This window comes from Orbicella franksi, chromosome 2 (genome assembly GCF_964199315.1).
Source record: "Orbicella franksi chromosome 2, jaOrbFran1.1, whole genome shotgun sequence".
NCBI classification, from domain to species: Eukaryota; Metazoa; Cnidaria; class Anthozoa; order Scleractinia; family Merulinidae; genus Orbicella; species Orbicella franksi.
This window is the reverse complement of record NC_138146.1, coordinates 29,631,672-29,770,123: the sequence shown is the minus strand read 5'-3', so window position 1 is coordinate 29,770,123 and position 138,452 is coordinate 29,631,672. Positions and strand designations below refer to the sequence as shown.

The window sequence follows — 138,452 nt, the reverse complement described above, 5'->3', positions numbered from 1 at the left end:
TTTAAATTTTTTCCTGGATATTCCGCGATGTTACAGCATGCAATCAGAAATTAGAAAGTACCAGACGTCGAGGAATTCAAGTATATCAAGGGAAAATCATGTCCTCTTGGACCCCTCAGTATTATATAACTAGCAAGGATTTCAAAGTTTGTAATCCTTTTATTAAGATTCACTTTCTATTCATCTTCATCCTTTTTAATCTATATAGTAGATACCGTATCTCTTTTTGTGATAACAAGTGTTTGGCCTGGGAAAGCACTTCTATAAAAACCTGGGAAACACTCAGCTCTTGCTGCGAGGATACCAGGATCTGTTACAGGGATGTTATATCTTTAGAGACATCAACAGCACTCAGAACTTGGGTCCAACAGTAGCGTTTAATTTGTAGAACGTAACCAGAATGTAACCATGCAGATATGGCCGGTGTCCCACCACCGGAGACGTAAACGAAGAACAATTTAAGCTGTTTTTCACTAGTGCAAGCACAAACGCAAGCATTAGGGATGACCCAAGTGAAAACGAAATGCGACGCAAACACAAGGACAAGCAAAATCATCCGAATTCCCGCCATTTTGAAAATCCGTTCATGCGCGAGGTAATCTGGATCCAGTGTTTTCATTGGCCAAACATAAGCTCTTGTGGTAAATATCCTTGTGCTTGTGTAATGCCTGAGCGGTATTTCGTTTTCACTTGTTGCAGCGCAAACGCAAGCATAAGTGCAAGCACAAGAAAAAGGAGAAACTTGGATCCTTGTGTTTTTGCTCTCGCTTGCGTTTGTGCTTGCGTTTTAACGGTGAAATAAGAATTATTGTGCTTATGCTTGTGCTTGCATCGCTAGTGAAAACCAGGCTTTACGAAACACCCGTATTTAAACCCCTATTGGCTGCCAATGAGCTCATTGTTGTTCTAGGCTATTCCATCATAGGCAAGTCAGTTATGTTCTCGTAAATATTAACAACTTACAGCTTCAGGTAATTCCCACTACAAGGCGTTTCACGATAATACAGATAGAGAGGTGGTTACCATGGTTACTAGACTTTCACTTAACTGCTAATTGTTGGCCTTCTTGCTACGAATATCGGCAAATTCTCCCCTCAATTTCTTTTAAATTTCATATTAAATCATCGTTCTTAGAAAGGTAAATAAAGCGCGCGTATATACCGTAAACTGCCGCTTGTATACGCTCTCGGCTTATACAACTTCGTAAGGAGTTTTGGATGGGTTCATAAACGGAAGGACTATAATCTGGGGGGGGGGGGGAGGAGGCTTATAAACGGATTGAAAAAAAAGTTTTGAAATGAGCTACAGCAGTGTTGACCGAAGTACGTCTTTCATATACTGGTTTTTAATTAATTAATTTTAATTATTTCAATTTAAACTAGTCCGGGCTTATATCCGGGAGGGAGCTTGTAATGGGAAGTAATATTTTGTTCATAGGTAGATGGACCTATAACTGGGAGGGCTTATAAGCCGCAACGGCAGGTTTTTCCGCACTATGAATGAACAGGAGCGAGCGAACTACGACAACACTGGAGGAGAAATTAGACGCAAACAGGGCGCTCAATAGTGCAGTCCCTGAACTCTCCATTTTCCGAATAATATAACGGGAGAGGAGAGAGTCCAGGGAGGGGCATTCTCGTCCCCAGAGGCCGCGCTCCTTTTGGTCATCACCAAGAATCGCGACCTCTGGGAAGGCCCAATTTTCTGAGCATGTTTTGTATTCTCAGTCAATCAGATTTGTCAGACTTGACTATGAGCATGCGTAGAGTGACGGGAAGGAGCGCGGCCTCTGGGCGTGGCGGCGAGGATGAGATAGCTTTCAAAACAAAACACAAACGCGTGCAACGCGATAAATGATCCCGGGGGGACTCCCATATAAAAAGGGCCGGGGTGCTCGTCGGAAATTTTGAAAAGAACCTCAAGAAGTACCAAGGTCCTGTTCTGTTGCCGTGGCTTGGAATTTTTGCACCCCTAAGATCAGAAATAAAACATTATCGCTTGTCATATCTTCTTGGCTAAATACCCTAAAAGGTACCGCAAAAGCTCTCGCTGTGGACCCCCCTAACAGGTACCAAAGCCGCTTCCTCCCCCCCCGGAAAATGATCCCCTATGGAGACGGCCTGAATGGTTAAGATAAACTTGGCATTGTATTAGAAACCAATAAACTGCAGGGGACCGCATACGAAAAACGCTGAGTATGGACGAAACAGCTGTTGCGATCCTTGTCATGTTGGTGCCTCGAAACGTCTTTCACGTAATAATTGCTGGTTTTAATGTGACGTCATCATTTTCCAAAATTAAAAATTACCAATTCTTCTGAAGTTTTAGTTTCATCAGATATAAGAGCCCCTAATAACTCGACGTTTTACAATGTTTGAGCTCGAAAGGGTTCTTCGTTTTGTAATAGAGGACGTTTAAATTTCCGAGTTTATGGGTTGCGTGACATTAAAAATGGCGGCTCGGAAGGGCACCAACATGGCGTCTCCATACAAAGCTTTATAAATTTGATTTTAAGGAAAACGACCAATTTTTTAGGTTTACAAGACATGTTTCGACAGAACTTCTGTCATTTTCAGTCGAATGATTACCAAGCAAGTTGAATAATAAGTAGACAAAAATGCTAATTAAGACAAATAGTAACAAAAGAACGTGAAAAGGTGTAAATTAAAAGGATAATTTTAGATTTATATGGTGTAATTGCTGATTGAGGCAAGGTAGTTCTTTTTGAATATGAATAGCCTCCTTTATCTTGAATTGAAAGCTGGTAGTAGCGTGATTTAAAATATGAAAGCAGTCTATTGAACACAATGAGCGACAACGTTCAGAATTCTGAAGATGTTTGAAAATGTGCGAGGCCTTAGGGACCGTTCATTTTTTATGAGGGAGGGGGGGCTGGTGGGATTTGGGAAGCACCATTTAAAAATCACATGACCCCCCCTCAGCTTACCAATTTTTTCACATGGCCCCCCCTTATAGCGGTAATTTTTTGGGATGACCCCCCCCCCAAAAAAAAATTGAACAAACAATATTTAGATTTCAACTTTTTTAATATTTCTCTATTATCCCCCTACTTCACGTTATTGTGCTCACTACGAAGACAATATTTCCAATCCCTATACTACAGAGAGCTGTTGTTTAAAAAACAAATCAAAGGAAAGAGAAGTCAATTTCGGATCTCCTAGTTATGGCTCGCCCTGAGCGTGTGGCATTTGGCCTCTCATTGGCATCTTCCTCATCTGAATTGATGAATGCAAGAATGACGTCACTTGAGTCATCTTCTCCCCCAGAGTCAATGGCATCACTGTCACACTCATCATTGTCACTTTCATCCGTTTCACTGTTGTCAGCACTTGCCCTGTTGTCATTTTGTGTCAATGTCCTGGCATTTCTCAGTGTTGGTTGGCCAGCTCTGAGAGGACTCTTCTGCTACAAGCACGAATGTCTTACAATTGCCTTTACTTTCTCACTCTTGCTGCTTTTCAAATGCTGCTTCAGCCCGAGGTGGTTCAAGTACTTGTTTAGTTCTGGAACACGTAGCGTTTTAAGCTTGGTTAGATCTTCGCACAACTCAGTCCAAGGATAATCCTCATATGATTTATCTTTTGCGTCCCTACTTAACTTTGCCTTTTCTTCTGCTCTCTTTTTCCTTTTCAAATTCCAGCACTTCAAGATGCTGAAGATAATCCACCACAAACTTTGATTTGACAATAAACTTATCTGCAAATAGAGCAACGCTCTCTGGGTGAGATAAAACCAGCCTGCCACTTCCATGCTCTTTCTTCGCTTGGACCCTTGGCTGCCAGTCATCTGGATCACGCCCTTCTTTTGGGGTCTTCTGGCAGGAGAGGTAGTGGTATTCCGGTAGGCAGGAATGGTCGGGAACTGGTTTAAGAAAAAGAAGCAATCTTTCTAAGTGCGGATGGCTGTTCAGAAAGGGCGAGTGAGTTTTCCATGCCAGGGTACCAGTTGAAGCCCAGTGATGGAAAACTTCTCCATCAAAGAGCACAGAGCAATGGTGGAAAAGTTGAATGTCATATTGAAGGATGTAAAGGAACACGATTCCACACTCTTTCAGTCCAATGGGCTTGTTTTAAAGCAGTGTTCCGTTAATATATGAACAATTAGCATTTGATTGACGTTTGATTTCCTAAATATCTTTTGATTGACATTTAGCCGCGTAACCGATACGGTCAATTGACCTTTGAGCTTGGATAGTTAGTTTATTGTCGCAGATATTTTCACTGTGAACGCCTTCGTTGCTGACCTGTTTCGCTGACCCGTTTTCTGCTGTTTTCAAATCTGTTTATCTGTTGCCTGACCTGGACAAACCGCAAAACAATCTGATTGGACATCGTCAAAGAAGTAAGTTTAGTACTGTAACTCAGGCTTAAAACAATGTAACTTAGGTTTGCGTTTATATTCCGATCGTCTGTTTGGTTTCTCAATGGAATTTTGTATTACCTCTTTAGATCGAATAATCTTGAATCCTGGAATAAATTATACGATTGGCGTAGCCCAATTAGATTGTCTGCTTGGTTTTTTACGGAACCATTTCATTCGATTTCTTGGCTGGATGAAGAAAACCCCTGCGCTGATCCACAGAAACGCACTCGGTCATGGATGAAGCGGCGGTAAAACAAGCCAAGACCGACCGACGTACTGCCAAATCGAACTTTACACGAGTTGGAAAAGCGTTGGTACATGCAGTTGAGTACAAAAGGCCTCCGAATGAGGTAAGACAAGCCATAATTAAGCTTCAGGGAGCGTATGAGAACTTAGTGGCTAAGCATGAGGATTATGCCAAGCACATCGAAGATGATGAAGCGTATAAAACTGAAGAAAAATGGCTCTCTGAATGCCAAGAAATTTTCATGAGGCTAGAAGTAGACGCGAAAATGTTCATTGAAAGTGTTGAGCAGTGTGGTTCGAAAGATTCAGCTGAGAATGGTGATTTAAGTAAAGGAAAGGAGAGCGCTTTAACCGATGAAGTACCGGGTAATGAAGGAATTCCAAATATGCAGCTTCCAACACCTAGCCACACCCCTGGAATGACAAATATTCAACCAATTAGCCAAACACCCCCAGAAATTAACGCCGGAAAAGCTGAAGGCACTTCAGATAGAGAAATTAACAGTGTTCAAAAGGCCGATGGCAAGCAAAATCCCGCAATAAACAAAGAAACCACTAGTGATAAAGGTCAAGCTGGCGCGTGCACGTTTAAGCTCGAAAAACCAAAACTACCTGTTTTCGCTGGGAATGTAAGAGATTATGCAATTTTCCGCTCTGACTTCAAACACGCAATAGAAGCAAAATACACAAAGAGAGATGCAATAACGCTCCTGCGTACATGCCTGAGAGATAAGCCGCTAGAACTGATCAAAGGTATCGGAAGTGATTATGACGCCGCCTGGGAATATCTGGACTCGATCTATGGCGACCCGAGATTTGTGTCAGACACTGTGACCCAGGATATTGTCCAATTTAAAGCCTTGCAGGAAGGGGAAGATGCGCGATTTTGCGACCTGGTACATCTAGTCAAGAGATGTTATAATACCCTGAAAGAAGTTGGTCTCCCTAGTGATATGGACAACAGCCATATGCTTTCCATTATCGAACAAAAGATGTGCTCTGACGACAGAAAGGTCTGGGCGAGAGATCTGGAGAGAGAAAAGAAGCCTGCTACCCTGGAAGCGTTGATGAACTGGATGAACGTGGAAATGAAGTCACGAATGCGTGCCACAGCTCCTATCAGAGTGGGCTCATCTGGAAGACGCCACGTGAATCACTACACATCTAATGACGGCAAACCTGTCTGGCACAAATGTTGGCTGTGCAAAACTTCATCCCACTGGCCCGATCAATGCCCGAAGTTTACAGCTCTCAGCATTGATGACCGTATCGCAACTGCAAAGGCAAATCACCTGTGCTTCAGCTGTTTGAAGAGGGCCGGAAGGGGACACACTGTAGATAACTGCAGGCGTAAACAACAGTGCGCAAAGCTGGAGAATGGAATGCGGTGTCCACAACATCACCATCAGCTGCTTCATAAGAGCAATACTGTCAAGATTAGCGTCGCTACATCAGTCAATACGAAAGAAGCTATTCTCCCTGTACTCTCCGCAAACATCGGCAGCGCTAACGGCCTATTTAAATGTGGAAATGTTCTTCTTGACTCTGGCGCTCAAGTAAGCCTTATTCGTCAGGATACCGCAGAAACTCTCGGCTTGAAGGGAAAGGATGTTTCCATAACAATTACTAAAGTTGGCGGGGAGGAAGAGTCAATGAAAACCAAAGAATATAAAATTCAGCTAACCTGCATAGACACCGGCAAGCGTTTTACCGTTAAAGCAATCGGCATTCAGAGCATCAGTGATGAAATCCCAACAGTGAAAACTTTGCACTTACCGGAGCTTCTTGGCCTGCCTAACACGAGATTTCGCCGCGGCAAGGGACATGTGGGCCTGCTAATCGGTATTGATCACGCACATATGCATGCTGGTGAAACGAGACAAGTGGACCATCTACTAGCTCGCAAGTCGCCACTTGGATGGGTAGTTTTTGGAGGAAAACCAGAGCAGATCTGTGACATAACCAGCATATTACACGTCAAGTACGCCTCACCAATAGACTTAACTGACTTCTGGACAACAGAGACTATGGGTGTGGCCGTGAAACCCTGTGTCTGCGATGCAGACAAACTGTCTGAAACAGAAAGAGAAGAAGCTAAGCTAATAGAGGAAACATGTATCAAAGTTGGAAGTCAATGGATGATTCCATACCCCTGGAGAAAGGACCCCACCCTGCTCCCAGACAACAAAGATTTGGCAATGAAACGCCTAGAGTCAACAGAACGACGCCTGAAAAGAAATCCTGAACAAGTCGAAGCCTACTGCAAACAGATGGAAGAAATGGAAAGCATGAAGTTTGCGCGAAAGCTGTCCAAGGAAGAACAAAACGCGTATCAAGGACCTGTTCACTACATTCCTCATCACGCCGTGCTGAGGCCAGACAAGAAGAGCACTCCAGTTCGAATTGTTTTCAATTCATCTTCTGTATTTCAAGGACATACTCTGAATGATTACTGGAAGAAAGGTCCCGATCTTTTAAACGGCATATTTGGAGTTGTCTTACGATTCAGAGAGAAGAAAGTCGCAGTTATGGGAGACATCTCCAAGATGTATCATAGGATCCTAATTCCCGAGAGGGATCAACATGTGCATCGCTTTCTATGGAGAAACATGGAAACGGACAGAGATCCTGACATCTACCTCAAAACTGTTCTCACATTTGGGGACAAGCCTGCACCCGCTATGGCGCAAATAGGCCTGAGGAAAACAGCTCAAGAGAACAAGGTAGACTACCCAGAAGTAGCTGAAGTCCTCACAAACAACGTGTACATGGATGACATCTGCGATTCTGTAGACACAGTACATGAAGCCCGAAAATTAACGACAGATATTGACAAGGTCTTGAAGACTGGAGGATTCAAAGTTAAAGGATGGATTTCCAACGAGATGCTTGAAGAGAAAGAAAACAGTGACACAGAGAAGGAGATGAATCTATTTCAAGGAAACGAGGAGAAAGTCCTGGGAACCCTGTGGAACTTTCGAACAGACGAGTTCTACTTCCGAGTGAGGACAGAGTTGCTAAAGCTAGACGACAGACCAAACCCTGTGCCTTTGAAGATGACGAAGAGAATGATCTTAAGCCAGGTGGCTCGAATTTACGATCCGATTGGATTCGCTGCAGCATTCATAATCAGGGCGAAGATAGGGCTGCAAAAACTGTGGCAGTTGGGATTAGACTGGGACGATGAGGTACCAGTCGCAGTTCAGGATCAGTGGATCTCTTTGTTCAAAGAAATGAAAGAGTTGGACAATGTGTCCTTCGAAAGATGTTTAACTGCAGACAAAGCCGTGGATCCGCCAATGCTGTGTGTTTTCGCTGACGCATCGCAAGACGCATTCGGAGCATGCGCCTACCTACGCCAAAGAAAGGATGACACTTACTCAGTCAAGTTCATCGCAGCGAAGTCCCGAGTAGCACCGCTGAAACAGCTCACGATCCCGCGCTTGGAGCTACAGGCAGCCGTTCTCGCAACCCGCCTAGCCAAAACCATTCAGGAGGAAACTAGGGTACAGTTTCAAGATGTTAAGTTCTTCACCGACAGCACTATCACCTTGGCCTGGATTCAAAGTCCGTCTCGCAGCTTCAAACCGTTCGTATCCTCCAGAGTGGGAGAAATTCAGAGTAACTCAGATCCAAGCCAGTGGAAGCACATCCCCAGTGAGGATAATGTAGCTGACGACCTGTCACGAGGGATCTCTGTTGATGAACTGCAGGGCAGATGGATGAATGGCCCGGAGTTCTTGTACTTACCAGAAGGTCGGTGGCCGATTAAGATCGCTTCGCCAGGCTCAGATGAAGACATGGAACGTCGACAAGCACGGATACTGACCGCAGCTGCAACGCAGAAAGCTAAAGATGCGATCGATCCGTCCAAGTTCTCCAGCTGGAGAAAACTAATCCGCGTGACGGCACGTATACGCAGACTAGCGGTGAAAATACGACTGAGAAAATACGATCAAGACGGAAAGGAAGGACCGCTGGCCCCTGAAGAGCTTCAGCAAGCAGAGATTTACTGGATAAAGCAAGCACAGTCAACCTTGCACAGCCGCCTAGAAAGAGGTGATTTCAAATCTCTCAGCCCGTTCAAAGATGAAAACGGAGTAATAAGAGTTGGAGGAAGAGTGGACGAAGCTATCGTGTCATATGAGACAAGACACCCCGCCCTTCTTCCAAGTGACCACTGGATCTCTTTGCTGGTAACAAGACACGCCCATCAGCACGGACACACCGGGGTGGCAGCTACGACAGGCAAGACCAGGAGAAAGTTTTGGATCTTGAAGGCGAACAAGTTAAGCAAATCTGTGAAATTCAAGTGTGCATTCTGCCGTGAATTGGCACACAAGGCTGAAACGCAACTTATGGCAGACCTCCCTGTTCTCCGCTTAGCACCAAACACGCCTCCATTCCACTATACCGCCTGCGATTACTTTGGTCCTTACAGCGTAAGAATCGGGAGAAACAAGACGGCTAAGCACTATGGCGTCATCTTTACCTGTTTAAACACAAGAGCTGTCCATCTGGAATTAGCAGTTGACCTAACTACAATGGAGTTTATGCACGTCCTAAGAAGATTCTTTTCAATCAGAGGCTACCCGGCAGTAATGCTAAGCGATAACGGTTCACAGATGGTTGGTGCTGCTAACGAACTGAGAGAGATGGTGGAAGGTCTAGATGCCAATCAATTACGTGAGTTCTGCGGGGAAAAGAAAATTCAGTGGATCTTCACTACACCAGCTGCGCCACACCAAAATGGATGTGCAGAAGCCCTTGTAAAGAGCTGTAAAAAATCACTTAAGATAGCAATTGGCGAGCAGCTTCTAACGCCTTTTGAGCTGTACACCTGTCTTTTAGAAGTTGCAAACTTAGTGAATCAACGCCCCATCGGTCGCATTCCCACTGATCCAGATGACGGAGCCTACCTGTGTCCGAACGACATGCTCCTTGGAAGAGCAACACCAGAAGTACCACAAGGTCCGTTCAAAGACACAAGAAACCCACGCAGACGAGTGGAGTTCGTGCAAAAAATTGTCGACTCGTTCTGGAAGCGTTGGACTAGGGACGTATTTCCTGTCCTAGTACCGAGAAAGAAGTGGCACGTGGAGAAGCGAAACGTACAAGTTAATGATATAGTAACAGTGGCTGAGCAAAATGCAGTAAGAGGCAAGTGGGCAGTGGGCCGAATAATCGAAGTTTATCCTGGACCAGATGGACGAGTTCGTAATGTTAAAGTCAGAACAGCCACAGGAGAGTACAGCCGTCCAGTTACAAAGATTGCAGTCATTCACCCTGTAGAAGGTGACGACTGAACGAACAGCTGATAAGATAAGGACTACGCCCTTATCGGGGCGGAGAATGTTCCGTTAATATATGAACAATTAGCATTTGATTGACGTTTGATTTCCTAAATATCTTTTGATTGACATTTAGCCGCGTAACCGATACGGTCAATTGACCTTTGAGCTTGGATAGTTAGTTTATTGTCGCAGATATTTTCACTGTGAACGCCTTCGTTGCTGACCTGTTTCGCTGACCCGTTTTCTGCTGTTTTCAAATCTGTTTATCTGTTGCCTGACCTGGACAAACCGCAAAACAATCTGATTGGACATCGTCAAAGAAGTAAGTTTAGTACTGTAACTCAGGCTTAAAACAATGTAACTTAGGTTTGTGTTTATATTCCGATCGTCTGTTTGGTTTCTCAATGGAATTTTGTATTACCTCTTTAGATCGAATAATCTTGAATCCTGGAATAAATTATACGATTGGCGTAGCCCAATTAGATTGTCTGCTTGGTTTTTTACGGAACCAAGCAGGGCGAAGAATTTTCCCACAGTTGTAATGTAAAACAGATCAAATGTATAGAAGCTAAGTTGACGAAGGTCACGCAGGACATGGAAGCACTAGAAAATAAGAAGAGCAATTATAACAGCATATTCAAGGGCATACTCAAACAGCACATCAACAAAAGGAGAAGGAAAAAAGAAAACCGCAGAAAGTCAAATGAAAGAAAGAGGAAGCGGACTGAAAACAACGTCCAACGAGTTTATGGAATCTGTGTTGGAAACCCGCTAGGAAATGATCTTCCACAATGTCTTGTGTACCCTCCTAGAGCGGCCGTCACGGAAGAGTGTATTAAAGTTGAGGATGTTGCCACGTCGTTATTTAGAAGAGATGGGCCATACGTCGCACAGCTCTTGGAAGGGAATTATTTCACCAATGCTGCAAGAAGAGAATCACCACCAACCTTGAGCAGGAAGTCAGAGATTATGTTTACACCTTCATGTACCCTGAAGAGAACACTCTGACGGAAAGCATTGCTGCTTCTTGCAGCATTGGTGAAAGAGACTCCTATAGCAGCACCAGCGGCGACGAAGAACTCGACGACAGCGAAGATGAAGATGAGTGCCAGTGAAAGTTGCATTCGAAAATAACAGTGTTAAATACTTTGTTTCAGTATCTACAAATGCTTTTTGCCGCCAAACGTTTTTTTAAAGCAGAAGGAAAGTTTGTAATAAATTTGTATCCTGCCTTCTATGTTTATTCTATAGCAATTTTTTTGATATTCAGACATTATGCCATTTTAAAGTTTTACTAAAATATTTCACGTGACCCCCCCTTTTTCCCATTTTTTTTTGGGATGGCCCCCCCTCGAAAGCCATTTTTTTTTCGCATGCCCCCCCCCAAATCCCACCAGCCCCCCCTACCTTATAAAAAATGAACGGTCCCTTATCAACGGCTGTGCTCACGTACGCGTGTGGAAAAATGTCGGGTGGTTTCGCCGACATAACAGGCATTACAGCCCGCACATTACATGTAAACTTATAAACCACATGTGAACGAAGCCCGCCGGGGATAGGGCAGTCTTTCACACCAAAAAGGTTACCTATCTTAAAGGAAGAAAAAACTAATTTGATGTCTAAATCATTACAATAGCGCTTGATTAAGTGTCGAATCTTCTTCTGAGTGATGACAGAAAAATGGCCTATGTACGGCAGCTTAAAGTAAAACGTGGGCGAGGTGGTAAGGGGGTAGCCACGGGAACAATGATTGCGAGGTGAAGCTAAAATAATTAGTTAATAACCCAGTAAAAGTTTTCTTACGGTAAACCCTAGTTAGGAAAGAATTAGTGTCACTATTATCAATAAGAACATCTAGAAAGGGTAATTTGCGATTAAGTTCTTTTTCCATAGTAAACCTTATGTTGGGGTGCCTCGAGTTAATGTAGTCAAAAATATAACAGCATCGTGCTCCGAGTGAAATAAACAAAAAGTGTCGTCAACATACCTACGTACTGATGTGAAGTTTATATGAAATAATTCATATATGAACTGCGGTTGTAGATGAAAGTGAAGAATGATCATCGCAGTTAATTTTCCAATTTAAGCAATTGGAAAGAAGAAGCCTGAAAAAATCAGGGCTTCTTCTTTCCAATTGCTTAAATTGGAAAATTAACTGCGATGATCATTCTTCACTTTCATCTACAACCGCAGTTCATATATGAATTATTTCATATAAACTTCACATCATTTCACTCCTCACGGGAAGATATGAACTCAACTAATTGACCTCGCTCCCAATGTGTGGCTTCATAGCTCAGTTGGTAGAACATCGCACCGGTATCGCGGAGGTCAGGGGTTCGAATCCCGTTGAAGCCCTGATTTTTTCAGGCTTCTTCTTTCCAATTGCTTAAATTGAAAAATTAACTGCGATGATCATTCTTCACTTTTATACCTACGTCCTCATACAAAGTAGGTCTCATTAGGACTCTTGTTGACAGGGCCTACAAGATCAACAACACTTGGTTGGGGTTACACGAGGACATAACCAAGCTTACTGAAATTCTCAAAAAGAACCTTTTTCCTGCCCATTTAATTGAAAAAGTGGTTAACCGTTACATCACTGGGACCCATAGTAATCATTGTTCCCGTGGCTATCCCCTTACCACCTCGCCCACGTTTTACTTTAAGCTGCCGTACATAGGCCATTTTTCTGTCATCACTCAGAAGAAGATTCGACACTTAATTAAGCGCTATTGTAATGATTTAGACATCAAATTAGTTTTTTCTTCCTTTAAGATAGGTAACCTTTTTGGTGTGAAAGACTGCCCTATCCCCGGCGGGCTTCGTTCACATGTGGTTTATAAGTTTACATGTAATGTGCGGGCTGTAATGCCTGTTATGTCGGCGAAACCACCCGACATTTTTCCACACGCGTACGTGAGCACTTAGCCGTTGATAAGGCCTGGCACATTTTCAAACATCTTCAGAATTCTGAACGTTGTCGCTCATTGAGTTCAATAGACTGCTTTCATATTTTAAATCACGCTACTACCAGCTTTCAACTCAAGATAAAGGAGGCTATTCATATTCAAAAAGAACTACCTCGCCTCAATCAGCAATTACACCATGTAAATCTAAAATTATCCTTTTAATTTACACCTTTTCACGTTCTTTTGTTACTATTTGTCTTAATTAGCATTTTTGTCTACTTATTATTCAACTTGCTTGGTAATCATTCAACTGAAGATGACAGAAGTTCTGTCGAAACATGTCTTGTAAACTTAAAAAATTGGTCGTTTTCCTTAAAATCTTTACGTGTCTGCTGTTATCTAGACCTTTTATAAATTTGGGTAAAACACTTTTCTGAATAACGCGCGAATGGAAAACCACATAGACCTAGATCTTTAGACTACGAGTAGTCCCTCTTTCACTTAATCCGTCGTGCGTGACGCGAAAGAAAACTGCCAGAAAAAAATGGCCGCGCGAAATCCTGGGGGCTTCCTCGTCCCTAGGATTTCGCGCGGCTATTTTTTCTCGCAGTTTTCTTTCGCGTCGCGCACGACAAACTAAGCGAAAGAGGGTCTACTCGTGGTCTATAGATCTTGGAAAGATTGTTTATATATCAATCATCTATGATATCCCAGATTCTTGACTTAATTTATTGAATGGTTACGATTTTTATTTTTGATTGCGTGACAGTGCATACTAGCCATAGCAACCTCTTTGAAATATTAGGGACCTTAAGATACGAGGACGAGAAGGCCAGGACGGGAACGGCAGTGGACGCGGGAAACTTTCGCGGGTCCCGTCGTGTCGCCAAAAACAAAATGCTTAAGATGTGTATTTTTGCAAAGGACGGCGACGTCAATAATTCAAACATCCTTTAGACTACAAAAAAGGTGGTAGAAATCTTATCCTATTAAGCTTAAACGATAGTGAACAGCGATGCTGAATTTATTTTTCTTTATAAGCGAAGCAAACATCTGTCAATATTTTAATAGAGAAACCTGAATTTCCGTATGAAAAAATTAAACGAACAATCTGATCGACCTGCTTCAGATGGCTTTTTACCACTGGAGCGTTTGAGAATTCTGTCGCCGAAGAATCCTGACTTTTGGTGAACACTTCAATTTCCATCAGTAATTGTAACAAGCATTATGAAAATAAAACAAACGTTGCATCAAGTTCCGGGTAGTATAAAAAAACAACTAAACATCAGTTTGAAAATGTGTATTCTATTTGCTCGATAGACGCTCCATGGCATTCATTCTTACAACATTTTATCGACTGTACTTATACTGATGTCTTCTCAATGCATACAGTTTGTATTGAGCTTGCACAGTCGTGACAGCGACTGAACAGTGACTGAAACACAAACGAACAGACGAGGAATATTTTTATTCACATTTTCGCATGTCAGCGTGGTATTCTACACTACAATCACCAAAAATGAGAACCTTATAAACATTCCTATCAATATAACTAAAAATAAAGTCGATAAGTGTAGTGTCGCTATATTGCGTTACAGTCATGCGCACTAGGAGTCGGTCAAGTGAGTAGTATCGAAGGTTACTGTAATTTACTGTAAGGGAATAAATAACAAGTATTCACAATCAAGGACTCCATAACTGGCGACGAGGATAACTCAAGCGAATTCCACTATAGCAACACTTCACTTAATCGTCACTTTGCATCGAATACACTGGATAAACAATGGCAAAACATGTTCAGTTTTCAACACCACGTGCGCTGGCCGCCATTTGAGTAAGGCGGGAAACCAAAGTTGAACACTCACATATTGTCGTCATAATATTACATCGAAAAATTACCTCAAAAGATTATACTGGACGATCATACAGTTGCCGAAGCGAAATGGCGAATGTCTTACCTCCATTTCCTTCATTTTCCGTCCACGAAGACAACGCTTCAGTCGGCCCACGCTGGAAAAAATGGCTGAAACGTTTCGAAATGTATCTCGCCGCTCATGATGTGAAAGATGCAACACGCAAGAGAGCGCTGCTACTATACTCCGCTGGTAAAGAGGTCAGCGACATTTTTGAAACACTTCCAGATCGAGGAGGAGAAAAGGACTATGCGAAAGCAGTGACTGCTTTGAATGCTTATTTTCAGCCAAAAGTAAACAAGACCTACGAAATTTACATGTTCAGAAATGCTTCTCAGAATTCCGCTGAATCGCTGAATTCTTACTGCACACGGCTGAGGCGTCTTGCTCAAACATGCGAGTTTACCAACGAAGATGAAGAAATCAAGTCACACATAGTCGTGTCCTGTTTATCTTCACGATTACGGCGAAGAGCTCTACGAGAAGACATGGATCTCAAAGCCTTACTCGACTATGGCCGTGGTCTAGAAATGTCTGACAAGCAAGGTAAAGGCATCGAGGAACAGGAAAAGCTAGCCAAAGTAGCAGAAGTCCAAGCGGTGAGAGAGGAAAAGCCAAAGTCGAAAAACAAGAAGTGTTACAGGTGTGGAGAAAATTACCCTCATAAAGGACGACCTTGTCCTGCACTGAATGAAACTTGTAAACATTGTCGCAAGAAAGGCCATTTCACCAAAGTATGCCGAAGCAGATTAAATTTCAAGAAAGTCAATACAATGGATGAGAAAGGTGGCGATGAATCCACCGACGAAGAGTACACTTACCGCATCACTCTCCACTCCATGCGTGACAAGATACAACCGTTTACTGCAGTAACCATTGGAGGCAAGAGAGTGAAATGTCTTATTGACTCAGGAGCGGGAGTGAATGTCATCGACACATTACACCTACCTCGAAGAGGATCTATGGCTACCGATCTTCTGAGCCCTTACCAGTCATTGGCAAGTTTGAAGCTGAAATCATGTCGGGAGTAACAAGCAAATCGACGGTCACGCAATTCTGCGTTGTTGATGGATGTGATGGAAATTTGATAGGTTATGAGACGGCAACTGATCTCGGGCTGCTACACATAATTAACAGTGTGTCGACACCCAAAGTCGATAACATCATCGAAGATTACAAAGATTGCTTTGAGGGGCTGGGAAAGATGAAAGGTAGAACTGCAAAATTACATGTTAATGACCGTGCAAAACCATTGGCCCAGAAGTACCGCAGACTACCATTTCACATCCGTGATCAAGTCGAGGCTGAGCTCAAGAATCTAGAGGACCTTGACATCATAGAAAGAGCTGAAGGTCCAACTCCCTGGGTCTCTCCGATAGTTGTGGCCCCAAAGAAGACAGGAATACGCATATGTGTCGATATGAGAGCGGCCAATCAGGCTATAGAACGTGAGCGACATCCAGTACCCACTGTAGAAGACCTGATCGTTGATCTGAACGGAGCCACTGTTTTCCGCAAGATAGACTTAAACCAAGGATACCACCAACTTGGGCTGGACGAAGACTCCCGGAGCATTACTACTTTTGCCACGCACATTGGCTTGTTTCGCTATAAGCGACTGAGTTTTGGAATTAACTCAGCAGCTGAAATCTTTCAGAAATCCATAGAAGAAGTGCTGCAAGGAATTGACGGTGTTAGAAACATTTCTGATGACATAATAGTGTTTGGCAAGAACCAATCCGATCATGATGATGCTTTACAAGCTGTTCTTCAGAGAATGAGAGAAAACAGTCTAACCGCAAACCCTGCCAAGTGTCTGTTCAACCAATCATCCATTGACTTCTTTGGTCATCACTTCTCTGCAGATGGCATCAGTGCAGATGATAAGAAGGTTGCATCCCTCATTAATGCCAGTCCCCCAAAGAATGCAACTGAGGCACGCAGCTTCTTCGGTTTGGCACAATACCTCGCACGTTTCATAAAGAACTTTGCATGCATCTCTGCTCCAATCCGTCAACTCACGCATCAAAATGCTAAGTGGGTGTCGGGACCAGAACAACAACAGGCATTCTACTGCCTCAAAGCCAGCATGGCGACTCCAGAAATCATCAAATACTTCAACCCCTCACTCAAAACGGAGCTGATTGTTGATGCCAGCCCAGTCGGCCTGGGAGGAATTCTCACGCAAGTAACAGCAGATGGAGGAACAAACATTGTAGCGTATGCCAGCCGCTCACTCACGGATTGGGAAAGCCGTTACAGCCAAACCGAAAGAGAGGCTCTTGCAGTGGTCTGGGGAATTGAGCACTTCCACCTATACCTCTATGGGTCATCCTTCCAAGTTATCACAGACCCCAAGCCGTTAGAAACAATCTTCAACAACCCCACTTGCAAAGCAACTGCGCGAGTTGAGAGGCTACAGCTATGCCTACAGCCGTACAAAACCAAAGTTGTTTACAAGCCAGGAGCAAACAATCCAGCTGATTACATGAGTCGCCGTCCGGATCCCACACAATCGCAGGCTTCCAACCATTTATCAAGAGTTGATGCCTATATTAACTTTCTCACCAATAATGCTGTGCCCCATGCCGTTACGCTTCAAGAAGTAAAAGATGCGACAGCAGCTGATGAAACATTGCAGAGTCTAGCAAGAGTGATAGCAACTCAAAAGTGGCACGAGGCTGGAAGAGATGTCAGTCAGTACCAGCAGATCAAGCAGGAGTTGTCAGTATCAAATGGCGTAATTCTGAGAGGGACCCGCATAATAGTTACCGAGAAGCTACGAGATCGAATGATTATGCTAGCTCACAGTGGACACCAAGGAATTGTCAAAACCAAGCGTCTTTTGCGAGATTCAGTCTGGTTTCCAGGGATAGACAGAATGGTCGAAGAAGTTGTCAAAGGGTGCCTACCGTGCCAAGCTGCGAACCATGATCCAAAGCCAGTATGCGAACCTCTGCAAATGTCCCCCCTACCACTAGGCCCATGGCAAGAGCTCTCCATAGATTTCTGTGGCCCCTTTCCAAGTGGAGATTAATTGCTCGTCGTGACTGACGACTTCAGTCGGTATCCAGAAGTTGAAATCTTGAGGTCAACATCAGCAAAGGCAGTGATTCCTCACCTTGACAGCATCTTTGCCAGGCAACGGATCCCCGAGATAGTAAGAACAGACAATGGTCCACCATTCAATAGGGAAAGTTTTCAGATGTTTGCCACTCAACTTGGTTTCACACATCGCAGAATAACTCCTGAATGGCCCAGAGCAAATGGAGAGGCGGAGAGGCTGATGAAGACACTGGAGAAAGCAATTAGGACAGCTGTCGTTCAAGGCAAGAACTGGAAACAAGAGTTGTTCACCTTCCTTCGACAGTACAGGGCCACCCCTCATAGCACCACAGGGAAGTCTCCTTCGGAGTTGCTGAGTGGACGAAAACTCAAGTCCACATTACCTCTGGTGCAGTTTGATCAGGCATCCCCAGAGATCAGACGAGCTGATGCTAAGAGAAAGGAGAAGATGAAAGAGTATGCAGACAAGTGCAACAATGCCAAAAACACAGACCTGAATGTTGGTGACAAAGTATTGATAAAGCAACCAAAACAGAACAAGATGTTTACACCATTCAAGCCTGAGCCATTTGAGATCACAGACAAGAAAGGAAGCATGATTACAGCCCAAAATGCAGAACACACCGTAACAAGAAATGCGTCATTCTTTAAAAAGCTGCCTTCTAACATACCTGTACATCCCGAGGAAGAACAGTCTACACCCTTCATTGATGCAGCAGAAGCAGTTGAACCAATTGAGACAGTTGAACCACCTACAGTTACACCAGTTGAATCACCTAGAAACGCACCAGTAGCACCACCTGGAAATGCATCAGTTGAACCGCCTACAGTTACACCAGTTGAATTACCCCCACTTCGCAGATCAGAAAGAGCAAGACGAGTACCTGATCATTTCAACGACTATGTTACTTAAACATTGCTCAAATCAATGGTTTAGTGAAAAAAGAACATTATTGCGTGAACATTATCTGAACTTTTCAGACTGCGTTACTTGGACATTGCTTAGGTTAATTGCTTAAAGGAAATAACTTGTATGAACATGAACAGGACTGACAGATTTAGGAAGCAACATGTTGAGTTTCGTTTTTAAGCTTTACCTAGCTCATTATTCAGAGGAAAGGAGAGATGTAGTGTCACTATATTGCGTTACAGTCATGCGCACTAGGAGTCGGTCAAGTGAGTAGTATCAAAGATTACTGTAATTTACTGTAAGGGAATAAATAACAAGTATTCACAATCAAGGACTCCATAATAAGAACATTTATCGGGGCAAAACAAGCGCAAAATACTCACGTTTTCGATGCGACGGCTAGTCGGGCGAAATGACGTCCTCGACGAAACGAGGACGGCAGAGAGATTAGTGGAGAGTTCTCGTGCGCATGCCCCGTGGAGTAAATTTACTTCCGGTAGCCGTCCTAGTTCTTCCCGTCCTGGTGCCTATTCTTGCTGCTGTGGGGTTCAAAATGGCCGCCACGAAACAAACAATGCGTTGGCTCTTAGTTTTACCTCTAATTTACCTCTAAGTGTTAAAGACACAAGTAAGCTTATTGGTAAGGTATATGTAAACGGTCCACAAAGTGTTGATTTCATGAAATAAGTTTTGAATTGTTATGATGCACCGTAGCTTGAAACGTGTGTCGCCCTAAGTTAAGCTTCAGTAAATATTGATCATCTTTATGGTAAACGCTGCTATGTCATACTCGTTGCCCGCGTTAGACCCTACTCATTGTACATACCATCTGTTGAGCATGTTTTTGACGTTTTAAAACTCTTCGCCATTTTGTTTGGGCAGATCGAGGAAACAAACAGGTGTGTTTGTTTACCTGCACGCGCGTGTCGGAGACACCATACTACCAGCTCTAAAGTCATTTACTTTGTTTATCACTGTCAAAACTAAAACTATCACAAAACTAAGTCTGGAACACAGCGATAAGTTTGAAATAGAAATTTAAAGAATTAGCCGTCGTAGTTATCGTTCTCCAGACTAGAGGACGGACGGCAAAGAAATGTACCAAGAATTATTATGAAAGTGAGGAATGATCATCGCAGTAAATTTTCCAATTTAAGTAATTGGAAAGAAGAATGACGTTTCGACGGCTCCATGCCATCACTCTCAAATTCAAATAAGATACGTTATGCGAGTTCGTTATATAGTGAATGTACGTGTGAAGGTCTCAGTGCATATGATTAAGAGACAAAAATAATCGATGAATAAAAATAAAAATACCAAGCGGGAGTCCGATTTGTTAATCACGAGTGTGATTACAGACTGAATTGGACGACACAATGTCCTGTTACCAATTAATCATAACCAGTACGATTTCCCACAATTTAAAAAATAGCTTTTAATGGTCATTTTTAAATATCATAATTAAGAATACGGGAAAAGCTTGCAAAATGGCTGTTAAGTTTCTTTCAAAACAGTCACTGGAAACTAAGGCCCGGTTCAAACATCGAACTTTACATGTGCCGAACCTAATACCAATTTGGGTCGACCCAAATAATTAAGTTCGGCAGTTGATTCAAACGAACCTAATGTAATCGAACTTAATTGCAAAAATAAAAGAGACACTACTGCAAACGACGGTTATTGCTGACCAAAATGGCGGGAAAATGTGGGAAAGACAAATTGTGAAAATGAAGAGCTTGCTTTTCTTGCAAGTGCGATAAAGGAGGGTAGAACTAGTCGAAGAAGGCGACTCAGATGCAATCAGCATTAAACAACCGAAGACGATTTTTGAATTTGGTTTGCCTGATATTATCGCTTATTCCCAAAGGAACATCGCAATTCCTCGTCCAGTTCGTTCCTGTCGTCGGTTTCTTCAAGATTCATTTGTTTTGTCATTTCCTCTCAAAAGCATGACTCGCAGTACGCCACCGAACTGGCTGCTCTATGGCAGGCCGTTTGTAGCAAAATTCAATCCTTGCAATATATGTTTAATCCTTTAAATAATGGTTTTATTTAAACATATAAAAAGGCATTCGATCCAATGGCAAATAAAATTTTTGGTTCAATTGAATCTTTTAATTTTCATGATTCAATCCAATACCTGGAATATTGATTCAGTCCAATACCTGGAATATTGATTCAATCCAACACCTGAAATATTGATTCAATCCAATACCTGGAATATTGATTTAATCCAATACCTGGAATATTGATTCAATCCAATACCTGAAATACTGATTCAATCCAATTCCTCGAATATTGATTCAATGCAATACCTCGAATATTGATGCAATCCAATACCTCGAATATTGATGCAATTCAATACCTCGAATATTGATTCAATGCAATACCTCGAATATTGATGCAATCCACCTCGAATATTGATGCAATCTTCCTGGGCCGAGCGCGGCCAACAGGAACGAGAGTAACTGAGCACTAGAGAGCACTGAAAACATGGCGGGCGAAGGAGAACTAGATTTAGAAGTTGAGTTTCCTAAGTTTCTTGCAGACGTCTTGGATAAAACAGAAATAATATTTGAGAATTTTGACTCAGAAGTTGCAGAAGCCCACGCCGAAGTTCTTGGTCAAACCATTAGTCTGCTTAGGTAATTGAGGCATTGCTACAACCGAGACACAAGGGACAAGGAAAATTTAGATTCCATTACTGTCACTTTTGTAGATGTAAGTTAACCAATTTTTATGTGACAAACATATGTGTTTATTAAAAGCTGTGTGTGCTAGCTTTTTGTGGCAAATAACATAAACTGTGGCAAATTGTGCTACCACATTGGTCTTTGGTATTGTGCATATTTCTGCTGTCCAATCATTACTGGCACACTAAACTTTGAACTGTAAACAAAATTTTTGCTGTGCTCTGTACACAGTCAAACATTTTTCTCACAAAAACTGCTTGTGTAAACCTGGCTTTATGTTATTTTTGAAATAAGAACCTTTACATTTTACAAGACAGCAATCATTGAACATTGGGATGTGTTTTAAGTTTTTCAATGTTGTTGTCTCATGTTTTGCATTATTTAATCCACATGTGGTACTTCTTTCCTAAAAACGATGTTTTTCTTGATATTCTATGACAAACATTGCACCAATTTGTTGTGAATATTATCGGGTACCCAGGGCTCAAGGCTAACACTACTGCCAACTAGCCACACATTTCAGTTTTGAATAGTAGATTTTGCACTTTCACTAGCCATTGTGACAATCATGATGGAATGGAGTACTGGTCTACTGGATGAAAACAAAATTGAGAATTATTCTGACAAAGTAAAACTAAAGAGAATAGAAAGATATAATAATAATAATAATAATAATAATAATAATAATAACTTTATTTAAGTGTCAAATGTATTTAGCACTTTTAAACGTGCTAATTGGGGACACTGTAAATAAGTAAATAAATATCTCAAATATAACATAAACGAATAAGAAACAAATCCAGATAGCGGTAGGGTGGAGAATTTGAACCAGGGACCTCCAGATTCCAAATCCAGCGCCTAATGAAAACAGGGAAACTATGAGTGGATTTCATGGAAATAATTGCCTCAATAAGCATATAAATATTTAACTATTAAACGGAGATAAAAGAAAATGGTAACACTGATAGAAGTACATCAGAGATTGAACATAAGCATATTCAAGAAAAGCAGGATTCGTGTTTGTGGGAGCGAAATTTCCTTAGTGATTATTATTAACATTTTAGATGCAACAAGAAATGTCCAAGATTGACCACTCTTATAAAAAAGTCAGTGAAACTGTGTATTAAAAAGGCTGGCTGGTGCAAAGTTAGTTTTGGCTAGTGACATGAGACCTGTTAGTAGCCATTACGCCATTGCACCAAGAAGTTAGTCTTGTGTCCCGGGTACTTTTGAAAATAAGATAACAAATTAACCTTCCAACATTTTAACATCTGTTTTGATAAACACCTGAAAAATCTACAAGGCAGAGCAGTGCACATGGCAGTTATAAAATGCCCTGATTTCTCTTCAGTTTAGCTGTGTTGCTAGACGTTAGGCATTCTGTAATTCAAGCAGTTTCAGATTTTGCATATCAATGAAAAGAAAGATGAGAAAATAATTTACTTGATACAGGGTGAGGTTTTCTGTTGTGAATTGAGTTGCAAAAATACTCAGTTTAGTGGGGCCATAATCTCCTTTACCCAGCCCACACACATGTAGTATTATGCAATTGTCAGTTGCCCAAGTTTAACTGTCACAGGTTCTAGAGCCTCTTGGAAGATGTGTACTCCCATTTGACTTGATTCTCTTAAGGGATCAGGCCTTTCCAATACAAATGACTGCACTGAATCATGTTGTCCCAGGTCAGTTTCTTCAACTACAACATTGTTATCACTGTCCAATGGAGTTGGACCTCAGGATCATCACCATAGTATTCAAAATCATATGACTTTCCATTTGAAAGGGGGTTTTCAGGCTGCATCATATGATAAGCCACATTTGGTATGGCAACTAGTTTTTTTTTCTGTTCTTACATTTTGGTTGTTGAAAGCTTCAGTGAACTGGCAAAGAGCTCGGTTTATCCTTGGTTGAAAAACTAAGTTTAAGGAGAAAAGATGCACTGAATTATCAGTGTCCAGGATGCCTGACAATTCCATACTATAAAAAGTGTAAAAGTACAAGTGGGAAGCACAACGGAAAACATCCCTCCACAATCTTTCAATTCGTTGGTTGTGTTGATGGCCCTGCAGTGAAGCTGCCCCTCTCCTCTCTTCTAACCTGCACCATTGTATCGCACACACCAACGTTTTCAACACCATGATATACTCGTACTCTCAAAGGCCAAAATTCTCCGTCTCTCTTAACGGCATCCAGAAACAATTCAAGAAATTCGAGAAAATCCGTCTATACAGCCGTGAATTAACATTTTCCATCGGATCAGAGAGTGATGTCCATCCAGATGCCAAAGCGAATTTACGCACCCCATCTCAAGACAGTATTTTGGAAATCTAATTTTGCTAACCTTTCTCTTATTCTTCTCCGTTGAACCCGTAACCCAGTGGACTAAAGAAACCTGCAATGAAGTTATATCCAGTAGCACTCCCATGGTTAGAAATGTACTCTTGACTGACTTCGGTTCCTTATCAGGTAAGCTGTCGAAACCCCTCATATCTTCTAAGCCATACCGTCTGTCACTCTTCTGTGAATTGTCCATCTCGAAACTCCAATCATTTCTGTTATCGTTGTCCAGATGAATCCTAGTCCTCAAAGTTTCTCAAGCACCTCAACAGGAATTTTAAGAAATGGTCTTCCATGATTTCCTCTTTTTTCGCTTTCTATCGTAATGGATTCCGCAGTAAAAATTGACGGAGTAATAGCTCTGCGACGCGACACACTGAGCACATGTACAAAAGCGACAGCAATGGAATCTAAATTTTCCTTGTCACTTGTGTCTCGGTTGTAGCAATGCCTCATTTACCCAAGCAGACTAATGGTTTGATCAAGAACTTCGGCGAGCGCTTCTGCAACTTCTGAGTCAAAATTCTCAAAAATTATTTCCGTTTTATCCAAGAAGTCTGCAAGAAACTTAGGAAACTCGACTTCTAGATCTAGTTCTCCTTCGCCCGCCATGTTTTCAGTGCTCTCTAGTGCTCAGTTACTCTCGTTCCAGTTGGCCGCGCTCGGCCCAGGAAGATTGCATCAATATTCGAGGTATTGGATTGAATCAATATTCGAGGAATTGGATTGAATCAATATTTCAGGTATTGGATTGAATCAATATTCCAGGTATTGGATTGAATCAATATTCCAGGTATTGGACTGAATCAATATTCCAGGTGTTGGAGTGAATCAATATTCCAGGTATTGGATTGAACCAATATTCCAGGTATTGGATTAAATCATGAAATTTAAAATTAAAAGATTGAATTGAACCAAAAATTTTATTTGCCATTGGATTGAATGCCTTTTTACATGTTTAAATAAAACCGTTATTTAAAGGGTTAAACATATATTGCAAGGATTGAATTTTGCTACAAACGGCTTACCATACTGCTTTCCAACCCGCTACAGTCTCATCGTTTTCAAATACGGAACACTGCATGCAGAAGTGGTTTATGCAAATTAGGCAAGTATCAATTCGTGCTCTTGAAGCAATAAGAACACATATCGTCCCGCTCTTCCCGCTATTTTGTTCCAAATGATCAAAACAAGGTGTGTGCGCATGACAAAAATAGGAAACGTGTAGATCTCGGGGTAAAACTTCATTCATTTAATGTATTTGTAATGTATGCATTATAGGTTCGATACATGAAAAGTTCGACGTTTGAATCGGAGTCGCTCCGTAGTCGAACTGACCGACTGGCCATGTCGAACTTAATTCCCGGGTCGACCCAAATAACATCTGTCAAACTTAATTGATTCAAACGTCGATCTCGTCATGTACTTAATTGGGGCTATTAGGTCCGGCACATGTAAAGTTCGACGTTTGAACCGGGCCTAAACCTTCACAATTTTACAAATTCAGTCTCTTTAATTGGTTACCATAGTGACTGTAATCAATGTTGTGATTTGTGGATTTAGTGGAGAGGACTTAAACTGATTGGCTCGTGCAACTGCCCGATTACAGGTGTCCGATTACACCCAACTGTCCGATTACAACTTTGTAGATTAATTAGAGCAAAATACACCAGTTTATGCACCAATCACATTTGAGGAAATTGTAATTGTTATGATAAGTAATAGTAATCATAAAAATTACAATTTCCTCGATTGTGATTGGTTTAAAAAACTCCTATTTTCCACTTGCCAAGTTGTTATCGGACAGTTTTTTTATTGGACAGTTGGACAAAGTTGTAGTTTAAATCAACCAATCACATTGAAAGTGTAGTTACGTGGATGCGTGCAAATCAATTCCAAAATGAACGAGAAAAACCGTATGATTACTTATTAATAATATAAACATGAAAAAATTTGCGTGGAGGAAGTACCGGAAGACCTTTGTTGAAGCCATTTTTTCTCATTCGAGAAAATTCTTTCAAAGTTTCCATACAAAATTTCCTCATCATTTTACGTAATATCTTGGCTTCGAAAATTTCTTATTGTTTTTCAGCCAATCATAATCGAGAATTACGATGTGTAATTTGTACTGGTGTTACACTTTTTGCTCCGGTGTTACACTTTTTGCACTGGTGTTACACTTGAACTGCACTACTCTCAGCAAATTAGAATCGAGTAATTTTTTCATGTATATTATTAATGCGCAAATCGGGCTGCTGATAGCCAATCACGTTCGAGTATTTTGTAATAGTTTTGATTAATCAAGAAACTATCAACAGCTACGAGAATGGAGGGAGACGGAGAGAGAAATTGATCTCCAGAAATATGTGCATGTTGCAAAAAATATTTGAAGGATAATAAACGCAATAGCCTCCATTTAGCTACGCCCTAGGAACTCGGAACAGTTTATAATGTCCGCGGACAAATATCCGTGGATATTTTCGCGCCAAATGGAGGCTGTTGTTTATATATACCATGGCGTAACACGAGAAAACGTTTCTCATTGTATGCCATTGCGTGGGATGTGGCCAACACAATCAATCGAACATACGCGCAGCGCTCGATGGGAAGGTTGGGTGTAGTACCGTCGGGTAAATAACGCCTTTCCTTTATTCTGATTGGCTGTATTTACTATGGCCCTTGTATACTATTTGTTGATTCGGACTGCGCCCTTGTCAACTATCACGCGATAGAAATCTCGAGCTCGGTACCAGTATCAATGTTAATCAACACCTCGAGAAGTATGAGGGAAGAAATATAGAGATTATCTATAAGCGATATCAATTGGTATGACTAAATTAAATACGAAATCGCTTGAGTAAAAGCAAACTTACAGGTAATTTAATATAGAAAGGTAATTCCAGGAAAAGAGCAGCGTCAACTAGTTGGGGTTTAAGAAGCCAGTCATATCGATGCTAGAACTGCTAGAAACATCTTCTACATTGTTTTCCTGAAGTATTAGTTGTATAGGAACAGAAAAAAATTCCAGTGAGAGTTCTCCAATGATTCTCACAGACTCAGTTCGCTTGTTTCGGTTCGACAAAATCAACCATCGTTTATGTCTTTACTGTTCCATTGACCGATCATCGCCAGTAAATTGTACAGGATATCTTTTTTTAGATCTGGGATATTGCTACAACAGCCGATAGCACTTCTGGAGGGCATTTCTGCGCACTTTTCGAATCTGTATTGCACCATCCTGAAGGAAATGAGAGGACGTGAGATATTCGACCTTCCTGGGTAGACGTCACAACAGCCGCTGGACCCATTCTCCTCAAACTCAGTCGTGAAACAAAAATGGCGGTGTTTTGCGGCTATTTTCGAGATTTCGTCGGGGCACAGAAAATCGAGGATTTAACCGAATCCAAAATTTTTTTCGCAGAAGTATTTCAAATAACATTTAGATTCATTTTAGCGAAAAAAAAATTTTGGGGTTAGGTGCACTTTAAATGTAAATTCATGCTATTTTCATGGTATAACAATGCAATGTAGAATCGGAAGAAAGCTTGGGAAATACTGGGGTTCCATTTTTTAAGGACTTCACTGTGCTCGGTTATTGACATTGTACTCATATTTATCATATCATTCTGATATAACATCCACAGATTTGAAAGTCTGGTTCAAAAGATGATGGCGTGCGCTCTGACTAAGAGATGTGTCTTCCTCTCCTTCGCTGCTCTTGTTGGCAGCCTAACAATGTTGACTATTGGGCTCTATCCACTGACAAACAGGTATGTGATCTTGAACCTACTTTTACTGATTGAATTACTTGTACCACCAGTGGCGTAACTTGCCTATAGGCTCGTAGGCTTGGACCTTCAAAATTTTATCAGCCCTCTCTGTGTTTTTAAAATATGCAGTGGAGAAATCATTTGCTGAAGCAGTTTCAAATTGGCAGATGAAGTAGAACGTAATGTTGACGTAATAACTGTAATCAACAACATTTAAATATAGCTAGTTTTTAGAAATTTGCTGTCTTCGATTATCACAAATACTAGTGTTAAGGGCAGGTCTTTGCAGTTATGTTGCAACGATGTAGTTGCAAGCGAAGACTAACTGACTAAACAGAAAACGAGGAAACAAAAATCGTTTTGTCTGGTACACGGTTTAGATGTAATAATCTCAAGATTTTTGATTAAAGCACTTAATACAATAAAATAATATACTATGAAAAATGAAATCTCTTTTCAGATATAACCACAAACAGTTCCTGTCTCTTAGACAAGGCATTGCAAATGAACTAAATGCAATCGAGCTGGAAATGGAAAAGTTACTTGTCCAGCAACAAGCACCTTCAGCAAGATTGGCTCAGCGATTAGGAGAAATAGTAAATCGCTTAGACGACAGACTGCAACCAGCGAGTATAACAAGTGAGACATTCAGCAGCGATGGTAGCGTGGATGTGTGTCCAGAGGAGTTCAAGGGGGGTACTTCTCGCAAAGCTACGGGCTGGGCCATCACTAGCTGTACTAATGCCAAACCAATTAGTTCTGTTATAAGTATTTTGATCAACACTGTTGCATATCCTAAGGAAGACGAGAACAACATAGAAAAGGTTTTAAAAGGTATTACAGAGACCTACCCTACAGTTCAGGTTTACCTGGCAACACGTAGTGACCAAGCGATAGAGGCTGCCAAAAGGTACAATGTTGATGCCTTTAAGGTCTATAATGCAAACCTAGGCAAAGGATGGAACATGTTGATAAGAATGGTATCTACTCCTTACGTTCTCGTTGCGAGAGATGTTTTTCACTTCACCTGGCTTACCCAACTTGAGAGGCAAATTCGTGTGGTCAGTCAGATACCAAATGTTGGAGTTGCAGGTGGATCTTACCGTAACTTTTCAGGTCACTGGAAAGCGGGCTGTGTGCAAACTACAATGAAAAATTACGTCCTGGAATACCAGGAAGGCTATTATCACTCAAGAAACGAGTGCATGTTCTGTGATTATCTGCAGGGCCCTTTCGTTGCCAAAACAAAGCTGTTGAAGTTTGACGAGAGTCTTCCAAATGTGGTCATTTTTAAAGACTGGTTTCTACGTCTTACTGAAGATGAAAACCTGATAATGTCATGTCCAGACGTTATGTATTTCACTGCAGATTACACTTCGTTTTCCAAACGAACTAGTAAAACCGTGTGGAAACCTTTAGCTAAGAAGTGGGAGCTTAATCGGGTGTTATTGCCCGAGGGGGCGAAGCATTCCTTCTCCTGTAAGGATATTGGTTTCCAATGCAAAGCTAATAGCGATTTACTCCCAGTTTGTTGTCAGGAAGAGTATGCAAAAGCACTGTCCTTTTTTCAAACGTTTGCTGATGAACACAATATTACATTCGAGCTTGATAGTGGCTCCGTATTAGGAAGTGTAAAGTTCAATGGCCTTCTTCCTTGGGACTTGGACGGAGATGTTACTCTTTTATCTTCAGATGTGGCAATCTTTGGGAAGAAAGAAACAGTCGAGCATTTCCGGAGAAATGGCTTTGAACTAACCAAATTTAAATTAACAGAAGGCGGGTATTTCAAGATTAATTTCAATAGATTTTACATCGAGGTGTGGGGCATGTCGACTGTGACAAATACTCAATTTCTCCCCCCGGAGCTACAACATCACGCAACGTTCACCAAAACAAACATTCGGGGTAAGTGGATTGATACGCCGTTTAGTCCTGGTTTGTATGCAAGAAATCGATATAGAAAAGAAATTCTAAGACATTCCCAATCCTGGATGAAATGGGGATTACCGAACAGTTTTGCTGACTATGTTACTGCTGGCAGCTTTGCGTCTTGTAAGAGATCAAATCATCACTCTTGCTTGCAATTTTTTCCTGCTGATGGTGACATTCCGTTTTTGGTAACTTAGCAACCCGTTACAAAAACGGCGTTGAGTCGGACCAAGGCTTCCTTACTTGAGCAACAAAAAAACAACAATAAAACAATCCAGAATGGAAATCTCGTTTAGTTGCAAACGACGCACTATGACTTCGATAATTGGCTAGTGGCTGGAGCTTGTTTAGATATAAAACAAATCGCGCGTGATTGGCTAAAACTGAGGCAGCGTCCACACTTTGCGGGAGAAATTTGAAAACGCAGCTTATTTCTGCGGCTAGGCCAACCGTTCACACTAACCCGTCACGAAAACGGAGCCTTTCCGGAAAGCGTTCATCAAGCCGAGGAATTTGAAAACGCCGGCTTCGTTTTTACATGTGGACGGAAAACAGTTTGAAAAGGGAACTTTTCGAAAACAATGGCGTCACTATAACCATGTGATTTGCCTGAATTCCTCCGGCGTAGTGTGAATGGCAAACATTTGATGCGTTTTTAGAGTGAAACCTCCGTTTTCAAATTCCTCCCGCGTAGTCTGGCCTGGACTTGAGGACCGGACTGGCCACGTACATTATGAGCGATGTTAATTACAGGCTGGCTGGCAGAAGACGGACTTAAAAATGTTAAACTAGAGCAAGTGGAGGCAGCGTGGCCGAGTGGTTAGGGCGCCGGAATTGAAATCCGGAGGTCGCGAGATCAAGTCCCGTTCTGTCCACTTAATTTTCTCGATAGCACGTAGTTCAACTCCTCGATCATGCTTGTAAATAGCTAACTGGTCTGCCTCCCGCCATATTTGTTTCTTTCATTGACTTAAATTAGTTATTATAACGATAGTAGTCAATAGAAAGATTTAAATTAATCTTACTTTGAGTTCATTTTTATCTAGCCGGTCCAGAATTAATTATAGGATTATCCCTAAAATAAGCTTTTCGTTAACAAAGTTACTAGGCGGTTACTGCGCCTTTCAGTAATTTGCGGACTCTAAAATTCAAAGCTCAACCGACAAATGCGTTTTTCGCTACCGCAAATCAAATGTACGGTTGCTCCTCCCAGCTTCCGACTACTGTTGAACACTGTTTCGTTGTCTGAACTGTGCTCAGCGATTTGATTGACGGTAGCGAAACACGCATTTGTCGGTTGAGCTTTGAATTTTAGAGTCCGCATGTTATTGAAAGGCGCAGTAATAAGGTTATCATTAATATCTATCTGCAGTTCGTGGGTGCTTACCATGTACTGAAAATACAGTTAGCACAAATGTTGAATCATGTCAGGGCCAGGAGGGCTTCCACGTGTAAAGGTCTGGGATGCTGGTCGGATAATTTGAATTAAACCCCTAAAAGATACCAATGTGGGCGTGGTCGAGCTTTATTTCACCCCTAAACGATAGCACTCTACAACGGACAGACAGCTTTTATAACTTGACGGCAAAAAATAGTGGCTTTCTGGACCTTTCTGTCCTGAATTCATGATTTACACCCCTAAACGAGATGACGAAAATCCCGGACTTTTTCCATGGGAGACCACCCCGGGGGTAAGGCATTTTCAAAATGACAAAACAGCCCAAAGTGATGGCACCAAGAGAAAACTCATTTTCTCTTGGTACAACTTGACTATAAGTTAATTGGTCAATTGAGATCGATTACACAATAGCGTGACGTTTGAACCGGGCCTCGGTTACGGCCCAAATTGACATAGCCTGTTCCAGGCTGGGGACGATCAAAAAAGAGGGCGGACGACTAGCGGGCCCGCCCTCTCCTTTTATCTCCCGGATCCCGCTCGTCGCAGATCCCGCTCGTCACCCGCTCGTTCTTTCGATCGTCCCCACTGACCGAGAGACTGGAAAAGTCTAATATTCAAACGATCAGCATGGAGTTTATCAGCAACGACACTACAAGGAAATGTTGTGTTCATAGGTAAACTGAAGTATAAGACTGGGGAGTCGGTACGAAATAGGAGGCCTCCAATCCCAACTGATTTGAAAGCCTATTGATAATCAAGGAAAACCAACTAATGAACTGTACTGTCTTGTAACTTCAGCGATTTCTGTGACTTTCTGTTTACACTCGAGGCAAGATTTGATCTTCTACTAAATGTCATTCAAAAATCAATAAAAAAATTTTAATTGTCTATTGTACCATTATAACCTACGAAAAAAGGTGACGTGCACGACGAGACGACGAGTTGACACGACGACACGACGAAACCAGCTGACACGACGGTACGAGACGACGAGTTGACAGGACCACGCAACAAAACGGAGGTTGTTTACGTTGCCGTCGTGGGTTGCTTACGCTCTCTGAGCTGATGAGTTAACACGAAACGACGAGCTGACTCGGCGATATAATTAACGAGAAGACGTGTTAAAGCGAAGTTTGGGGAAACAACTTTAACTTCAACACTCTTCCCAGTTTGGTTACTTGTCCTTTATTTTCACTGATCCTTTCAGTTACAGCAGCTCTTAACGATTATTGATCTGGACTGATTTCAGCAACTACTTCAACTACTAGGAGTTCACTCATCACGTTCCTTTTAAAGGGACAACCACACGATCCATCAAATCACTGTCAAACTGTCAATTAGGCTAACGTGATGTCATGCTCAGTTCGCATAAGGTTCTATTGCGATTGCGCGCAAAGCTACTTTGCATAATTTCCATCGAGGTTATCTAGGTTGACTAAGACATTTTCTACCCTGATTTTAACCGACTATTCCTAAGTGGTTGACCAAAATAAGGTAACGTGAGTAATATAAAAGTCGCAATCTTGGTTTTTATGGATTAAAACTTTGGTATGACACAAAGTTTAAAAATGAAAGTTGTTGCTATAAGTGTTACTAACAAAATGATTGCACAATCCCAACTTCGTGGGTTGGCCTTTCTCAAATTCTGAACCCGCCTAGTTCCATATCATTCTTTGTACGTTCTCTCAAGTTTAAACATATTCAAGGAGACACCATAGTGCTATTTGTGATATGTACACATTTCTCTCCACTTTTATGGGAAGTGTGAACGAGGTATGAATTTTAATTAAACGACCGTAGTTCGATGTCCAAAAAGGACGACTAAACGAACTAAGTTTGGCTGAGAAATTAGACAACAAAATCCTGACAAGTTATGGAATCCCGAATGGCTATTTCCAGGTAGAGCGCTTTTAAAGTGCAACTAATCCCCAAAAGCTTTTTCCTTCTGAAATCTACTAGCTTACCCAATTACTTCAGCGAAAAAATTATCTCGATTGATAAAATCCCCGCGATTCTACAGGCGTTTGAAGTTGTAATTTCTGCGCTCACGACCGAGCATATTGGGATCTGGGTCGGGCTTCTTGAGACGTCATCAAAGGACACTCAAGAGACGTTTGACTGGGAGTGTTTACCGTTTACCAAAAAAGTCCGGAAATTTCGGTTGAATTCAAATGGAACAGTAATTTTCCGGAAAACCCGTTCGGAAATTGTAGAGTACCTCCAGAGATAGCCCTCTTATTCCGTTGGGAACGAAACGACGGAAATTTTCCAGTTTCCAGTCTCTCATCAGCCCAAAACAATTACGAGAAATCGAATTGCAAATAGTAAGAGCCATCTCGTTCGTTTGGTTTGCTGATTTTGGAAAAACCCTTACCATTATTTAACGGTCATTCCAACAGGTTTATTCGGCTGACAAATGGTAAGCACCCGCTGTGAAAACATATTTGGGGTATTTGTGCTTAATAGTTTATCAAAAATGGACAAGACTTTTAAATGAAAGAAATGTATCATTTAGCAATACAATTCGGAATCTAGCTACGACTAGGACGGCTACGAAGTATACAGCTGTTTCGACAAAGTTTGTCTCACAAAAGTGTAAAAGCGTACGCGACAATGCCGATTGGTAATACAGGTAGTAAGAGTTTGGCGTTGTTTGCTTGAGGTTCGCGGTGATTCAGCAAGAAGGAAGGAAAAAGCATGAATACACGTATTTGTGCTGTTTCCTTTTATCACGCTGAAACACCTTGAGCTTCAAACAAGCAACCGTAAAACCACCATTACCAATAATAACTTTCGACATTGTCGAGTAAGCTTTTCCTCGTTCGTGAGACAACCTTTCTCGAAACAGCTGTATATTGCTTTTTCGATTTCGAAGTGCGGGTCGCCGGTCGAGCCCGCCACACTGCAAGTCACGATCGACAATTTGCCTGCCCATTTGGCTAATCTACTAATCCACATACACCGTTCTTCTAGTACTCTCACCGAACCCTGGATAGTTCATAACGACGATAGCATATTTTTCCGCTAATTATTCAAAAGCGCCGAAAAATTCGTCTTTCTTCGTTATTGGATTTTTTGTACTAGCAATTAAAAATCCTTCGACAAGATCTTGACAAAAGGTTCAATATGGTATCAGTTAAATGACAGCATTTCTACTTCACTGTTCTTTTGTTTTAATTGTATTTTTAATTATATTCTTTCTTTGTATTTTCTATTTGAATTTGTAATTGTCGTTACTTGGTAGATTTTAAGGACCACAATGAGAACTACTGGTTTTACCAGGAATTGTGTTATCCAGTATCATCATCATCATCATCATCATCATCATCATGATCATCATCTTTATCATCATCATTATCATTATTGGTCCGTCGGACGAAAACTGCCAAAACACCCTTGACTCTGATTTCCCGTGAATCGTATAAATAAGATTTTTATTCGATCTGAAATAAACACAACAAATGATACACTTAAACAACAGCAACTAACCGAAAATAAAGGGCCTTAATACATCGTATAAACCAAGAAACGCGAACAGATTTCACTAAGTAAACCACGCGGTATTACACAATTGTTAATCACATGCGGTCGATTACCGAAATTACACTACCAGAAATCAAAGGAAACAACTTAAAGAAACAAAGCCTTAGAAAACGGAAAAAAAACAACTTAAACTGACTCACTTCGTGACAGGATTCCTGAGTCCAATTAAACTGTGAAAGACCTTTAAAACTGGAAGCTATCCATTCCGACACGTATAAAACTAACTGAAAACGATTCCTACATCAAGCTGCTCAAATTGCAATGTCAATCAATGTAATCATGTTTGATAAAAAGTGTAATATTAAACTATTAAAATCAATAACAAAACTTCACGCGAAATGTCACGCAAAACACTGTTCTTCATTGAAACAATTATCATTATCATTATTGTTATTATTATCATTATTGTTAAAAGTCTCTTTTACGTACGCTAATAACCTGAGCGTTTCGGTCAACAACAAGCTCATTCTCGGTCTCCTTTGGCTTCCTTTAAGCGCCACAATCTCCGTCGGTAAAGTCGAATCTAAATGGTTTGTTTTACTCTCCTTCCTCATATACTTATCAATGCTTGATTCGTCTTAAGTTTGTAACTGAGATATATTTCGTTGCTCAAAGAACAAAACAATTGTGTATGCAAATGAGAAACTCAAGCGCCGATTGTCGGTGTCGTGCGTGTGGTTGTATATGAAATCTACAAATACATAGCTTCTTCTGCAGTTCGAAGCCTCACTAATCTTAAGCGCCTCGTTGTAGGACGTACGTGTCGTTGATTATTCGTTTAGAAGCGTCTGTATTTCGAGGACAAAGAGAACTTGATGCTTATAATTTGCCGCATAATTATCTCACCTACAGCAGTTTCCATTATTATTTTGGTCTGGGACATCTGGGGCTCGTTTGAATTGAGTAGTACTGAATAGTCAGATGGCTCCTAGCTTATCTCAACCAGTCGTGTCTTATCTACCTTCACAATATCGAGCTTCACACTAGAAGCTAGGGAATGAAATCCTAGGTTTTTACAGTAGCGGCGAACCCGAAATCGAAGAACTGCTCTGTCTGCGGATCCACAGCCACTTTGACAATGTTATGACTAAATTCATGATCAATAACAGGACAGACGCGTGAAAAACTGACATCAATTTGTTAAATCACCTGTTCGCATACATTCTTCTTATTAGAAGCACTTCAAAGACGTCACAGGCCAACTCGCCCTATTCCTCGCTACTGGTCGGTCATGGCCGCGGAAAGGGCTAATTTTACAGACTGAAAATTCATAGAAAATTAACGAAATTAGCTACAACGATAATTTTTTCGCAGTGGTGATCAGAAAAATGAGGAGATTTATATAAGAAAAAAAATGGAGGTTAGTTACGCTTTAAAAACTAGACCTCGATTTTATGTCATTATCTCGAATGACACGCGTAACAAAAATAACCAAGGTAACGGTAAATACTATCCCAAAAATGATGGTGCTCAATAGAATATGAATAAACTCAAATTTTCCTCCTGAGGCGAAACCTACATAACAACAATATAAGGAGAAAGTATAATTTGATCTGTGATGAAATAGAAAATCAAATAACCCTAGCTTTTTAATACCCTGAAATATCTCAGGATTATAATATCCTGCACCAAAACAAGTTTTTCCTTGATAATTTAATAACGAATAGGTTATTATATAGAATACATTCTGGCTTGCATTTTAATTCTTTAACCCTTTTAGAGCTCAAATTAATTTTCACCAAATTTCAACATTTTGAAATAGTGTTGCTAAAAGTGAAATATCTCGGCCTATATTCAGGGTATTACTACCAAATTTGGATATGTAGTTCAAAAGAGGAAGTATCTGTCACTCACTTTTTCATTTATAGGTTAATAAATGTATGTTATTGGCCGGCTGGGAGGTCCGTATAGGGAAAAACTGTGACCGAGGTCTTGAAAATGCTGCCTTCGGCCTGCCGCCTCGGGCAGCATTTTCAAGCCCGAGGTCACAGTTTTTAACTATACGGACCGACCCTAAGCCGGGCAATAACATTTTTATCTTTTTTTCTTGCGATAAATTGGTTTACAAGTGGCTTTGTTTACGCAGCTTTGTCATTGAATTGGCTTACCCGCCGTCTACAGACTCAACAAACCATTGGTAAAAAATCTAACGAGCGAACGAGCAAGTAACTCAAATACTAGACAAAGATTGATGGATTAAAAAAAAAGATTTATACCGAACTACTTTATGTTAGTTGCATTTAGTTCACCATTTAAGTGGCAGTCCCGCTAAAAGCGGTCCACTCGACTCCGGGACCAAAAATAATCTTCCTTCATCTTTTGTCAGTGAAAAGGGTCTGGCACATACATATATAAAAGCAATTTATTATTTTCCAATTCCTTATTTTTGCTTTGCTACGAGCCAAAATTCACTTTTGGCCGAACTGAGGTTGCCGAGCGTGATCACAAGGGTAAAATTCACCGATTTGTGAAGCGTGCTACGTCGCCTAAAATGCAGCTCACGGAATTTCGTTTTCATGCGAATTCTAAGGTACATTCATTACTTTGACTGACGAAATATGGAAACTTTTCGGAAAATTCTAAGCTCACCAGCGAGGCTGGAAGACACCCTACTCCGAGGCCTCTGATCACCTACTAAAATTTAGCCAAATTTGAGGGGGAAAATCTCAAAAGTTGAGTCTAAATGAAGCCTAAAGAGCACATCACAGTGAATTTCATACCTTAATAAACCGTTCTATAAGTTCAAACCGGTGGGTATCTCCTTGGATTGCACGCGAGAACAGATTAAAATCTGCCACAGTCAGTGTGTTTACATAGCTATCGCTCGTGTCAAAGCTCATTTGCATAACCCTTGCACCCGGTGAAAATACATCTTCTTCCGTTCAGGTTCGTTTGTTAACCTTCTGAGTAGTGGCAAATAGCTTCCTTTAATACTTGTATACACTCTAGATCCAGTTTTGAGGTGAAGGTCATTCACGTTCATTTCTGTCAGTCGTTGCGAATCACTCGAAATCAGACTTTTCTACCGTAAATTGAGTGGCAGATAGCGAGGAAATTCGTGAAGTGTATTCCACAGAAATTCTCTCAAATACGGCAATAATCGGAGAGGTAAGCTCGACTGAAATTGACTCATTTTTTGCTTAAAATTGTACAGAGAGAGACAGAGGATTACGCGCCATTACAGCGCCGAGCTACAAACAGCCAAACAAACTCTCACAACTTCAAAAAACTAAAAAAAAAGCTAAACGATCGATTGAACTAAAACAGCGATAAGCGAGTGTACAATGTAATGTGATGCTAGCACATGCTGGCTACATTTAACTATATTAACAATATTAACATCACTTAAATAGCGTGACATGATATCTATCCTTCGCTACAAGGGGTACGTGATAACACGTCATTGTGATGCTTTAAAGTTCGGTCACGAACCTCCTGCACATTGCACGGTATAGGCGCGCGTGAAACTGAAATTACGTTTAAATACTACCAGGAGCTCATCCACCACGTCGCGTGGCTTTACTGGACGCAAAATTTCTGTGGGTTGCGTTGAAGTTGCTTCTCGTGCTCCGGACAACAGAGGTTGCAGGTAGGTTTATGTTGGGCGTTTTGCCTATTTTTTCAGTAAATCATGTTTCTTCGTGTCGAACGATAAAGCGCCTTGTCCGAAACGGGCAAAACAAAGTCCATAGAAAACACATTCCTTTTTTGAAAAGAAAGAATCTATCTACTTCTTGTTTTGTCCCGTCTTCGTTCTCGTCTTCTGTTATATTCAGAGAGGGTGATTCTCTTCATTAGTTCGATCGCTCCGCCGTGCTTTCTCGGTGTCGAACTACCTCGGGTTATGGAACGCCAGAACTGTCTTATGATACTTTTTTTTATTATATTGGGTGGTTATGTCATTATATTGAGTAGTTATGTTATTATATTCGGTGATTAACTCATTATACTCGGTGCTTATGTGCTGTCTTCATTATATTCGGTGCTTATTCCATTATATTCGGTGCTTCCCTCGTTATATTCGGTGCTTTCTTCGTTATATTCGGTGCTTTTTTCATTATATTCGGTGCTGTCTTTATTATATTCGGTGCTTTCTTCGTTATATTCGGTTCTAACTTTGTTTGGTGTTTTCTTCATTATTACGGGTACTAACACTATTATATTCGGTGCTCTCTTCCTTATATTCGGTGCTCTCTTCCTTATATTCGGTGCTCTCTTCCTTATATTCGGTGCTCTCTTCCTTATATTCGGTGCAAAGGCCATTATATTCGGTACTTCCTTGTTCGGTGCTTACTTCATTATATTCGGTGCTTAATTCATTATATTCGGTGCTTACTTCATTATATTCGGTGCTTTCTTCGATATGATCGTCACCAGTCTTCACAAGGGGCCGTACAATTTGGAGGTAGTCTAGGGAAAGCCGGGAAAAACGGGTGTCACGAAAACTGAGACCCCGAAAACTCAGACCCCTCGAAATTAAAAACTCAATTGTTATCAACTGAATTGCTCTATGGCCACAATGGGGCGAGATGTTTATCTTTTCCGGTTTATGTTGTCGCGTCGATCGAACGGTGAAACACAAATATTTAACTTCTCAGGTTTATCGCTGTCGCGTCGGTCAAACAGTGAAGAACTAACAAGGTTTAGAGCAGCAGCCGACACTGCTTTTCAAAACAGACCTTTTTTATGCAATCGTATGCAGCAAAAAAACGTGTTGTTCTCTGAAACATACTCGTTTGATCGCAATCTGCTTTTGACTTTATGTGCGTTACGTGACTGTCGGCACGTAACTCGCAGAAATTAACAAAATTTAGAAAAAAAAAAAGAAAAAAAGAGTACATAGAGATAGCCATGTTTTCGTTCCAACTTATAACGGGAATAGTGAATATTTCTTACAGGAAACAGTAAGTTTCAAACCAAACACTTCTATTTCTTCTTTTTTTTTTTTTTTCATACCGCTTGGATTAGTTAATTATTAAATCTGCCTCGTGGCGGGGCCTTCGCGCCAGTTTTCAATTTTCTGTGCAAACAACCGGAACGATGATCCTGCTGGTATACGTTGGATCAATAGTGATCTAATCGGCTTTACATATAAAATGAAGAATACAAAAGCAAAAACCGACACAACTTCTGGTTCTTTCCGTTGTGGCAAAAACTGTACTACTTGTCCCTACATTTCTCACGGACTTACTACATATACCTTCTTTTCTACCGGGGAAACGCGCGCCATAAAATCCAACCTGACCTGTGACACTAAAAACCTCATCTACATGATTCAATGTAACCGCTGTAATTTACAATACATAGGAGAGACGAAACGACGATTAAAAGACCGATTTAATGAACACCGCCGTACCATAGATAACCCTAACAACAAATCTAAACCTACTACAGCCGCCGAACATTTCCTGTCCTCTCCTAACCACACTGCTAACGACATGCAATTAATCCCCATCGAAAAAATCGTTTCTAACCGAGACTCTATCCGTACGGCCAGGGAAGCTTTTTTAATTCAAAAAGGCAGAACAATTGATCCTAATGGTCTGAACATCCGCGAAGAAACATATTAATTGTTTCCATTTGTTTTCTTTTATTATGTTCTTTTATCATGTTATTTTATTTTACCGTATGCTTATCTTCAATTTACACGATCAATTACTTTTGCGTAGTCCGGTATTACGTAAATATCGGCTACATAAAAACACGCACCAATGTAAAATCTTCCATTGTACCTGAAGAAGGCTGGTTTGGCCAGCCGAAATATAGTACACCTTCAAAAAATCATTCTACGTTGTGTCGGTTTTTGCTTTTGTATTCTTCATTTCAATTTTCGTTCACTCACATTTCGAGACCAGACATGGCGGTTCAATCGGTTCGACCTTCACGTGCTTTTTACGTGTTGACTTTTTACGTGCCGACAGTCACGCAACGCACATAAAGTCAAAAAGCAGATTGCGATCAAACGAGTATGTTTCCGAGAACAACACGTTTTTTTGCTGCATACGATTGCATAAAAAAGGTCTGTTTTGAAAAGCAGTGTCGGCTGCTGTTCTAAACCTTGTTAGTTTTTCACTGTTTGACCGACGCGACAGCGATAAACCTGAGAAGTTAAATATTTGTGTTTCACCGTTCGATCGACGCGACAACATAAACCGGAGAAGATAAACATCTCGCCCCATTGTGGCCATAGAGCAATTCAGTTGATAACAATTGAGTTTTTAATTTCGAGGGGTCTGAGTTTTCGGGGTCTCAGTTTTCGTGACACCCGTTTTTCCCGGCTTTCCCTAGACTACCTCCAAATTGCACGGCCCCTTGTGAAGACTGGTGACGATCATATCGAAGAAAGCACCGAATATAATGAAGTAAGCACCGAATATAATGAATTAAGCACCGAATATAATGAAGTAAGCACCGAATATAATGAAGTAAGCACCGAACAAGGAAGTACCGAATATAATGGCCTTTGCACCGAATATAAGGAAGAGAGCACCGAATATAAGGAAGAGAGCACCGAATATAATAGTGTTAGTACCCGTAATAATGAAGAAAACACCAAACAAAGTTAGAACCGAATATAACGAAGAAAGCACCGAATATAATAAAGACAGCACCGAATATAATGAAAAAAGCACCGAATATAACGAAGAAAGCACCGAATATAACGAGGGAAGCACCGAATATAATGGAATAAGTACCGAATATAATAAAGACAGCACCGCATATAAAGACATAAGCACCGAGTATAATGGAATAAGCACCGAGTATAATGAGTTAATCACCGAATATAATAACATAACTACTCAATATAATGACATAACCACCCAATATAATAAAAAAAAGTATCATAAGACAGTTCTGGCGTTCCATATCGGGTGCCTGGAATAGCGGGTGTCTACAAAACGAAGACCTAAGACCTAAGACCCAAAAACGAAGACTTGTTTTTTTACAGGCCTATCAAACCAGAGACAGTCAAACGGGGTCGACGCTTTTCTTCGGACAACTGACGCGAAATTAATGGGGTCTTCGTTTTGTAGATAAGGCCGGCTCGAACTACAAAACGAAGACCCTCGCTTAAATGCTTTGTTCGTTGTCATCTGACGCAGAATCAATGCGGTCTTCGTTTTGTAGATAAGGCCGGCTCGAACTACAAAACGAAGACCCTCGCTTAAATGCTTTGTTCGTTGTCATCTGACGCAGAATCAATGCGGTCTTCGTTTTGTAGATAAGGCCGGCTCGAACTACAAAATGAAGACCCTCGCTTAAATGCTTTGTTCGTTGTCATCTGACGCAGAATCAATGCGGTCTTCGTTTTGTAGATAAGGCCGGCTCGAACTACAAAACGAAGACCCTCGCTTAAATGCTTTGTTCGTTGTCATCTGACGCAGAATCAATGCGGTCTTCGTTTTGTAGATAAGGCCGGCTCGAACTACAAAACGAAGACCCTCGCTTAAATGCTTTGTTCGTTGTCATCTGACGCAGAATCAATGCGGTCTTCGTTTTGTAGATAAGGCCGGCTCGAACTACAAAACGAAGACCCTCGCTTAAATGCTTTGTTCGTTGTCAGCTGACGCAGAATCAATGCGGTCTTCGTTTTGTAGATAAGGCCGGCTCGAACTACAAAACGAAGACCCTCGCTTAAATGCTTTGTTCGTTGTCATCTGACGCAGAATCAATGCGGTCTTCGTTTTGTAGATAAGGCCGGCTCGAACTACAAAACGAAGACCCTCGCTTAAATGCTTTGTTCGTTGTCATCTGACGCAGAATCAATGCGGTCTTCGTTTTGTAGATAAGGCCGGCTCGAACTACAAAATGAAGACCCTCGCTTAAATGCTTTGTTCGTTGTCATCTGACGCAGAATCAATGCGGTCTTCGTTTTGTAGATAAGGCCGGCTCGAACTACAAAACGAAGACCCTCGCTTAAATGCTTTGTTCGTTGTCAGCTGACACGAAATCAATTAATGGGGTCTTCGTTTTGTAGATAAGGCCGGCTCGAACTACAAAACGAAGACCCTCGCTTAAATGCTTTGTTCGTTGTCATCTGACGCAGAATCAATGCGGTCTTCGTTTTGTAGATAAGGCCGGCTCGAACTACAAAACGAAGACCCTCGCTTAAATGCTTTGTTCGTTGTCATCTGACGCAGAATCAATGCGGTCTTCGTTTTGTAGATAAGGCCGGCTCGAACTACAAAACGAAGACCCTCGCTTAAATGCTTTGTTCGTTGTCATCTGACGCAGAATCAATGCGGTCTTCGTTTTGTAGATAAGGCCGGCTCGAACTACAAAACGAAGACCCTCGCTTAAATGCTTTGTTCGTTGTCATCTGACGCAGAATCAATGCGGTCTTCGTTTTGTAGATAAGGTCGGCTCGAACTACAAAACGAAGACCCTCGCTTAAATGCTTTGTTCGTTGTCATCTGACGCAGAATCAATGCGGTCTTCGTTTTGTAGATAAGGCCGGCTCGAACTACAAAATGAAGACCCTCGCTTAAATGCTTTGTTCGTTGTCATCTGACGCAGAATCAATGCGGTCTTCGTTTTGTAGATAAGGCCGGCTCGAACTACAAAACGAAGACCCTCGCTTAAATGCTTTGTTCGTTGTCATCTGACGCAGAATCAATGCGGTCTTCGTTTTGTAGATAAGGCCGGCTCGAACTACAAAACGAAGACCCTCGCTTAAATGCTTTGTTCGTTGTCATCTGACGCAGAATCAATGCGGTCTTCGTTTTGTAGATAAGGCCGGCTCGAACTACAAAATGAAGACCCTCGCTTAAATGCTTTGTTCGTTGTCATCTGACGCAGAATCAATGCGGTCTTCGTTTTGTAGATAAGGCCGGCTCGAACTACAAAACGAAGACCCTCGCTTAAATGCTTTGTTCGTTGTCAGCTGACACGAAATCAATTAATGGGGTCTTCGTTTTGTAGATAAGGCCAGCTCGAACTACAAAACGAAGACCCTCGCGTAAATGCTTTGTTCGTTGTCAGCTGACACGAAATCAATTAAGGCCAGCTCGAAGACCCCATTAATTGATTTCGTGTCAGCTGACAACGAACAAAGCATTTTGCGGTCAGATTAGCGCTAGAGATTACAAACTAGCGTGCTTGCTTTTGACGTCACTGTAGCACGCGTTGGAATGTGAGAATTCATGTTGGGGTCAAACTGTACGGGTCCGCAAATGATCCCAGGATCGCAAATGATCCCGGACCGCAAATGATCCCCAAATTGAACCGCAAATGATCCCGGACCGGAAATGATCCCCATATTCGACCGCAAATGATCCCTATCAAAAAATAAGGAATGGCATGGATTTATATCAGAGGAAGGTGAGAACATATACAAAAATTATGAACTAAAAAACATGTTTTATCATTTTACAAAAAAATATTCCACAGCTGCTGTGTTGTTCTTCGAACGGTTCAGATCGTTTTCACTGTCACGCACTAAAAAAAAAATAAATCGAAAATCAACCAATGGAAAAAGCTAAGAAATTTTGATGTACGCTATAGAAGATAACTAAATAAGACACTTCTCCAAGTTTTAGGCCTGTCCGTTTCCCCAAACTTCAGAAATTCGTCGTAAATGTTTCCCAGAAATTTACAGAGCCCAGTAAGAAAACGCCATGTTGGTATACATCCGTGGTACACCAATATGGCGGCCGGAATATAGTGTAAACATCTAGAACTTACTTTGGCTTTCCAGGCGACTAATTATCAGTACTAAACAAACAAGCATTTACATAAGCACTTTTACTAATGCTCTAACTTCTAAAATGGCTCAAAATCATGAGATAAGTATATATTTTTCAACAAACTCGATCGTAGCCTTGTGTCACGCAACCTCCATAACCCTGAAATTCAAAATGCTCTGGTTTCCAAACGAAGCACGCTAATTGTAAACAGATATAAGTATACCGCCTCTTAGGCCTGATGAGGATAAAAACACGTCACGTGAAGACGATCTATTGAATTAGAAGTCTTAGTAAAACACATACTTGTAAACATTCTCGAAATCCCGGTGGCGATAGTATCAAACATCTATCAAACAACTAACTTGTCAAAACGAAGTGCAAGCCTTGGCCTTGCTTGGTCATGAATTCGAAGCTGAACTTCATAACTATAGCTTGGAATTTTGGCTTCTTAGAATACTCAAGTAGTCATTTCCGAGGAATTAAAGCCAAAATACGACCAAGGAAAAATTACAAAATAAATTTGTTCAGATTTCCAGTGCTACACACCAAGGTGTTTTACGGAGTGATGAAGCGTTGTAGGCTTGTAGGTCTACTCAGGTGACAGCGTCTTCCTTAATAGTTGCTTCATGGTTAGATTTTAGTTTAAAACTTTAGACGAGTGGCGTTAGTGGCTGATGAAATGTGATTTAACTATAACACCGAAATATCAACGTTTAACAAAGGAGGATATGTAGCGTATGTTGCACTGATCATAATTTTACTGAGAACTGCAAAGAAATGCAAGCCAAGTCGTGTTTTGATGATTGAGTGGTGATATTCATAACATCGTAGTTAGCACCAAAATTTAGTGGAAAGTATGAAAAAAAAAGCAACTTGTAAGCCATTATAATTATAAGATGGCTTTAATAAAAACATTGGTATTCACGTACGCCAATTCCCTATCCACACCATCCCATCATCCATGCCATTCGTTAGTTTTTAGTCGGGATCATTTGCGGTCCCTCTCGGGGATCATTTCCGGTCCGGGATCATTTGCGGTCCAATTTGGGGATCATTTGCGGTCCTGCGATCATTTGCGGACCGGTACAGTTGTGAACGCCGTATGAATCAGCTGCCGCTCCAACGTCGCATAGTGAGACAGACCCTGCCGAATTTAATGTTGTTTGCCGCACCAAACTTAACCTGCCGAACCAAACTGATTCAAACCCCGCTCTTCTGCCGTACTTTACTCATCAGTTAGGTTCGGAGCATGAATGGAGCGGCGTTTGGAACGGGCCTATAGTCCAGCTGTTAAGGGACAAAATTGTTCGTTTTTTGATAAAAGCACCAAACTTGGCAGGGTTACTAACCTCTATAAGACAAATATTTCCTGATATGGAGCCATGCCAAATTTTCTTCCAGAACCATGGAATGCGCATGTCAAAAATATGGCATACAAGGCCCTTACATGGAAACGAGGCTGATCCAAAATACCAATTTTTTTGCCTTCTGGGACTACTTTGCCTAGTGTCTTGCTTTCTTAATACAACAACAAATTAACCATTGCCTTTGAGTCTTAAATTATGTCACGTGATAGTCACGTGACCATTATGTTCAACTACCAGCAAAGCAATACGCACTGATGAAATCATTACCATTTTTAGAACTACCAAAGAAATCATTCAAACTCAGAATTAAAAACAAACTACTAAGTGTTCTCGAAGATGAAGATTCCTTCATTGAGGTTTGCAGGATCATTTGTAAATTAAAATGCCAGTAGCAGTAGTAAAAAAATACAACCAACAATCAAACAAACAAACAAACAAAAATCTTATCTATTAAATCACATTCTTTTCCCAGTTTTTCTTTTTATTTTATTCACTTTTTTTTCTAACTTTCTATTTTTCTCTATTTATCATGGTAATAATAATAATAATAATAAGAGTAATAATTATAATAGATCATTTGTAACTATTGATAGACTGGCCCGCCTAGACTAGCATAGCTATCCGCGAGCCAGTCCAACTGTAAAATGTCCATTTTATTAAGAAATAAAATGATGAATGATGACGATTTTTTACATATCAATTTTATTATTTGCAATGTAGATTCTAATATCTAGACTAGGAAATTCAAACCTTGAATGTATGTTTTGTATGTGCCAAAAACGTAATATCAAAACTATGCATCAAATCGAGGCTGAGATACAGAGTCAATTTATATAGGTTTGATTGACATGATTTTCTTGAGTTACTTGCTTACTGTGATTGAGACACCTTTTCTATTTCGCGTTTGAAACTTTTCAATATGCCGGAATAGATCAGGTATGTCACAACACTAGCTGAACTTTTTGGTCTGAAGGAAACGTTTTGAAAAACAGCTTTTATTGGCTGTAACGTTCCTAAGCCTGCTTTTAAAAACACTAGCTGAATGAAGGTTCTTTTAGTTGTAATTTCCACCACAACTGCACAAAGCGGTACAGTCAAGATTAGCCTTCAAGCATATGTTAATTTTTTAAGAGAACAGGAGTTTCCAATCACTTTGCTGTAGTATCTTTCAAAGGAAATGCAGAAAAAATGTAAATAGCATTAAAATGTAAAATACATCAATCCTGTCAATTTAGATAATGCAGCCTATGAATTTGTTTAGGTTGCTTTTAAAGTACGTTCTAAACTTAAATGAGAAAACAAGGAAACTTGTAATACGACCTACTGGTTGGTATATTTTATGTCTGTGAGAAATGTTATTCAGTTTGTAATCTTTAATCTTTAATCATTATTTATATACGGTAAGAATAACATGTTTAAGATCCTAAACCTAAAATTCTAATCCTAATATCATATTAACTTACAACAACATTATACTTATAAACCTGATTTCCGTGATTACAGTGTAGCCTGTTCCAAAGGGTTGCGCCGCTGTAACTAAAACTATTTTTCATGTAGTTAGTTCTCGGAGAGGGAACAACAAGTTTGTTAACCGAGTCCCTCAGAGCATAATTTGATTCATTTCGTGTTACAAATTTAGAAGTGAAATACTCGGGAACCAGACCGTTTAAAGATTTGAAAACCATTAGAGCTTTCTGAATTTGACATTGAAATTGCAAGTCTTTCCAGCTGAGTTTGTGAAACAAGGAATCGACATCAGCGTCATAGCCCAATGAAGTTATTACTCGTGCAGCATGGTTTTGTAGTTTTTGTAGCCTGTTAGATAATGTTTTGCCACAATTACCCCAGACTAGGCTGCAGTAATCAAAGTGAGGTTGAGGTAGTGATGTTGCATTACAGAGTTGGGTAGATTGAGGCACAAATGACTCAAGGTGATTCCTTAGTATTGCATTGCGCATCCCTAAGTCATGAGCCTGTGCGCGTGCAAAACGTAAGAGATTTCCCTCAAACTAAGCTTGATAGCGAAATAAATGCTCCTTTTCTCTTAAGGTCATTCCTCACATTTGCATTGCGCATCCTTACTGCGCATAATTTATGGCGTCATTAGCGCGCGCTCGTGCACGCGCACATTGAAAACATGACGGATTCGCCTTGATATTGAGCTCTGTCAGGTGAAAAATGGCTCTAGCTCACCAACGAGCACGGGCACCCCAATTTTTTTCCCACTCATTGTAATCAACTAATCATAAGCTTTGCGTGAGAAAAGACTGATCCAATTTCTATTGCTGAAAATTGAATAAATAAGAAAAATAGCAGATACACACAGTGGTCTTTTACATTTGGCAGTCGGTAACCACGTCAAGAAAATTTGGTTCAAATTTTTAACCAAGGATTTAGCTTTCTGTCTGAATAAAACTTAAAACGTTTATTTGTGTCCGACACAATGTATTGACTGTAGTTTAATGCGTGTTCTTATGAGTCCGAGCTCACAAAGATGTTACAATTGCTGGGAATGCGTTCTTATAATAAGCATTAAATAATGCCAAAATGGGGCATTTTCAATGCCTCACTGCTCCTTAATGAGCATGGGCACCCCCCTTTTTTATTTCAAAATTGAAGTTATCATATGACAAATATTCAGTGGACAAAGTTTGAGCAAAAATCTATTGTCACTTTTATTTCAGAGGAATTACCTTAAACGAGCATGGTGACCCCCGATCTTTCTTCGGGTATTTGTTAAGAACAGTCTAGTAAAGAACATATTTAAGGAAGAAAAAAAGTTTGATAGTAGAACATGATTTTTTTATAAAATAGCTCCATACTGGGTGTATTTTGGCCAAGGCGAGGACTTCAAGCTAACCACGGAACCGTCCAAAAAAGTGCAATATTCCCACAACCAGGCAATCAAAAACGGCTTAAATAAAGCAATCCTGCTTATGTGAATGAAAGAAGCTTTACTTTCAACATAAAATTTTGTGTCTTTCAAGCAACCAAGACTTAATTCTGGAATGATACCGGTTTCGCCCCATGGCGAGTTCGCCCCCACTATAAAATTTCTATTTCGAGTTCACCTCAAAATTTTGTGTTCGTGTTTACGTAGTTGTCATTGAGTTATTAAAAGTTTTCGAAGAATCATTTCAGTCTATGTATGTTTATGTCATCTCGCCATCAGGGAGTCTCGCCACCAACGAACTCCCGGTCGCCACCGAGCGAAGTCAACTCGCACCAAGTGAAGTCACCTCGCCACCAAGCGAGTTTCCTCGCCACCAGTAGTCTAATGAGGCAGTGGGTAAAAGAACGAGGAATAATCTCTATATGCGACTCGATCTGGTTGGGGGTGAACTCGATCAAGTTGAGTCGATGTAGGGGCGAACTCGGTGGGGGCGAACTCACCATGGGGCGAAACCGGCAGCTACCTAAGGTGATTCGAATTTTTAACGCGCAACCAGTAAAAACACCCCATTTTAAGAGCCTGCTGACGCGTTAACAAGCACGGTGACCCCTTTTTTATTGCATTTCTTTAATGTTGATATCATGAATGTTAATTATGCCAAGTTGCAAAAAAAGTTTGATAGTAGAACAATTTCAAGGGCATTACCTTAACTAAATTTATGGCTCCAATTGCAGAAGCGATCTTTTTATACAGTTGATGTGGGAATGCCACATCAGATTTTCATTGACATTTACTCCAAGTGATTTCGCAGAGAAAACTTGTTCAATCGGAACATTATTATCGGAGAGTTCGAGTGTATTAGACACAAGCCATTCGCTTAGTTTTTCAAGGTCGTCAGATAGACTAGACTCAATCGGATGCAAATCAGAACCAGCGTAATTAATGTGGGTGTCATCAGCATACATTCTAGGTATGCTAAATGATAGACAGTTAGACAAATCGTTAATATAAATTAGAAATAAAAGAGGACCAAGGATCGTTCCCTGTCGCACGCCACATTTCAGAGAGTGGTGAAGTCAGAGAGACAGCCATTAACGGAGCACCATTGTGTGCGCTTAGTCAAATACGATTTAAACTAATCAAGAGTTTTCCCTTGAATTCCGCACCGAAATTAGTTACATCCCGTTAAGCCAGACTTAAGCAAATCACCTCAATAGCCAACATAGATCCATCCTTAGTCTCGGCCTCGATTTGATGCAAAGCCCCAACATGACATTGTGCATGCCGAAACACAGGTTTCTAAGTTTGAATATCTTATTACTCTATATTGTAATGTTCAAAATAATTACTTCTTTTTATTTGCGAAGAAAAACGAAAGAGAGGAGAAAAAAATATATTAATCTTATTGATGTAATATTCGGTATTATTTGATTGTTTATTGAAAATGGTCACGTGACTAATCACGTGACAAATTTTTCGACTCCCAGATACTTTATAAGTTGCTGTTATATTAAAAAGCAAGAAATCTAGGCAAAGTACTCCGGAAAAGGCCTAGAAATAAACATTTCAACTCAGCCTCGCTCCCATGTAGGGGCCTGATATGTCATTTTTTGACATGCGCGTAGCGTGCTTCTAAGTGGAAATTTGGGATGGCTCCATATCAGAAAATGTTTACCTTATAGAGGTTAGTCATCCTGGGAAGTTTCATGCTTTTATCACAAAATGAACAATTCTGGTTATTTTTGGCTCTTAACAGCAGGACTACTAAGTGTCCAGCCGAAACAAGAGCTCAGAACTGATCCGTTCTCCACAAAGAATACAAGTAAAGATCCGGTTAATATAAGAGAAAAAATTACAAGATTGAATTCTCCATAAGTTCATGCGCAATATGACTTGGGTTGCCGACAAACCCTTGGCACAAAAAGCGCCTAACTTTGCGTAACAAAACTTTGTTCATCCCTAGCCTCGTACTCACGTTTCAAGACAAAGGATTTTTTTACATGCATGCGAGGCTTAGGATGTATAAGTATCGGCGTTATTTATGCAATAGTCCATGTACAAACAGCAGCTGAGACTCCACCTTTTTCCATAAATTATCTCAAGGCCCATTTAAGCCAGAACTTATCTGGAAGGTTTACCTTTGTGAAAGCCCATTACAAAAGTAAACTTCTGTTCAACTGAACGTTTTTCATCAAAATGGTTTGGTTTCTTTTGGGAAAGAAAAAGATATATCTTTTACACAGTTGAGTGTATAAATTACTGCTTTGGTTAATTCGCCCTGCGGACTGAGGGTTCGCCAAAATATCAAAAAATATTTATTTTCAACAGAAAACCGATGTGACACAACATCCACAGATTTCAAAGTCTTTGCTTCGTAAGTCAATGGCGTCAGGCCCATCTTGGAGAGCTGTTTTTTGCTCCTTCACCTGTCTTGTACTCATACAGTCAGTGTTGTTCTATCTGTACTTCCCACGGATAGAATTTAACAGGTATGTGTGTGGAAATAATTCAGACAACACAGGAATTGCCTTTCGAGGATTAGCTCTAGAAACTGAAGGAAATTGCTGACCAGATCAGTTCCTTATAATGCCCAGGTGCAGAGCAAGGATAAATGGTGACTGATTTCCAAATCGGTCCGAAGCAGCGAGCGCCGAGGGCACAAACCTCTAGACTTCTAGACTGATCCTGACCCCCAGGAAATGTTTTGGATTTTTTAAAACACCTGAAAGTCCCCTTTCCTGGGTTTCTGAGGAAAAAAAAAGAGAAAAAAAAAAAAGAGTAGAGACCGGGCATCTTGTGTACTTAAGGCATCTGTCGGCCGGGAGAGTGTCGACCGACACCATCGGTGCCATATACCGAGTATCGGCCGACACGCGGTCGACATCATGTCGACTGATAGTATCGAGCGATACTCGACCGACAGATGCCGAGATCCCTGACCGGTATATGTATTCGCTCTTGATGCCCGTGAAACAAGCTAAGTAGTTTGTGACAACGCGAATTTGAAATCAATGCATGCGAAGTGCGCAAGTGAGTCATGGTTACCTTGAAACTCCCGAGCAGTTTTGGCAAATATGTTGTGAGGGGACTCAACTGAATCTTCGGCAGTTAAGCCTCTTAAGTGCAGTTGAAAAAAAATCTACAAGTTTTAAGAGCATTCATGAATGAGATGTGGCATGTAATAACAGAAATTAAGTGTAAACTGCAGCCACAAAGATCAGTAAAGGAATCTAAGCTCGAATATTCTCTTTACAGATATGACCCCTTCAAGCCCTTGAAAAGAGGCCTTACAAAAGAACTAAAAGAAATATACCTAGAAATGCAAAAGTTACACATTCATAAGAAGGTACCATCAGCAAGACTGGTTCAGAAATTAGAAGAAATAGTAAATCGCTTGGACAGTAGACTGCAACCAGCGAACATAACCAGCGGGACACTCGGCAAAAATGGAGGCGTGGATGTGTGTCCAGAGGAGTTCAAAGGAACACTTGCTGGGTTCCAATTTTATACCACGGGCTGGGACATTACCAACTGTACTAACGCCAAACCAATCAGTTCTGTGATAAGTATTTTAGTTAATACTGTAGCATATCCTAGCAAGACGAGAACAACATTGAAAAGGTTTTAAAAGGGATAACAGAGACCTACCCTACAATTCAGGTGTATTTGGCAACACGGAGTGACCAAGTGATAGAGGCTGCCAAAAGGTATAATGTTGATGCCTTTAAGGTCTATAATGCAAACCTAGGCAAAGGATGGAACATGTTGATAAGAAAGGTATCTACTCCTTACGTTCTCGTTGCGAGAGATGTTTTTCACTTCACCTGGCTTACCCAACTTGAGAGGCAAATACGTGTGGCCACTCAGATACCAAATGTTGGAGTTGCAGGTGGATCTTACCGTAACTTTTCAGGTCACTGGAAAGCGGGCTGTGTGCAAACTACAATGAAAAATTACGTCCTGGAATACCAGGAGGGCTATTATCACTCGAGAAACGAGTGCATGTTCTGTGATTATCTGCAGGGTCCTTTCGTTGCCAAAACAAAGCTGTTGAAGTTTGACGAGAGTCTTCCAAATGAGGTCATTTTTGAAGACTGGTTTTTACGTGTTGTTGAAGCTGGACACATGACAATGTCATGTCCAGACGCTATGTATTTCACTACTGATTACAACTTTAATTCCAGAAGAACTGATAAAAATGTGTGGAAACCTTTGGCTAAGAAGTGGGAGCTTAATCGGGTGTTACTGCCCCAGGGGGTGAAGCATTCCTTTTCCTGTCAGGACATTGGTTTCGAATGCAATGCTAAAAGCGCTTTGCTGCCAGTCTGTTGTCAGGAGGAGTATGCAGATGCACTGTGGTTTGTTCAGAAGTTTGCCGATACGCATAATGTTACATTTGAGCTTGATGCTGGTTCCTTCTTGGGTGGTGTTAAGTTCAATGGACTTCTTCCTTGGGACTTGGATGGAGACATAAAGGTTTTATTGTCCGACTTTGCAATCTTTAGCAAGAGAGAAACGGTCGACCATTTTCGGAAAAATGGTTACGAGCTAAGCGAGTATGGAATACAAGATGACGGTGAACGCGGGTATGTGAAGATAAGCTTCAATAAATTTTACATTGAAGTCTGGGGGAGACCTGCTGTGACAAACACTCAGTATCTCCCCGCGGAACTACAAAAACATGCAACGTTCACCAAAGCAAACATTCGGGGTAACTGGATTGATACGGCGTTTAGTCCTGGTTTGTTCGCAAGAAATCGATATGGAAGAGAAATCCTAAAACACTCACAGTCCTGGATCAAATTAGGATTAGAACACAGTTACTCTGACTACGATCCTGGCAGCTTTGCGCCTTGTCAGAGACCAAATCACCATTCCTGCTTGCAGCTCTTCCCAGCTGACGGTAGTATTCCATTTTTAGTAACTTAGCAACACCTTCAGTACCCTAAATCCTCGAATTGGCGCCTATTTCAAATTTAGGAGAAGGAGGACGCTTATATGAGGGAGGTGTTTAATCGAGGAAGGGGGGGGGGGGCGCTTACTGAATTTGTCCCAACTCGTAGCGAGAAATGATAGTTTTTCAGTTTTTTGAAATACGGCATTTGCCCGTAAACGACAACTGTAGCGATTACATCATTGATACACGTGATTTAATAATCTACCAATGTAACATGATCATCCAAGAATGAGATTACAGTAAAATTACATCTTAGACTGAACGCGTGTACACTGTACTTGTCTTCCTTCGTCTTACCCGATCACTACAACAACATAAGCTGTACACAGCATACAAAGTTGATCCTAAAGTTTTAATAGCGGCGTAGTTGCTACTTGTAATTGCTTTTCAAACTTAACGTGTTCACAAACTGAACAATGTGCAAATCTAATACTGCATACGCTCTTAATTAGTCACAGATTAAACATCAATTTCGTCCTCGTCCTCATCAGTAATGTGGACTGATCATCGACCAGGAGGGGAGAGGGAGGGCGCTTTTTACAAATTTTGGCCGATATGAGAGGCGCTTACTCGAGGGGGGGGGGGGGGGGGGCGCTAATTCGAGGATTTACGGTTCATTTAAGGTCAAGGTTGGATTCCAATTTTTGAAAAGTCGGTTTGTAACTGCTAAGTTTGAATAGGTTTTAATTTTTATAGGGCTTTGCCATTTAGTTTCTTAGTTTTCTTTTAGAAAAGACCTTTGAGTCCACACGGTCGCCAAGATCGAGTGGCTGCTGCAAGACAGTGATGGCTGTTACGATCGGCCACAAAATAACCGAGAATTCAACTACAGCTGACATGCGAAGAGACAAAAATAAACATTTATACGTAGTTATACCGCTCTTACACTAAGATATCGCCATTAATTGTAATAGCTGAAGAAATTTCAAAGTTACTTTAAGTAACTACGCCATCAAACTAACCATTCACAAATGCCTGCGATCAAAGTTGATGGACATTTACACGGATATACTATAAAAAAATGTCGGGAACGTTAACGAACTCAACATAGTTAGTGTTCCCGCCATATGAGATTCAACCGGGAACAGAAACCCGTTTTCACTGCGGCATAACATATGACTCTTGCTAAACATGAACGTATTTAACTGCAACGCTAATCCGTTTTTCAAAAACTTCGTGTATTTAAAACTTGTTTGACCACACTATGTTAAAATTCTTAATGCAGGCTCCGTGATGGCCGGTATATGCTAACTTCAACTAGCTCGAGTTCCATCGTTTTCCGAAAACATCATTTCGCAGCTGTTTTAGATTGCAGCTTTTCGCCTATGATTAAGTTACTCGGCATGAAGTCAAATTCGATGCTCATGCATAATTGATATATTACTACCTAGGTTTTCTTTAAAAAGCCAAACAATCTCCTTGCACGTGTCCTGAAGAATATGAAAGCTCGATTTAAAGCAAATCCACGATGTGTGTGTACTACTACTCCATATTACTCCATATTAGAGCCAAATCTTGAGAGGTTCACGTCGGAGAAATAATTCCACTGAATTTAGCTAGTATCACCTTCTGGTTTGTCCTCCAAGCTGCAAATGAATTCAAATTCCTCTGCAAACAAAACCAAAGCCAAAATCTGTGAGGAAAAGCGTGACTAAAATTGCAGATCTCATTTTATAGCACGCGCAGAGTAGGATAATATTGGAATATAAGTAATAGGAAGGGACTTGAATTAGCTGCAAAAGATAAGCAGGTTATTAACTAAATCTACTATAAGGGAGAGTTTAACGGTTCGGCGCATGCCCAAGCCTACGCGTGAGAATAAAATAGCATTTTCACTTTATCACTGAATCGCTTGTAGTGCAACAATCACAGACAATAATTTGGGTAGGCAGAATGACTGATACCCAAATTTCGTAGAAGATATGGACGGATTTGGATCGAAAGTAACAAATTTGGTATTAAACATCGAGTTTGTCATTGGGCCATGTCCGGTGGAAGCTTCTATTCTGGACACAAGCACGAGTTATCAATACTGGCATCCGATTGGTTCATAGACAATGGAATGGGGTGCTGCTTAGGAGTCAGTATATATGAAAGGAACAATTTAATGAGAAATGTCGCCTCTATCGCAGTGTCTACGCAACTGACCGCGAAACTTTCAAGGAAAACATTTCCCACATAAAGATGTTTCCAGCTTTTGATTGTGTTATAAACATATGTTATAAGCAACGATGAAGTAGTGTTCTACAATTATCTCTGTTAAAATCATTTGGTCATTGCCGTACTAAAGTTATTCACTAGTCTACCGTTAAATCAATCACTTTTAGCTCCAGTGCACTTATGTGAATGAGGTTATTTTTTAACAACACTAGATCATTGTATCTAGTTTTCAATCAATGAAAATGTGCCTGTTTGAAGTCATGCTTGCCTTTAGACAAACAATAATTAGATTAAAGGTGCAGTGTACCTTCAGTAACTGGCTGAACTGACAGTCGTGCAGATGTAAACAGTGAAAGTGATTTTAGTGGCCCACCTGAAGATTTGTGGTTCTATGAAATAAAATAACATTAATGCGTGGTTAAATTAATTGTCACCCACATCCGATCATTGACAACATGCATTGTGATTGGGTACTTGCTCATGTTCTCATGCATTTAAAGCCATGATGATGTAGACTAGTTTTCCAATCACTGAAGGGTAGCCACAACTATCCTCACTAAACAATTATTAAGCTGGTGAATCACAAAGAAAATACACAAAATATGTAATGATCTCACTAGAAATAAAGAAGAAATACCCTTATTGACAAATTTCCGTGATTAAATTCCTCACAAATTTTCTTTTAAGCCTGGGAGTCAGTAGCAAAGAGTACTGAAAGTGTGAGCTTCTCCCTTCAACACTGCCCTCCCTCCCACTCCCTCGTAACTGAAGAAGGGCTGTGCTCTAGAAGCGCCCAAGTGCCACAGGGAACTAACTTCTGCCTTTGGGTGACTGGAATAACTTACTTTCTTCATATAAGCTTAAGTGCTGAGCACCCAGGATTTCATGTTTAGGAACCTTAGGGCTCCTAAAAAAATTTTCCTAGACTACAGCCTTGCTAAAGATAAATGACAACTCTCACTTGATGAAGGGTCTTCAATTCCTGCAAGGAAATAAAACGTTTCATCATACGGACAAACTTGACATCCACCTGAGAAACAAACGTGTGATAAAAATTGTAGTAATTAGGTTAGTCATAAAGACACTGCAAACATATCTGCTTGCCATCACTTATATGTGTAAATGAATGCCAGTGTCAGTGAGCACTTGTACATATATATATATATATAACATACATGCAAACCAGAAAGAGGTACTGTTATAATACGCCACATTCAATATATCAATATTCTAACATGGCTCTGAGGCTTTCAGGTCAAAATGTACATTTTCTTAAGTTTCTCTTGTCTCTCAATTCCCACAAGAGACTTGGATACAAAGAAAACACCACCAAAATATAGAAGTTTGGCCTGAAAGCCTCAGATTCATGTTAGAATATTGATATAATGAACGCGGCCTACTGCTACATTTGACTCTTAATAATACCTGACAATTGTATAAATGGCACTAAATTTAAATAACAATATGCTATGAATTCTTTTACTTACGCTGTTGTTTCCAAACAAAGGTTCTCTCATCAGTTTGTGAGTAAATAATTTTATTAGCACCATTTATATAATCCTTTATCTTACCATAAACCACTTAGGATTGTCTTTTTTGGCACCCCTGAAAACAAAAAATAAACCAATCAATCGATATTGAAATACATTGTAAATAAATTTACTATAAACAATAAACTAAGAAAAATGACAATAAAAAGTGAAACAAAGACTGAACACCTAACTAGAGGTATGACACAAGAATGGCCTCCAGATCAGAGACTCTGGTACAGTAAAGAAACTTAAAAATACATAATTGAGAGAACATGGATGACATGAATTTCCATTACATGTGAGTTTATTAGATGCTATCACATGTACGGGTACTCTTCAGGTTTGTCATTGAATGATGACATTAATTCCACATCGCATTACATGATGTTGCTTACAGAAAAGTAGCATGAAGCTTAGAAGCTACAGTACTGGGATAAAATTACAAATGAAAAACACATCAATACACGTAGTTTCTTTTTTTTCCTGTATTGAGAACATACACGTTTTTGATTGGCCAATGTTTATGCACAGATTATTTAAACACCTGACAGTATAACCACTGCATAATTGCCATGTATATTTTCATCAATTCATTGTGTGCATTAAAAACAAAAATAAATAGGACGGATGCTGTTATTGTACTCACGGGTCATAATGAGGATCTGCCTTGTCAAACTGTGTATAGTCCACATAGCTCTCTTTTACAATCTAAAGGCAGGTATTATAAAGCAAAAGTATACAATTACATTCAATCAGTGTCTTAACTCACATTCAAAGCAGCCTGAATTTTAAGGGTCAATGTCAGCTTTTTATATATCATGCAAACAGAAATACAAATTATGAATATACAACTATACAGTGGAATCCAGCCTTCTGAAAGGGTTGCGAAGGTTACCACAGAAACTTCAGGCAAATCATTTGTCAACTAAATCAAAAAAGAGCAAACTAGGACTTTCCCAGGGCAAGAAAAATTTGAGAGTTACTTGTAAGAAGGGCAAGGTGGAAATTTTCAAATTTGTTTGTTTGTTTGTTTGTTTGTTTGTTTTTTTTTTTCCAAGCCCTTTATTAAGAACTGGGGCAGCCTCTGTTACAAGCCTGGTAACTTTTTTACCTTTTTTAGGAAACCTCCACGCCTTATAAAAGTTGCTGTTATTGTACATTTATATTTTAGCATGTTTCAAATAAAAAAAAATGATAATGATGAAGAACATAAATGAATATTTAACATTTATTAGATGTACCTCTACAATCCCAGCTATACCAGGAGGTTTGCAGTTACTATGATAAAAGAAAGCAAGTTGACCATTCTTCATCTGATCACGCATGAAGTTCCGTGCCTAAAAGTAATTCAGAAATTAAGAGTAATGTTGTAATAAATTAATGATTTACAATGGAAATTTCTTGAGGAAATTATGACTCTGTGAACTTGTTGGACAATTCTAACACTGAAACTTAGTTAGTCCTCAATTCCAATATTTGTAAAACACATTAAGATGAATTGAATTACCTGGTAATTTCTAACACCATCCCAGCAAGTTGTTTGGTCTGGTTCATTCTTTAAGTCCTCAATACCAAACTGCAGTTAATGTACACAGGTAAAGAAAAGTACCAAGTAAAATGCACTAGCCTGTAGACACGTATTTTGATTACCTGAATTTGAAATAAACTGTGGTTCCTTTTTCAATCACTTCTCTGCATAATTTATGTATCATACGCTAATAGGTCAGCATCAACATCCATCAGAGACCTTAATTCCAGAATTTGTTGATCAAATTACATTAAATTTTTTCAAACAAATAAAAACTAAGTTTTTTTGCACAAAATGTCTCAATGAGCTTGAGAGTGTTCCAAAGATATGCACATCACATATGTACCTTCACATCCACTCCTTTCTCAATTCTGCTTTCTGGTTCTGATTTCATAAGCCATCTTGTGTATTGCACTGCCTAATAAAGCAAATTCATCCCTTCAATGTTTGGACATTTCTCTGACTAAAACAGAGCAGATCCAGGGAAAAGTGAGAGGGATTGCAACACCCCCAACTACAGTAATACCCTCAAAATTGTCTTACTCCTCTTAATAAAATGTTAACAATAATATTACAGAAAGTACACTCTGCAGTTATCTGATTAGCCTGCAAGAGTATCCAGGTTTTTGGCTCTTGTTTCATGTGTAAGAAACAAGAGCTGACAAAACCGGATGCTCTCACAGGCTACTATCTGTTGTGAAGAAAATTTCAAGCGTAGCTTGTCTGAATTTGCGCTTAAAATCTCAAGTTCCAAAAACAGTACGCGAACATGTAATTATTTCTGAAGGAAATGATGAGCAATAGCTATCAACATGTAGTGTTATAGACAAATAAGAACGTAAAATGTGTCAGGTTGCATCTCCAGCCCCTTAATTTTTGAAAATTTTCCAGAGGGGGGCCCCTAGAATTTCACCTTCTTCGGACGCTCGATTTGCAAGTGCTGGCTACTTTAAGTTTTTAGCTGACTAATTTAAAATCTGTGGAGAACACTGTATAACTAGTAGTAATCAAAGATTATGAGTGCGTTGGATGTTGTCACTTGAATACATACACCTTAAATGATTTCACTATCTGAATTTCAACCTCTGTGTATTGCTAAAGTCAACATTTTTTATCAACAGCTAAGGTTTTACAGACAGATACATCATAGTGTCAAAGTCCAAAGTCAAAATGCCATCACCATTCATGCTTATACTTTGCATGCTTGGTCTACTTTGGTGGCATTCAAAACTAAGTTTGATCTAATGACAAATAACGATCTGCATGTGAAGTTGAAGCCTGCGGTAAAAGTGTTTTAAATTAAGTGTTAACTTGTACTGGACAAAATATTTCCCAGGAAAGGCATTTGAACTTTTGCCGACACTTAGAATTCAATTTCAGATCGCCAACACCTATAACAAACATTTCTTGAGAAAATAAAGTTTTTGACCAGCGACCCTACAAGACATTGCATCACTAAATGTTTTGTACTTGTTTACAATGCTCAAATTTACATTTTGTTTTCACAAATGAAAAAGGTGAATTAACCATTCTGACCACAAAACACAGCCTTTTGGCGAGTTACACGACACGGAAAGTTTGTTTTCTGACAACCAACTGTGGCCACAACAAATTTGCTGAGCTTCAACTTGGAAAATTTGTTTTCTGACCACAGATCTGAGGGTCATCATGGCCATTTGTCGAGCTACGCAGAGGATTTGTTTTCTTACCACAACTCATGGCCATTTGCCGTCACCGAGCTACAAAACATTCTTTCCTGATGACACAGGCTTTAGTTACTTATTGTTGAATGCCAGCAGGTCAAAATACATGCATCTTTGCAGAAATCATACACACTTCAAATCTACCTTTATATGCTGAATACATGACTGCATGCATGCTCATGAATGATGTAACTTGACCCTGCTGTGGGGGGCCAAATTGGCGAACAAATCCATCCGAAAAATTCTCAATACAAACTGGATTGTGATTGCGTTACACTAAGTGAACGCAATTATATGGTAAACAAGCAATAAAGTGTGTACTGGATTTTCTTTATTTTCAATTCATTATTTTGTCCATACACAAATAGCAAAGACCAGTCCCTAGTGGGGAAATGTATTAATACATTCTATTTTTCTGATCTATTTAGTATTCATAATTTTCAGTGTACACAAGGTAAACAGAAACTGTCTGTGATATTACATGTAATACCAATCAAGGGTATAGCATTATCATGTTGACAGGGATGATCACTTTAATTAAGCTTACTTGTTTTGCATCCTGCTTCTGGGTCTTGCTTCTATTAGCACTTTGATTCTCTGCAAAGGTGCAATAATCAAATCCAATTTACAGTATTTTAGCTACATGTAATTCCAGCAGTGCCAATCTCCCAGAGGTATTGGTGAAGTAATTGCTCGTGTTTTTAATCCTGAGGATTATTGCCTGAATAATCGAGTATTCAAGTCTTGCCCAGGGTATTTGCCAGCCCTGTGTGATGATGATAATTTGCTAGCAAAGACAGAATGTTTTTTCTCTCAACCAGCTCTAAGAAGGCAATCTTAGTAATACTTAAAACCAGCACTTCTCAGTGCCTTAGTTTGTGATTAGTTTACATTTGAATGCGTCTACAGGTCTTTTCCTTTAACACTACATGGTAGGTTTTAACAGCTCAAATGCCCCAGCTGCAGAAGGGGTAGGGGGATGGCATCCTAGAATTGACCGACACATATATATATAAACAGAAAAGAAGGGATTTGCAAGCATTACCACTAGGTCTCAATAATGGCTTTATCAATTCCTAGGCCCCTTATCCCTCCCCACACCCAGGCATTTAACAAGCCTGCTTTATTAAATATCAAAAGGACTAACCCTACCTAAAGAGCACTGACTTAATTTTTTTTGTGAGATTTAACACTAACCCATTGGAAACTCAGTCCAGTGAATTACCACTAGCCTCACAAATTCATGTTGATAAATTAAAAATACATAAATAAATTCCTGTTGGTCATGCATGAAAATCGAGGTGAGAAGCGATGGTGGACAGCACAATTGACTATGAAAATGTGACTAGAACATCTTAAACAAATCTAACAAAGCCAAAAGAGAGGAACTGACAAGGCTAAAGATAAACCTACAGTCCAACCTCTAGAATAGTTTTTGCAATTAGCAAGCATTGTTTTTGTCTTGATGTATAGTTTATATTAGGATTATGATGGAAACGTGTCACAGGCATTGTGTTTCCAATGTGACCATAGGTTAAGATTTGTCATCATGCCTACATATATCAGCTGTCAATGGTTATTGCTTTGTTTCTTTTCACTTGTCCATCGACTTAGTCCCTGAGCTATTCAGAGCATTATCCATATTTAGATAACATTGTTTGTAATGTTGTACTAAAATTAGCATGTATTATAAGTTATGAAAAATATAGCTTCATTTCAATATCTGGTTGAAGACATATATTTATGAGAAAACATATTTTTGACGCTATCCCATGGGTGGGCATTTGTACTTTTCTCACAGCCCCAGCATGGGGATTTTGTACGTGCTAGCAGCCCCATGGTGGGACATTTGCTGCCTTGTGAAAACAAAACGTCAAATGCCCAGAGGGGAGGGAAGGGGGGAGGGAAGTGGGGAGGGGAGGGGATGAGCAGGCCTGGAATTGACAGTCATTAGCACTGTATATGACATAATGTTGTATATGTACATGTTCAATTTAATTACTTTTACATGTACTTTAGACTTCCGTAAACCTGTTACTTTTTTTTTCATTTACAATCAACTACTCGTCAAGACCTTGGAGGAATCTGAGCATGGATTTCAGGTTATGGAGATGACAAGATTATTGCCATTTCCTGAGCAGTTCAAGCTTGGTTTTGAGTCTTGGTTTGGATCTGTTGCACTCGAAAAGTACTCTAAAACTGTGTATTTCATCGCATTTCATAGGTGCAAACAAGCGGTGACATTGTTTATAAATCAGATAAATGTATTCGTTCAGTCGAACTGTTTGGGCATTTACCACGCCTGGGATGTTTTTACAATGTACATGTGGTAAGTTTTGAGAGACTGCTACCAGGTGTAAAGCAAAGAATGCCGTTCGTTAGGCTTAATCAACCTTTCAATATTTCAAAACAGTTAAACCATTCAGAAATAGTAAGGCTACTATCATACATGTACGGGCACCTTTGGGCTTGGAGGGAAGGTGACCTTCTTGCCCAAAAAAATTACACAATGCCTGAATGCGTGAGTGTTGAAATCAGGATGCAAATGCACTCAAATTGCATGAAAAACAAAAACATTCACAATTCTCACATCTAATGAAACTACTATAATTCCAAAACTAGTTATATTCAAAGCCTGCATTCAATGACCTCTATCAACAGTCTCAATCTAGTTAAATCTAAAACTTATTAAAAGAAAAAGTTCTAATAAAAGTAACTAACCAGAAACTTTTACAAGTTTTGGAAATCACACCAACAGCATTATTATTATTTTTTTTCATGAGTGGTTGCCCGAATCATGTGCGTTTTGCCTGAAAAATCATATAATTTCTGTGGCTGGGGGGGGGGGGGGGGGAAGGCTGCAGCCCCCCTTGCTCCCCCAGCTTGTACACCTGTAGCTACTATTATTATTTCCCTTTGAAGTAAGCTTACATCATAAGTGTTCTTCAGTCCAGCAACACGCATCCTGTACCCACCAAGCTCCTCAACACTGACTTAGAAATTAATTATAAAATAACTGATATACTACGCGTGCTCTCATTGGTCATAAATGGTCAATGGGTGTGTTCAGATGAAAGTATGTAAATACGGTTGTCACGCTTTAGATTCGAGCGTATTTGTGAGAAAGATTTTATAAGAGCGATCTAGCACTTTGTCCATGTTTACATAACCTCATCTAAACACTCTTGGTTCTCGAAAGTTATGCAATACCTCGACTGCGTCTCGGGTTTGCATAACTGTCTCGAATTCTCCGAACCCCCGTCGTGTTTAGATGAGGCTATGTAACCACAGAAAAAGTGCTCTATTGCTTAAATATAGAATGGCATTTTTTGCAAATTGAATAGTTATTTTTTAACCGCGCAGCAAATCAGCTTAGCCGCCTCTGCGCTGTTGGCCACGCTTGACAGCTCAAAATATAGTAAAACCAATCTCGTCGAGGGTTTTAACCCTCGGCTAGACTTCTTTGACACGTTAATAACGTTTTCATTCATTCATTGATCTCGATGGCAATTGACATGCCATAGTGTAATCGTACTTAAAACAATTAGGACCAATAGTTTTTCGTTTTACCTTGTTTGGTTTCCTTGGTGGGTTTGCTCGACTCTACTTTGCGCTTCTTTTTCGGAGGCATGTCAGACCTAGCACACTTCGGCGACACTTCGGCGACTTTGAGGCATATGAGCCCGCGACCAATTTGGGGACTCCTTGCTTCATGTATGGGGATATATAGTTTCCCATTTTGTTCTCACCTCATCAAGCGACCATGCCTATTAAATAAGAAACTTTTTTTTTTCCTCATTCAGTTCACTCCAGTCGGTACAGACAACACCATCTGGCAAATGAATATCTCTTGACTGGAATAACGGACCAAACTATGCACAAAGACAGGCAGCTGAAAGGAAAGAGAGATTGCGTGACGCTCCAATTCGCGCAATCGCATTTCATATTTATTCATTTACTTCGCACGCGAATTTGCATAGTCATGGTTGAAGTCCGTGTGATATGATAGCATTCACCAAGAGATTTGACAGCTTTAATGATCGTGTGAACAGCCTGGTACATGAATGCCTGCGCTACACTTAGAACAGAGAGAAATTCAGGTATGTTGGACGTTCTGTCTGCGCTATGACAAGGTAAACCAAAGCCAGTTTAGCTTGTTCTCAAACTGTCGGCCTTCAAGATCTACAACTGTAGTAATCTTTTGATTGTATGAATTAAGCTTATGTACATCCGACAGAGGTAAAAAATAGTCGATGTTTTTAGTCCAGCGAGTGGTCGTTTGAGTCCTTTCCATGGTCCTTCGTTTTGGTGTAGTGGTCTTACTGCCCTTAGTGCCCTAGCTTGGTTTGTGCCACACTTTTGGTGTTCGTTTTGGGAACACCCATTCGCCGTATTAAAGAAAGAAAAGCGCTCGATTTGTATCGGCTGAATCACTTCGCAAGAAATTCGACTTCTTTGGCTTGTTTGGATCGTTTGCTCTGCGTTGGCAATCGTTGTTGATTTTATATAGAGGCTGAGTTTTCATATTCTGAATGGCTTTTTGCAATGCTTGATCCGAGGCATGCTTGTCGTTACGCACGATTTATACTTCACTCACGTCAGTTCGAATAACGCGCCTCATTCTTCAGTTAGTAGAACACTTATCCAATATCATGGATGGGTAAAAAAAATTGTTTATTGAATGCGCGATATTTGGCATAATCGGGCACCAACCATGACGTGACGTGATTGGGCACCCGCAAACGGTTTGAACGTTAGAGTCGAGTTAGAGGCAAAACTTGCTAAGATATTTGTACATTTATTTCCTATCTGCTTTCGCGTACATTCATCTTCAGTCATATTAACTTGTAGCCTCCGAAGATCTCAATCCAGTCTGCATTAGGACTGCGTTCTCCTTCTCGCAGAACGCATTAACTCGCATAAACAAGGATTTCAAAACTTCTTGCCATCTGCAGTTCTACCTTTGTTAAATCAGTTTTACAACCACTAATGTAGGGTTGACTACGAGCAAAGCACTCAAATCAACGGTTTATTGTTAGTAATAACTGATGCAGTAGTAATCACATGATTTTGAGTGCAGTTTGCATTTTGGAGTAAATAATCACTAGTAAATTTAAATATGAAAGTCTGGCTATACATTGTTTACTTATGTAGGCTGCAGTGCCCTCGCTCTTCCAAATATCTTCGAAAATTTCCCAAATATTCGAAAAACTTCCACAGCGTTGGAAAATCGCCGGTAATCTTCGGCAAATTTTCGGTAATGCCGATTGGTCGACGTCGCATGTCGACTCGCGATAAGGAAATTAGTTGAATTGCGGACAGGCAGAAAGTGTGCCGCAGAAAATACACGGCCATGTTACAAGTGAACAGTACATCAGATCCAAGAAGACCTGTGGACCTGTGGTCCAGACGAAACTTAATACAAATATAGTATCGGTTCGGTTTCCGCCGCCCTCTTGAATCTGGTCTATGGGCTACTCTCCCGAACAACGGCTGGTAATCGAGCCTAATATAGCCAGGACTGCGAACGAAAATGCTGATGGTATAGTAGGATCTAAGAAAGATCTGATCAGCGTAACGACGAAACAGGGATCAGCGAGGTTCCTGTTATAAATCCCATTTAAATCCCAGATTTCCCACCCCAATATCAACAACGGACCCCCGACTAGTCCAATACTCGAGGTATGCCCTGGTAGGGCCATGTTTATGTTTCTAAGAGCTAACCACAGTACTTGAGTGGATGCCATTCAGGCGAAACGGAGCTCTATTGAGGCTTGCTGGAGTGCTATTTATGTTAATGGATAACCGCAATATACCGAAGTGCTGTTCAGACTGGAGCGTTGTTTCAAAACTGCAGTGGTGCTGTTCTGGCTGACCGAAACGTTACATTAGTGCTTCTCGGACCAACGAAAGCAAAAACTCTCATCACGTCTGTACATCCTATTTGCATACGAAATGTGAATTAATTCAGTAAACAAATTACATGTACCAACAAAGATAACAACAAAACATCAGAATCTATGGTTAGGTTCCAATAAGCTAATTTTAAATGCTAGTAAAACTATCAAGCGTAATGTTTAAATTGGTCTAAATTGCGACTTTCTTCACTCACGTTGGCGGGACATGTCCGTATTTCGCATTTATAAAGTACCTAATCATACCTTTTTGGTACGCTTCGGCGGCATATCAGGCTGGCGAGTGTAATGGTTCGTATGTTGGCGAGACGTAGTCTAGCCAAACTTGATACCCATGCGAGACCAAACGAGCCTGATATGCGGCCGAAGCGTACCAAAAAGGTACGATTAGGTATTTACTGTACCAAAATTCGGCCAAGTGAACAAGACATGGAAGCCATATCAGGTCAGTGACTTGAGATCATGGCAAGATATCAGGACACCGAGAGTATACACGGCTTCTGATTGGCTAATTGCGAATTTGGGCACGGTAAACCGTAATACTGTAAGGAAGAAACCGTACATAATGTCATGATGTACATCATATTCCTTGTTTTACTATATCCTATTGTTACATTTTTACTCTTTGTAAATACGTGTGCGTGTCGGTGGAAAAATTCAGTACCTACCAGTCTTCCAACCAAACCAAACAACCTATACCTGAGAAAATGATAACGGTTAATTTTCACTCTTCTTTATCAGGGAACAAGGCACATGCGTGAGGAGAAACAAGGTTACTACTCAGGTTTGAAATATTACATGTACATCAAATTGTTGGCAGTGTACTCATGTTGATCGTTATTTTTTTTGATACAACATCCACAGATTTGAAAGTCTTTGGTTCAGAAGCTAATGGCGGTCGTCCTTTCTTTGAGATGTGTTTTCCTGTCCTTCACTGTTCTCATGTGTATTTTATTAACGTCATTTTATCTTTTCTTTCCACAGACAAACAGGTTAGTGTTATGTCGAAAGTTTTCTTTCGTTCAAGTTGAGTGCAACTTTGCCTAAGTGCCCAACTGCCAAACTTATCGCATCATTTGCCTCACTATTTATGGGCTAACAGTGGCGGATCCAGACCTTGAGCTAAGGGGGGGGGGGGGGGCGGTTTTGTTTTACTTGCCCTGCCAGCTTTCCTTCCTTCTGTCAAAATAAGGGGGGAGTGGCCCGGGTCCCCGGGCCCTTCCCCTAGATCCGCCACCGGCTAAAACGAGTTTAAATTGACATCTAAAAGGGTATCGCTTTGATCAGCTTAATTACCTAATAATCAGATCATAACTGAAAGAAAATCCCTGGAATTCTTTTCCTATCCGCATTGCGCATGTGTACTTGACAGTAGTAGCGTTTACACAGGGTACAGTTTGACCTGGTTCATGTTGGATTCCAGAATCCAATATGGCCTACAACTGATGTCAGGCTAGTGTTTTAGCGAAATATTTTTTAGCAGTGCCAATTTACAGATTTTTTAAACAGTTTTAAGAGTTTTTTTTACAGTGTTTCGAAAGAATTTCTAGGACGAGATGTCATTTAAATCGAACCTACGTTAAAGATTAAATAATGTCAAAATTTTGGATGACAGCACTTTATTGAATGTACTGAAGAAAATTATTACAAGCATTTAAGTACAGGTGTTATCTCTTTTCAGTCATTATGACCCCTTCCTTCTTTTTAAACGAGACATTGCTAAGGAACTGAATGTAATCCACCTGGAAATGCGAAAGTTGGTCGTCCAAAAGCAAGCACCGTCACCGAGATTGGTTCAACGACTAGGGGAAATAGTCAAAGGCCTAGACAACACACTGCAAACAGCGAGCACTCCTGAAATAGTCAGCAAGAATGGTAGCGTGGATGTGTGTCCAGATGAATACAGAGGGGCAAAGTTTGGCTACCCATATTACGCCACGGGCTGGGTTATCACCAACTGTACTAACGCTAAACCAATTAATTCTGTGATAACTATTTTAATAAACACCGTTGCATATCCTAAGGAAGACGAGAACAATATTGAAAAGGTTTTAAAGGGGGTTACAGAGACCTATCCTACAGTTCAAGTTCATTTAGCTACGCGTGGTAACGAAATTATGGACATGGCCAAAAGGTACAAAAATATTAATGTTACGAAAGTCAGTGATACAAACCTAGGCAAAGGATGGAACATGTTGATAAGAAAAGTATCTACTCCTTACGTTCTCGTTGCAAGAGATGTTTTTCATTTCACCTGGCTTACCCAACTTGAGAGGCAAATACGTGTGGTCAGTCAGATACCAAATGTTGGAGTTGCAGGTGGATCTTACCGTAACTTTTCAGGTCACTGGAAAGCGGGCTGTGTGCAAACTACAATGAAAAATTACGTCCTGGAATACCAGGAAGGTTATTATCACTCAAGAAACGAGTGCATGTTCTGTGATTATCTGCAGGGTCCTTTCGTTGCCAAAACAAAGCTTTTGAAGTTTGACGAGAGTCTTCCAAATGAAGTCATTTTTGAAGACTGGTTTTTGCGTGTTGTTGAAGATGGACACCTGACAATGTCATGTCCAGACGCTATGTATTTCACGACAGATTACAGTTCGTATTCCAAAAATAATGATAAAAACATGTGGAAACCTTTGGCTAAGAAGTGGGAGCTTAATCGGGTGCTACTGCCCCAGGGGGTGAAGCATTCCTTTTCCTGTAAGGATGTTGGATTCCAGTGCGCTGCCCAAAGCCAGTTACTCCCAGTTTGTTGCCAGGAGGAGTATGCAGATGCATTGGCCTTTCTTCAACGGTTTGCCGATGAGAACAATATTACATTCGAGCTTGATACTGGTTCCGCGTTAGGTGGTGTTAAGTTCAGTGGACTCATTCCTTGGGACATAGATGGAGACGTGATTGCTTTAACATCAGACATCAAAATCTTTGGCAAGAGAGAAACAGAGGATTACTTTCGCAAAAATGGTTACATTCTTACCGGGTATCAATCGACGGGGTCTAGATATGTCGATATTAAATTCAATGGATTCGACATCGAAGTATGGGGCATGTCGATTGTGACAAACACTCAGTACCTCCCTCCGGAGCTACAAAACCGTGCAAAGTTCACCAAAGCGAACATTCGGGGTAACTGGATTGATACGGCGTTTAGTCCTGGTTTGTTCTCAAGAAACCGATATGGAAGAGAAATCCTAAAGCATTCCCAATCTTGGCGAAAAGTGAAATTAGAAAGCAGTTTTTCCGACTATAATCCTGGCAGCTTTGAACCTTGCGAGAAACCAGACCATCATGCTTGCTTACAAAATTTCCCTGCCGACGGTAACATTCCATTTTTGGTAGCATAGCAAGGCTTAGATAATTCATATTTTTCATATTATTTTTTTTAATTTTTTTAATTTTTTTTTTTTTTTCAATCAAGAGAATGCATCTCGTCGTGAAGCTCGTGAATCATTCAGAACCCGATTATCACGTCAGGTTAGTTTCGCGCGAGGAAATATTTCAGTCTGTGCAATATGATGACAACATGTAATGGAAACCTCTTTACGGGAAGAAATAATTGAAGAGTGAATGAGACAGTTATCCAGTTCGTAACATTGTAAATTTAGCGATATGATACAGTGAAATCTCTATTAAGCGGACACCCTCGGGACCTTCCCAAGTGTCCGCTTAATAAAGGTTTATAGCAATTGTGCAATGTTTGTTAAAAATTAACATTCAACGGTTCCTCTGTACTGTAATAAAGTTCCAGGTTGTTAACGAAGCTATCCAGAGTTCAAGTTCATCAGCTTTCATTACCAACTTTAACTTGTTTGTAATACAGTGGAACCCCGTTAATACGGACACCAAAGGGACATGATAAAGTGTCCGCATTATCCGGGTGTCCGTATTGAGCAGGCTAATTTAAGAGAAAATATATGAGCATTTTAGTTGTCGGGACAAAGAAAACTGTCCGTCAGAAGCAGGTGTCCGTATTAAGCGGGTGTCCGTAGAGCGGGGTTTCACTGTAATACCCTTCCATACAGCAACGATAAGGGTACATTTAATCGACTATTTCAAGGACGTAATCCAATGCCACATTGTCAATTCAGTCCGGTGTCCGCTCAATAGAGGCTTTTAACAATATAAATCAGCCAAATACAATTTGTTTTAGTGTCCGCGTCCGTTAACAGAGGTGTCCGCTGAATAGGGGTTTGTTATAAAGGGAAATATGACACGTTAATTTCGGGACCAGGCTAAGTGTCCACTTAATAGACGTTTCACTGTAATTAGAAATCTTCCGCGAATTTCTCCAGAGCTAAAAGGCACATGGGAATGGTAAAATCTCAGAAAATAATTTTTGAAAACTACTCACATTGCATGTAGAAAGACACTATTTATTGTTTTCGAGACTTAACAGATCAAGCCTTTTTTTATTGTAAACGAAGTTGTTAGCTGAAAAGTTCTAGGCGACGTTATTTATAGGCAATTTTGTTACACCCAGGTAAGGGGAAATCAAACAAAATCAGAAGTTAAGTAAGTGTAACGGATGTCTGACAAACTTTGTAAACAGTGGTTCAAAACGTAGGAACATCATAGAAGGAAGCCTTGAAGCACGTGCATGGACGGTTAAAGTGCGCATGATTTCTGCCGAGTCGACAGTAACGTACTAAAACGGTTAGGACCCGTTTATATGGTCTCTGGTACCTGCGACACTCCCGTTCCTCTCCCCCTCGGGTTACCCTGCCCGAGCTAGCTTTTTACTTGTTTCTTTGGAAAATTCAACTCAAAGAAACAGGCATAACTGCGCGTTTGAATATCCAACAAGGGTGATGAATATTCACGGGGTCAACTTTGATTAGCCCAACAAGGGACTTGTCTTAATAAATATAAACGCTTAATAAAGCTGCCTTGGCAGGGGGTGGGGGTGGTTATCCCGGGTACATGCGATCACATCAATGGGGCTTCATTTCTGATCATCCCTAAGCGCCGGGGAGGGGGGGACTGCAATCACTCAACAGAAAGCAGGAGCGGGTTAACTGTTGAACTTAATGATAAAAAATAAGATTATTTTTGTCGATGTGGTTGTTTTCTTCAAAAACCACAGAACGCCTTTTTAATTTCATCAACGTAGTGTATAATTGTTACAAATCTTCTGCTTCTTTCAAGCTAAGGTTTCATCTATACCTATTTAAAATTTTGTACTGGTATAAGATGGGCAAGAACTATGAAAACAGCTCTGTACACTATGTACAGCATTTCACACAGTAGAATTGACAACCAGCAGTGCACTGTACTCTGACCTCTCAAAATGTGAGAAGGTCGACATCTCTCACTTGGGGCGCTTTCCATTCAACCAGAAATTCTGGGACTTTCGAAAGAAAGACAAATGATACTAAAATGCCGGAAAATCCGAAAATTATGAATTTTCGAAATGCGAACCATTCAACCGAAACTTCCGAGAGGAAAATCAAATGGAAAGGGAATTTTCGAAAATTTGGGTATACCTTTGCCTAGTTCCTCTACGGCTTTCTCCCAGGCCTTCACGGTCAATTGATTTCGGTTACGCATCCGAAACGAACTTTCGCCCCGGACCACGTGCCTAGAAATGACTGACCTCGGGGCAATTTTGAGGCCTAGGAACTTGGCAAGGTATACCTCGCGAGGTTGTTCTCTTTTCCTGAAATTCCGGGAAATGCTGTTCCATTTGTGACTGGAAATTTCCGGAAATGCAAACTGGAATTTCTGGTCGAGTGGAAAGCGCCTCTGTTTTTACCTTTCAGTTTCTATTCTTTTTAAACGATGAACCAGCACACGAACATACTAATTCCCAGTCCATCGAGGTTCGCCGAGCGAGAAGCGAAGAAATTCGAGAAAATGGCCCTCGCGCTGTCATTTCTTTTCCTTGACTTGCGCCTCTCGTTGAACAACCCACAAAAGAAGCAACTCGCAGGTTAGCGTTAGCGAGCGAACCTCTTACTCTGTGAAGTTAATGATGTAGATTATCACGACGAAGTTATTTTGTTTTTCTTGTACTGGTTTGTTCGACCGCAATTTGGCAAAATGACGAGTGTTCAGCCGGGATTTTAACAGCTGAGTCTTGATGCATCACAGGCTACTGCAGACACTGAGACTCCAGTCGACGGTGAAGTTTTATTTCTTACTGTTCTTTACATCTGGATTTCCATTCTGCAGAGACGGTTTCATTCTTAAATCAAAATAATCTTGAAAATAACTATAATTTATCCAGCTGAATATCATTTCTGGGTTTTAGACCATCAGCGGTCTTGCTTCTGCGAGGCTTGAAAAGCAGCGTGGGTAGACCCAGCCTTCCTCTGACGCTCCGAAGACAGAACTGACTCCATATCCCAGAATGATAGGATCCTTAGAACACTTGTGAGCTTAAAATGAAGAGTCGCTCTTCTTCGCGCTAAAAACAATAACAGAGAAAATAACCAAATTACCAGACTATACCATCTACGGGTACATGACGAACTCACAATGTGGCCAGCTCCCAGTTGGCTTGATAGCTCAGTTGGTAGAGCACTGCATCGGTATCGCAGAGGTCAAGGATTCGAATCCCGTTCAGGCCTGAATTTTTACTTTCAGGCTTTAATTTCATTGATGTCTTCCTATCTTTCTCCGCAGTTCAAATATACGATCTTTCACATATTCGTTTGCCCGTGTTTCGGTAGTTGCATGCTAAATTTCCAACGAAGCGTTACTGTGCTATTCCGTGGAGTGTCAGCTAAGCACTACTTTTAGATAACAATAAACACAAAAATCACTGTCCTAGGGGCACTCTAGAGTCAATAAATAACTTGAACTGCTAATTAGTATGGCTACTACGAGGTGGAGCAATAGAATTTACAACCATGGAACAATAAGATTCTAGCAAGCCTTTGAACAAGGTAGATAGGAGAAAAACATCATTGGCCACAAACCTTGATCCATCTCAAAAGTTTGTTGATAGCATTGATGGCGTCAGGTTTGGTGACAAGCGGACTGAAGGCAGCGTATAACTCAAAACCTGAAGTAACCTGCAAAACGAGACACAGTGTTTAACAACGATTGCACACGTACAATGTAGCGGTAAATAACAGTTTTTGTAGCAGCTAGCGGCTATGGCTATCGCAACCCTCCCATCGAAGGGTTACCATTTATGCATCTGAGACAATTCCTACTCATGTATTTTGCAATGTATTTCTTTGTACGTACCCATCCCAGCAACATCTCTCGTGTGCCCACGTGACATAAAATTTTCAGAGGCCTGGCAGCTGAGTGGATCCGATGATGAAGATAAAGATATAAACCGAAGAGCCTGGAAAGGAATAAGACAGATAGTTACTTTAGAAACTACGGAGATAAAACGCTGAATGCTGATCATAGTTTCCACTCTCTCCTTTCTCCCTCCCTCCGGTCCCTCCCTTCCCCCTCCTTCTTTCATTTATTTCTTCCCATTAGTCCCTTCCTCTGTCCTTCTTTACCTCCTTCCTTCCTCCCTGTCCCCTTTCTCCCTAGCGGTGGATTTCGGGAGGCCGTGGCCCCTCTTGTTTTCTTGTACTCTCGACAAAATTGACAGGCCGTCTTTGGAGCAGATTTTTTCTTTTCTGATTTTTTTTTTTTTTTTTTTTTTTGGGGGGGGGGGGGAGGGCGGGATTTGTTTGCGCTCTGCTTCCCTACTCCTCCCTCCCTCCTTTCTTCTCTCCTTCCTTCCCTCCTTTCTTCCTTCGGTCGTTACTTCTTTCATACCTGTCTTGTTCTTCAGGTTCAACATAAGGAGCCTCGAGTTCAGGAGACGTGTACTGCGCTGTACTTTTAGACTTATAAACAAAATGATACAGTTCTGGAATACCGACTTGATCTGCAAAAAAAAACAAAAACGAAGCATAAATGTACAATTAGCTCGTAATAGGTATCAGACACAGACCTACAAACTGGAAAAAAAAAACAGAAAGACACGAAGGGAACGGTGAGGATAAAACACAACGTCACCTGTACTATAACTCTTTTTCGCTACAGCCTCATTAATAGCTTCTATACATCTGTATCTTTTCAAACGCTGAAATAAACAGTTTTAAACATCCTGAGTCGAGAAAAACAAAGAAAATAGGCATAACCTATCATATATATAACGTGACCACTATCTGTGAACTTCTAATTGCTGGGACCATAAACGTCCTGTAAAAACAGCTGCCAAAAGACGGAACAGACTTTTAACTACGTACTTGGATTATCACCACAATGTTCGTACTTGTTGAACTTATTTGTTCAATAATACTGATTTGAATCTGTATTGTTGATGCAATTGTTGCTGTTGGTGTGGTGGTGGTGATGGTGGGGCCTGTTCGTTGTTGTTGTTTGTGTTGTTGCTACTCTTACTTGTTGTTAGTACTGCTCACTTCTATTGACAGTCACTAATTTTATTTTTCACTACTTATAAACACCACATAAGGTTTATGTAGGTCCTGACATAGCGCTTGACACTTTTTCGTCTAGTTTCTCTGACATAATTTCCCCATGACCCCCCCCCCCCCACCCAAGCCCCAAGCCTTATTAATTTGTTTTCCAACATTCATCAGTCTTCACTATGTAAAAGTAAACATAGACAACATGTAGATTGAAAAAGTGTTCACCTCTAACGTTTTCAGCCTTGTTTCCGCTAATTCAAAGAAGGCGTTACGATCAGTGGAAAGTAACAACAGACAAGCTGGACAGTTGTCTTCCAGATAGGAAATATGCGCGTATAGATATCCACTGAAAAAAAAAAAAACGACAAAACAGTCAATAAATTAGGAGATCACAGGGTACTAAAATCATCTCAGCTAACCTATCCAATACGTCCATCTCTCAGGTGTTAATATTATAGAAATACGGTTATTATGGGATTTTCGATAGCCTTATGATTACAATGGTTAGTACGTTGGACTTTTGATCGAGCGGTTCGAGTTTGAACGCCGGCTGAGGTCGCTGTGTTGGGTTCTTGGGGGAGGAGAGGGGCAGCCACGCATGGATAAGTTGTCCCACTTGGTTACTATGTACTTATTAACATCCTTGCCAAAAGTCGGCGATGTGGATGATTCTCAGGCAACATTTCGTACTTAATCCAAAGTACTTGTACACTGTTATGTTATTTACTCACCTGTTATCAAAGCGCGGTAAACAAATTGGAGTCCAGGACTCCGCAGTTTGAAATGACGTGGACGCACTGACTAGGTTGAAGATGAGGTGAAGATCTGAAGAGACCGCAGAAAAAAAAGATTAAGGGCTCGAAGGGGAGGCTACGTGTAATTTACCACAGAACAAATGATGGACCGAACTAGCAACATTTTGGTTAAGATAACTTATTACAGTGTAACCCCGGATAAATTGTAATTCACCTGAAAGGGCTGGAAAAATATGCTTTAAATAACCAGGAATTTTTTAATCAAGTTTGTCATTAACATAGAAAAAAGACCAAAAAGTACACGTCTCTAGAAATTTCAAATAACCTGAGCACAGGGACAAGATTCGTTCGTTAATCTGAGGTTGTACTGTAAAGCTACAATTTCCGAGACATTTCAAGTTGCGTGTTTTTTCTTTACCTATTGTAAGAATGTTTTCTCGTAATCGTCTACTAAAAGTAATTCCGTCACAGGAAATAATCATTTCTACTGTGAAAGATTCTTAAAATGACAAACTAATGAGACGTACAGTTGTCAAAAATGAAAGTGACTGAATTACCTATACGTCGTACAAACATACCTGAAGGATGCAGGCTGTACTTCTTTGGTCTGATCAACGTGATCAACTGATTATTAGCAACTAAAATGGCAAATACCAGGTCCTGAGGAGAGAACAGTGTAGAACAAGAACAATCTACATTACTCCGTGTACGATTTTTGGGAAGGGTTTGTTATCAATGGGGTACTGCAACAATGGTTGATCTTTACAAACAAAATTTCACTGGCTGCGTTTCTCATCAACGCGAGATGAAAACGTAATAACTTTTCAAATACTGAGGGGTACCGCTGCTACTACTTTGGAAAAATATTTTTTTAAAATACCTGAACTATTAAGTTATATAAAATATTATGGTTTAAAACTAAACAGGTTTGGAGATCCTGTAAAAAATTAAGAGAAAGAGCCATTTTCAAAAGGAGAACAATATCCTACTTCACGAACGTTCGCGTGACTTTTACTGAGTCACCAAAAATTCACGAATCACGCAATTATTTGTCCCTTCGCAACCGGTTTTTGAGAGCCGTAAGGCAGCGCGTATTCCCTAAGCGTTACGTGACAGTTTAAAGGTAAACAGACCATTACATCCTATGGGGTTTTGCTATAAGGCTACTATATCATGTACTTGGTACTTGGCATGTAACTGATATTGATGTTTTTTTTTTTTAAATTTAACAATCTTTTAATTTCTTTATTATTTACACTGACAATTACGGTTACAAGCATATTTACTAGACGCACTAACACTAAAAAGAACACTAAACAAATAAATAAATAAATAAATAAGAAATACAATAATAGTTAAACACTACAGTAAATAAATAAATAAATAAATAAATAAATATACCAAAAACAAAAGGACAAAATAAATAATATTGATGTTGCCGTTTTTACCTTGACTCGCGCTTGAAGCATGCTCTGACCAATGGTTTCTCTAACAGAACTTGAAAGTGGTAAACACCTTACCTGAAAGCAAACAAAGAAAACATGTGAACCACTATGTTACTTGATGTACTCCTAAACTGTACATGTGTTACAAAGGAACTTCAGATAACAAAGTAAGTCACTACTAACAGTAATTTACTTACCGATCCTAACAGAAAGCTGGGTTCATGATCCATTAAATTCAATAAATTATCTATAAATTTCTCTGTTCCTGTGAGAGCAAATGATCAAAAGATCAGTTCTAATAATTTAACGTTTGACTTTCTGACCAAAAAGGCCCATATACCAGGGCTCAAAAAAAGGGCCATCCAGTCGACCGGGAGTAGATTTTCCTGCCAGGCAAGTTATTTTTCATTCTCACTTGCCTGATGGGCAAGGGCCAAGGCAGGTCATCTGCCAACTAGATCGCAATAAAAGTAAAGTAAAACTTGCCCAGGGCAAGCAAAATTTTAGAACTGCTGGTCTGATGGGCAAGCTGGAATTCAAGTTTTTTTCAAGCCCTGAGGTCATATTAGTGTTGCCAAACAATGAAATCTCTCTCCTGAGGGCAATGAGTTCTCTTCCTATGCAAACATTTCCTACTGTTTGTAAAAAACAATATTGCTAAGCACTCAAGGATTTTGTTTGGGGCTGGAGGCCAGACATTTGGTGTGGTTCTGTATCATACCATGTCTGATACTTTGATACCATATAACTGCATTCCTTTCTGTTTTTGGCTTAAGCATCTCATAACCTTCTTATATATTGAAGCATAATAGCTACATGTAACTACAAAGATTATCACCTTCATTTTATTTCACAGAATCAATACAATACAATACATTACAATACAACGCAATACAAATTGTACAATACAATACAATACAATACAATACAATACAAATAATACAATACAATACAATACAATACAAATTATACAAATCAATACAATACAATACAATTGTCAAATTCACTACCCCTCTCAACTAAGGGTTATTAGTTATTACATATTTGACTTTTTCAGGAGAGTTTGTTTCTCTGGTCTCAAGGACTCTGGGAACAGCATTTCTCCGGAGTTAGCCCCCAGACCTACATGTACTACTGGCTGGCACCTTTGGGGCACCCAACAAGTCACACAGCGGGAAAGTGTTTGGCCTCTGCTAATCTCAGATAAAAATCTGGCACTAAAGAAAGCTGTTGAAAAACCTGAGTACTATGAAAATGTTCTACAATAATAAACAGCTCTTACCATTTTCTAAATAGCACTGACACACAACACATTAATAATACTGTATTTCTTACCTGATAAGAGTCTTCTAAGATCATAATTTCTTCGTTGTTCCATTATTCTTGCTAGTTGAGTATAAGTTAAAACACTAAGGATTTGATTATAAACATAGGACAACTGTAGTACCAACTAAGAGAAAAACAAGAAGTGATACAATCAGTGAGTTAGAACAATCTGTGAAAGAAAACTACTCAAAGGGCAGTGAGGATTTTGGTAAGGATACGCATACCTCTAAACAGCAATGTATGAGATAACTCATACCACATAAAACCATTACAACAGGGCTCGACACTGCATCTCACACTGTTTTGTTGCATTGCAGACGTGCAGCTATCCATAAAATGCCAACAAGATGTTTACACAAGAGTAAATCATTAAGAAAACTTTAAAAATGGAGATAGAAACAACACTACAGTGTATTTGCAGTAGTCTAGTCAGATGTAGTTACTTGGCAAACCACTAGCATCCAGCTATGTTTGGAGTCTTACCACCTCAAGGCTATTACTACTTTTGTACGTGAAACACAACTAATTAAATTATACAAATATAAATGCATCAAATATTAGTAAATACAAATGCATGTAATGAACAGTATACCTGAGTGACTGACTCCTGTGTGTATGCCACAGCCACTAAAACAACATGACCTCTAACTAAGAATACAAATTTATGACTGCCTGCCATTATACACCTAAAAAGGTAAAAGTAGATCAGTGGATGCTAACAATACATTCACATTCATGGTGATTGCACTTAGTTTATTACTTTCAAAGACAGTGTCAACATTTTGATAATCCTAACCAAAATTCTTACTATAAGACAAGTACACTAGAATGCTGAAATTTGCCACTCCTTTGGCTGATCAATCAATCAATTGCTTTATTAGCGTGACCGGTCAGTACACTTAACTGCAAGCTAGTTTCCAGGTATGCTGCGAAATAATAAAGATAATGATGCTGTATATAGTACTGCCAACAAATGACAGTGGAAAAGTTTAAAGTCAGACCATACTACATGTATGTTACCATCAAATCAAGCCAGCCCCTCCCAAAGGGGACGGGAACAGTAAGTTATTGGCCCATTGAGTAACTCTCACCTTATTGTATTTTTGCCATCCTGGACAAAAGAAACTAAAGCTTGCATAACACCCATGAGAGTTGCCAGTTTGTCCTCACTACCATACCTGCATATATAAATAAGCAAACAACCTTACTACCTGTAGTTTAAGATTACCACCATAAAGTTCAGACACATATGACTAACAACCCTCACTGGGGCATTAATTTTTGGTTAACATCATTTTTGTAGGTGAAACAGTATATAAAAGCAAATTCTGCCCACTAGTTCATAGTAACGTTATACAATAATTACCTGTAGATAATAATTATCACAAAAAATATTTAAAAAGAATAAGTTGACAATGTAATTAGGCATCGTTCATCCAAGTAATGTTCACTTTCGTCAGACTCACCTAGAGTAAATTGGCTTGCCAGCCTCACTAAAAGCAAAAACATGCTTCTTGTGCCGAGTCCATTCAGGATTATTTACATCTGCAAGTAAGATAAAATAATGATAAGGCATAATATGCTGAAAGCAGCCATTATAACAATACTTAGATCTAATGTCATATTCAACACATAACCCAAACAGGCAGGCATAATCAAAACTAGACACTACAGATGCAAACTAAGCTGCATGGAATGCTCTGTAACTTGCATATCATCAGGGTTTGTGTGAATTTTAACACAAAAGTCAGCCATCAGGATACGAATCTTTTTCTTGTATACACACCTTCCACCGATGCCTCTCTGGTGATTTCTCGTACACTCTCAGCTCTTGTCTTACGTGCCTCTGACAATGACAAATATCAAATATGTGTAATGGCTTCTTACTAACTATGTGCAATGACTTCTTACTATGTGCATGGGCCATACTAGGGAATATTGGCCTATGGCTGTGGCAGTACAGACGAGCAGTACAGCAAGGTCCGTACAAACAGCAGAGGGCCAATATTCCACAGTACAGTTCAAACAAGCTAGGTTAGTAAGTAGTTAATAATATGGCACTTGAGCCATGCTTGTTTATTGAATCTGCCAGCTTTCAAAAACAACAAATATCCCAAGACTACCTTGACAAATAATAATTAACAATTGTTAATTATTATTTGTCAAGGTAGTCTTGGGATACTACCTGGTACCTGGTGTCTGGTATATACTGAAACAATTATTCACCTCAGTATCGGTGAAAGTGATGGATATTTACCTCCACTTTGGTAAATAATTATTCACCAAAGTGGAGGTAAATATCCATCACTTTCACCGATACTGAGGTGAATAACTGTTTCAGTATATACCACACAAGCTGAATAATTAGCGGACCAAAACGTTATTTTATGTGTGACAAGTGGTCAGAAATTTTAAAATCTCTCACACCGGCTGCTCAGAGGTGAATAGTACTTGCTAATCACCTCCAAGTTAACCAATCAGAGCGCACGAAAAGCACTATTCACTTGTGTGGTATGTACTAATGTTGAATATATACAATCTGTCATGTATTCTTAAGAAATGACTGCAACCCCAGTTGACCAATGTTAAACTGTATTTAATTCCAGAGACTGGTGTCAGAAATACACTGTAGCTCATTCTGTAGACGTTCATTATGCTGAGTGTCAGTTCCAGAAAACATATGCATACATGTAACTTGCAAAACACTGGAATTTCCAAGGGGTCTGGGATATCTCAAAAGCCAGAATTTTTCTTGGAAAGTATAAAGCTAATTTAAAAAAGTGAATCTTGGGATGGGATCCAAACTCCAACAAAAAATCTTTTGTCAGGTGAAGGGGTAGTTATTTTCAGGAGCAACTGATTACAGTCATGTTTGTTATTAAATCAGGGTTGTGTTGAATTGCTTATAGATTACATGTATGTAAAGTTACAGCTGCTGAAAATAACATCCCTTGTTTTTAGATTACAAAAATAACATTTTTTTTTTCAACACTTAAAATCAAATTAAAATCAAATTTAAACCACAACGTATATGTTGTAGGTGAAAATGAAATTCAGGTTAAAATGAATTTAACCCAGCGCTCCAAGCTCACTTTTTCAAAAAGTCGCCTTTCGATGACCTTCGATCATAAAATGGCTGCCATAAAAAAAAAATTTGGTCGCCAAAAAAAAAAAAAAAACGTAATATCCAGGGGCGGACACTTCGTGTATGTTGCATGAATGTCTACTACACCGAGCGGCCCATTTGCAGCACTTTCCTTTGCCGAATTGTTACGTTTACTCGCTTGCCAATTAAAAGATTGTAATAACGGGCAAGACAAAGCGAAGGAAGAGACTCGGATGTCTGGTAGCAGAAATGATTTATTACAAAGCAGCTGAGACCGGGTAACAAATCGCCAATGGTACGCAAAACCTTTTAAATCGATCAAATTGCCATTTTGAGCTGCAGAGATGACCACCACGTAAACAACTGAGGTAGATTTACGCTTATTTGGACTTGACTCGATCAATCCTATTTCCATACATTCCTTAATTGCGTAACATATAATTAGTCAGACCGTTTGTATCAAAATGCTGCACTATGTGAAATGAAATTTACCTTCAATCATTTCGACTTGATCACACTAAGTATCGATAAGTAGTCATTCATTTAAGACTAACGCAACCTACATCCACAATCGCATGTCTACATCTTCATCCATCTTCTGGCTTTATACAAGAGATAACCACTATAAACTACCATAAGCCTGTATGGATTTACCAAGCTTTGTTTGGCTTCTTCCCAGTTTACGCTCATTTTGGGTTTACGCATTCGTATCGAGTAGCAGAATGACGAGAAGGAGAAAGACTGGAGATACCGTCGTTTTTACTTTTGATAATTCGACCAAACATCGATTAATTTTCCAAGTAAGTTTCTTTTATAATCTGTTGGTCGCCAATTGGCAACTTTTGTCCAAATTTTAGTCGCCAAATATTTTCTTCACTCGCCATGGCGACCAAAATGGTCGCAGCTGGGAGCGCTGTAACCTAGTTTGATTCTCTAAACAAAGGAAATTGAGAATCAAACTAGGTTAAAATTATTTTAACCTGAATTTCATTTTGACCTACAATATATACATGTCATTTCTTGTAGACTGAGAGGCTCTGTGGCCTAATGGTTAGCATGCTGGACTCCAGATCAAGCAGTCTGGGTTCAGTCAATAGATTGTGTTCTTGGACAAAACACTTTACTCACAGTGCCTCTCTCCACCCAAGAGTACATGTATAACTGAGTACAGGTGAATTTAATGCTGGAGGATAACCCTTTGATGGACTAGCGTCCCATCCAGGGGGAGTAGCATAGAAATACTTCATGCTAAATGTACAGAAACTGTGATACGTTCTGGGCATACTGTATGGACCACTGGGCCCAATGCAGACTTAAGTTGTACTATAAGACTATTGCAATTTAACTCTTGTTTAGGTAATTTTGGCATAGACATTACACAGAGAAAATAGAAACTCAGGCTGTTACCTTCTTGTTCATCTTCAACATTCAGTAGACTCATTTTCATCTCAACTGGACCATCCACATCACCTGTCGCCTCTGTCTGTACGGTATAAGAAGTTTCATGGAAATTTTCATCCTGATCAGGAGTTCCAACTTTGGGCATACCACCAGGGACGTCAAATATTGCTCCCTCTGGAGATCCATGACTGCTTAAATTGGAAATGAGTCCAGAAGCTAGGCTTGCATCTGAATGAGCAGATGTTCTGGATTCAGGATCAGTACAGATTTCATCCACAGAAACATCAAGTTCTTCATCAGACTGCACATACAGGAGTGGTTCATGGTCAACTGATCTGTAAAGCCAAGCAGTATTAAAATAGCATTGTTAATTCACATAGTGGTCTTTCCAAATCATATAACAAATTGTCGCTCCAAAACATATCCTTACAAAGGGCTTTTTTAGTTCAAGCCATTCTCTTCCTCTTCCCCCTTTGGAAATTCAACCTGATTAAACAATTGAAAATTTATGAGCAGAGGTTCCCACACATCTCTTGCTGAGCAGGGAGAAAAGGGAATATCTGTCTCCCAGGGTATTCTTCTCTCCTCCCAGTAGTATAAATAGTTGGCACAAACTTTAGCACAACCTTACAAAATTCTAGCATGGTGACAGCCTACGATAAAAGAGCATCCTATTTACACTCCTCATTACATCATACAACACTGTTAGAATAAGCTCCAGCAGTGTATGACAATACCTCTTGCACACCTTACCTTTTTACTCTCAAATTCAGTTGGCATTTTTCGAATAAAAATTAGCCGCACAAACATCCTATGACTATACAAATATACAAATATATAAATATACACATACAGTGCTAACGTAATATGAATAAAGCTCGAGCTTAATCTAAGGTTTAAGCGTATTAAATGAAATGATGCAGAGATTTCACTTTGTTTTCGCTGCATTCTGCCACTTTCCATTAATTTCAAAGAGTTTCCATTCACTTCGACATTGTTTATAGTTTAGAAAAGTGTAATGTAATTAGGCTTTAAATAAATAATAGCAAGCTTAATATTAAAGCTTGCATTAAGCACGGATTCAAATCAAAACTGTGTTTGTGTAATAAGAAGCCTTGAAATGACAAAACATACCCGGCTCCAGGCTCAGCACCCTGAAAAACATCTTGCCCTTGTTGCTCACGTTCTAAACTTGCATTTGAATTAACCGCAGCTGCCATCTGGCATCCCTAATTTTCATCGTATTTGATTTAAAGACAGCGACAACAACTTCACCCTTCGTTCCGCCATGTTTACCAGGTACATGCGAACGAGGTAGTGCTGTGTAGCCACGCTCTGTCTTCGTCCACCAGCAGAAAAGGATCTGGAAACTATCTAATAGAGTCCAGTCCGTTTTCGGTTGTCATTATTCATTCGCTTGCGCCTCGGCCTTCGTTTGCTTGTTTGTGTTTTAAGTGCCTTTGAGCTTTTTTGAAAAGATCTAGCCTTGGCTTGTTTCCCTTCTGTTTTTTTTGCTGCCCAATCAGATTGAAACTTGGCAAGCAGACTGAGAGAAGATCAGAGAACCCCAGGTTCTCACAACAGAGAACAGGGGCGAAAGAACAAGGCCTTCGTTTTTGAGGTAGAATCACCGGGAATTTTGATAATCGATGGTCGCCAGTAACAAAAGAAACGTTCACTTTTGAGGTGATCTGTATGCGGAAAAAGTGTTTGAAGTTCGAGGTTGGTTTTATACCTTGTTGTGCCTCAACAGTCCTCACGGGCCCGATGAGCATGAGTGTGTGAGTGTGTGATGTTAACTCTGTACTATGGCTAAAGTAACAACGCTTCCAGAGTTTATTCCGATGTTCAAATCTCTCCTCCACCCCCACCCCCACCCCGCAACACCCACCCCCCACTCCCCATTTTATATTTTGGTTTAAGAGGGACACTGCACATCATCATCATCATCATCTTTATTTACGAACACGGTAAATACATCAGGCATTAACAATTTAATATAAAAGCTACAACTTATTACGAAAGACTATGTATACAGATAATCTACTGTAATTTAAAATATTGCTAGTTATTAAAGAAAAGTAAACTAAATAAAAGCCTGTTTAAGGAGATAGTACCTGCGGTAGAGTTGAAACGCGACCATCTGGTTCGAGGTCTGGAACCTAGAAGGTTTGGAGCTAGCCCCGACAATTTTCGAATTCTCTCGGCCATTTTTCGACTCCAGCGGAACCCATCACACGACCGCGTGCACAGTCAGTACTTTATTTAAACCCTGAATCGTACTATAATTTTTTGTGAGGGTCCCCTGTGACAATAAGAGAGCAACGACTCTCTGCGTGAAGCAGTTAATTACTGGACGATTGCGTTATTTTATTCGTTTGCGAGAAACAGACTGTTAGATTGAGAAGACTGTAAGGGTATATAATCAAAATCATCACAGGCTTAAGAAAATACTTCTAAATCATACACTTCTTATCATGGGATATCACGTGTGGAAACAATGAAAATAATCTTTCTTAGACTGCATAATTCGAAGAGAAATTGAGAGAGTTTCCTGAGTGTTTAGAGCTTTTGGTCATGGCAACTTCCCCACTTTTCATTCTCACGGCTTTCTTCTTTTGATTCAATCTCATCTTGGCCTTCAGTCTTCTCGACGGAGTGCACCGACATTTCAACGAGCATGTTAATGGGCATTCTCGGCGGTGGCAAGCCCGGATCAACCGGCTCAGTCTTTCGGGAACATACAGACCAAGGACATGTCTCTTGGATGACCTGTTTAAAAGCTCGGCGAAAGCTCTCGCTAAAAATACAATATATGAATGGATTTAAGCTACTATTAGCATAAGATAGATAAATGGCAGCGAAGATGAAGGTGTCGTCACAAACAAATTCTGAGTAATAATATGAGCAGAAGACCCAACCAATCCAGTACGGGAGGAAACAGATGTAAAACGCAATTAAAACAACCGCTACCATTTTAAGGACCTTTCGGTTAATTTTTAAATCTCGCGCAGCGCGGTTTGAATTAAATGAAGGTCTTGCTCCGATTTTATTTTTAGAATGGTGCCGCCATAGTTTGTAGCAAATTGAAATGTAGAGTATAACAACTAGAACAAGGGAAAGCAGAAGTTGCACCAGAAACAGCAAGTACCACACTTTCCATTTCGAGAAGAATCGTCGCACTTTGCAAAGGGTTTTGCCATCTTCTTGTAACAGGCCGCCATAATAAAGTATTGGAGACCAATAAACGGCTGATAGAAGCCATATCAGGCCAATGGCTGCGAAGGCCCTGCGGTTTGTAAAGTATTTTTGATGAGGGAACATCACCGCCAAAAACCGATCCACGGCAATGAGAACCAAGCTGAGAGTAGAAACATTGAACGACAGCTTTTCAAAAAAGTTTGTCGCTTTACACAGCGTTACTCCCATAGCGCCTTCAATGAGCCACACATCATTTGTCAATGCTCTTACGAGTCTTTCTGGCATGCTACCCACTGTAAGGACTAAATCTATGACGGCCAAGCTCGTTAGAAGGTAATTGCGTGCGGAGTGCATTCTGCCTCCGATGTTCTTCTTGACGACGATAAGGACAAGTGTGTTTCCACATAAAGACAACAACATGATAGTTGCGTATGCAGCAACTTTGGTGATCTGTTCCTTAGAGACTTGAGAATCTTCGGGATGGTCTCCATCCATTGTGTGGCCGCTTACATTGAAAGAATCGTTTCGGCTTTTGTTCATTTCTTGCTGAATTTTGAATCCAACCGAGTGAAGGTTACGCAGTTATGGGAACAAATCTTTACCAAGTGCTTGGGTTGAACCTGTAGCTGTGGTAAGTCCGATAGTTTCGAACTGACTGAGAAAGTTCCCAACACTCGAAAGCGAATTATACAAAACTAGATTTTGACGCGCATTATGATTTTTGCTCTAACGTGACCGGAAACTACTTGCCGTAATCCCGGAGGGCCAGTTTGAATAAAACGTTGTAAGGTCCTGACAAATCATTGTACGTTAGGATATAAATGATGTTGCTTTTAGGAAAATAGTGGTACAGAATCCATTACAATCACCATGGTTTAGTTAGTCGTGTAATAAATTTTGCAAAGGTTCATTTCAATAATGTGTCATTGGGAATAAGCCCCTCCCCTCTTTCTCTTTCAAGCCTCTAAGTAAATAAATAAAAAATAAAGCCACTCTCTCTATTTAAGTAGAAGTGTTTAACACTGCTTTACTAATTGTGGACACTGAAATAAGCAAACAAATATTGTAAATTAAACAGAAACTTGTTAAAAACCCCAACTGGCGGGAGGCTGACCCGTTGGCTATTTACAAAGCGTGGAGGAGTTGAATCTGGGACCACCAAACACATATCCATCAGGTGCAATCTCTCTCCCTGCCCACCCCCCTTCTCTCTCCCTTACCACTTTCCTTCATTGCACGGAAACCAAAACACTCAAATGTATTCTGAACTTGGATACATGTTCGTGCTAGAGTATTCAATACTGGCAGGTGAGGGCATAAAAATGATCAAGTTGATAAGATTCTCTGAGTATACGAAGGAGAGTTTGAGATATAACATAACTAAGTTTCCCGAACAGACTCCTTCTCTTCCGGTCAGTTTTTATTTTTCGACATTACCAACCGCCTTATTTAAAGCATGGTTTCGAAACTTTGTTGATAGACGTGCCGAAAAACATCCCTGATCTTCTTATCTGTTTTTGTTATTTAAACAAAAGACTTTTTTAAAGATATCTTTTCATTACTTTGCTCCGTCAGATGTCAGCACGAGATACAAAACCTGAAATTACTTTCCGGAGGGGAAGCTCACTCATCTGATAGCATTTTGGCACTCTGGAAAGGTTAATAAAAACAACTTCACTAGTCAACAAAGTCCTTCAAGCTAATAGCAAGGCAAACAGACACGAAGCAAATTTTATTACTATATAAGAATAATTACTTTTCAACTCGAGGCCTCGGTGAACATGCAAATGGCTATAATTTCACTGGCTTAAACCAGCGGGTACACTGTTTCTATGAATTCATTCCTTTTGGATTTTAATTGTTTCTGGCTGTGGCAAAATATTGTTAAGCTCAAGTCGGAGCAAGTGTTGCTGTGGGAATTTGTCAAAACTTTACAGTTTTCACATTGAAGAGCATTACCAGTCGTTCAGAAAGGATGTCGAAATGTTTTTTTTTTTTAGTTTCTAATCACAGTTTCATGTTCCATCTGTTCGTTTCAGTGTTAAAACTCTCCTCTCCCCCGCTCCTCTTCCTCCCCTTCCTGCCTAATTCAACTCGGTCAAAGCAGCTGCGCATGCAGCAATTTACTAACAGCGATCTGACAAAGATAAATAACGCTAAACAGTTTAATTGAACTAAAAATTAGCATCTTAACGGTTAGCAGATAGCACTTATTAACGCCGAGGTCACGAATTCAGTGGTAATAAATAAACTGAATGTTTGTAAATAAAGATTTATCTGGAGATCCAAACAAGTAAGTATAGAGCTAACGGCTTCAACGCCACACAAAAAATAGTGGCACAGAAACACATAAATAACTTCAGCTCGTTCCCAGGGTTTTTTTACGTACACATTTTTCAGGGAAAATCCCCGGAAACAAGGCTGGCCCTTCATAGCGGAAAACATAATAAGCATGCGCGAGTTTTGACAACGCACCAAGCTCCAAGTTTAAAAAAAATGGTGAGAATTTCGTCGATCGTGAAAACAAAAAAAAGTACGAATTTTTTATGCTTTCCCAATTTTCCCGGTAAGCAGCAACATCTTAACGTTACTAATGGAAAGCTGGTGTATTGTTTTCGTGAAGAACAGGAGCCATAATTGTGAAGAATCAATGCCTTTTTTTTGGACAAAGGGAACCTAAAGAAGGTTTCCGAGCCCTTCATTTCCCAAAAGTGTACCAGAAAGTTTGGTGCGAACACAAATTTTTTCTACAAACACTCTTTACGTACATACTGCATCCATACAAGCAAACCACTAAATATATAAGCAACAGAGCCTCTTAGCAAGCAGGGGGAGCCTTGTTTTCTTAACAGTGAAATGCCGAAAAAATTCATGCTTGCCCAAGTATAAATATATCAACCGAACGACACACTCGCGCACCTTATTACAGTCAATCCGCCGTTTTTTCCACCATTGCAGAATGCCATTTTAGCATTCTAATTATTTTAAGCTGAGGGCCCCAAGTTTATCGGTAACTTAAGTTACTGTCACGGGTCACCCTCATTAAATAAAGTCTTTCACTTTCACTTTCACTTCACTTCATTATTACCTGCGCCCGCAAGTGGGGAATTGGGATGCGCAGAAAGCTGCGCAGTACGTTTTTCTGCTCTCAAGGTTGGCCCATGAATGGTTCGCAAATTAATTCTCTTTATATATAGATAACGCTACCTACCAACGCACAGGCTAAGCTATAATACGTTTATTAATTTTGTTTTCTCTTTTCTTTTTTCACTTTTTATTTTAAAAGTCGATGACGCACAAAAAAAACAAATTCTTTTCCAGTGGTTTACTCAATTCAAGAATCTCTACAGACTGCATAAATGTGGATTAACCTGTTTCAATATGAATTGTTGTCCGCTCATTCGGTCTTAACAACACGATATGTTGTAACTTTATAGCGGAATGAGATTTTACTCCAGTAAATTAGATGCCTCGTGATTTCATCGGCAGCCTTACTTTGATAATGGATCAGCTTTATGCCCACGTAAAAAGCAATTTATATTAGTTTGAGATCAAGTAACAGCTTTTTATAGCACTAAGTGGCCCACATAGACGCATAAGATATATGAATCTCGGTAACATAATATTTCTCAAACTGCACTACATTACCGCGCACAAACCATTACAAAAATAGCTTTATAACATAACTAAAGCAAAGCGCGCGCTCTGATTGGTTAATTTAGCGTCTACTATTTGCCCACTTGGAAGGTTTGCTAAGCACTCAAGAAGCTAGAGTCGCACGAGGCTATCGCCTCGTGCGACTCTTACGCTTCTTTCGTGCTTAGCAACCTTCCGCGTGCATCCATAACTCAATAGTACACGCTATTGCGTTTACCATTTGTTAATTACTTATTGTGGCGCCATTCTTTGGAACAGTTTTCCTTGCAACTTAAGCCGGCGGAAGCAGAGTCCCTGAGGCAATTTAAACGCCTACTCAAAGGAGATGACTAAGGCACAGCATTCGTGGAAAGCAGCTTTTTTGTTGAATTATTTTTATTATATTAGACCGTGATTAGACATTAAATGTATTAGCTGACAAACTTTTTACCCTGTTTAAAATAAAGATTATGTATGTATGTGCTGTTCTCTTCATCCTTTCTAATCACATCCATATTTTTTAATTTCTCTCATTCAGTGCATCTCTCTTTTCTCCCTATATATAAAAACAGCTCTTTATAGGATACCAATTGGATTCCAATTGATATAAAGTGTGTGTGTGTGTGTGTGTGTGTGTGTGTGTGTGTTTGTGCCCAAATTGAGAGCAATATGATTTGACTTGAAGATGTTTCTCAGAGTTTTGCAACGGTTTCCACCTCCGTTTCGTTTCTCCATGATGTTTCACTGAACTTCCTGAACTTGAGAGAAGCACCTGAGCTGGCATTGAGACGGTCAAGTTCATGTGCAAGACCCTTTTATTATCGTTTTTTTGGAAATCATTTTAAACTTGAAGGGAAAGTAATAAGAAATTATCAGTAAAATGAAATGAAATGCCGCGGTGAACCGCTGCCAAATGATTAATTTGATCCAGACAATTTCTATGGCTTATATGTTAAAAGATAGTTTTATTCTTATTTCTTAGTTTCTCTTTTTTTGACCTGACTTGGGAAGTTGACCGTGGGTAAACCACGCAATCTACACTCTTGTCATTTTAATTTAATTTAACGCGTATATGGAATACTTAATTTCACTTATTGCGAAACGAGAGAAAACGCCTGCGAACACGCCATGTGTCGTGATGGTCGCTTAATTTGCACCAAACTTCGGTTTCTCCTAAACAGAAGAGAGAAGTCCTATTGGCAATACCAAATTTAGTAAAAAAGAAAGATAATGTTTGGAACTGTGATCGATATATTTTAACAGATATTCTGACATATGGAAATTCGACCATTGAACTTAATCTTTTAGTGCTTCGTACTTTGTAAAGCGAAGAAAGAAGGATATCAAGTGTTTACGTTTGTTTTTCTTTTTTTTAATAACGAGGCAAAGGTATATTTATATTTTCAATTGGTATGCTAATCCACGCCATTACAGGATGTTTTATATCCCTAAAGTGAACATTTGTCCTTGCAAATTCAAATATCCATTAGCTCACACTACTAGTAGTTGATTAAACAGACAAATTTCATAATTATTTTGTCTTGTAAAAACAATGGATTCAGAAAAGAAACGACCATTTAGACAACAAGCTGTCTCTTGTCTCAGTGTCTGTCTTGTCATTCGGCCGTTCTAAGCTAGATATTTTTTCCAGTCAAAATCAATTTTAGAGAGCACGGAATACAGCGTGCTAACATATTACATCGTTTTTCCTACTTTTCAAAAATCCAGCCTTGCATTGGTTGCGAAATATCTTGTTTGTCCGTATAATGGTCCTGTAATTTTATCTGTGATATAAATATATGGACGGCTGGAGAGAAAATTAATAAAAATAATAATAAAACAGGGGCGAGATCAATTTGGTGTTATTAGTAACCCGCGTAAAAGCGGCATGTTAACAGAGATTCGTTGGGCAATGTAATATTCAATATTGGCAATTTTGAAACGTTTCGGACCGGACAAAAATGTTCGATATTAAAATTAGGCATAAAATTCTTCCAATGTTTACATTTCAGTTGAGAAATATGATCCAAACAGACGGCAGAATTCTAGGTAGCAATATTTTTCTTAAACAATTCTCGCTTCTCTTCATTTGTTAAACTCTAAGCTACTTTACAACACCACCGAACATAAACGTGATGCCAAAAATAGACTCAGTAACAAATGCTAATTCGTACTGCGGAAGAATCAGTAGCATTGACGTAACTAACTAAAAATTCACATTAACAGCGTGCAGGGCTTTGAAAGACAGGCTGCATGTCCTTGAATAAACAGCTATATATTGAGCGAGTTAAAACAAAGCCGGGCATTCAGCAGTTTGTGAGGCAGCTTCAAACCTTTAGCGGGAGACGGGAATAAAAAAAATTAAAAGACACATCTCTTTGTGTTCACATCGAGGTTCGAAAAGAAGATTGGCTACCCAAACTCGTTCACACCACTTAATAAGTTGGGGGACTTGAGTACACTGTGAATTGCCTTAAACTTGAATATGACTGGAAAAGACTTCGTTGGAAATGCTTCTTCTGGAGAAAACGCAACAGCTGAAAGTCCCTTCTTGGATCATTCACCTATTGCACAAGGCTTCAAATGCGCCGCTTACGGCATCGTCGTCGCGTTTTCCATCATCGGCAATTCTTTGGTCATAGCTGCATTCAAACTGAACATCAACAGTAAACTTCGCACAGTCAACAGTATGTTCATTGTGAGTATGGCAGCCGGGGACCTACTGCTTACACTGGGAAGTGCACCGGAGAGAATCACCCGAATCTTGGTCAGTGAACAGTGGATAATTAAAGGAAACTTGGGGATATTTTTGTGCAAAACCACCAACTACCTCGAGAAGCTTTGCATGAACGCTTCAATCATTCATCTTGCCATGGTGGCTATAGATCGGTTTTTAGTTGTGTTTTATCCTCATCGGAAGATTATCACGGTGATAAGGGCTCGCCAAATTATAATCATGGCTTGGCTGGCGTCAGCTGCCTACTGCGTGCCTTTGTTTTACTACGCCAACTTGCTGGAGGAAAATGGAAAACTGCTCTGTAAAACGCGGCGTTTTTTCACCAACTGGCGTATTTGGTATTTGCTGTTCTTGTCACTGCTTGTACTAACATTGCTTCTTGTAGTCGCCTTGTACGCTGCGATAACCATTCGACTTTGGCGAGGTAGAGCACGCAAGACGCGAGCGAGGTTAAACAGCCGAGTCCTTAAAATGGTCGCCATGATAGTGTTCGCATTTTACTGTTGCTTTCTTCCTTATTCGATTAGTTGGGTATTTTGCTCGTATTATCATAGCGACGTTATCTGTAACAAGACTTACGTGTTCGTTGCAATTTTTCTCCTGTACGCTAACAGTGCGGTCAATCCCGCCATTTATTCTTTCTTTAATGAGAATTTTAGGGATAGCTTTAGTTACATTTTAAACAAGTTTTGCAGTTGCTCTGCTACTAGTAATTAGTCCGTTTTGTTGGAAACTTACGATGCCACTCCAAAAGGCTTGAATAGCAAAAAATCTAGCGAAAAACGATGCAAAAATCTTAAGCTGATTACCGGTAACTCAAGAAATCAACCGTGTGCGGACGTGTAAGAACAATGGCAAAGAAAACTGACGAAAATTTCCTTTCGGCGCCAAATCCACATCAAGTACATCTGCAATATTAGGAGTGAGACGCTGAACTAGAAGAGCTGGATATATACTCAAACTTTAAGATATTTTAACGGTAAATATTGAAATGATGAAAATAATGGTAAAACCTTGAAATAAAGAAAATTCATGATGATTCGATTTGAGTGTTTGTCTTCCATGCGTTGTGACACGACGATTTTTTTTATTCAAATATTGTGTATGGCAATCAACAGACGACGACAAATTTGTATCGCCCGCAAATAGAACATATCCTGGGTACAAGAGGTTTTTTTTCGCGCGCGGCGGACGGAAATATTTCGCTTCGCTTCGGCAGGTCACAGTAGAGACATGACCGACACCGGAAACCGCGGAAGAAAAACCTCTGGCACTCAGGGCAGGAAGAACATTGCTTCACAAAGGAATATAACGTTAAAGCATCAATTTTGTAACTCCAGAATAGTGAATACCTTTCTTTCTTGCAAGGCATTTAGGGTGTAGGACAGCAAACGTCACATGACATACATGTGATTAAGGCAGCGTCCAGACTACGCAGGAGAAATTTTCAAACGCAGCTTTATTTCCACGGTTTGGCTTTCCGTCCATATTAATCCGTCACGAAAACGGAGCTTTTCGAAAACGCTCTTCAAACCGGAGGATTTTAAAAACGCCGCCTTTTTGTTATTTTGTCGACAGAAAACATGTTGAAAACAAAGTTTTTCAGAAACGATGGTTTCCCGATAACCATGCGATCTCCTTGACCGAGTTTTCCTCGAACACAAATCCAAAATGTCCGTTGATTGTTGCATTTTTAAATTCCTCCAGCATAATGTGGACGGAAAACATTTGATGCATTTTCAGAGTGGAACTTCGTTTTCAAATTCCTCCGGCGAAGTATGGACGGCGCCTGTTAAAAATGGCTTTCTCTAAAACGAAGAATGGGGAATCGGAGAATGGAACGGGCAACGGGCAAATCTCTGAAAGGAGAAATCTCTACAACCGGGAATCTCTAAAGCGGGGAATCTCTAAAAGGGGGAATCTCTAAAACGGGGATTCTCTAAAACGGGGATTCTCTAAAAGGGGAATCTCTAAAACGGGGAATCTCTAAAATGGGGAGTCTCTAAAAGGGGGAATCTCATTTCATCATTTAGTTTCTGAACGAAAGAACGAAATAAATTACAACAGCAAGATTCTCCTCGTGATGTCTGTATGTATCACTTCGCCTGTGGAGTAAAGTTTTGCTAGATCTGATTTCCGCGGGATATTTATTTTGCAGGAACTAGTTTTTGCAGATCGTGGAAAAACCGCAAAAATCACAAAAATTAGAACCGAAAGAAAAGCTTTCAAACTTAACATCTCGCCGTACAGTGCACAATTTGCAGTTGAGGAATTTTCCGTTTCACCATCTGTTACAGTCTCTACTTTATCAATTTGTAGTTGCATAAATCTTAACTTCCGTCGAGAAAAACTTCCGTAATAAAGGTGAGAAAGACGAGTGATGAGGAGTGAGTAAAACCTGAGGAGTGTAAAAAAGTTAGAGATTCCCCCGTTTTAGAGATTCCCCCTTTTAGAGATTTCCCCTTTCAGAGATTCCCCATTTTAGAGCTTCCCAATTTTAAAGATTCCCCCTTTTAAGGATTCCTTCTTTTAGAGATTCCCCGGTTTTAAAGATTACCTCTTTTAGAGATTCCGATTGCCCGATTGCCCGATTGCCCGATTGCCCGATTGCCCGATTGCCCGATTCCCCAATTCCCCGATTTCCCCCGATTTCCCCGATTGCCCGATTGCCCGATTGCCCGATTGCCCGATTGCCCGATTGCCCGATTGCCCGATTTTCCGATTCCCCAATTTTCCGATTCCCCGATTTTCCGATTCGCCGATTCGCCAATTCCCCGATTCTCCGATTCCCCGATTCCCCGATTCCCCGATTCCCCGATCCCCGATTCCCCGATTCCCCGATTCCCCGATTCCCCGATTTTCCGATTTCCCGATTCGCCGATTCCCCGATTCGCCGATTCCCCGATTCCCCGATTCTCCGATTCTCCGATTCTCCGATTCCCCGATTCCCCGATTCCCCGATTTTCCGATTCCCCGATTCGCCGATTCCCCGATTCCTCGATTCCCCGATTCGCCGATTTCCCGATTCCCCGATTCCCCGATTCCCCGATTCGCCGATTCGCCGATTCTCCGATTCCCCGATTCGCCGATTCCCCGATTCTCCGATTCCCCGATTCTCCGATTCCCGGATTCTCCGATTCCCCGATTCCCCGATTCCCCGATTCCCCGATTCCCCGATTCCCCGATTCCCCGATTTTCCGATTTCCCGATTCCCCGATTCCCCGATTCGCCGATTCCCCGATTCCCCGATTCTCCGATTCTCCGATTCCCCGATTCCCCGATTCCCCGATTCCCCGATTCTCCGATTCCCCGATTCCCCGATTCCCCGATTCCCCGATTCCCCGATTCCCCGATTCCCCGATTTTCCGATTTCCCGATTCCCCGATTCCCCGATTCGCCGATTCGCCGATTCCCCGATTCCCCGATTCTCCGATTCTCCGATTCTCCGATTCCCCGATTCCCCGATTTTCCGATTCCCCGATTCGCCGATTCCCCGATTCCTCGATTCCCCGATTCGCCGATTTCCCGATTTCCCGATTTCCCGATTCCCCGATTCCCCGATTCCCCGATTCGCCGATTCGCCGATTCTCCGATTCCCCGATTCGCCGATTCCCCGATTCTCCGATTCCCCGATTCTCCGATTCCCCGATTCCCCGATTCCCCGATTCCCCGATTCCCCGATTCCCCGATTCCCCGATTCCCCGATTCCCCGATTCCCCGATTCCCCGATTCCCCGATTCCCCGATTCCCCGATTCCCCGATTCCCCGATTCCCCGATTCCCCGATTCCCCGATTTTCCGATTTCCCGATTTCCCGATTCCCCGATTCGCCGATTCCCCGATTCCCCGATTCTCCGATTCTCCGATTCTCCGATTCCCCGATTCCCCGATTCCCCGATTTTCCGATTCCCCGATTCGCCGATTCCCCGATTCCTCGATTCCCCGATTCGCCGATTTCCCGATTTCCCGATTTCCCGATTCCCCGATTCCCCGATTCCCCGATTCGCCGATTCGCCGATTCTCCGATTCCCCGATTCCCCGATTCCCCGATTCTCCGATTCCCCGATTCTCCGATTCCCCGATTCTCCGATTCCCCGATTCCCCGATTCCCCGATTCCCCGATTCCCCGATTCCCCGATTCCCCGATTCCCCGATTCCCCGATTCCCCGATTCCCCGATTCGCCGATTCCCCGATTCCTCGATTTTCCGATTTCCCGATTCCCCGATTCGCCGATTCCCCGATTCGCCGATTCCCCGATTCCCCGATTCTCCGATTCTCCGATTCTCCGATTCCCCGATTCCCCGATTCTCCGATTCCCCGATTTTCCGATTCCCCGATTCGCCGATTCCCCGATTCCTCGATTCGCCGATTCGCCGATTTCCCGATTCCCCGATTCCCCGATTCCCCGATTCCCCGATTCGCCGATTCGCCGATTCTCCGATTCCCCGATTCGCCGATTCCCCGATTCTCCGATTCCCCGATTCTCCGATTCCCCGATTCCCCGATTCTCGGATTCCCCGATTTTCCGATTCTCCGATTCCCCGATTCCCCGATTCCCCGATTCCCCGATTCCCCGATTTTCCGATTTCCCGATTCGCCGATTCCCCGATTCCCCGATTCTCCGATTCCCCGATTCCCCGATTCTCCGATTCCCCGATTTTCCGATTTCCCGATTCGCCGATTCCCCGATTCTCCGATTCTCCGATTCCCCGATTCTCCGATTCCCCGATTCCCCGATTCCCCGATTCCCCGATTTTCCGATTTCCCGATTCCCCGATTCCCCGATTCGCCGATTCCCCGATTCCCCGATTCTCCGATTCTCCGATTCTCCGATTCCCCGATTCCCCGATTCCCCGATTTTCCGATTCCCCGATTCGCCGATTCCCCGATTCCTCGATTCCCCGATTCGCCGATTTCCCGATTTCCCGATTTCCCGATTCCCCGATTCCCCGATTCCCCGATTCGCCGATTCGCCGATTCTCCGATTCCCCGATTCGCCGATTCCCCGATTCTCCGATTCCCCGATTCCCCGATTCCCCGATTCCCCGATTCCCCGATTCCCCGATTCGCCGATTCGCCGATTCTCCGATTCCCCGATTCGCCGATTCCCCGATTCTCCGATTCTCCGATTCCCCGATTCGCCGATTCCCCGATTCTCCGATTCCCCGATTCTCCGATTCCCCGATTCCCCGATTCTCCGATTCCCCGATTTTCCGATTCCCCGATTCTCCGATTCCCCGATTCCCCGATTCCCCGATTCCCCGATTCCCCGATTCCCCGATTTTCCGATTTCCCGATTCGCCGATTCCCCGATTCCCCGATTCTCCGATTCCCCGATTCCCCGATTCGCCGATTCCCCGATTTTCCGATTTCCCGATTCGCCGATTCCCCGATTCTCCGATTCTCCGATTCCCCGATTCTCCGATTCCCCGATTCCCCGATTCCCCGATTCCCCGATTCCCCGATTCTCCGATTCCCCGATTCCCCGATTCCCCGATTCCCCGATTCCCCGATTTTCCGATTTCCCGATTCCCCGATTCCCCGATTCGCCGATTCCCCGATTCCCCGATTCTCCGATTCTCCGATTCTCCGATTCCCCGATTCCCCGATTCCCCGATTTTCCGATTCCCCGATTCGCCGATTCCCCGATTCCTCGATTCCCCGATTCGCCGATTTCCCGATTTCCCGATTTCCCGATTCCCCGATTCCCCGATTCCCCGATTCGCCGATTCGCCGATTCTCCGATTCCCCGATTCGCCGATTCCCCGATTCTCCGATTCCCCGATTCCCCGATTCCCCGATTCCCCGATTCCCCGATTCCCCGATTCCCCGATTCCCCGATTCCCCGATTCCCCAATTCCCCGATTCCCCGATTCCCCGATTCCCCGATTCGCCGATTCCCCGATTCCCCGATTCCTCGATTTTCCGATTTCCCGATTCCCCGATTCGCCGAATCCCCGATTCGCCGATTCCCCGATTCCCCGATTCTCCGATTCTCCGATTCTCCGATTCCCCGATTCCCCGATTCGCCGATTTCCCGATTCCCCGATTCCCCGATTCCCCGATTCGCCGATTCGCCGATTCTCCGATTCCCCGATTCGCCGATTCCCCGATTCGCCGATTCCCCGATTCTCCGATTCCCCGATTCCCCGATTCTCCGATTCCCCGATTTTCCGATTCCCCGATTCTCCGATTCCCCGATTCCCCGATTCCCCGATTCCCCGATTTTCCGATTTCCCGATTCGCCGATTCCCCGATTCCCCGATTCTCCGATTCCCCGATTCCCCGATTCCCCGATTCCCCGATTCCCCGATTTTCCGATTTCTCGATTCGCCGATTCCCCGATTCTCCGATTCCCCGATTCCCCGATTCCCCGATTCTCCGATTCTCCGATTCTCCGATTCCCCGATTCCCCGATTCCCCGATTCCCCGATTCCCCGATTCCCCGATTCCCCGATTTTCCGATTCCCCGATTCGCCGATTCCCCGATTCCTCGATTCCCCGATTCGCCGATTCCCCGATTTCCCGATTCCCCGATTCCCCGATTCCCCGATTCCCCGATTCCCCGATTCCCCGATTCGCCGATTCTCCGATTCCCCGATTCGCCGATTCCCCGATTCTCCGATTCCCCGATTCTCCGATTCCCCGATTCTCCGATTCCCCGATTCTCCGATTCCCCGATTCTCCGATTCCCCGATTCCCCGATTCCACGATTCCCCGATTCCCCGATTCCCCGATTCCCCGATTCTCCGATTCCCCGATTCCTTGATTCCCCGATTTGCCCATTCCCCGATTCTCCAATTCTCCAATTCTCCAATTCTCCAATTCTTCAATTCTCCAATTCCCCGATGTTCCTATTGGCCTATTAAAAATGAGGAAATCCAGAAATCCAGAAATCTTTGATTATTCATAAAAGGCAACATGCTGATAATTTTATGTTTCATTTTTAGAACTTTTCTCCTGTCTTTCTGCAACATTTCTTTCTTCAAGTTAATACGTCAAAATGTCAATCTGTAGGTATAAATTTGACACTCGCAATATGAGAGCTTTCAGTGCCTTAATTAGAAGTGTCTTCCGTTCGGTATAAAACAGGACAAACATTGAAATTTGAGGAAAACTACATACTCTCAAGCCTTTTGCCTTGACGAAAACATCCGTTCAGAGCTTGCAACAAGGAGGAAAATTGTCCGCTTAATTCTAGTTGCCATAAGGAGGAAAGTCGCTTGCTTTATAGTTCCACCTGCCCATGTTAATGTTTTGTTATTGTTAGAGTCGAATGACAAGCAAATGAAGTTTTGCAGCCGTTCTGAAAACTAAAACACCAGATTCTTGAAACAGAAAACGTAAATGATGTATTATCATTGCTAACTGCTTTGAAGAGGTGATGTGCACAAATATAATGATTGCCTAATGAATATCTCTTGTCCGTCCTTTATAGCAATGAAAGGTGTCAATTTTCAAACTTAGTGATAACAATGCTCTTGGTTGTTGAACCTCTTTTGCGCTGTTGAGAACATGATCCCCAAGCGAACGCGAAAAAATTGAATGATATATTCTGTAGATCTGTAGCTTCCCGTCATATGACAACTTTTGTCCACGGTTATAATTTCCAAACCATTTCCAAGAAAATCTATCTGTTTACATATTTGAAGCCGAATATTAAATGTTTTATTGGTTTTGGTAGAATACTAAAATTTCTGTCTATACAAATAATTAACGAAAATTCAAATTTTGCAGGTAATCCTTATCCTTGAATAGAGGTAAGACTAAACAGAATACATTATTCAATTTTCAGCTAGATGCTGATACCGGGTGCGTTTGACAAAAACCATTGTGTTGATAAAATGGAAATTTCACTGTTAGCTGTTTTTCTCTGACCCCCTGAGGGGATAAATGAATTAACAGGAACCTTGAACCCAAAGGAAAGTGAAGTCCAGCGAAGAAATCAATAGAAGTAGACCGCTCCGGTTGGGAATTGATGTCGGGTGAAGACTCCATGGGTAATGAAACCGGTGGAGATCCAAGTTCTCCCGGTCTCTACCCAGAGAATAATTCAGCGATTGAAAAAGGCTTCAAATGCATGGCTTATGGTGTAATCGTCGCGTTTTCTATCATCGGCAATTCTTTGGTCATAGCTGCTTTCAAACTGAACATCAATGGAAAACTCCGCACAGTAAACAGCATGCTCATTGTCAGTATGGCAGCCGGTGACCTACTGCTTACACTGGGAAGTACACCGGAGAGAATCACAAGAATCTTCGTCAATGGTCAGTGGATTATTGGAGGACACTTGGGTATATTTTTGTGCAAAACCACCAACTACTTCGAGAAGCTTTGCATGAACGTTTCAATCATTCATCTTGCCATGGTGGCTATAGATCGTTTTTTAGCGGTGTTTTATCCTCGCCGGAAGATAATCACGGTGATAAGAGCCCGCCAAATTATAATCATGGCTTGGCTGGCGTCAGCTGTCTACTGCGTGCCTTTGTTCTACTACGCCAACTTGCTGGAGAAAAACGGAAACCTGTTTTGTAAAACTCGACATTTTTTCAACAACTGGCGTATTTGGTATTTGTTTTTCTTATCACTGCTTGTACTAACATTGCTTCTTGTAGTTGCCTTGTATGCTGCAATTGCTATTCGACTGTGGCGTACCGGTAAAGCGCCCAGAATGCGAATTTCGTTCAGAACTCGCAACAGCGTGCGGCTAAGCAAACGTATTCTTAAAATGGTTGCCATGATAGTAGTTGCGTTTTACTGTTGCTTTCTTCCTTATTGGATTGGTTGGGTATTTTGTTCTTACTACTCGAACGAAATGATCTGTAGCGGTACGTATGTGTTCGTAGCAATTTTTCTCCTATATGCTAACAGTGCCTTCAATCCTGCAATTTACTCGTTTTTCAACGATAATTTTCGTGTAGGCTTTCGATTTATTTTCAGCAAGCTGTGCAAATGTTGTTGCAATAGAAAAAAGTTGTACTTTCATCGCGAAACTAAGGAAGTCTTCGTCATCGGGCAAGAGGAAGCGCGTAAGAGAGTTCGATGCAAGGCCATCCAGAAAATAGACTCCAGACAACACGGTGCCCAAGCTGTGTAGAATTCAAGAAGTTTAGTACAATTAAAACAACAGAAAGGGAACTTATTAATTTGGAAAAAACAGTGACATTGGAAACCGTGTGTGCTTTTAATGCTACAGTTATTTCTTTGAGCACAAACTTACTGCAATACCTCTATAGGCTTTGGGGTATCATGACAGTTAATAGTAATAGAGATAAAATTGATATAGCACCGTTTTATGACGAGATTTAATATAACTTAGAACGGACAACAGTAGAATTCAATAAAAACTACTGGAACAATATATATCATTGTCTGTAGAAAAGCAAACAAGCTGAAGGCTGATTAAACGAAACTCCTTTCAACGCGCCACTACATATTAACAAAATTAATAATCTGTCATTTTTTACACCATTCTAACTATTTTATGGGTGGACTGGCATGGGAGGCAACCGAAATGAAATAGATGTAACATAGGTAGCAGCTTTAAAAAAATGAAAAATTCACCAAAAGATTGTATGAACATTGCATGACAAATATCGTTTATTAAGCTTATATCTACATGAAGCTTAGCATCATTATGTCGAGGAAAGCCTTTTTTACATTTTGGTTTTATTATACGCCGACTAATTAATGGGATGAATGTTTTATTTTTGCATAAGCCTCTGTTAACAAGCAGCTACAGTTTTCGTTAAAATTTTTTTGAAATGAAATAGACAGCGACGCTATTTCAAAGAAAGTACATCGCTCCTAGAGAAAGAGGGCGAATCGTCTAATTGTTTTATTGGACACTATAAAGGGCTGTAGTCCCAAAACCTATATAACTTTACGTATTTACAAGCTAAAAATATAGAATGACTTCCTTTAGAGCATTGAATCCCAGTGCACACCGTCGTGTCTATCAACGAATACAAGCAACAAATCACAGAACCAATGAGATTTAACTGCGATGATCAATCATGTCTTCACACTTTACTCTCACAGTGCCTCTCTCCACCCTGGTTTATAAATGGGTAAAGGCGAATTTAAAGGGGGTAAAACTTCGCTGGACTAGCATCCCAACCAGAGGGTAGTAGAAATATTCCCAGTCGCTTCATGCTACAGCCAGAAACCGGGATAAGCTCCGGTCTGACGGGCCACTTGGCTCGTATGCAACTGTTTTAGTTAATTTTAGTGTTAACAACGGACTATTTTCTGAACTGATTCCTGATACGTTTGACTTATGACAGCTATCACTTTAAGAATCATTAACTATTTTTCTTTTTTTTTTTGACTGATTAACTAAGAGAGGAATGTCTGTTGGCTGGGCTGGTCAATCACGTACAGGTTCGTAGAGTTTCCACTCACAGGTCTTTCTCTAACGTTGTTCAGCAGTCTTAAAGCTCTTAACCTAACGAGCATAGATCTCCCAAGTGTCGCCCGGTGAGACTGGGTTCTGATTAGCTTCGTCATCACACCAAAACTGCTTAAAAGGACTTAAAGAAAACGATCTCTGTCCAATCCAACGGATGGCTTCACGATAGAGCCTCCACTCACCATTATGGGAATAATGACTCCACTCGTTGACCTCGGCGTATTCGCCGTTGTGTCCCCATCTAGCGCAGTTCTGTGACAGCGTTGAGTTGTCATCCGGGAGTGTGACGAACGAACCGCACGCCGCAGCGCGAGTGTTCGCTTTAACCAAGAAATAATCAAGTACGCGGTAGCCAGCGGAGTTGTTTTTTGTCATCACGTGAACAAGGCTACCTTGCTCCTTCTTGAAACAGTAAAATCTCAACTGTGTGATGTTGACTGCTTGTCTTAGTTCTTCGATGGCTCTAATCGAAACGAACAGGAAATTATCCTCATAGTTTAAAATAGAACTGTAACTTGTGACATACTCAGGGGTCTTTGTCCAGAATTCCGTGAGGTTCTGTGGAATAGTAAAGCGTTTCAGCAAGGTCCATCCACCTAGAAAATTAAAAGATATGAACTTTTTTCTTGTTTCTCCGGTTTTGAATCACCCCTCGTTGTTATTAGCACCTATGGGTTATTTTAATTTTTTTGTTTTGTTTGTTGTTTTTTCACTCCAGGAAATTATTGTTTGGGGGTCTATGTTTTTTCGAATTTTGAACTAATTTAAGTATGTCACTGACTGAAGTCTTAATTAAGAGATACATACTCACATGCTTTATTTGTTATGTGGGTCATTTAGTAGAAACATAATAGCTGGTGTGGACCTATCATATCTTTAATCATATTTACTTTAATAAGATTAATAAATGTACTGCTTTGGTAAATCTAGTGATACCAATGAAATGCTTTTTTTTTTCTTTCGTGACTCTCCACTTGGATGTTGTTTTCTGTCTCCTTCTCTCGACTGGGGAGCAGGAATGGCGCGGTGGTGAGAGCGCTCGCCTCCCACTAACGTGGCCCAGGTTCAAATCCTGGACCCGGTGCCATATGTGGGTTGAGTTTGCATATTAGAACGTTGTTGGTTCTCGCCTTGCTTACAGGGTTTTTCTCCGGGTTCTCCGGTTTTCCTCCCTCCACAAAAATCAACATTTCTAAATTCCAATTCGATCGGGAATTCGAGGGCCACGGGTTTGTCAGTCGTAAGACTGTTGTGTGTTACCCTCGTGAAACAAAGTTAATTAATTAATTTATTTATTTATTTATTTATTTATTTTACTGATTTATCTCGGACGTAGGCTCGATTTCCGCCGCTCCCTCGTGTCTGGTCTACGTTCATCCCCGAGATGAGGAGAGGAGCGCGGGCTCCTTTCCTGAACAGCGGCTGGTAATCAAGAGTACTAATGACATAATTTCAAGCTATGACAAACGATTTCTATATACTATTTGCTGTTTTTAGGTCCAGCTATCAGTAACTTTATAATACATTTAACCAAGGGAAAATTTCCCCTCATTTTCTCTTGATTTAACCTCATACACGTTTGATATTGCAGTCTGAAATCATATAATACAAATACGCGCTTACCTCCGTCAGTTGCCATGTCGCAATAAGCTATGAACGAGTTTTTAGAGCCATCAGGTGCAATCCAGTACTCACCATTCCCCTGTGAGTAAACATGCCTGTCTGCGATATCCTTGCATGATAGTCCTGGCTCACTAATGTATTTTCCCAGGCCTAATTGTTCGAAAGTCGTACTCTAGATTAGCTGTTATTACGTTTGAAACTCGCAGAATTGATTCTGCGTCTTTTTAAGCCCGTTTAGAGCGGTTTTCATTTGAGTGTCCAAAACGAATTGGTTTTGCATCTACCAAGCTACATGATTGGCTTGAAAACTGACGCCATTTTTTTCCAATCAGAAGTAAAACCAAAACGTACCAATCATGACTCGCTCACACGTTTTCCCGCGCTTTGCCTCAGCTACATGTAAGTACTTCGGGTTTTGATTGGCTCACTGGATTGCCTTTGTTATTTGCGATTGCTTAGAGTGATTAACTGGTTTTGGTTTTACGAAACTCAATTGAAAACCCCTCTACTTATAACTCAGCCTCAGTTCAGGTCGCACTGCATGCGAACGCCGAGCTTGAGGCAAGAAAAGTGCCCACGACACTCAATGCGTGGATGCAAAGAGCGGCAGAAAGAGGAGCATAGACTCTACCTATGCTGAACTGCCAAAGACTGCGCGAAAGTCCGTAAGAGTAGTCCTTTTATCCTGCCAATAGCCGCAAGAGGCCAGAGCTTCAGCTATTTAATTTTTTCGCCAAAAAAGTTATTTGCCGCAAGTCTATTGTTTTCCTTTGATTCCGTTCAAAAACGTGTTACATTGTTTATGAAAGACAGTTAATAACTTTAAAATGTTGAGTAACCTGGCACTATGTGATTAAATCTGTTGGTTTTTTTTTTTTTTCAATTCTTAGTTTATATTAAAATAATGAATATATTTGCCTATTTGAAGTTAGTTGTTTATCTATTTGAATTTATCTGTTCCTGCATTTTGGTGAAGAACTCATTAAACTAAACTAAACAGAATAAGTGGCTAACAATAATGACTGTCATGTACTTGCAGTTGTATTAAAGTATTTATAGTTGTTGTTGTTGTTGTTGTTGTTTTGGTTTACTTACCCGCAGCTTTTTGTAACAGCTGGCAATTTTTTCCATGGTAACCGATGGGACAACGACATACATACAGTCCTTGGCTGTAATCAGGAACACACGTTCCACCGTTTTTGCATGGAAAATGTAGGCAAGGAGTCTAAGGAAAAAGCATTACAAAGAGATTGCCAGGAGCAATCTGTTATCCTGTCTACCCTAACTCCGTGTACAACAATAGTTAACAGCTGAACCTCAGTTTTGGTTGTAGAGAGAAAAGCGTCTACATCGAGGCCCTGTTAGGAGTTTTCGCGACATAGGATATTTAGGTAAAAAATTAACGGGATTCAGGATATTTGGTGCGGGGGGGGGGGGGAACTAATGGGATATGGGATATTTAAAACAGATGTCCCGGGATATCAAGAAGAAAAATTGTCAACTTTTGAAATAGCATTGACGGAATATGAGATATTTTGGCCAAAAATTAACGGGATATGGTGTACTCAGATCCTCCCTTTTGGAGCCTCACTGTCACGTGATTTGTGTTAATGGAAGAACTGCACATCATTTGCTCTGTCTTTTTTTTTATTGTTGTTGTTTTTGTTTTTGTTTTAGATTTTAGCGCTTATAAAATTATGATCCTATTAATTTCCTAAATCTAAAACAAAATGTTCTTTCGTATGTTTAAGCTAGTTCGATATTTAAGCATTAACAGGTGGAGAGGTTATTCCAGAAAAGTAAATGTTGTTGACTGAAATTTAAACTTATTGGTCCTATTTGTGTCGGATGAAAGGCCATATAATTACATTTTCAAATCTTCGATTGAAGAAGCTTTCTTCCCTCAGCCTCTTTTACCGTGACGAAACTACTTTGAGTACAGTTTAATTTGCGCCGATGAACACCAAACAAAAAAGACTTAACATACATCATAAATAACCTTGTGTCCGGTTTTATACTGATAGATTAGATCACCGAGTACAATGCAAAGGAAAACATTTAAGCATAGATCTTACTATTGCACTCCAGTGGTGAAAGTCTTCTCGGCTTTTTTGAAGTTTCCGTGACGCGTTGTACAAGTCCGTTGGCAGAGGCTCGCATGTAATTTGTCTGCTGTTTTCTGTGTTATCTTCCTTGATGTTAAATGACAAACACAAAACATGAGTTGTACACCTCAAAGCGCACTCCGTTACGAAGCCAACCAGAAAAGAACTTATTTTCTCCACCTCAAGGACACGGTTCTTATGTTGGATAAAATGCGAGAAAGCTTCATTTGTGCCTATCGAGAACCAAGTATGGCCATTTTTGTTCATTCCAGATATGGCGTGGTTTTGTACATTGTACCAAAAAATGTTGGCAATTGCGATCAATCGAAGAAAAGACATCTTTGGCCTTATTCAACTCTCAATAGAATATTCACTAATATCTGTTACTGCAGCTGGTTCTCCTTTTGAAATTAAAATAAAAAATATTTTGTGTATGAAAAAAGTTTTCATAAATAATTAAATAGTTTAGACATCCCACAGTATTCTCTCTTTCGCTACTAGAAATATTGTATTGTTCTAATTGAAAATCCATTTTTACCCTATGATAATGAAAATGAAACTTCATAGACAATAGCAAGCAAGGTGTCCCTCAAGGAAATTTAACATAAGCAAGCGAAAATCTAATTTTACATAGAGTAATTTGTTGCGATAGTGCAATTTTTAATTAAACTCTTGATCGATATAAAAAACATTTCTTCCACAGCCAAACAGCTAGTATTAACACATTGTCCAAATTACTGAGACAAAGGTTTGGCTTTTAAAATTGGAAGCACTAGTTAGGGTGTTTTGACGATTGGGCTTTCTTATATAGATGTCCTAGGTTGAATCCAATTTTATTCCATTTTAAAACAGGTAGTCTTCTCGGCAGGCCTTCGATGATCGGTGTGACATCCTGCCTGGAATCCAATTTTATTTAGTTTCAGTTCAGGTAGTGTTCTCGGCGTCCGTTTTTGACCGGTGCGATTTCAAAAATTACGTCTGACAAAGTTAATAAAAGCACTGATTTTACCATGATATGATTTTCACATGTTAAAATATCACCTATTAAACGGATGACATACGATTCTGCACTAGTATAAAACAGAATATAAGGGTTTTCAAAACTTTGCTCTGTAAACATTCATAGATTTTATTCAGATGACAGACTTCAAATCTCTTAAGGGTTCTCATCGTTACAAACCACATCATTGAAGGTATATCGCTCGTTCAAAATTATTCATAGTTATTTAAACAACGCTAAGCGTGACATAAGAGGCACAAAGACTGACAACGTTTGGGGGAGGGGGGCAGAAAGAAAAAGAGGGAGGGAGGGAAAGAGGGAGATTAGAGCGCGTTCAAGAGAGATTGAGAGCCTTTCATTACAATGGAAGGTTTACTGTAAAGTACGTTTTTATGTAAAATGAATGATTTTGTTTTGTTGTTTCTTTGACAACTGCGCCAGCTTGCTTCCATGTTGGGGAACATGTTCCTACCACAGACAATCTACCGTTGTGTAGGTTACAAGTGGTTCATAAATCTTGGTACATTTGCCAAACAACAACGTGAAATGACCGGATTCTGTGAAGTGTAGAAAACGTGAGTCAAAACGGCCGATTTGGTTTTAGTTTTCGAATTCTACGCTGCCTTAATATTCAGTTTTCAGCGAGCTCTGACAGTAATGGGCACACTGAATGACTTTAAATTATTGCGAGGCTCGTAAGTTAAACGTAAGCCATACAAAGCACCGTCGTAGTTTCTTACGCGGCCTACTCTCCCCCAAAGGACTTAACAAGCTTGCGCGTTATCGGCTTATAAACTTTGTAGTAAGGCTTTCGCAATGAAAACGGTGTTGTTCCATTCAACACTGAAAAAAAAAAATGAGACAGTCGTTAACAGATCATTGCTGTCTATGACCAAATATTTCTTTTCTTTTGCTAAACATGATTCTAAGCCTGACGGTTTAGCAGAACAAAAAAGAGAAAGGTGATTTCAGTCTGCGCTAAGTTAGCGGATATCTTCGTACTAATAATTACATACATAGAAATTAAGTAGACAAAAAAATAAGAACGTAAAATTTACAATAAATACTTACTAAATAAACGTGACGTTGTCTTGTTGACTCTTCTTAAAGCAAAATAGAACTGAGTAAATTATGTTCACGAAAAAAATAATTGAAAATCGTGTCCAATATCTTGAACCCAGTATTTTTGATGTTTTTTTAAATTGTTTTGCCGTTTACTTTATACGTCCCATTGTTGTACCAAACGATTTTAAGGTCTGAGATATTAATTACTGTCCAGATAACGTTCTAACGTCTTAAGCATAAAACAGCCGTTGTTTGCTTATTTACTGGTTATCAACAGGAAATTTACAGCTAACACTTTGTGCGAAAAAAGAAACTATAGAATACGAACCTTTCTAATTAATTACTACAACTGTTTTATCTGACAATCAGTCTCCACTCATTTCATAGTCTTTAAGTGGACAAGTTTTAACTGAGGACAACTGAGGAAAAAAGTCTCAGAATTATGAATATTGAACCAGTTTTCGTTGGTATGAAATTTTTATACTTTTACATAATATTCAGGGGATTCGCTTTGCCAACAGACGTTGAAAACATCACTAATTTGCGACACAACTTCGCTGCGTTTTACTTCGTCCAGCATAGAAATTATGTTCTCAATGTTAAAGGAATCAATTCGTTTCTGGTCGCTTTTTCAACGGAATGTGCTCTACGGTGTACACAACACCAAACCTGCTTGTCTTTTAACATTGCTGAGAAACCAAATAAAGGAGGAGGAAATTTTCTCTGCGAGATTCTGCCTGCAACAACGATTACTGCCAAGCAGCAGCTTGAAGAAAGCAACAATTTTCATCACTGGAGCATTTTTGTGAGTATCTTTACAATTTTTAGTGTGACTTCGTTTTCAGTTAACACTAGCCTGGCGGATAGTGGAATAAAGTTCAGGTTCACATCAGCTGTGGAAGAATATGTGTATTCTTATTGTGAGCCGGTTATCATCTCGGTTCGGTTTCATAAACTGTCCAGTATTATTCATTGTTTTTAGTTTGCTTTCTAATTCCTGACCGCGGAGAGGCACAAACAGTGAATTAAACAGTGAATTTAACCACCCTTGTTGGATCTTTTTGGCGGTATCCCAGCGGTTTTAGCCCAGACGTGCTTTCATCTAGTTTAAGCTGGAAAATGAGTTAACAGCGATCTTCAAACCAAATGATCTTTCCTATAAAAGTAGGCTTTTGGTTATTGGTTTAGCTTTAACCAAATAGAAATTTCGTGAATCAAAAACACCTTTACAAGGAAACTCTTTAAACCATCGAAGAATGAACTTTTAAGAGATAAAACCTTATTAATAAGTTAATTTATTGCAGTGAATTTCTACAATAGAGGTGTTACATGGAATTGTACCTACTACAAAAAAAAAAACGCTAAATAGAGTTTAAAGTTAATTTGGGTGTGACTTCAAAACTGAACAGTATAAGCTGAAATTTAGTATTAACTGGAACTGGATATAACTGAATATGTTTTGCAATGTTTACTATTTTGCCTATTGGTTTCTAGACAATAACTAGTAATGCCAGGGGCATATTTTTATTGTTAATTGAATACTACCCATGTGGTTTTGACCTCTTTGACGCAAAAATATAGTGACGCTACCTTTTCCTGGAATTTAGACTTATCTTTCTCTTTTGCACTGTTTTTGCCTGTTTCTTTGTAGCTGTTTCAATCATGGCAATCCACATTGACGTTCTACCAATTGATCTCGCTGATAGATAATATGAATATGAATATTTGTACCTTACACCTCTTGTGAAGTGCCGGAACACCTTCAATTAAGCCTTGGCACCAATATAACTAATTCTTTTGTTTGGCCATGTGTCAAAGGACGCCCCTTTAATACGTTCCCTAGGCAATATCTGTTCTGAAACGTGAAAACAAGCTAAGTATTCGTTTTTGGAAAAAGGTGCACCTTTCATTCTCGATTTTACCTTGTTGTAGTTGAGCCAGTTTGTAGACGTTGCGAAATTATCATTAATTTAAGTTTTTCTATACAATGCTGTTATTCATATTCAATTTGATTCTCCAAAACTGATCTTTGTGTTTTTTTTTATTGCTTGCGTTCTTTTGTTTGGTCAAGAAACCTTAGAATGAAAGTAAACTTTAGAAACAAGGTGGTCGCTACTTTGTTTGCTGGGTGGAAGAAAACTCATTCTCTGGCCAAATCAAGCGACGCCTCTGGCCGCTTAATGCGAACTACGCAAGTCCTTACATAAGCATACGTTCCCATACAGTGTTACATTGATATTGAACGAACATGAGCAAGATCTAAGATTCGGAGTTATCCCGCTTGAGACGTTCTCGAGATTAAACATGTTAGCACCGAAAGGTGGCGTCTTAGGCCAAAATTGTATGGCTCTGATTGTGTGAGTCATGAATTTACTAATGTCTGATCCGATCAACAGAATCTGTGTTCCCTTTTTCCATGCAGAAATGGTGGTACATGTGTCCAAAGCGGTCAGCTTTACACCTGTGATTGCCCTGTGGGTTACGAAGGAGAACACTGCCACGAAAAAGGCAGGTTAATTTTTACCCTTCAATAAAAAACTTTGGATGTCTCGGATACCTAGCTACCTTTTCGAATTTTAGCATGTTAACAAAATGACCGAAAAAAACTTTATCTGTAACAGATTTAGAGATCATTTGAATGCTATTTCAGAGAAATTTTGAAAAAGAAAAAGAAAAATAGCATCGAGTTTTGGGATAATATTTTTTTGTTTGAAATTTTATATTTAGCTCCACTGGGTAGTTTTGCCAATCCGGGAATTTCTTGCAAGGACATCGGGGAGAGAGTAAATCACCGGCTGACGGATGGGCGACACTGGATTGAACCAATAGCTTCCAAACGATTCTCGGTATACTGTGACATGACAACAGATGAAAGTAAGTGGGTGTACGTTGAGGTAAAACAAACTAAAAATAAAATGTGTTATCCTGAAAGGGGATGTGAACCACGCTGATCCCACCCTGAACTTAGCTTTTGTTACGTTACTCATCTTTTATTATTTAGCTTGAGGATAATCTGGGCAATATGTGCGTCAAAGACTAAAGAAACTGACCTGAAATTGTAAATTTCATATTTACAGGAAACATTTTTTTTCTGGAGAATTTCCTGTTCGTAACAACACCTGCGATCAGGACGCTACGACAAACAATCAACTTCAATCAGCTCCGCTGGTATTGCTTCAAGACAACGCAGGGAAACGTTTTCCACGTGATGACGAAGAACAACTCCGCCGGCCACAAAGTTCTTAATTATTTTCTCAAACATAAACGACAGCCTGCAGAGGCTTGTGGGTCATTTGCCAGGCTCCCGGATGACAACTCGACCCTCTCGCAAAACTGCCAAAAGTGGGGCTACAACGGTACGGATGCACAAATAAATCAGTGGGGATATTTTAACGACCAAGGGAGAATGAGGATTTACCGTAATGTGTCAGTGTGGGTTAATAAAGGAAAGCATTCGCGTTAAGTCCGCCGTGGAGATATTGGTGTGACGATCAAGGTGACAGGCTGAGTGAGGGAGATACCTGGGAGCTGTACTTCCGCTAGACTTCTTCATCCAAGTGCATGCAAGTTCTGTCACTGTGAGCTAAAGTACACGACATAGCAAAAGTAATGACCACAAACATTATCCTAAATAAAGAATTATTGTCTGTTCCACATGGAGATGTGGGAAAGGCCAAATATGGAACCCTTGAATCCTACATACTAATTGTAGCGTTGTCCATCCGGGTTTGTCCACTGCTAGGCACCAGGGAAGCTGAGAACATGGATCGTATTGTACCTGGCCAACCATGATACCTTAAACAGTCAGTGTGGTGTACAGTGTGTGAAAGAACCCATCACGCACTTGAAATCTGAATGAAGATGAAAATGAAAAATGGTTTTCATGATCGGTTGGATCAAGAAATTATGATCCATAGTTGACGAGGCTATAAACGAGTACGAAAAGAATCTCACCCCGTTGTTGCATAGTGGTAGAAAACACCATCGTGCAATAACTGGATTTCAAGGGAGAACAACCCGCTGCACAGTGTTTCCTTTCAGTGTGATCCAAGAGGACTCTATCCTCAGAGAGAAAACTCTTTTAAAAACCTAGAAGGAGGAAAGTGAGCTGTTGCCATCTTGCCTAATTTTGACCACAATTGAACGAAAACTTGGAACTGCTGTAGAGACTGACTCAAAAAGGAGTGGAGAGGAGTCAAGTCGAGTTGGGCAAGGCTAAAAGCCAAGGAGTTCATTTCTTTGCTCACTACAGTCCAGGAAGGAATCCCTTTATGTGTGATGTCAGCACCATAAACAGGCCACAGACCTTGTGCCACGAAGTGCATGTTTTCAAACTTGTCTTGCCTTGTCTGGTTTCTCTTTAAATAAGCCGAAGGACTTAGTGTAAGTTCTTAAAAGTCAAATAACGACATTATCACAGATGTTTGGGCTTGGCATTTTCTTCGACCTTATTTCCTACACCGAAGAAAGTATTCAAAACGCCTATAGTAGCCTCACTATTCGACTCTTAAAATAATTTTTTCAACCTTTAGTGTAATTTTCGTCGTGAGAGTTTTCAATCACATGCGTTCTCTCATTCTTACGACACTTAAGGTCTCATTTTTCAGGCAGAACTTTAAATTGAGAAACTAATTTTAAGTTAAAAATCGTATCAATACATAACCTTTCCTCAAATCTAGTATTAAGCCTTAATGCAAACTTAGAGGAAGAAGAAGCTGTCCGTTAACTGCTCTGATGACCAAGATATGGTTTTGCAGAAGACGCCACTTCGGGGTTTCTTATATTTAAAAATGCTATAACTGCCTCGAAAGTTGAGCAGTGTCTAAAGTAAATCGTTGTGAAAAACACACGGAGTACACCGAGTTGAGTAAATAAACTTAAAATTTATTCCTTCTTTTGTCGAGACTACCGTGTGAGTATCAGCTGTAAATTGCGTCCATGTCCATAGACCCTATTCATAAATGGCTGCCAATTAAAAGTTCTTTTGTCAGTATCAAACCTCGTTTTTGAGTTGATAATTCGAAAGAATTTTTACTCTCAAACGAGGTTAGTTGGGCTGATTTTTTAATTAAATGCATACAAAGGAATTTTATATTGGCAGCCATTTTTGAATAGGGTCTATAGTCCATGCAAACTTTAAGTAGTGTAAGGTTAGGGTATTAATGTACAATTGTAAAAAATGTAATTAAAAAAAAAAAGAAATGTAACAAAAATATATGAAGAAATGATGTAGATGCTCATGTGATTTGATATGATGGAGGAATAACACATATATACAGATATGTACCGAATATAAGTGAAGTATAACTTAATTAATTATACTGAAATACTGATTGTGAAATAATATAGTGAAATGCAAATTATTAAGTATGAAACAACGTAAATGTAAGAGGAATATTATAGGCAAAAGGAAGCAAGATGTAAGCGTTTGTAATCAGTTTGTGTGTGGAATATTTGTATCTAAATAAATGCATTGTATAGAAAAGTCATCATATAGTTTGACGCAATAAAGTGAATAGCAGTTCACAATTCCAGTTCACTCTCAGTGGGTGACGTAATACCCTCGTCGGTGTTCCGTCCATCACTTGACATCTCGGTCAGCTCTCCCAGGGTGTTTTTTCTTCTGTCCTTACAAGGCAGCGGACTCAAACCAAAAGGTGAAGATCTGGCCATGGATGACGCAGGCGTTACCGGAGGGACAACACAGGAATTGCATAAATTAGACCGTTTAGCTGGACTCGCAAGATACGTTAGTGACACCGGAGAGCTCCCCAAAGGTGCAAAGGCTTTGGGATGACTTGAATAAAACTTAAAGTTGGGAGAGAGCGGACTGGTGTAACGTTTTCGTGGCTCCTTCCCTGTTGGAGTTAAGTGTCCTTTGTCTATTTCCGGGCTGTCAAGACCGAAATACTTGGCGCACTTTCTGACACAGTAAACAGGATCGTCAGGATCCCATGTTTTGTATTTCAGTAAGATTAACTCGCCTCTTGTTGGCAAATCACGTGATTCGTGCGGTCGAAATCCTCCGTTGACGAAAATGTTCTGCCAATCAATATCCCTGGCAGTGTTGCTTGGCTGAGGAGAATCGTTACGACCTTTGGAATCTACACGAGTGTAACATGTCTCTTTTGGTACTTTTCCAGGTTTGGCTGTTGCAGTATGGGCCAAGGGAGGCAGATGATCGAGTTCAATTCTTTCATTGTCGAGCTTGGCTCTTGAAACCTTTGTCAGTGCATCATCAAGGGAACGCGAGGCAGTGTCGCTGCTATCCTCTCCATCATTATCAAACGACCTCTCGCTTATTTCGTCCTCTTCAGTCTGTGGCATTTCGTCCACCGTGTTTATTGTTTCTTTGTCTCGCTCATTGATGTAGTTTGCCAAGTTTTCAAATGGGTTTTGACATGTTTTCCTTGCAACTTTTGTATTGAACAGAACAGCTGTACAACTCACGTCCAGTCCAGAGACTTCCCTGTCATGTTCGCCAGCTTTTCTTGATCTGTTCTGACTGAGCAGTTTTGCCCAGCTGTTGCTTCGAAGTTGAGGTTTCCTCGTCGTTATTCCAGGGAGGTATTTCTTTGAGTTATGCTTCTCTGATTTCATTTTGGGAAAATTGCAGCCCACGTCATAAATTTCGGTGCTATTGTCAGGCGAATAAAAGTAAAAGACATGACATGAGAAAACACTATATCAGTAAAACAAAGCAAATATTCTATAGGTCTCCCACCTAAGGTGGGTGGTAAGGGTTGAAGAAAATTGTGTTTCGCTGTCGAGATTGTTGCTGATATAAGTTATTATTACACAATTAAGTTAGTTCAGAGGGAAAATAGCTAAAATCTACCACTCAGATTTCTCTATTGCCGGCCTAATATTTTCCAAGTATTCGACAGGGAGTGCGCTACCTCTGTTAAACGAATTCTCAGCGCTTTGTTACTTACAGTGCTTTACTAAAAGATTTAACTTACACTTGATTGGTTCTTTGTCTTTTTCCTTTAAGTTTATTCTCCTTCTTGTTTTTTGAAAACGTCACGTCAGAATTGCGCGATTGAAGTTTTCGGCTGGTGTCAGTCATATATCAAGCATGCTGGGGACCGTACTAAGGAATATTGCCGGGCCCTTGGCCTTTTTTCGTACCGAATCTCGGACCATAAAAAAGAGAGCTTGACAATGGAAAATATTTGTGCCATAGTAAAGTCAGTCGATAGTTCCCACTACCTCTGGGCAGTGCTGGGTAGGACCGGTCTAAAACGGCTTGTTTTCATGCCCAGGCTTGGCTCAGGTGAACACACAATGTACATGTCAAGTTTTCCCGTTTGTAAAATAAGTTGATGTCGCCAACTTGAAATACTTTAAAGACGTAATTAATTTTCTTTAATTGCTAATATATATATATTCGTGCAGCAGTTAGTCGTGTTAAAAAGCACTAACAAGGTATAGGATCAGCTAGAAAAGGCAGATTCACTAAGTACTATTGGCAAGTATCTTATAAGAGTTGTTCTTCAGCTCGAATTCGTTCTCAACTAATTCCAAACAATCAAACGAATGAGATTGTTTACTCTAATTAATTCGCGCCACATAGTCAACTAACTTTAAGAAACTTCCTTTCACGTTTCTACGGTATTTAAACCGTTGGATGCCGTGAAATACGCAGACTATCCCAGCCGCTGAGCTAACTAAACCCAGACAAAGTACGTGATTACCCGTCTTGGATTATCTATTTCACTCTTGTGCTTTTCGGTTTAATCTCTTAATTACACGATGAAACCTATCAGCGTTTAAAAAAGCTTTGGAACCTTACCTATCTTATATACATTTTCTTCTTGTTGAGTCCTCGACGTTTACGTAGTTTGGACACAGCTGGCATGAATATCGGAGGACCAACTTCCTATTCAAAGCTGATGATTAGTGGACGCTCTATTCCGAACTGATACTCGATTCGTTGCTAAGCGGTAACATAAAAGTTTTACTACCACGCTTGGTTTCACAAAAGTAATTAGCCTTACAATAACGGCTAATCCACAGTTTAACATCGCTTCAATAAAATTCAATGGAAGGTTTAATTTTCTAAGCGAACGAAAATAGCAAAAAATCCCAGGGGTGTTCTGTTTGAAGCTGTTTGAACCATAAGAGAAATCAAGTCTCAACGGGTAGCCACCATTAACTTGGTTTTTGATAAATTCTCTCAATGTACCACCATGCCGCTAAATAGCTGTTGCAGGGAAAACTGTCATAGTGTTTGACCCAACGTGAATATATTTACAATATGTCAGGAGATTACGAACCTCTCTTTTTTTCTTTTTTAGTTTCTTCTGTTTTAAATAATTTACGCATATTTTCAACCAGACTCGGTTATAGAAACTCCAATTCAATTGACATCAATTTATTTACACTTATTTTAGTTTAATAAATTTTACTTAATTAACCAAAACATCAGAATAAAAGAAATAGAAAATTACTTCAAATAAGAGAAAAGTGTGAAGTGGCCAAAGGAGCAAAGGTTTTCGAGTTAGCCACTACCACAGTAAAATTATTGAGGATTACACGGTTTTCTTTGTTATATTCATTTACCTATCCGTATCCACCCCGTATAATTCCATTATACTTATACGACGTGTCGTTATTAAAACAACGTGATGTCTCCGTGGGATATACATTCTGAAGGGAATATTGCTGAAATTGTTCTAAATCTATTGATCGCATTATCTCAATGTGTTGCACCATATATCTCGCCATGAACCCGATCACACCCATGTGAAACATTAGCGAAATGGCCGTCAACAAAACAACTCCGGCGTAATCAAAACAACCATTTAACGAGAAAAGTTACGATTATTATTTAAAAAAAACAACAAACAAACAAACAAAAAGAAAACATAAGTAGTTGTCCGGCTCGGCAAAATACTGCGTTGAAATATGCAGTGACCCTTATAACTAAAATGAATAGTAAGGTATGCCCTGCAAAATTCCATTAATAAGTCGTTCCGAAAATAAATTCATGGGCTTATATTTAGGTCCAGCTCTTAAAAAAAAGAGATAACGTCTTCTTATTGTATGTACCACTTATGCAAAGTTATATCACACTTCGCTATGACTAATAAACTTGTTCCCTTTAGCATAAAAGGATTTAACAAGCAAAATCTATTCACAAAACTTGGATTTTTTTCATATCTTCCACATATATGCAAGTCCAAATATTTTTGGAGCTCAAAATTCCTTCCGATGCTAAGCAGACCTCTCGAAAATTAGCCCACCAAAAAGGAGTTTCGCTTGATTTGATTAAGAAGTACGCGCTGCAGACCTACTTTAAACAGTATGGTCTGGTAACTAAAATAGTCTCCCAGTATGCTTTGCAGCCTCACGATTGCCGGGGTCGGCCATATTGGAAGGCAGAAATATCGTACGACCATGATTTCTCGGTTACGTTTGGTTAGCAGAATCGGTAAGTCCTTACTCTAGTAAGAAAAATGAACAGTGTTCCTACGAATTTAGGCTTTTGCGTTCGATCAGGATTATTTTCCTCTTATTTTTCTTGTTGATCATCCTCTTGAAAGTAAGCTTGCCAGCTTGTGTTGAAACAGCAAAGCTTAATTAGTGAGCAGCTTCTATATCATGAGTTAAATTAGCTTTAACTTCAACTTCTTATGTGCTCCATAGTTCTGAATAGAGCTGTAGCAACGTAGAACGAGCAAATGAGCATATTGACATCAGAGAGAGTTCCACTTCTGCATCTTTTCAAAGTTATACATAAGCTTATACATGTATCTCGACATCAGAATTTATTTGTGTAAAAAACAGTTTCTCAAACAAAACGAGCTCAATTGTGTACCTTGAACAAACGATTGAGATGAGGTTTTACTCTGTAGGTGGTGCATCAAGGCTCTTGGCACTTGCAAAACCAAGGTCAGTGGATTGTTTAAGTTATGTAGAGAAAATGGATTAGTACAGTGCAGCCCAGATATAAGCAAACCAACATACATGCATAATTCGCATCAGCTGAAAACGCGTATACGCCTATACATATATGCACATATGAGTATACAGTAGACGTGTGTATGCTGCAAGGGTCATAAATAAACAATAGAGTTTTTCTGTCAAGGGCCCATGAGTGCACAGAGGTTTTATGCTCTAAAAGCCAAATATCAACCCAAGAATTATGTGCAGTTTTTAGAACATAAAATTCCCAAGAGGAATTATTAACCCATGCAATCTAGGTCCAGGACATGAACATTCTGTTGGCTTTATTATTCACCACTGATCTTCCTGTAACTGTGGTATGCCGTACACCAAAAAAAAATGAATTTGTTCTTTGAAACTATTTATCAACAGTGTTCCAGCCACCACAAGACTGATGTGTCAGGTTACACCAAAGGAAGGTAACAAAATTCATTAATTAGTCTAATATACCAGGTCACCTGAGATACAGCTATTGATATTTTTCACCATTCAAATTATTGCTGTGCAAGGGACCACCATATACTTCTCTTTGCAGGTTGCACAAACATGGTCTATTTAATGGCAGAATTTTTTATGATTATTTAAATTGTATGTGGTTTTATGTCAAACATGGGTTACTACATGTTTTGTTTCAAGGGAGTAGCAAGCAAATTTCAGGAAAAAAGCCTAATATTGAATTGAATTTGATCTCATTTTGAGCTTCATGTTGTATTTGTAGTATTTGTACATGTTTTTTGGGCAGTGACAACTTTTCTCTCGCCCTTTCTTGCATTTTCTCTTTGCACTTCGGAAATATACAGTACCAATCAGAAGAAACCTAACAGGGAACGTATTTGCGAATGGGTATAGAACGGATACAGAACAGGTGTGAGAATGTGAACGGAACAGGTACAGAACGGATACAGAACAGATACCGAATGGATACAGAACAGGAACAGGAATGCGTGCGGAGCGGTGACACAACACATTCTGGCAAGCGTTCCCTATTAGGTTTTTTCTGACTGGTACTGTAAAGCTAGATGAGTTTGTGGTCATAGTTTTCTTTTTTTATTGCAACTCTTTATTTTGTAGAAGAAACTCCTGAGTTTGGTCAGTTCTTTAGAGATGTCAGCAGCATGTTGAAAGAGAAAACTGGAGAAACAGGTGAATACTTAACACCACTGACCTTGAGTAGGATGATGCTGAATTAAAGAAAATATATCAGCTAAAAACTGCAAGATGTCCACAACATTGTTATAATTATTATTGGGCACTAGATAATTTATTAATTTTTCTTAGCAAATACTCTATTTGGATAAAAGCAAGTGTATGACAGAAAAATCAATAAGTGAAAAGAATTCATGGGGATTGAGTAGAAAGTTATTCACCTGTAACACCAGGTTTGTTCATGTATTAAATTTTTTGTTCATTCAACTATTTTCATCTAAACACTTGCAAACTTCAAATGTTTTAAACTTCGTATAGTCTCTCAAAATTGGTGGACCTTACTTTATTTTATAGCTGTTCCTAAGCCCCTCATTGCTTTGTTTATAGCCATCCTTGGAAACCCAGGGGCAGATAGTCAAGTCAGGAGGAATTCAAATGGACCAAAACTTGCAAACAGAAGTTTAGAAGAATAAACAAGTTGTTTTTGTAAACTATCTTTTGCACCACTTTTTCTTGTTGCACTTCTCCTGACCCCACTATCTGCCCCTGAGTCTCCGAAGATGGGTTATGGGTTGTCACTACATGTAGAAGAGAGGTCTAAATGATAGAGAAGGCCTTGGTCAGCAAACCAGCAACCAAGCCTTGAAGAAAACCCTTACTTTAGTCATTTATTTTATAGGCCATAAACTTCTTGCTGGAGGATTACTCACTTATATGCTTTCAAAGGAATTACTTATTCTTCATGATGAGGTACTGATGCTAGCTTTTATAAATAATAAAACCACAGTATTCCGTGGCTAGTATGGGATTGTTCTACAGTGCATATCACTGTCAAGCCACAAAGCCTTTGAAACATATCATCATGGAAAAGCCAGATCCATTTTAAATTTATGCTATTTTAATTTTAAAGGACATTTGACACCCTTCTGTGCATGTGCAGCAATTCAATTTCTGATATGAGGGAACAGTTTTCAAAGTTGATATTTGTGAGGAAAATCCCTCTCCATCAACCTTCTGAGGCATGAGAAAATTATGTTACTGATATTGAAAAACTGTTTAGTCACCTATGAAACTAGATTTAAATGGAAAATTTTGTGTTTTGAATACCTAATATGTATCAATAAAGATTTTGACTTTTTTTTTAACTTTTTCGTTCTATCCTTTCAAACCATCATTTGTCAAAGCTACCACTTTCTTAGTGGCTGTTGATGTGATTTTTGGAATACACTGATCAATAGCTTTCAAATGGTATATCATACATGAGTATAGGAGGTCTATTAATTAAATTGGAAAAAACCCTGGCAATTTAGGGCTGAGAGGGTTAAGGGGACTGAACTCAAAACTTGGTTTAACGTACCTACTAAATTTGAAGTTATCCTTCTTGCTCTTGAATTTTTATGAGGTTTGATAGTTTTTAATTAATCCACTCTCACTTTAATTTTTTTGACAAATTTTAGATGATTTGTATAGATCTATCATGAATATACTTTGTACAAAGTTTAATTTAATTTTGAATTTATTATGTTTTTACACGACCCCATTATGTACTGAGCCTTAATTTTAATCATTACTAAGTAAAGGTTGTCTGTCTGTCTGTCTGTCTGTCTGTCTGTCTGTAAGTCTGTCTGTCTGATAGCTTAGGCTGGATAAAGTGCATCCAGTCATGGTTACTCTGCTTTAATATTGTTTTGCAGACTCTTCTTGGCGTTGTTATGGCAGCCACTGTGTATGCCCTTTACTTGAGGATTTCCCAACCAATCACAGACATGCTGGATGACAGAAGTCAGGTTGGTACAATGTACATGCAACACTTACAGGTGTATCTGGGCTAGACCATCAGTTTTTGCTTTTCTAAGATTGGACAGTCAAATGAATTGTCTCGCCCGAAACCAAATGGAATATCAAACTGTGTTTGCTTGAATGTTCCATTTACCTAGAAGATTTGCTTCTCTTGATATCTGAAATTTGGTTTGAAAAAGTTGGCAGCATCATTTGTACAATATGTTCTGTTCTTTTGCAGTGTTAAAAAGTTAACACTGGTTTAGGTTACTTGTACTTTCAGGAGTGACCCCAGCTTAACTGTAGTGGCACATTTTTCTGTAATTTTGAAAAGTGCCATAATGCATGTTTGAAAACACTTCTTTGACAGGAAATCTTGGATTTGTACAATGAAGGTCGGAACAGTCAAATTGAGGTTTTGACAAAAGCAATAGAGGAAGAGAAGAAAATTGAGTATATGCTCACTGCAAGAAAGGACATCGTGGAAGTTATGAGGGTAAGGTCATATACCTAAACTACTTAACTATGTACAGTGTTGTTGGTTTCAAGGCTACATGTACCTTAAACAATCTGCCGGGACTATTTTTTACAGTGTATTTTAGTCTTACCATTATTTGCACCAAGAACTGCATCATGTCACTCCTTGTACAGTGTACACTCCAAAGCTCTTTATTTTTTCTTTGCCAAGCTTTGATGTAAATCTTGTTTTGGAGAATTAGTCATACATGTGTTGGTACACCGTATAATGGCACTTTCTAGCTGGCTATTTCTCCTGTTAGATCTACAGCTATAAAATGTGATCTAGACCTGTACTTTAGCCTGCAGTGGTACACTTATAATTTGACAGATAAGTCAGTTTATAAAATAACTGTTTTGTTGAAGGAAAACAATGCAATGTCTTTGGAGGTGGAGTACCGTAACAGGCTTCATGAAGTTGTCAGGGAGGTCAAGAAACGTTTGGTAAGAATCTTCTGCAGGTCTTTCATTCCTTCTAGATGTTGCCTTGGTGGCATTGGACTCTGACCAGTTCTACAAATAATGAATAATTTCTAGTTTTGTATCACTCATGAGACAGTGTTTCATCACTGTTTCAAAGGCAGGCAAGCAAATACAAAAGTTATAAGGTCTTTTAATTGAGACAGTGTTTCATAATGGAAACTAAAATAAAAGCAACAGTGGCAAAAGAAATTCATAAAGAAATTATGCTTACATTAAGAACACATTCAAAATGCCATAAACTTCTTATAATTTCTTTTGTTTATTACTTGTTGATTGTTAATGAGTTTAACAAAAAAAAAATGAATTACTGTAAGCTTTAAGTTAAAAATGTTTGTTCGCTGCACAGGATTACCAAGCAGAAATGGAAGCTTTCCAGCAAAAGACTGAACAAGATCACATAATTGACTGGGTGGAACAAGAAGTTGTGAAGAGTATTACACCTCAACTGGTATGTCTAGCTAAAAGTCATAACATTGTTACTATACATTGTGCATGTAAGTTTATGTTTTGTCTTTATGTTGAGGTGCTTTTTGCGTAACATAATCCTAAATTTTTTTAGCCCCGTTTGATTCCTGAGTTATAGTAATTTGTGATCCTGGGATGCAGCTAAGGCCTGGCTGTTGCCTAATTTCATTGACTGAAAGAGAACTTAAATCCAGATGATATTTCACACAAAAACAAAGACTTGGTGTAACTTTGGAAGCTAAAAAGCTGACTACATTTGTTTTAATTAAAAAAAAAGGTGTAACTTTGGAAGCTAAAAAGCTGACTGCATTTGTTTTAATTTTTAAAAAAGAGCCAGCTTAGTGTTTTCTTAGCTATATTTGTGATGAACATAGGCATTAGAATTAAAATCCAGATAATCTTGGTAGTGATGCACTGTACATTCAAAGAAAACTGAAAATGCCTAAAGCACAAGAAATTACTTGTTACCCTATTTTTAAAAATTGTCATTTGTTTGTTTGGTTTCTTGCTTGCCTTCACAGAGGGTCAGCAATGGTTCAAAACCACTGCAAGGTCTTGTTCTCCAGAAAGTTTGCTACAGTTTAGCGATAGACCCCTTTCCCAAAAATGCATAGAGCTTTTAAGAATAATGTCATGAACATTACCATGGTTAGTCTTATTATGTTTTTCAAATGTTTTGACATCATTGTCAAATAACTTTCTGGGACGTTGCCTTTCTGGTACATTTATCCTGCATTAATTTCAAGACTGCTGTTTATTCTAGCTATTTGTAAAGAAACCATAATTGATGTATTTATTTATTATTTATTTATTTATCTATCTATCTATCTTTACACAGGAAAAAGACAGTGTTAGCCAGTGTATAAAAGATCTAAAAGCCATGACACCAGCATGAGAATGCAAGTGTGATTTATAACATTCAAACTTTGCAATTGTTGTGCCTCTTTTTTGTGAATAAAAATTCTTGTTATTGGATTTGTAACTCCAATGTGTCAGTGGTAATTGCCAAATAAAGGGTGAATTATCTTACCAGTGTGTGAAATGAAGGCTATTGTTATGAAAGATAATGATTGGTACTGGATATCTCCTTAAGGTATTGATACACCCTGGGCAGTTAGGTCATAAGAAAGAGTCAGATCACCATGGGATTTGGGTTAAGAAATAAACTTACCAGGCCTGCATCATGTGCATGTTTTTAAGCAAATTAACACTATTTGGAATGTAAAGTTGATCACTTGAGGTCTTATTCCTCTTGTTTATTAAGAATAAGTTATTTTGATTCAGTAATTTACCTGCAGCTGGAGACCTGCCAATGCAAAACAACAAAAACAAACAAAAGAAATCAACATATAAACGTAAAGTTATAGGTAGTTGACATGAATCATGCAGGATTAACTTAATCATGGAGTCAAGGTACACCAAAACCTCTGTCCCATTGTTTGGGGCAAGTAGATATTTGATTCCAACAACTTAATGTTTATCGTGGCTTTTCCAACAAATACTATTTTAAAAAAAGAAAATTGACACAACTTTACCAAGAAGAAACATTGATTCATAATTTAATGACAAGGAAGTTCCTCATTACCCAAAAGGGAAAAAGAAATAAGTCAAGAAATAAAAGATGTTAATGTGTGTACATTTACTTATAACATATAGATTTCATGTAAGTAAAGGAAGTCTAGTAAATGTTTTTTGTGATTTTGACTTTATTTCACATTATTACACTCCAAATTTAACACTAAATTACAAATGACAACTTCTCATGAACTTAAAGATAATTATTATACAATCATGTAAAACCACAGAACAATCATGGTGTTAAAAGCAATCTTTTCTAGGGGATTACTGGTATACTTCCTTTGTGACACAATAAAAGTCATTAATTATGATAATAATCATAATGCTGCAATATTTAAACATCATTTCCATTTATATTATATTATATTATTTTTAAGTGACTGCAATTTATGGATGAGGCTGCCATTTTGATGGGGAAAAGGACACCACAAATTTTATTATTAACTTTGTAACCCCACCAGTAACAATAATTATTGTAATGAGACTTTCGTGAGAATTCCACTTCTTTGTTTGTTTGTTTGCGACTTCTTTGTTATCACCATGAATGAAACAATGCACCTGTACATATCAAATTCACCTAGGCAGCTGTCAGTATAAATACAGCATAGCTTTCTAATAATTGGTTAAATATTGAGCAAAGGCCAAATTTGTACCTTACACTGGATTTTAGGTTCTGCTTGGACAAAAGAAGGCAATCATTTATCCATATTTGCTATGTGAACCATCCTTACAGTCCCAATATTGATAGTGCCAGAATCTTATTAGAACTGTACTATGTATGCTTAAAAAAGCTTAGTGCATGGAACACCAGGGTGAACAAAGATGTAACTAAAATTGCTTTCAAAAAATTACCTTCAGATTATTAAATTTTATTCTACTACTTCATCCGAAGTTGATAAAAAGAAGTAAAAAGAAACTCATAACAATTATAAATTATTCATGTATCAAACTGATGTAACCATATTACAATGCTTCCTATATTCCACCCACATTCCTTGATACAGGCATCTAAATTGTGATGAGTGATTATAATAAATTATATATTATAAGAAATGAAGAAATGATGAAATCTGAAATTCTGAACCCTCATTTTAGACATAAAAAATTTCCTGACTGCTAAAAATTCTCTACTGACAAACAAAAATAGAACGACGCCTTTTGCTGTCAATGACGTCAATAATTCTTGATGCAGCTGGAAGGTCTACTGTACCACCATTTTCATCAACCTCCAGAGCCTTTTCCAATGAGGCTTTTTGCAAATCACCAAGGTTGCCATTGTGGTAGACTGTAACCCATTTGTCACCTTTATTAACAAACTGACCAACACGTACACCCAATACCAAACCAACTCCATAATCAACTTTGTCTGTGGCAGTAATTCTTCCAGCACCAAGCTCATGGGTTACTTTTGCCATTACAAGTGCATCAATTCCAGATACAATGCCGCTCTTTTCGGCAACAAGCTCTAATTTTTTAGAAGCAAGAGGTAGGATACTGAAGGGGTCTGCGCCAGCTGCACAAAGCTTCTGTGCCACTTCTGGTTTGACACCTTGAGCTATTATCATGTCACAGAATTTTTGTAAAGCTTTTCCATTTTCCAAGCTGTCAGCAATGAGTTTCTTTCCAGCTTCCTCTGATTCCACTTTATTTAAAGCATGAAGAAGATGACCACCTAAATGTAAAAAAATTGAATTTGATTAATATAATAAGTAATATGTTGCATATGAAAGTTACTTTTAGCAATGATTACACATACGACATGCATCATGGCTTCCCAAAGGTAGTTACATATGTTTGTTCACAATAACAGCTAGTACAAGTGGTCTTAGAGGTACATGAAAGCATCAAGCACACGAGGGTCACCCAAAAAGAGCCTGCTAAATGGGCTCACTGGAATTAGCATTGCTTTGGTACCATGTGAATCTAACACATTTTGTACACCATATGGAGTGTCCAAGAAGTCTGGGTCAAACAAGAATTGTCATTATGAGCTGAAGCCAAGTATTGAAATGATACAAGTACAGAATGAATGAGTGAATGAATGAATGAATGAATGGATGAATGGATGAATGGATGAATGGATGAATGGATGAATGGATGAATGGATGAATGGATGAATGGATGAATGGATGAATGAATGGATGAATGGATGAATGATTGACTAAAATGTTACATTGAGACAACACTACAGATTTAGCAAAATTTATTTAAACATAAAGATTTGTGTTTTATTGTGTGATGACTTTCTTTCATTTAATTATTACTGAAAAGTTTGAATCCAAATCAACTTGCCTTCTTCACACACTAGTTCCTTCAAGTCTTCAGGACCCTTTCCATTCAAACAACTGATAGCTTCTGCCACTTCCACAGAATTCCCCACTGCTCTTCCTAGAGGGGCATCCATACTAGTGATAAGGGCAACTGCCTTGATACCCAAACCAAAGCACGTACCAACCAGAGTATGTGCAAGGGCTTGAGCCCTCTCTTCTGTTTTGGCAAAGGCTGCTTTGCCAAACTTCACATCCATCACTAAAGCGGATAGGTTTTCTAGTGTGACGAAAGGGGAAACATGTTTAGGGTCACTGGTATCTAAATAACTGAGATTAAAAACTTAAACATTTCATTTTCTTATTCTACCTTAAAATGCATATATTTCTTTATACAGCACTGCTGATACAATCCTACAATCGTGCAATTGTTAGTAACATACAGGTGTCAGGTAGGATGGGTTGATGTTAGTCAGCCTACAGAAAAAGTTCACCAGCCCTGCACACGTTGAGAGCAAGCCACGTTGAGAGCAAGCTCATACCATACAACGCAGAACATTCATCAACACAGGTTTACAATTTCCCAAAAAAAATGTCAAGAAAGGTGTTGTGAGAAAATAATGACCTAATTAGGTCAAGCTGGATGAGATACTGTAATAGGGCTTCTGCTTATTTTGCATGGACTTCATGACCAAGTCAAGTATTTTCCTGTCCAGCCCTCCCAGTCAGTCAATTAAAGCAAAAGAATAAAACTAATGTTTACTAGTAAGAAGTTATCAATGGAGCCTCAAAAAAGTAAATCAATAAAAAAATAATAAATAATAATAGTAATACTTATAATAATGAATAATAATCATAGCACTTGAGCCAAAGCAACTTTTTTTTTTAATTTTGCACTTATTGAAAACCATTCTAATATAAGAAGTTGCTCACCAGCTGCTTTCTTTGATAAGATAGAACTTGTTATCAAAGGCATTGAATCTACTGTTGCTGTGACATCTCTTATACCATACAGTACGCGATCAGCCGGGACCAGTGCCTCTGTCTGACCTACAATACAGCAACCAACTTTTCCCAAAACACTGCACATCTGTTTGGAGTCCAGATTCACTTGGAAGCCTGGTATTGACTCTAGCTTGTCAAGGGTTCCACCTAAATAAAATTATAAATTATATTAATTAGTTCATGATTAATTTCACATACTGGTAAAGAAACTATGTAATGATGATGCAATTTCTCAAGTCTATCAAGGCTTTTCAACAGACTCTGAAAAGCTTTACCGTAAATACTCGAATTAGTGCCCGGGGTGCTTATTTCAAATTTAAGAGAAGGGGGGGGGGGGGAGAGGGAGGGGGCTTATTTAATTTTTCTTAAATCGTGGCCTGACATGATCATTTTTTTAATACATCTGCACATAAACAGCAACATAAGCTGCTTATTGACATAAAAAGCTGATTTTAAAGTTTAAGTTGTGGCACCGTTAGTACTTAATGTGTTCAATGTGTTCACTTAACGTGTTCACAAACTGAAGCAAATCTGATGCTTAATGACAAAAACTATACATCCTTTGTTGTCTCATTACTCGTCCACAAAATGGGGCGAGGGGAGGGAGGCACTTAGTTTAAATTTTGGCCAATAGGAGGGGCACTTATTTGAAGAGGGTGCTTATTCAAGGATTTATGGTATGTCAGTCTACTATGCCCAGTCAATTCAAAAGTTCAACACCCTCCCTGCAGGCAGCCCCAGGGCTTTGACATCTTAAATTTTTGTTTGGTCAAGTTTCCAACCCCCCCCCCCCCCCTGCCTAAAAATGGTGTTCAAATGCCCCACCTAAGGGTCATACTAGGTGATCAAATTCCCCCACCTCCGGAACACCATAGGAACACCCACTTTGAACAATTGGGCATAATTAAATTTTAAAATGCAGAGCTGTTTACTGAATTTTATCTTCAAACTCACCACAAAGCCTTTGAATGCCTTTTCTTTTTGAGCCACAAAGTTGCAAAGAACTGTGTTTGTCTGTTGATGATTTTTCTAGCTTAACCTTGACTTTGAGGCAAATTCCCCCCCGTTGGCAAATGCCCCGCCCCAGTGACAACCTCTAAGGTGTGGACCATTTGACTTTTCGGGTGGGAGGGGGTGATTTTGAAAAATTATATCCTGTAAGGACACTTGAACCAATATAAAAATTCACTACCGAAAAACAAAAGGATTCACGCATGATCGGTGAGCCGGAAAAAAAGCATGTTACACAAAAAACAGACTCGTGCAGACACGTACACACAAAATGTAAAACTGCGCATCTTGGGTCTATTAAATAAACTTCACTTGAAGATGTCAATCAGGGAGATAATTTGTCAGTTTCGCCTGAACATAACCCCTTGTTAACTCACAACACAACAAAACTCGATAGATATCACAAATGAACCAGCGTGTTGACAACGAAGGTCAGATGTGACAACCCGTCCCCATTAGTTGCGTCCCCCTGCCACCCCTCCATGTACGAACAGGCCAGTTTTAAAATAACAAAGACTTCATCAGCAAATTGTCGCTTCCTTCCGAAAGCACAGCAAGACGACAAGAATCGTAAAGCCGCTCACAGTTCAAAAAGCCACACAATATTAGATACAAATAAACAATATACAAGTGTTATGTTGCCGGTTTACGTTACCAGTGATGCATACGTTCAGGTCAATTAATGCAGGTCGAGACAAAAGGAATAAAATCTTACAAAAACAAATGTCACAAATCGTACAACTGAACCTTTAAGAAGACTGAAAACATACCAGTGTGGCCTAGACCACGGCCTGAAATCATCGGCACTTTTACTCCGCAGACCGCTAAAGCTGGAGTCAGCGCGAGACTGACTTTGTCACCAACCCCTCCTGTAGAATGTTTATCTGCAACATTGCCTTGCCATCCTTCAGGCCACTGCAAAGTGATTCCAGACGAAAGCATTGCCTTTGTAAGACTCAAAGTTTCATCGCGGTTCAGTCCCTTCAAGTACATGGCCATGAGCATTGCGCCGATCTGACTTTCACAAGCACCGTTCGTTGCAGACGTCACGAAGTGGTTTATTTCGGCTTCTGATAGCTCGTCTCCGTCCCTCTTTTTACTTATCAGGTCTGGCATTCGATATTCACAAGACATTTTGAGTACTCTCCAAGCTGCGAAGAGTAGAGTTTCTCAGCTTTCAAATCCCAAATATCACAAGAAAAATAGAACCCCTCAGTCCTCAACTTCTATGCGTCCCAAGTGGAGACCAAAGACGCTTTCCTGTTTCGCATGAGTAACTTCATGGGAAGCAATTAATCTCTCACTTTCACTTCCCCACCCTACCCCTGGACTTTATCTCACCTTACTTTCTCCTTTTCTCTATCTTTTCTTGCTTACTGGAATATGATTATTATCGGATCACTTTTCTCTTAGAGGAACGTAGAAATTGAATTAACCTTTTTAAAGATATCGTAAAATCTTCGATATTAACTGCTAGTTATGTTATTACCCCACTCCCTCCTCCCTCTTGCCCTCCTCGTTCCCACTTAGACTTGATCAAGTTCATAGACGTCAACAACACTGAAAGAATCTTGGATAATTACATGTAACAGTCCACGCGGCTCACTGAGAGCCTTTTCGACATTTCTCTTCAAATTGTGATAACTATTGGAAAGGAAAACGAATGCTGTAGTTACTGAGTGCTAAAGGGCTTGAGAACTACAATCTTTATTGCGCGGCGCGCGTTTTTTTGTGTGCTGTGGTCGTCTCCATGGAAGTAGAGAGTTTGATTTATTGCACTTTCATCAGCTTTCCCGCTCAATATAGCCTAAACAGGCAATATTTTGCTCCTCATGCTTCCTTCAATAGCAAGTGGACCGTTTGGAATTACTACTAAGCACATTTATGGCTCTAACGGTGTGCACGGGATTAGAATTGTGAACAAATCAGATGCGAAAGATGATGAAGCGGCAAGGTCAAGGAATTGTCCGAGTTTACCGCTCATATCCGAAGGCTCTTTTACTTCACTTGTAAGTAGAAGATCAGAAAAATCTTTGGAAGAGGGTCAAGAGAAAGGAAACAGAGGTGATGAGGTGAGTGAATTTTTAGCAAGACACTAGAAGGAATTGGTACGTAGCTTTGTGCACGTTTTGTTGATTGTTCATTGAAAGCATGCTGCGTTAACTTGGATAAACAAAAACCTTAGAATTTGATAAACCATCGATCAACAGGAAAATCATGAGGGAATTTTTTTTTTGCCGGTAAACTAGAAGGATGAAAAGTTTGTTGAGGGCTTTTGAAAGTTCAATGGATCAAACATAATTGATGATTCTTTATGCTTATCGGTTTGTGTATGTAGGCAAAACGTAAATAATGGCGCTTATGATCAAGGGCAAGATGGGAACTACATGTAGTTTGATCTGTTTGTTTGTTTTGATTAAACCCAATATTTAGGCTTTTAGCCACTGATAATTTTCAAAGACTCCTAATAAATATATTTAATTCTTTAAATTGAAGTCTTCAAACAAGTTGATTTTATTGTTGACAGAGAGAACCGTGTGCAAATTTACTGTGCCGGCCGCTAATCTTGCTAATATTCTAATTTACGTGTAATGTCTCAAAATTATTGAGATTTGCTGGTTAATTATTCGCTTCACGTCTGAATAGTTTATGCTCTCAGAACGATCTAATCCACAAACAATTTTAGAGTTATTTTGCTTTATAAGTAATAATCTAGAGAACCAGTACATTTTGTTTTAATAAAATTAAAAAATATGCATGTTAAAACATGCAGTTCTAGTTTTATCACAGCATACATGCAATTAATTGATGAAACTTTGTAAACTTAATTACTGGCCCTGAGGGAAAAAGTTAGTTTTATTTTTCCGAGGCTCATAGTTTCCCAAGATGAAGTCGAGGGAAATGTTGAGATTCAAGGGGAAAAAAAACAAATTGTTTCTCAAGGGATGTTTTGTTATATAGCTGGAGTTTACTGTTATAGTAAATATAAGGCATAAAGAAGTCAAAGAAACCTAAAGAATGGGTTCATGCTAAGCGTGCATATATCGAGTTATGGATGCACGTGGGAAGTTTGGAGAGCACAAAAGAAGCATAAGAGTTGCTTGAGGCGATAGTTGAGTACAACTCTAGCTTCTTGAGTGCTCTCCAAACTTCCTAAGTGCATCCATAACTCGATATAGGCACAGCTAAAAGCATTCTTTTATAACATGGCGATAACAACTTAAGTGCTGAAACATGTTTTATTTGTGATTGACTACAAATTTCTCTCAATTCACAGTGAAGGAAAACAAAGTCAATCAAGCTCTAGCTTCTTGAGTGCTCTCCAAACTTCCTAAGTGCATCCATAACTCGATATAGGCACAGCTAAAAGCATTCTTTTATAACATGGCGACAACAACTTAAGTGCTGAAACATGTTTTATTTGTGATTGACTACAAATTTCTCTCAATTCACAGTGAAGGAAAACAAAGTCAATCAAGCAACAGTTGAATGAAAACGCTTCACCTGGTTTCTAAAATTGTCTTAAACTTAAACAAAAGGAACTTTTACTAAACTTGACGGAAATTTTGCAGCTAAATTGAAACTGCACACATCATGTCATATACGCACGCCGGGGGGGAGGGGGGGTTACTCCCTTATATGGGCTATATAGGTATGTGCGGCCCCAAAGGGTATGGGTTTTCAGCTGTTTTGGTCGTAAATAGGGTATCAATTTTAGCTGATTTTGGCCATTTTGGTCATAAATAGGGTATGGTTTTTGCACTCTAGCCTTGATATGGGTATGTTTTTAAAAAGAAGCCACTTTTTTGTCATTATCGAAAAGAAAATCAACAAAATCCCTTCACAAACTATGTTTACGGTAATTTAACATTGGTCTGAACTAGGGAACTTATTATAACGCAGGTCTGAAACAGGGTTTTGATTTAAGGGTTAGGGCATAAATAGGGTTTCGAATTTTTGGTCAGGTCATAAATCGGGTAGGGAATATCGCAGATTTTGGTCATAAATAGGGTAAGGGTTTTGGGAAGCAGGCCGCACATCCCCACCCAATTTTTCTGGGAGTACCCCCCCCCCCCCCCCAGTATGCACGGCCGTGCGTATATAGAGATTTTGTTCATGATGGCTCAATGGGAATTAGGTAGGACTAGCGTGCGTGCCATGTTATATTATAATATAGATAGGACCCCGCATGCTCTGATTGGTCAAAAACCCATGTTTTGTCAGAGTATAAAGCATAGAAAAAATGTGATTTATTGTTTCGTGTGTGTAAAATCTAAATCATAAAGCAAATCAAGAAGCCTAAGCCATGTTTTACACTGTGATAGAACACTCCGGACATTTGAGAACACTCGAGAAATGTATAAAACACAAGCCGCATTTCCCTCGTGGTTTCAAATGCCTGTCATGTTTTATGACGGTGTAATGCACGGCTTAGGCTCCTTTATTTGTTAAATAATAAATGCTTAGTGGGAGATCAGGAAACAATTGCTTAATTGTCACCTGCTGGTCAACATTAAGATTTACGTAGCCATTGCGGTGTGATCATATATCAACCAATAAGAGCATGCACAGGGTTAGACTTCAGTCCAGTTATATATTGAGAGCATTGATTATTGGTTTCATCAATAATTAATCAGGCTACTGTTGTATCTGTATTTAAAAGATGTACATGTCTGTAAAGCCCAGGAAACAGTGAAAAATTTCCAGGATGCCCAAAGCTTCCCTGAAATGCCCTTGAAACACTAAGAATATAAAATGCACACATTGTGTTGTTCCAAAAAATATGAATACCCCTCAGCACAGAGAGGTTTGTTTTGGTTTGAATCCCCCTCCCTATTCCTCTGAAAATTCCAATTTTTGGATCACAGTTTCCTTAAAAATTCTTAGTCTAAGCATGGAAATCCATGTTATTTGTGAAATTGTTGATTGTAAAAAGCTTTCTGATTTCTCTATGATCATCTCAAGGAAAGACGTGGATTTTTGAGCCCCACAGAAGACCATTTAAAAGAAGTAAATGAAAACAGAGCCTCATCAGATTATGCAAAATGTTGGAGATTCATTAAATATATTAAACAGATTCAGGCCTAGTTCAGATGTTGTGCTTCTGCCATGTAGAACTTAATTCACGAATTAATTTGACAAAACACAACAGAAGCACGGTGTCTGAATCAAACTGTTGAATTAATTTTGGCAAAGCAATTAGCAGTAAGTTCAACAAGATCTGCCATGCTACAAGACCCTGGCACGACAGCGATTCAAACATCATGCTTCTGCCACACCCAGTCAACTTTGTAAATTATATTATTAATGTGTTTTGGGGAGATTCTGTTCCAGAAGGGAGTTATGAGAGTTGTTACATGGCTTCAGGAAATCCTGAATTTGGTGCAACTCTGGCACTATGTCTGAATCAGAGTGATATTTCTGCCATGCTACTGTTGATCATAACTGTAATTAAGTTCGGCAGGGCAGAAGCACGACTTCTGAACTGTACCTCGACAGTCAAAACTTTCCTGATCCCTGCCACTTAAGTGATAAATTAATTAGTTCATACCTCAGGCTTATGCAATGTAACTTTGCATTTGTCACATGATACTCTATAACATGTTTTTTCAATATTTTCCCTCTGCCTTCTTCATTGAAGAGGTACCAACTTAGCAGCTCAAATAAACAAGTCTTTACTAACTACATACATGTAATCAACTAAGAATATTATATGTATGTGACTATACGTTTATGTTTCTAACAGGAAATTGTTTCAAGAGTTGATCTTCAAAGGTTAGTGTGGTGGTATTTATATACTAGATATTTGAAGGAAACTGCTTGTCATTTGGAACAATAATTTTTGTACAAAAAAAAGTGTTGTATATGCATTGTAGTGAAAGCAAACAGGAGAGTATTTTTCAAGTTTCCAAGAATATCTCTTTTGTATTTATTTTGATTTACAGTTTTCAATTTTGTAATGATTACTTGTTATCATTGTTGATCTTTGAACATCACACAGTTTCATTAACCCTTAATAATAGTTAATGTTATAGTTTTCCACTTACACAGACATTGACAAGCAAGCCCCAGTTAAGGATTTTTTTTTTAAAAAAATGTTTCTTTGCTTTGCATTCTTAAATTGCAGATCCACTGGTTTGAAAACTAAACAACTACAGTTGGATTGTGAATGGAAGAATGTGGATCGTGGTTGGTTCCCTCAGGGACTCAATCCACGACTTGCTGTGAGTCGCCAAAATAAATTCTTCCTTGCTACTTTTTACTTCTTTCTTTTTAAAATAATACTTTAAATTTTAATTTGGACAAATTGATCGTGTGAAAGGTTTTTTTCCTAAACAAAATTCATGTTCAGTAACTCTGTTTTCAGGCTTGGCTAAATCATTCTATAGATATATTATTTAATATTTCTTGTTTGCCTCAACCTTGGCAGAACTCAAGCCGTCCCTCTCACCTTCCAATTATGGGATTGCACATGTAAGTGAGCTGGTTGTCTTGTATTTTTTGTTAGGATTAATATCTACCTTGTAAACGTAGAAAATTGGTTTCTCAATTCAGTGTACATGTAAGCTTTCCAGTATAAATAGTATTAGAAAGAAACAAACTATATGCATGAGTTGTGTGATATTGCTTTATGCTAGTAATCAGATGTGCATAATATGCATTAAATTGGTCTTATTAAAAAAATTGAATTCAATTCAACTTTCAGAAATATGATAGGCCTCTTTGAGATATTTCTTTCTTACAAAAAACATATCTGAGATTTTGTGATACATAGTAAAGGTGCGGTATTACGGGCAACATTTTTCTTCAACTTGTCTCACAACATTGGTGCAGTGCAAGTTGAAACCCCCTGTTGCGCGTATTACCACTTTTGTGACCAACTTGTCTCGCAGCAAAATACAGTGTTGCAAGTTGAGGCAACATGTTGCACAAAGTAGACTCGTTCTACTTTCTGCAACAAATTTTAGTTTTGCTGCTTGTATTACCACTGAAGCTACAACTTGTCTGCAACAAATTTGAATTCGACATTTGTGATTGGCTGTCATGATGTGCGGCTACATGGCAAACAAAACAAACATGGTGGACGGTGAAGACAAGCATGAATTCGAAGTAGACCAGTCACTCTCAGAAAGTCATAAATTTGTGCTGTACAAAGACTTTGAGGGCTGTCATAGTCTTTGGGACACCTTGTTTGTCCCTTCAAAACAAGCAGCAAAAAAGGCAAAAGGCTTGGAAGAACTGTCACAAAAATAGAACTTTTTGCCCAGCTACATGTATCTGAAAGGACACTGAGCTTCATACTGAGAGAACTTTGCTGGTACGGAAAATTAAGAAAATGACGGCCAGAAATCGAAGTGGAAAATCGTGGAAATACTAAATTATATGAAAGAAGGCACCATCTTTATTTAGACACGACTGACCAATTATATGTGAAGAATTCCACAGACTTGCAACACTGTATTTTGCTGCAAGACAAGTTGGTCACAAAAGTGGTAATATGCGCAACAGAGGGTTTCAACTTGCACTGCAACAAAGTTGCACGACAAGTTGAAGAAAAATATTGCCTGTATTGCGGGACCTTAAATCCATTTTGAATGCAATGACCAATTGACCACGACTTGCTCTTTGACTTGAAGTAAAACTTGTTGCCAGCTCACGGGTCTAGTCACAGTTTCATTTTGCATGATTAACCACAAGTTCCTGCTTCATTATTAGTGGTATGACACAGTTCTGAAACATTGCTGAGTGGTTATAAAATACACTGTATCTCTCATCACTTTCAGGATGAGTACTTCTCAAAGACTGCTACTTCAACAATCCCTTGGTCAACCTGTGGAAAGTTTGCGTAACAAGAGAAATCAGGTATTAACTTGATTCCTTCTTAACTGGAACCATTCACGATTTTACTGCAGTAGCTTTTTAGTTGAATGTGCATTTCTAGAAAATAAGTAGGACCAAAAATTTAAAATGTATGAAGCTTAACTGGAATTTCCATAGGGGTGGGGTATCTTAGAAAATATCCCTTCTGTGAGGGAGGTATGGACATTTTCTGGAACTACACAGTCGAGGCTACATGTACATGTATATTTAGCTTGCAAGCAAAAATTTTCACTCTTTCTCTTTAATTCTAACAATGTTTTGTGGATACATGTGTAAAAAATTGCACAAGTCATGAATAATTGATTTTACTTTTTTGCATTTGTAGACCACAGTAGATAAGAAAGAATATCTGATGACACTTGCTGGACAGACTCAAATTAATAAGAGGTTAGTACGAGGCTAAGTTTGTTCCACAACCTAGATTAAGACAGTGACTCATGAGGCCAAGCTTTTATTGTTTCATGTAGCAGAAAATGACTAGCAGGCTTATTGGTTCTAGCCACAGTATGGTACCTGTATATGCTACTGTAGCTATAACTAGTAATCACTGTCTAAGAATTAGACTGTTTGTGAGTTTGCGTGGGTGCTAGTCACTGGAGGATTAACAGAATTTGAAACAACAGTGCTACATGTAGATCATTCATGAAAAATAAGTCAAATGTCATATCCTAGTGTCAAATAGATCTCTTTTAAAAACCAGCTTGTTGTATTGCCTCAGCTTGTTTTGAACATTTGACATTGATTAATAGACCTTACACATTTTTCCAGGTATAGAGTACCTTCAGTTTCAAGGGGTGGTCTTGTTCCTTCAAGTAAAGAAGTGTCTGCAACCATGTCTTCACATAGTCGGGCTGTGCCAAACCCACCTCACCCACAAAAAGTGGTTGCTAGTGGGCCAGAAGGCATTGCCATACACTCACGGTGCTGTTGTCGACACCATAAACAGGATAGTGAACAAAGAACAACACTTACATCTAGGTCCTCAGAAAGTTTCAGAAAAGAGGTAAGTCAACATATTTAGCTATTTTACAGGACCATTTGCCACAATATTTTTTTTAGAAAACTTGTCTGTGGGTAAGTGGCATGTAAAAATAACTTACCCAGCCAGATTATCTGGTTGTCCCATATCACAATGGCATAAGTGTAGCGACTGAAGTCTGACTGAAGTCTGGGAGCTGTCAGTGATCAGGGATATTGCTCTCTCCTTCCTGCATGAGATGCTAGTTTAATGCAGGTTACCCAATAGTGCAGTTTTATGTTGGAAAGTTGATGAAATAATTTACCAGAAATCATTTGTACCCTTGGTGGGGAGAGGTATTGAAAGTTAAATTTCTCGCTAAAGAATTATGCCATCAAGACACTGAGCAGGTCTGAACATGAACTTTTTGTTACAGAGGCCAATTGATACATTGTATTTTTCCCTGGTAAATTTCATTTAAAAATTGATACTATTTCTCATAATTTAATGATGGCCAAGTGTTTTTTGAATTAAAGATTGATTCATTGATCAAATGATGGATTGATCAGTCACCTGTGACAATATCTTACAGCGAATGTTCAAAGAAAGAATGGAAGGATCCAATAATGAGACAAGGGTAAAGCCAACTGACAGGCCACCTCCTAGAAAACAACCAAAACTCAATGGTATGCTAGCAACATGTCTAGTCTTTCATATTGCTACCCGATGGGTATTTATCTTCATTTCAAAAATTCGTCATGTACATGTACCAAAAGTACATTCACAATTAAGAAAAAAAAAGCAACACAAATAGTGTAAGAATAGTATTGTAATTCACAGTGGTGTAAGTAACCAGCATTGTAAGTACCGTAAGTAAGTTATGTAATTAGCCGTATGTGACATAGTGAATTGTTACTAGTGTAAGTATGTAGTATTGTAAGTAACGTATTTTATTGTACTGTTAAGAAAAAATAAAATGTCAAAAAAAAAGTACATTCACTGTGGTTTCTAAGCATAAATTCGTTTTGTCCACCTATCCATACTTTTCTTTTATTTTGTCTTGATGAACAGA

The 138,452-nt window shown here is 39.8% G+C and overlaps 13 protein-coding genes and 1 pseudogene across 18 annotated transcripts in view; 9 read left to right on the top strand and 5 right to left on the bottom strand.

Annotated features, from left to right (window-relative positions):
• The first annotated feature begins 4,121 nt into the window (after nucleotides 1-4,121).
• Nucleotides 4,122-8,977, top strand: LOC145480124 (uncharacterized). Its single transcript, XM_081458580.1, has 3 exons — nucleotides 4,122-4,362; nucleotides 4,470-8,877; nucleotides 8,973-8,977. The coding sequence occupies exons 2-3, from the start codon at nucleotides 4,617-4,619 to the stop codon at nucleotides 8,975-8,977; spliced, it is 4,266 nt and encodes a 1,421-aa protein (XP_081314706.1). The 5' UTR covers nucleotides 4,122-4,362; nucleotides 4,470-4,616.
• A 62-nt stretch (nucleotides 8,978-9,039) lies between these two features.
• LOC145480122 (uncharacterized) lies at nucleotides 9,040-9,755 on the top strand (the record flags this gene model as incomplete). Its single annotated transcript, XM_081458579.1, has 1 exon — nucleotides 9,040-9,755. A coding segment is annotated over exon 1 (582 nt), but the record flags the coding sequence as incomplete, so codon positions are not given.
• A 17,668-nt stretch (nucleotides 9,756-27,423) lies between these two features.
• LOC145469584 (uncharacterized) lies at nucleotides 27,424-29,697 on the top strand. The gene is made up of 2 exons (XM_081453342.1): nucleotides 27,424-27,524; nucleotides 27,985-29,697. Exons 1-2 carry the CDS (start codon nucleotides 27,424-27,426, stop codon nucleotides 29,648-29,650), a joined length of 1,767 nt encoding a protein of 588 aa, XP_081309468.1. The 3' UTR covers nucleotides 29,651-29,697.
• Nucleotides 29,698-36,693: 6,996 nt separating this feature from the next.
• On the top strand, nucleotides 36,694-53,657 carry LOC145479165 (uncharacterized; annotated as a pseudogene). The gene is made up of 3 exons (XR_014048396.1): nucleotides 36,694-37,984; nucleotides 50,670-50,830; nucleotides 51,597-53,657. The product of XR_014048396.1 is annotated as an uncharacterized LOC145479165 (transcript).
• Nucleotides 53,658-54,136: 479 nt separating this feature from the next.
• Nucleotides 54,137-63,963, bottom strand: LOC145479167 (thymocyte nuclear protein 1-like). The gene is made up of 10 exons (XM_081457443.1): nucleotides 63,792-63,963; nucleotides 60,769-60,818; nucleotides 58,865-58,936; nucleotides 58,498-58,566; nucleotides 58,232-58,327; nucleotides 57,637-57,698; nucleotides 57,030-57,063; nucleotides 56,420-56,488; nucleotides 55,766-55,847; nucleotides 54,137-54,906 (listed from the first exon to the last, which is right to left on the bottom strand). Exons 1-10 carry the CDS (start codon nucleotides 63,850-63,852, stop codon nucleotides 54,851-54,853), a joined length of 651 nt encoding a protein of 216 aa, XP_081313569.1. The 5' UTR covers nucleotides 63,853-63,963; the 3' UTR covers nucleotides 54,137-54,850.
• Nucleotides 63,964-64,264: 301 nt separating this feature from the next.
• LOC145479166 (uncharacterized) lies at nucleotides 64,265-69,953 on the top strand. 4 transcript variants are annotated; one of them, XM_081457442.1, is made up of 4 exons: nucleotides 64,265-64,321; nucleotides 66,878-66,908; nucleotides 67,001-67,128; nucleotides 67,818-69,953. In XM_081457442.1, the coding sequence occupies exons 3-4, from the start codon at nucleotides 67,028-67,030 to the stop codon at nucleotides 69,484-69,486; spliced, it is 1,770 nt and encodes a 589-aa protein (XP_081313568.1). In that variant the 5' UTR covers nucleotides 64,265-64,321; nucleotides 66,878-66,908; nucleotides 67,001-67,027; the 3' UTR covers nucleotides 69,487-69,953. The 4 variants fall into 4 exon arrangements, with proteins under 4 accessions (XP_081313568.1, XP_081313565.1, XP_081313567.1 ...); XM_081457439.1 differs by having other exon boundaries at nucleotides 64,270-64,321; nucleotides 66,878-67,128; XM_081457441.1 differs by lacking the exon at nucleotides 64,265-64,321 and having other exon boundaries at nucleotides 66,570-66,920.
• Nucleotides 69,954-71,804: 1,851 nt separating this feature from the next.
• LOC145479162 (vacuolar fusion protein MON1 homolog A-like) lies at nucleotides 71,805-83,874 on the bottom strand. The gene is made up of 17 exons (XM_081457436.1): nucleotides 83,697-83,874; nucleotides 82,569-82,897; nucleotides 79,842-79,901; nucleotides 79,522-79,600; nucleotides 79,147-79,233; nucleotides 78,648-78,741; nucleotides 78,065-78,179; nucleotides 76,927-76,994; nucleotides 76,733-76,804; nucleotides 75,863-75,944; nucleotides 75,261-75,354; nucleotides 74,755-74,875; nucleotides 74,114-74,180; nucleotides 73,871-73,982; nucleotides 73,337-73,439; nucleotides 73,063-73,158; nucleotides 71,805-72,548 (listed from the first exon to the last, which is right to left on the bottom strand). The coding sequence occupies exons 1-17, from the start codon at nucleotides 83,780-83,782 to the stop codon at nucleotides 72,504-72,506; spliced, it is 1,710 nt and encodes a 569-aa protein (XP_081313562.1). The 5' UTR covers nucleotides 83,783-83,874; the 3' UTR covers nucleotides 71,805-72,503.
• Nucleotides 83,875-84,010: 136 nt separating this feature from the next.
• On the bottom strand, nucleotides 84,011-86,369 carry LOC145479164 (galanin receptor 2a-like). The gene has a single exon (XM_081457437.1). It carries the CDS (start codon nucleotides 86,301-86,303, stop codon nucleotides 85,125-85,127), a length of 1,179 nt encoding a protein of 392 aa, XP_081313563.1. The 5' UTR covers nucleotides 86,304-86,369; the 3' UTR covers nucleotides 84,011-85,124.
• Nucleotides 86,370-91,640: 5,271 nt separating this feature from the next.
• LOC145469577 (QRFP-like peptide receptor) lies at nucleotides 91,641-93,185 on the top strand. Its single transcript, XM_081453332.1, has one exon. The coding sequence runs from the start codon at nucleotides 91,885-91,887 to the stop codon at nucleotides 92,851-92,853; it is 969 nt and encodes a 322-aa protein (XP_081309458.1). The 5' UTR covers nucleotides 91,641-91,884; the 3' UTR covers nucleotides 92,854-93,185.
• A 6,729-nt stretch (nucleotides 93,186-99,914) lies between these two features.
• Nucleotides 99,915-101,452, top strand: LOC145469567 (galanin receptor type 1-like). The gene has a single exon (XM_081453321.1). The coding sequence runs from the start codon at nucleotides 100,115-100,117 to the stop codon at nucleotides 101,231-101,233; it is 1,119 nt and encodes a 372-aa protein (XP_081309447.1). The 5' UTR covers nucleotides 99,915-100,114; the 3' UTR covers nucleotides 101,234-101,452.
• A 12,285-nt stretch (nucleotides 101,453-113,737) lies between these two features.
• LOC145469558 (uncharacterized) lies at nucleotides 113,738-116,186 on the bottom strand. Its single transcript, XM_081453315.1, has 2 exons — nucleotides 116,136-116,186; nucleotides 113,738-114,977 (listed from the first exon to the last, which is right to left on the bottom strand). The coding sequence occupies exon 2, from the start codon at nucleotides 114,938-114,940 to the stop codon at nucleotides 113,864-113,866; it is 1,077 nt and encodes a 358-aa protein (XP_081309441.1). The 5' UTR covers nucleotides 114,941-114,977; nucleotides 116,136-116,186; the 3' UTR covers nucleotides 113,738-113,863.
• Nucleotides 116,187-117,682: 1,496 nt separating this feature from the next.
• LOC145479161 (ATP synthase peripheral stalk subunit b, mitochondrial-like) lies at nucleotides 117,683-123,694 on the top strand. The gene is made up of 10 exons (XM_081457435.1): nucleotides 117,683-117,776; nucleotides 118,201-118,237; nucleotides 118,664-118,710; nucleotides 119,363-119,434; nucleotides 120,117-120,187; nucleotides 121,132-121,224; nucleotides 121,587-121,712; nucleotides 122,099-122,176; nucleotides 122,562-122,663; nucleotides 123,519-123,694. The coding sequence occupies exons 1-10, from the start codon at nucleotides 117,743-117,745 to the stop codon at nucleotides 123,573-123,575; spliced, it is 717 nt and encodes a 238-aa protein (XP_081313561.1). The 5' UTR covers nucleotides 117,683-117,742; the 3' UTR covers nucleotides 123,576-123,694.
• A 126-nt stretch (nucleotides 123,695-123,820) lies between these two features.
• On the bottom strand, nucleotides 123,821-130,070 carry LOC145479159 (thymidine phosphorylase-like). Its single transcript, XM_081457432.1, has 4 exons — nucleotides 129,312-130,070; nucleotides 127,459-127,677; nucleotides 126,551-126,805; nucleotides 123,821-125,930 (listed from the first exon to the last, which is right to left on the bottom strand). Exons 1-4 carry the CDS (start codon nucleotides 129,673-129,675, stop codon nucleotides 125,386-125,388), a joined length of 1,383 nt encoding a protein of 460 aa, XP_081313558.1. The 5' UTR covers nucleotides 129,676-130,070; the 3' UTR covers nucleotides 123,821-125,385.
• Nucleotides 130,071-130,095: 25 nt separating this feature from the next.
• The window catches only part of LOC145479158 (uncharacterized), a 14,045-nt gene continuing 5,688 nt past the window's right edge, over nucleotides 130,096-138,452 (top strand). The window contains exons 1-9 of one of the 2 annotated variants that reach the window (XM_081457431.1): nucleotides 130,096-130,613; nucleotides 134,288-134,316; nucleotides 134,669-134,765; nucleotides 134,972-135,015; nucleotides 136,326-136,404; nucleotides 136,748-136,809; nucleotides 137,191-137,425; nucleotides 137,973-138,066; nucleotide 138,452. The exon at nucleotide 138,452 is cut by the window's right edge and continues 25 nt beyond it. In XM_081457431.1, the coding sequence (XP_081313557.1) occupies nucleotides 130,374-130,613; nucleotides 134,288-134,316; nucleotides 134,669-134,765; nucleotides 134,972-135,015; nucleotides 136,326-136,404; nucleotides 136,748-136,809; nucleotides 137,191-137,425; nucleotides 137,973-138,066; nucleotide 138,452 (881 nt within the window). In that variant the 5' untranslated portion in view covers nucleotides 130,096-130,373. The remainder of the gene's footprint in view (nucleotides 130,614-134,287; nucleotides 134,317-134,668; nucleotides 134,766-134,971; nucleotides 135,016-136,325; nucleotides 136,405-136,747; nucleotides 136,810-137,190; nucleotides 137,426-137,972; nucleotides 138,067-138,451) is intronic. The other variant, XM_081457430.1, reaches the window with a different exon arrangement.

Excerpts from the sequence above, each read along its gene's own strand:
- LOC145480124 (XM_081458580.1), top strand. The coding sequence starts at position 4,617 with ATGGATGAAGCGGCGGTAAAACAAGCCAAGACCGACCGACGTACTGCC.
- LOC145469584 (XM_081453342.1), top strand. The coding sequence starts at position 27,424 with ATGGCGTGCGCTCTGACTAAGAGATGTGTCTTCCTCTCCTTCGCTGCT. Across the intron at positions 27,525-27,984 it reads CTCTATCCACTGACAAACAG|ATATAACCACAAACAGTTCC; the intron begins GTATGTGATCTT and ends ATCTCTTTTCAG.
- LOC145479167 (XM_081457443.1), bottom strand. The coding sequence starts at position 63,852 with ATGCCTCCGAAAAAGAAGCGCAAAGTAGAGTCGAGCAAACCCACCAAG. Across the intron at positions 58,328-58,497 it reads ATGGTGTTAGAAATTACCAG|GCACGGAACTTCATGCGTGA; the intron begins GTAATTCAATTC and ends AATTACTTTTAG. Across the intron at positions 55,848-56,419 it reads AATTGAAGACCCTTCATCAA|AACCACAAATCTTCAGGTGG; the intron begins GTGAGAGTTGTC and ends TTTATTTCATAG.
- LOC145479166 (XM_081457442.1), top strand. The coding sequence starts at position 67,028 with ATGGCGGTCGTCCTTTCTTTGAGATGTGTTTTCCTGTCCTTCACTGTT. Across the intron at positions 67,129-67,817 it reads TTCTTTCCACAGACAAACAG|TCATTATGACCCCTTCCTTC; the intron begins GTTAGTGTTATG and ends ATCTCTTTTCAG.
- LOC145479162 (XM_081457436.1), bottom strand. The coding sequence starts at position 83,782 with ATGGCAGCTGCGGTTAATTCAAATGCAAGTTTAGAACGTGAGCAACAA. Across the intron at positions 79,601-79,841 it reads CAGAGAGGCATCGGTGGAAG|ATGTAAATAATCCTGAATGG; the intron begins GTGTGTATACAA and ends TCTTACTTGCAG. Across the intron at positions 72,549-73,062 it reads AACTTTTGAGATGGATCAAG|CGCGAAGAAGAGCGACTCTT; the intron begins GTTTGTGGCCAA and ends TATTGTTTTTAG.
- LOC145479164 (XM_081457437.1), bottom strand. The coding sequence starts at position 86,303 with ATGAACAAAAGCCGAAACGATTCTTTCAATGTAAGCGGCCACACAATG.
- LOC145469577 (XM_081453332.1), top strand. The coding sequence starts at position 91,885 with ATGACTGGAAAAGACTTCGTTGGAAATGCTTCTTCTGGAGAAAACGCA.
- LOC145469567 (XM_081453321.1), top strand. The coding sequence starts at position 100,115 with ATGTCGGGTGAAGACTCCATGGGTAATGAAACCGGTGGAGATCCAAGT.
- LOC145469558 (XM_081453315.1), bottom strand. The coding sequence starts at position 114,940 with ATGAAATCAGAGAAGCATAACTCAAAGAAATACCTCCCTGGAATAACG.
- LOC145479161 (XM_081457435.1), top strand. The coding sequence starts at position 117,743 with ATGATTTCTCGGTTACGTTTGGTTAGCAGAATCG. Across the intron at positions 120,188-121,131 it reads TACTTATTCTTCATGATGAG|ACTCTTCTTGGCGTTGTTAT; the intron begins GTACTGATGCTA and ends ATTGTTTTGCAG. Across the intron at positions 122,177-122,561 it reads GGGAGGTCAAGAAACGTTTG|GATTACCAAGCAGAAATGGA; the intron begins GTAAGAATCTTC and ends TTCGCTGCACAG.
- LOC145479159 (XM_081457432.1), bottom strand. The coding sequence starts at position 129,675 with ATGTCTTGTGAATATCGAATGCCAGACCTGATAAGTAAAAAGAGGGAC. Across the intron at positions 127,678-129,311 it reads CCGTGGTCTAGGCCACACTG|GTGGAACCCTTGACAAGCTA; the intron begins GTATGTTTTCAG and ends AATTTTATTTAG. Across the intron at positions 125,931-126,550 it reads GGAACTAGTGTGTGAAGAAG|GTGGTCATCTTCTTCATGCT; the intron begins GCAAGTTGATTT and ends TTTTACATTTAG.